Source organism: Archocentrus centrarchus, chromosome 8 (assembly GCF_007364275.1).
Source record: "Archocentrus centrarchus isolate MPI-CPG fArcCen1 chromosome 8, fArcCen1, whole genome shotgun sequence".
NCBI lineage: Eukaryota > Metazoa > Chordata > Actinopteri > Cichliformes > Cichlidae > Archocentrus > Archocentrus centrarchus.
In genome coordinates this window covers 11,239,299-11,381,229 of record NC_044353.1, presented here as the reverse complement: position 1 = coordinate 11,381,229, position 141,931 = coordinate 11,239,299, and the positions used below count along the sequence as shown (strand labels likewise).

The following is a 141,931-nucleotide window of genomic DNA, read 5'->3' as shown; positions in this document are numbered from 1 at the left end:
TTGAACTAATCTTGAAACAATCTTGTTCTAAGTGTTAACCAAGAAGTTTTCAAGAGTGGCACCATGCTTTGTTTTATAGAACTGCAGGATTTTCATAATGACTGAACCCTCCCCTGTTATTTTTCTCACCTTCTCGCCCCTGAACATTTCCCCACCATCGTTGTGGTATGATGATTTTGTTGCCTTCCGAGCACAAACATCACTATGGTCTTCTCGACGGCTTCCTGCCACAGGCACAGCGGACTTTGACCTTTCGGTGAGTATCGTATGCTCATCTTCCTCCCCCAGCCAGCTCCTCTGCACATTTAAAACCTCCCCTGCGCTTGTGCCTCTGGTTCTGGCTTATGCCGACACCTAAGTAACTGCAGGAACCCGTGGCAGCTGCATCACACCATCACCCTCTGGCCTACTGCAGACCTGAGCCCACTCAGGCAGCCAAAGGTAGCTGCTGATAGCTGAGTTCAAACACACTGTGTTGCAACAGTTGTAATGTTCTATGCATGAAAGGGTTTTTTGTGGTTTGAAGGCCTATATGTATAGTATAAAGGCATGTTACACAATGGTCTTCAGTGACCTTTAAGACTGAGATGAACTGAAGCATTCTGCAGACTTAAATTGATCTAACTGATTTGGCTTGCATAATCACTGTGCTCACGACCCACAAAAGTATGAGTTTTTTCCTTCGCAGGATTCTCTGTTTCTGTCTCATTTCTTATCAAGTTTAGCTTGTTTGGTGCACATATACAAAGATTATTTTTGATATTTCATATTACGCTGGCACAGTGAGCAAAGAAACTTCTTCTTTCTCACAGCCAGTTATAGTTGCGACAACCTTTGGAGCTGCATTTTGTCAAAAGTGTAATACAAAAGTGGTGCTCCTTCAGCTTGTTTTGCTGAAATCACTTCTCTTCCTCATGTTACTCTTGCACAAAATAAAACAATAAAGCCTAAAGCTTTCCCTCTTTCCCCACATCATCATTAATAACTGTGACATAGCCCTCACTGTAAGGGTTAGCATTTGACACAGCAGAGACAGAAACAGGTCTGGTGACCGCTGATTGAAGCTCAGGCTGCTGCTTTAATTTCTTCTTGACTCTTTGCCTCTGTGGAAGCATATGAGTGTGTGTGTCTGCAGCGGTTGCGGCTGTAGCAGCAGCGGTTTTGATGCACAGCTTCTCGTGTTTGCATTTTAAATAACCCCCACAATTCTAAATTGGGTAGCTTTAGCCTCTATAATCCTTTGAGTCTCTTTTTAAACTGAGCTTCATTGACGCAAACCACTTCATAGAGCAGCTCTCGAGTTTCTCTTTATACAGCCCACTTTACAATTGTGATTGAAAGAGGATGTGGTTGGATTTCATGTTTTCGGTACAATTATTATTACTTTAAACAAGGCAATGGGGCCCAGGTAGCAGTTGCAGCTGAACAGAAAGAGATGGTGTACAACACCCCCACCCCCAATCTCACTCTCCACCCAGGCCCGTCCTCTCTCACTATCTCTCACCGCTTCATGAAACTTCCTGTAAGCCCCTGACACAGGCTGTGGTTTCAAGTGGAAAATGTCACTGGGCACTTAAAAGAAGAGGGAGGGGTGAGGAGGAGGAGGCAGAGGGATGACTGTGAGTGACAGAACGGCAGAGAGAGAGGCAGCGATGTGCAAATAGAAAGAAAGCGAACGAAAACTTCTCATCAGTCCAAAAGAGGAAACAACAATGTGTTTCCTCCTGTTGACCACCTGTCACCAAGACTCATGAGGTAATGTATTACTTTTTTAAAAATAATTACTAACCCTGTTTAGAAAAATGCGATCTTAATAATAATAATAAAAAAGAAGAACCTCATAATGTAATGGAATGTTTGCATTTGTGATTAAGTTTCTCGCAGCTTTCAGATGATACATGTTTCTTTACTTGTTACTTCTTTACTAGTTTTAGTGAGCGCTTCCTGCCTTGTGAGTCCTGCTCAAAAGAAAAAAACATAGAGCAAATTCATCTCCTTTAGGTCACATAATGTTTTTGGTTTTTCTATACTGAGTTAGGTTCTTTTTTTTCATCATTTGTTTCATTAGCATAAACCACACAGACGTGACATGAAGTCAGCTACTGTAAACTAAATTAGATGGTCCTTGAATTTAGTATGTGGTATGGCCCACAGGAGGTCCTCACTGTAAAACACAGCTGATGTTTTCTGTGTAGTCTATCAGCACAGGCCAGATAGTGTCTTTTCAAGGATGTGATGATTATGTGACCTCCAGATAAAGCTGCTCTGCTGAATGCACTGATGTATTTACAACTCTTTGTTCCTCCTGTCCTTCTAATGTACAGTACATGACGGCTCTTCTCTGCCCACAGTCGTACCCCATTCACTGCGATGGAGGTGCTGTTGTCCTCTCACCTCCTGATGGTTCTTATCTCAGTACATGCTGCCTACTCTCACAGAATTTCACATGGTATGAGTGTACTGCTGCAATCTGAGTGCACGCAGAGTTCACCAGTCTATCTGAATCTGAATTCCTGCGATACTGATAAAGCAACACCATCCTAATTGCTTTATCTGTTGTATCTTTGCCGCTCAAGGAATTTCCTGCACAAATGATTTTTTCAACAATGTCAGCTGTGTGCTGAACAGCTCTGCTGCTGGTCCTGGTGCAGACTGCTGGATTTCTGGTGTGATGATTGTCTGGAATGAAGAGCTAAAGCTTGAACCTTATACGTAAGACATTGCTGATATCCTACTCAGTGCTGTTTGCTAAAACATGATGGAGGCTGTTTTTTCTTCTTGTGTGAAGTTGGTGAGGGTGGAAAAGAGATGAAGATGAAATATTGTGAGACTGTCACCTATGTGACTAAGTCATAATTTTTTTTTTGTCCTGTTCTCTCCTAGACAAAAATGCAAGCTGAAACAGCATGAAAACACTCTCCCAGGCTGCAGCATAGTCTTTGAAAACAGAGTAAGTATCGGGCACATGTAATTCATAAAGACATCTAAACATGGCAAATGGGATTACTGTTTGCCATATAGACTGTGGATTACACACACTATTTCTATCCTCATTGTTTAATGGTTTTATTTAATGTGTTCTTCCAGATTTTCAGTCCTTTCCAAAAGCCATTGAACTTCAGCGTGAACTGTAACGGCACAGTGGTTGAGACCCTCAATAACTATCACGCAAGAGATCACAGTGAGTGGCTCGGACTTCTGTTGGGCAAATTTAAATTGCTCTTCATTCACAGTACAGCTGGAATAAGTAAAAAGACAGAATTAATATCTAGATGAATGACAAAAATGTAATCATCTGCCTTTTGTGTGTGTCTATGCATACAGTTAAAATGAATCCTCCGAGTGCTCCCAATGTCAGCAGCAATGCCACCGATTTCTACATATCATGGAGTAAAGGCCAAAACGTCCCTGTCTACTTGGAATCCTTAAGCTTCCAAGTTCAGATCAAACAGAGTAACCAAAAGTGGGAGGTGAGCACACATGAACATGCACTCACTGAGATTTAATATATAATTACTTATAAATGTAGCAGATGTGGTGCAAAAGTCCCTCATGTCTTGATATTTTGCTTTAAATTAGCCAGACCTTTTAAAAAGTGGTCTTGAGTAACAGTTCTCCAGCTTCCTGAAGGTCTTTCAAAGTTCTTCTGTGGACATTGGCTGCTTTTTCACTTTTTTTTCAGTTCAGTCCTTGAACCTGACCATTTTCAGAGGAATGTCTGTCTGTTTGTTAAGCCACATGACAGCAATTATTCATGCATAAAAAACACTTAATTCAAGGGATGAACCAGACAGACACAAACAGACAACTCAGCAAACAACCAATTTTAAATTGTATCTTTAGGCACTTTGTTATCAGAAGCCTGTTGCAAAACCACATCATTTGTTCCCAGTTTTGGTTGAATCTACAAAATGCCAATGATAACACTGTTTGTTAAACAAAAAATAATATTAGCTATTAGCTGACAAAAAAAAATGAGGAAACTACACAAGTGCAGGATGTGGCAGGCCTAATAATTACCTGCAGATAAACAGTATCTAAAGTCATGACTTAAAGAAATAGGAACAAATCCAGCAAAGTCCTGCTCCAGGACCTGAGAGATGCACCTGGACCTTCAGCTGATCCATCTACTGTTCACTGAAGCCTCATCAGAAATGGTCTCAGCGGAAGGGCGGCTGTCAAGAAGCCATTCTTAAGGAAGGGAAACAGGGAGAAAAGGTTGAGGAGGTATGCTACATTACACAAGAAGTGAACTGAAAATCAGGGGCAACAGGTCTGATGGAGTGATGAATCTGAATTTGAAATTTTTGGTTCAAATACTCATCAGTATGTACAGTAGGACAGTGAGTGTCTGCAGCCATCTGTAAAACACAGTGGAGGCTCTGTCATAGTTTGGAGCTGCATTGGTGTTGGAGATCTTGTCAAAACTGATGGAATTATGAAGGCAGGAAAGTACCATCAGATTTTGATCCATCATGCAATACCATCTGAAAGAGTTTGATTGGCAGCAGCTTCATTTTTCAGAATGACAATGATCTCAAACACACTGCCATTGCAGTAAAAGCATAGAAAAAACACACAATGGAACACTATCAGTCATGGATTGGCCTCCCCAGAGCCTGGACCTCAACATTATTGAAGCAGTGTGGGATCATCTTAACAGAGAACAGAACAAAAAGAAGAAACATCAAAAAAGAGCTTTGAATGTCCTTCAAGAAGCCTGGAGAACTATTCCTGAAGACTACTTAAAGAAATGACAAGAAAGCTGCTTCAGAGAGTTCAGACTGTGCTGAAGAATAAAGGTGGTCACACCAAATATTGACTTTCAAGCTCATCAGAATTCTTCAAATTCTGTTTGTACATTTAAATAATTCACTGCCCATATTTAGCATTTTCCTAGCAAACTATAAAGAAATATCTTCACTCACTTTTTGATAACAAACTATATTCTGAAAAAGTAAAGAAAAAACACAAGCTGAAAACAGAGTCTACATTATGACTGTGATTTCATTCCTTATTTTTAAACTGATGAATATTCATCATTGCACACTTGTATTTATTTAGTTCACAGCAAAGAACATGATGCTTGGTTTCACACATAGGTCATTCAAAGGCTTCATAACTGATTCTGCGCTCTCTAAAAAAAAAATCTTTGAGTCATAAGTCTTGTTAGATTCATGGTTGTGGAGACGCACCCTCATTTTGAAACTGTGTCGAATTTTCATTTTCCAGGAGGCCAAGATTTTATCCGCAGAAGAACCAAAGCTAAAAATACCTGTGTCGCACATAAAGGAGCAAAGGCACGTCAGGGTGAGAGTCAGACCCACTATATATTCTAGCAGCCACTGGAGCCACTGGAGTCCAGCATCTCACTGGGGAGTGGATCCATCAGATAAGCCAGGTAGTAACAATAAAACACAGCATTTTCCATACTGCTCCTGTACCAGCTGGAAAAAAATATGCATTCAGTCTGGTTCAGGGTCCAAAAAAAAAAAAAAAAAAAATCCCATAAAGGACCAGTGAATACACACATTTGACAGCATCTGCTCTGTTTCAGAGATACCGAGTCTGCCGACACTGATAAAGATGGGACTGATGGTCACCGTGTGCTTCATTATTGCTGTGATGCTGGCTGTTTACAAAAGGTGCAAGACCAGGGGGTGAGCAGACTGTAGCTTTGGCTGTCATCTGAGCGTGCATGTGTGCAGTATACCTGATATAATGACTCTACCGTGCTGTTTCAGGCTCCTCGAAGAAAAGCCGGTACCAAACCCTTCAAACTACTTCCACACTCTGCACTCTGTCCACGAAGGAAATCTAAAGGTAAAAATAAATGTTGTCACCAAACAATCCATTTAACAAAATATCCAGCCGCGGGCAACAGAGACCGCTTCAGTGCACGTTGTATATTTTTTATATTTTGACTGTAACTTTTAAGTGTGAGGCTCTGTTCACCTGCTAAATATCTTTATGTTCTCTGATTATGGGAGCTTAATTAAATTGAGTACTCATTCAGCAATGACCAATAACAGCATCTGGATGTTGCAGCCAAAAAAAGTCTTTTGCCATTTATCTGTTTACATGAATTTTATATGTTGCAAAAGCACTTTGGAACATATGAGCCTGTACTGTACACAAACAGCAGGAGCTACAGAGTTAGTTTCTGACCTTCTTTTCACTCTCAGTAAGGTGTTATTTGAGGAAAAGGATGCAAAGCAGTTTACCTAAAATACAAAAAAGTCATTAGCTGCTCATCAAAGGCTGCGATTCATGGCCAGAACACAGGGAGGAAGACTTGAACTGTGCTCCTGTCGATCGGTTGTGGTGACGGGTTTGGAGACCCGCCGCACCTGAAATATTTTATAAAGTTCTCATAGGGAAGCAAATTTTCTGCGGTCTTCAACCAACTATTCAGAAAAGTAACTACCTTGATAAGTGCCTATAGCAGTCAAATAAATGTGGGTCTGAGCATCCAAAAGCAGAATAATTTATAAAATAGTCATTAACGCAATCTTTCTTTTGCATGTATGGATAATTCTGATCAAAAGAAAAAATTCCTGAGACTCTGAATTTATGTTGTTTTGTCAGTTTTTAATATTTAGCTGAGCTGAAAGGGTTTTTTTTTAATTTTTTTAAATTTTTTTTATTGTGAATCCTGAAACATTTCAACAGTTTTTCCCATCTAAATGCATTCATGTAAGGTCACAGAACGTTCTGACTGTGAATGTACGTGCCCAGAATTTTGGATTCCAGTTTGAAGGTGGTCTGAAGGCTTTTGGTTAAATGGGCAGCCTAATTTCTGTATCACCCACAACATTTTGTGAAATTTAAACTGTTTGGATTTTTACACCAGACAGGGAAGGGACATGGAAAAGATGTTAACGGCTGCATCAACGGGAATGAAACTCAAGATTTCCCAGTCCCTCCTGCTTCAATTTTGACTATCCTTTCTAAAGCAAAATAAAACTAGTTTATCCACTTAAGCGCACTGTAGAAGCCTGTGCTTGTTATGCAAACCTCTAATTTGACTTTAGGGTCATGCAAAGTGTGATGTACATTCTGCTGCTGTTGTGTCGTTCTTTGAGTGCATAGTATAATCTGAGCATCTGTTTCCCCCGCCCCCCAGAAATGGCTGAATCCACTCTCAATTTCTGAGTCATTCTTCATGGTACAACCCTGCGACCAAATCTCCCCTGTGGAGGTGTGTAAGGACTGGGATATAGTCCCCTCCACCTCTCCCTCCTGCAGCTCCACAAGCGTCCTGCTTCACTCGCAGAGCTACCCATCTGCTGGCTCTGATCCCAGTGGAATTATCAAGAATTCCTCCTCTTCATCATTCTTCTCTAACCGGAGCTATTTCACCTCTAGCAACTCTGGTGGCTCCGCTCGAATGAATCCCACTCCGGACTACTTCACCTATCATGATGATTTCCACAACCTTCACCCCTCTCTGTGCCCTTCACTCTGTTCTTTTAAAACCTACGAGGGTTTGAAGAGGGAACCACAGAGCCCAGACTCTGGATTTGGAATCGAACATGAAGCTGAGAATGAGGAAGAAAGGGGCATTGAAGGGGAAGAGGAATTCCTTTTGGATGATCACAAAGCTCCTTTTCTCAGCCTTCCTGTACATCCTCCTTCCCATAAGTGCCCCTGCTCCTCTCCTCCAGCCCCTCCCAGTCCACCTGTTGAACCACAGGTGTCCTCTGAGAGCCAACAGGAGGATACACCCGTGACAGCTGCTAGTGATAGCTCTTCAGCCTGGCTTGTGCCTGGTGCTGTGTGCAGATCTTCTTCCATGCCCGTGGAGCCCTGCAAAACCGGCTACCTGACACTCAAAGAGCTGCAGGCAACATTCAGCAATAAATCCATCTGAAAGGTTGCAGTTAGAGTTTCTGTGCGCTTCATTAAAACTTAATCTGTGAACATCACAAAGTGTTGACAATGTTAAAAAAAATACATGTGGTAGTTACTTTTCAGCCATTGGGGTGCAACAGAAAATGCAATATTGATATATTACCAGAGACATTGAGCAAGGAGGAGACATGGCAGCCCAGTGGCTAGACTTGCTTGCAGAAGCAAAGCATTACTTTATAAAGCTTTATGCCAAGTGTGTTGGCAATCACCCAGTGTAATCTTGATGAAAGCAAGTGTAATACTCACTCTATTGCTTCATTCCACCAAACATGTAGCTGTCCAGCTGCTGGATGCCCCATACGGTAGTGGTGAATGCATTTTATTGGAAAGCTCCCTTTCAGCCAGTTGATCTGAGCTTTGTTGAATCAATAAATATTAATGGGGAAAAAAATTAGGACTGAAAAAAAAAGAAGCTAACAGACACTAAAAGCTGCATAGAGCTGAGGTGAACTGCAGTGATATTTTTTGTGCTAGTAAACCATAACAAGAGACCAATTTCATAGAAGGTTTGACTGGAGGGGCTTTCTTGTTAGCTTTTACTGTTTATGTTCAGTTCAGTTCAAATCAGTTATAGTTTTACACGACAGTCACCTCAAAGCATTTTTTTTTTTTTTTTTTGGAAGGTAAAGACCCTAAAAGACCCCTACCCTACATTCTGATCGGTTAATGTACCCTTCAAAAAAAGAGCAACAGAAGGAGTCAGTGATGGTTTCAATCAGCTCTGGCCTTTTGTTTAGAAACTGAGCTGGAACTTAGTTTGAAAAATAAACATATAAAACAGTGTTTCCAGCAGAACGTAAACACTGAATCCTGAATGCAGTACGACGCTGCAGAGTCAGACAGTACTGGGAGGTGGAGTCAACCAGCAAGTAGGCTCCTGCAGGGCATTATTTAATCTCATATATAGGATATTTGTATAGCATAACATCCCTTCACAGCTGCTTCAACCTATGTTTTACTTTCAAAAAATGCAATGTAGCAAAGCATCAAACTAAAAAGTTTGATGCTTTGCTACATGGCTACTTGGTAATAAAATAAAAGAAAATAAACACATTAATGCCATTTTAAAGTTTGCTTTTTATTACTTTAAAATCATTATTACAATGCCAAATAGTGTGAGAGTGCTTTAAAGCTACTTCTTTTTATGTGTGTGTTTTTGTTTGTTTTGTTTTCATTTATTTTTTGCAGACAGAAAAGAGGGAGCGGGATATTTTTGGTTGCTGCAGGCAGATTTTGAACTTTTGAAGCAGAGAAATGTTTTTTTTTAATTAAGTTTTGTTTTTGTGCTTTGAAACCAAATTATAATGATGCCTCATGACTGTATAAAAGTATCTGGAAACTAACCAAGTCTGCACCGAGATTTTAGCATTACATTGATTTTAGTTAACACTGATCTGTTGTTAAGGAAAAGGCAGCTGGTTTGCCTTTGTGCTGTTCTTAGTATAAATTCCTCTTGTGCCACATACAGTCTTTGTTCTTCTGTCTGAATGATGATCACCTATAATTAGCCTGACATCTCACAACAAAGATGAACCTATTACTGTAAACTTTACTGACAGTGAGTCACTGTATTTGTATTTGTGCTTACAGTACAACCACAGCAGATCCCATAAATCCGTAGGGCTGCTCATTCGAGATTTATGTACTATAAGTCATTGAGGTCAGTGTTAAATGTTACCTCTACACATGCAGTATATTTCCATTACACTCAGTGGCATCTGTACAGACAACAAACAAAATAAAAGCTCTAGTAGAAATGGGTCACCCTTTGACTTCCTGTGTCTCTGTGGAATGAGGGCTGAGTGGTGGGCATGTACCGACTTGAGAAAGAGTGTGGGAGAGAGCCTGTGTGTTTGTGTGTTTCTATATATATGTGTGTGTGTGTGTGTGTGTGTGTGTAGTTTTGAGTGTTTACATGTCCTGTCAGGTGGTCCCGGTGGCGTATGTGTGAGTGAGCGTGTGTATTAGAATGTGGTTTGACATTTAACTTTGACACAACAGGCAGCATCCGCTCACCTCGCACAGAAATTACAATATTTATCCACGTTAGTACTGCTGTGCAAGACGCTGCTTTCCACCAGTGCTTTAATTTCACAGCAGCTTCAAACATATGAAGTCAAGCCCAGATTATACTGAGCCACGTGATTAAAATACACATAAAGTAGCCTTGTTGTATTAAAAATAACAATTTGTATATTTATATCTTTTGTGTTAGTCAAAACCTATTTGGTGGGCTGTTATGCTGACCCATATTAAGGCATGATGCAACTAAAGTATCCAATCCATAGTGAGAATACAGACACGCTAGATCCCAAAACACGTCATCCAATCAAATATTGTATGTGCATAAATGAGAAGGCATTCCACTCACCATAAAAAGGGCAAACTGTCATATAGACTTCAATTTAGCATGTTAAACATTAAAATTCATGACAGTACAATTAGAATAAGGCTGAACAAGCATGGCTTGTTTAGAAGGGTTGCCAACAGAAAGCTTCTTCTCTCATAAAAGAACATGGCAGCACAGCTCCGGTTTGCAGGACTTCTAGAACAATGTCCTTTGGACACACAAGACTAAAGTGGAGATGTTTGTCCATAATGCACAGCACCACGTAAGGGGAAAACAAACACAGCATATCAGCAGAAACACCTCATACCAACTGTCAGCACAGTGGCGGGGGTGGGAGGGTGAGGGTAATTTGGTCTTGTTTTGCAGTCACAGGACCTGAGCACCTTGCAGTCACTGAGTCTACCGTGAAACTGTCTGTATACCATTCTAGAGTCAAATGTGAGGACATCTGACTGACAGCTGAAGCTTGGCTGAAACTGGGTCCTGCTGCAGGACAACGATCCCAAGCAGAGCAGCAAATCTACAACGGAATAACTAAAAAAGAAAAGAATGAAGGTGCTGCACTGACCCAGTCAAAGTCCAGACCTCAACATGACTGAAATGCTGTGGTGGGACCTTAAGAGAGCTGTGCATGATGTCAGAGATTGATACAGAAAATGGTTACTTCAAGCTCAGTGTGTTTTCACAGGACTGCATGTCTCAGAGGGACTGAAGTTCATTAGTGATATTAGAAAAAGAACAGAAATGAAGCCATAAATCCTCTTCTTCCCTCTCCTATGCAATCTGTTGGATTTTATCTTTTCCTGCCAACAACAAAGTGTCTCAAGGATTATTTATTCATTTCCCACGTCCTTATTAAAAAAAAAACAAATTTATCTTCATGTGCTGAGTACGCCATTTGGCATTCAGATAGGCAGCTTTGGAGTTTTTATCATTAAATTCAACCTGTTTAATTAAGTAAGTTTCGATTCTGCTGGCTATGAGCGAGAAAGAGCGAGCGTACAAAAACATAAACCAGCGAGAATGAAAAAAAACCAAGCAAACTGTAGATTCTGTTGAAAAACCACAGGCCGTGTTTTGGATCTAACCCACGGTGAAATGGGAGGGTGTGAGGTCGAGGTGACCATAAGTTTCACTGCCTGTATGTGGAGCAGAAACAGAAAACAGAAGCAGAAAGTATACGACCGAGGCCAAATACTTTAAATCCAACTCATCCGTAACAGCGTTACATTCCTGCTTTTATCAAATGGTTTCCTTGTATCATAAAAAAAAAAAGCAGAGTACACTTTGAATAGTAAATAAGCATATTCTCATTAATCAATAGGCTTTTGTCAATGAGTTCAAGCTATAGTAAGCTTTCTTACCGACTTTCTTTGTTTTTCCTGAGCTGAACCACAAGAATGCTTTGAGGTCTGAAATTTCAACTCTGTTGGTTTTCATATTTGAATGTACTTCCCCATAATTATGTCAGCCTGAAACTATATTTTTTGCAGTCTTTTTCCTCCTGGCTCCCTAAGTTTTCAGTCACTATGAAACAAATGCACACGCTTCCACACAGGTGAGCCTCATGGTACCGATCCTGATTCAGATTCTGATTTTGTATCAAAGAGGAGAGGGAGAGGAAAAGAGCAAAGGGGTTCGTTGTTTGGACACAGAGGACTTTGAGTCACATAAGACTGCTGACCTGTACTGTTTCAATAATAACTAGGGTGCATTTAGATCTATAGTTAAGGCCTCGGTAAATAGGGTCTGGAGAAGTGGTTGACGGCACACATTTGATGGCTGTAATGCTTGTGCATCCAATATGTGAGAAAAAATACCCAACCAATCTGGGTTCACCAGTCTGCAAAAACTGGAGCCTATCCCAGCTGATATAGGGCAAGAGGCAGGGTTTACCTATCACAGGACAGAGACAGACAACCACTCACATTCATACCTGTGGGCAATTTAGAGTGACCAATTAACCTAACCCCACTAACTGCATGTCTTTGGACTGTGGGAGGAAACCCACACAGACACAGGGAGAACATGCAAACTCCACACAGTGGGAGGCCTGGGTCAAGGGGGAATTGAACCCAGGCCTTCTAGATGTTATTCCAGCTGTGAGGCAGCAGTGCTAACCACCACACCACCGTGCTGCCCAGTACAGTAATATTAAAAAAAAAAAAATATTCAGAGACTCTGGAGCAATCTCTGTGTGCACGGGACAGGGCTGAAAATCAGCACCGGGTGTCTCTGATCTTGAGGCCCTCAGGCAAGACTGCATCAAAAACAGACATGATTCTGTCATGGAAATCACTGCACGGGCTCAGGAACACTTCCAGAAATCTGTGAGCGCAGCTCAGCGTGCCACAAATGCAGGTTAAAGCTCTGTCACGCAGAGAACGTGATGATGTGAACATGATCCAGAAATGCTGCTGTCTTCTCCGAACCAAAGGGAACTTAAAATGGACTGAGGCAGAGTGGAAAACTGTTCTGTGGTCAGAGGAATTAAAATTTGAAATTTAGCAGACTAAAGAGGAAAGAGTTCATCTGACTTGTTACCAGTGCTCAGGTCAAAAGCATGCATCTCTGATAGTGTGTGTGTGTGTGTGTGGGGGGGTACACAAAGGTTTTGGAGCAACATGTGCTCCCATCCAGATGACGTCTTTTTCAGGGAAGTCTTTGTATATTTCAGCAAGACAATGTTAAACCGCACACTGCAGCGATTCCAACAGCACGGCTTCATAGTCGAAGAGTCCAGGTGCTGAACTGGCCTGCCTGCAGCCCAGACCGTTCACCAACTGAAAACATTTCATGGTGAAATTTGAAAAGTAAAATATTACAGAGAAGACTCAGAACTGTTGAGCAGCCTGAATCCTTTATGAGACCAGAATGGGACAACATTCCTCTCCCAAAACTCCAGCAGCTGCTCTCCTCAGTTCCCAGATGTTTACAGACTATTGCATAAAATAAAAAGAAAACTTGTTACAAAAACAAGTCCATATTTAATAATTCGGCAGAAAAATAGCAATAATCATCTTTCACTACATTTTTGACAAGTGGGCAAGTGCATGTGTGGTGAGCAGCAGGAGAACGGCACAGCCCTGAACCGGTGACCTCTGCAGTGAGGGGACTTTGTTGGCAGGGTTTGGATCCTCTTGTCCTCTTGGAAGAATCACTGCATATTTGTAATCTTTCAACACAATGATCTTTCATTTTTATCTCTGGTTTGTGTAAGTGAAAATAGTTCTAAATCCAGGTGCGTATGCTTCACCTGCAAGGCCAAGTGTCAGGAGCCACATTCTATTTCTCACCACAGCTCCTGAGAGAAGAAGTGTGCAGCTGCATGCTGTTTGCAAGATGCTCCTGCTGGTCCTGCTGCTGCTGCTGCTGCTGCTTATGGAGCTCTGAAAAAATGAGAGTTATGATTTAAGACCAGAGTGCTTCCAAGCAAAATACCAAAAAAAAAGACACTGAATGAGGTGCATCTGCTGATTTCAGATGGCGTCCTGTATCAGTCAGCAGTGGCCGGGAAATCACAGGAATTTTCTCCTGATGTAACAACCTTTGCAAAACAGTCTACCTCAGCCCTCAGGACCCACAGGCCCTGATGCTCTCGCTCTACTTCTATACGCAAAACACTGCAACAGTAGTAAGGTGCTAATATGTCATCCACCTCTGCTTCAATGAAGTGATACTGAGGTATTTTTGTATGGTTATTATTTTTATTGGTTGGCATAGTTGAATGGACACCGTGTGGAGAATAAAGTGCTGGAGTGTGCACAAGATAAGAGACATCACCTTGTGGTACTTCGGGGGCTGCACAGCATTAATACTAAATGCAAAACAAACACAAATAAATCAGTCACTCAAACATAAAACCCTAAAATTAAAACATATTTTATGGTAATTTTCATCCATAAAAACAACAGTGTGTTTTGTGGGTGAGGGGATCTTCCAAGGAAAACAAAAAGACTTTTGTTTCATTTTACTTCTAATGTGCCATCAATGTATTTACAAAACTTCAAATAATTGGTAAGTAATTATTTCAAGGTTCAGTTCATTCCTATTCACTGTGGGCTGCCTGGCCAGCACTGCAGTCATTTTCTGAAGATTTGGCTCAGTAGAAAGTGAAATTATGTAATATATACTTTTAATATTGTTTTTTCTAATCTTTATATCAGTTATGCTGAGCCAATCAATGTGGCTCTAGCCTGACCTTCTGGCTTCTGGTTTTTTCTGCACATTCTAGAGGACAAGTACTGTCTCCAGATGGTGCAGAAACTCAGAAAGAACTATAAGGAACAACGTTATGCAAGTACTTTTTTCCCTGGAGATACTTGATATCTCCAGACCTCTCTCTCTCTCTCTCTCTCTCTCGGTCTCTCTCGTTGCAGCTGTGCCTAATGGGAGGTCTGGAAATTTGCAGGAATTCAGCAGCGGAAGCTCACACCCAGGAGGATATGAGGAATTTTCTTTAAACATAGCAGTTGTTGGTGATGGTATTATCAAGATTAGGTTGTACTGCTAAAGTTTAAAAGGTGCGCTGTTTGATTGTCATTAGAAACTGGCAGATGCTGAGCTCTGAGCAGAGGAAAGGCTTGCATAATTCCAGCTCCTCCCGCCTTTTAGCTGCTTCACAGGTTCACAGGTTTTGTGCTGCAGGAAAAAAAAAAACTCACATCAGGGTCACTGAGCATCTGTCACAGATATCTTTTACTGTCAGATAAACTAAAGGTTCCATACTTGCTCCATGAAGGAGGGGTCAGAGACAAAAAGAGGGATTTCCTTTCTATACGTAACATTTCGCTTCTCATTCACACACACACACAGAGAGAGAGAGAGAGAGAGAGAGAAAGACAGGGAGCTGCTGACTCAGGACTTTCCCCCTCCTCCGTCGCGTCTCCTCAGCGGTGTGAAGCGGCAGCAGAGACGTGAACGAGGTGAGTCATTCAGATAGAAATCAGTCGGTGGAGCGGGCTGGGGTGGCCGTGATTTGGGATTTTGATGCATGGCAGTCTGCTAGAAAGTATGGTGTCTTCACTAAAGTGGGACTTTAACTTGTATAATGCTGCAGATATGTCTTCTATATGCAAAATATATACATGTATGCATTTAGAGATACTATGGAATAAAAGATATCTGTATGTAATGATGTCTTTTAATATACTGTTAGAAGATAATCCTGTTTGCAGTTTCCAGTTCAACTAGAGTTTTCCACAAAAAAAAAAATAGAAAGAAAGGAAAAAGTTATGTAATACCCTTAGTCGGAGCATGAGCCATGTCAAAGACCGAGCAGACATCTGGGTAAATCCCAAAAGAACCCTAACACAAGCGAGCAGCGCATTTCCACTGCAAGAAATGCAGAAAGCACCATTAAGGCACCATGCACTGAGTACAAGAGGTGGAGGGGGCGCCAAATCAGGCGAAAAGTCATCAATCAGTGATTGGAATGATGAAGACACAAGTTACTGTTGTGTTTTGATTTTTGTGTTTGTTGAATGTTTGGCTTCCTGTTTTGATTTCTTTTTTATTTTAGTATACAAAGTCAAAAGCAGTCAAAATTGTGTTGATGCTCTCACTGAAGCTGTGATTTGTTTTTAGTTTTGCATTCCTGTGTCTTGGTTCAGCTCTTGACTTTTATCAGGGGTACTTTTAGTTCCCTCAGTGTTTCTCTACCTTTTCCTCCCTCTGTCTTGTCTTTCTGTGTTCGTACCTTCCTCCACTGCTCCTTTGTCTCTGTTTTCATGTTTGAGTTCTTGGTATTTAGCTCTGTTCCTGTTTTACTTTAATAAATCTGGTGTCTTGTTTTGGGTTAAACTTCTTGTCTGTCTGATTGTCTTGATTACATTAACTTGGGTCTCATTCCCCTCCCCTGTTTACCTTTTCCAAATTAGTCCTTGGCGTATAGATTCTGCAGCCCTGTTCTCCTCATCGTCCTTGTTGTGTCATCCATGTATGTTCCTGTTTTGCTCTCCGTGTTCTTTTCTCCTTGTGTTTTCAATCTTTCCCCCTTGGAAACAGTTACTTGAATTCAGTGAATTAAAAAGCTTCACCCTAAAATGTAAAACCTCACACTATGTGGGAATTTTCTGTACACAAAAACGGAGTCAGTGTACACAATTTTGGCTCTACAGTTGATAGAGTCGAAGTATTTTGATGACCATATCTCATGTAGTCTCTTTTGACCCCTGTGATGATTACAGGAAATGTCCCACCTTAAATTTACATCAGTAAATTTATGGTCTTTAGCTGAGCATCCACCTGTGTGTGAAGGACACAACTGTGAGTATGGATCCCGCTGTCCCATAAACACAGCAGTACACACTGTTCCAGTTACAGAGCACAGACTGGCTGAACACACAGAGTCTGGCTGTCGGCCATCACCTATCCTCCGCTCTCCCCGGTTTGCTGTCTGAAAAAAGTGGGGGGTCATTTTTCAAGCGATTTATGATCCTTGCAGCCCTAATTCCTTTCCCATAATTTTGCAGTTTTATATCTTTGTGGATAAGAAGCACTTCACGATGACTAGCCTCAGCAGCTGGAATTGCTTATTTGCCTGTTTGCGAGTCTGTCATCACCATAAAATGTGGTTCTGGTGGCACCCACCGTAGTGGGAACTACTGCTGCAGCTGTTTATATGTAGGTCAGTCTGTGGACTGTTTTTTGTTTTTTTTAGAAGTTTTGCAGCTGTGGATGGTACAGATGATGAGGTTGAAATAAAAGCTGATACAAAAATTGGTGTGGTCTGACCCACAAGACGTGAGTAAAGTATGCTGGAAGTAAGTGGAGCAGGTGTGTATTAGCCCCAATCAGCACACCCAGTCTCACATTCTTGAGGTATCCTCTGCCAAACATTTAATATTGACCACTGTGACTATGTAACTGGTTGTTTTGACTAGGTGTATGTGGGTTTGTGTAGTCAAAGCAACAACAACAAAAAAAATGGTCCTAGACACATCTGCTTTGGCAGACAAATGCCAGAAATGCTAGTTGTTTTTTTAGACACCCTTTCAGTGTCACATTTAAACTATAAAAGGCTGCAGTGCAAGCTTGGTCACCTCATATTCACGTACACTGGTTTTGTTGATTTTCCACAGTTCCAGACTCCTGATTCTTCTTCTTCTTCTTCTTGGGATGATGTGTGTTTTTGCTGGCTCACTCTTTCACATTCCTCTCTTTTTTTCCAGCTTCTGACATCTTGATACATAATTATTTCACTTTCTAAGCAGCTGCTGAATAATTGATACTCCAGCTATATCATCTTGCGATGATATAGCGACACCAACGAGTTCTCAGACCGCACCCATCTTCAGACCTGAGTTTCATTTTGACGTCATCTATGCACCAGCAAAGCTCTGTGACTTTATCTTACATGTTTTGTGACACTGTTGTGTTGACAAATTAGACCGACAGAACAGGCTCAAGTTCCTAGACAGGGAATAATCCTGGATTAGAAACCTTTCTCACTGGAGATCTTTGCTGAATTTTTCTTTTAGTCAAGAAGCAGACTTAACATACATCTGGGAAACTGGATGATGAAACTCTGCTACAGTGAGTGTCACCAGGACACCAATTTGCTAATGACAATATGCACATGAATTCCCAATAATAAAGTATCTCGAGCACTCTTCAGCAAAAATTAATTCTCCGCTCTCACTTTAGGTACAGCTATGTTGGGCATCATCCTCCTCCTGTCCTTTCCCTCCCTTGTGGCCATGGTGCCTCCTCCAGTCCCCTGCAGACACTGCTGTGATCACCTGGAACCAGCAGAGGGCAGTGGCGCCCAGCCAAGGAGCTATGTCCCAGAGGTCCGCACCTATATCAACATGACCATACTAAAAGGTAACACATCTATAACAGCCATATAAGGGGCCATATCACTAAGCACTAAAATCACATATGCAAACTTACAGGATTCCACGGTAATGCCAGAAATGTTGAAAAAAAAAGTTTAGCTCCTCAAGATTCACACACTGAAATGGAAAAAGTTCATTTCAGCGTGTTCCCAAAAAGTTCCTTTCTGTGGAATTTAAGACAACAACAAAAAAGGCTCAACTCAACATCTTTGGGAAGCCACCCGGGTCACCGGACAATCAGCTAAAGACAACAAGCCCAGTGTTTCTACACTGTATGAAGTTGTGTAACTAAAGAAAGTACATCCCATGGAAATTACTGGCTGTTCTGAAATGTTTTGACAAGCAAACATTTGGCCGTGTTGAAGACGGTGCCTACAGATAAAGGTGGTGAACTTAGGAAAATTAGCTGTTTCAATCCTTTATTCAACAAAAATGTCAGTAAATATAATAATCTTTTAAAAAAAAAAAAAGGTCAGATCATTGGCATCAGAAGCAAGCATCACACAATTTAGCAGAACATATTATAGGCTTTGGATAATATTGCCAGTCTGATGGGCTTGCTGAAAATTTTGGACCATCTTTCTATGCAAAATTCTTTCATTTGCGAGATGAAAGTCTTCTTACATGTACTGCTAATCCAAATCCCCCAACAATATTTCAATGGGATTCAAATCTTGGCTTTTTCTCATGACTAGGTGAAAAATGTCCTCTTTGAGCTCTTCCTTAGCTAGGATCATTATCATATTGAAAGGTCCGCCTCTGGTTCAACTCACTTTAGTAGTTACACCCTCATTGTATCAGGTTAGTCTCCCTTTTGCCTTCAGAGCTTCTTTAATTCTTCACAGCACAGATTCAACAAGTTGTTGAAACATTCTTCAGAGATTTTGGTCCATGTTGACATGACAGCGTCACACAGTTGCTGCAGATTTGTTGGCTGCACGTCTGTGATGAGAATCTCCTGTTCAACCGCATCCCAAAGGTGCTCTATTAGGCTGAGATCTGGTGACTGTGGAGGCAGTGAACTCACCGTCATGTTCAAGAAACCAGTTTGAGATGATCTGAGCTTTGGTCCATTAACTCCCTGCCATCAGAGGATGGGTACACTGTGGCTGGATTTACATAATCAGCAACAATACTCAAGTGTTTAAATGATGCTGATTTGGTACTAAGTGTGCAAAGAAAGTATTCCCTTCCTTTTGCCTTCCTTTCAGCTTAAAGCAGTCTGGCCATTCTCCTCTGACCTCTGGCATCAACAAGGCATTTTCTCCCAGAGAACTGCTGCTCACTGGATATTTTCTCTTTTTTGGACCATTCTTTATAAGCTCTAAAGATGGTTGTGTGGGAAAATCTCAGTAAATCAGCAGTTTCTGAAATACTCAAACCAGCCCATTTGGCACCAATAAACATGCCACATTCAAAGTCACTAAATCAGCTTTCTTCCCTGTTCTGATGCTCAGTTTGAACTTCAGCAGGTCATCTTCATGCCTAAATGCACTGAGTTCTTGTCATTATTTGATTGGCTGATTAGATATTTTCATTAATGAGATGTTGAACAGCGGGCCAGTGAGCGTGTGGCTTCTAATGACCTTCAAGGGCACTGGGATGTGATGCACAATTCCATGAGCCAAGGAAGCAACCCCAAACCACAACCCTTCCACCAGCATGTTTACTGTTAATATGGTCAAACTACACTTACAGATGTGTCAGCTGATTCCTTAGAGTTGCATGGGTACTGTTTCAACCAGGATCAAATGATTGTTCAAATACACAAAAAAGCAAATGAGTTTGGACTTAAATTATAATTTTGTATGATTATTATCACTTTAGGTGACAAAGGAGACCGTGGTGACAGAGGGACGCCAGGCAAAGCTGGACTCGAAGGACCTCCAGGCTCTAGGGGGGCCACGGGATCCAAAGGCTCTAAGGGTCAGGCTGGTCTCCCAGGAGACCCCTGCAAAGTCCAGTACTCCGCTTTTTCCGTCGGCCGTCGAAAATCCCTTCACAGCATGGATTCCTATCAGACGCTTGTGTTTGACACAGTCTTCGTGAACCTCGACGACCACTTCAACATGTTCAAGGGGATATTCGTCTGCCACGTCCCAGGGATCTACTTCTTCAACGTCAACATTCACACGTGGAACTTCAAGGAGACATACCTCCACATAATGCAGAACGACACAGAGCGGGCGATTGTGTATGCCCAGCCCAGCGACCGCTCCATCATGCAGAGCCAGAGCCTGATGCTGGAGCTGGAGCTGAACGATGAGGTGTGGGTCCGCCTGTACAAGAGGGAGAGAGAGAATGCTATTTACAGTGACGATGTAGATATCTATATAACTTTCAATGGATACCTCATCAAACCCAGCTAAGAGGAAGAATGAATAAGAGAAAAGGAAAGGCTGAGTATTACTGTGCACGGGCTGAGCTCAAAAAGCAATTTACCATTAAATTGTTCTTGTAAACATATATTCAAGATGCACCTATAAAAACTGTTATATAATAAACAATATGACTGAGAAAATATGAAGTAAACCAAATATGCACATCCATTGAATGTTTCCAAAACAGTATACATTTTCTTTCTTGCAAAAAGTTTGAATAACCGGTACTACACTGTATATAAATACAAAGCTATAGCCAGATGATTAATGTCATGTAGATGAGAGAGAGAGAGAGAGAGAGAGAAAGACAGGTGGGTGAGCTCCCCTCACTTATATCAGCAGAGAGAGAGAGCAGCACGCTGCTCTGTAAGTTTATTAAATTATCCCATTAAAACCCGCCCACGGTTTCAAGGAGGAAAAATAAAACAGGCAGAGTGATTCCATCCTCACTCTGACCGGCAGGGTCGGCAGCAGACCATATGAACTGGTCAGACAACCAACTTTGATAAGGAGACATTCAGCTCAGGTCACTGTCATTTAAAAACAAACAAAAAAAGCCTTTGAATATTTATGATACATGCACCGTGCACTCAGAGAAGTTACAAAAGTGCAAAAGTATCTGTCTTCGTTTGCAGAGGCAAAGCAGGACACACACAGGAGAGACATTTTCTTTAGGTGCAGAAGCGGCTCAATGAACTCGGCACACACTGGGACAGCTGACTGAGCGCTGAATATCCTCAACACATTTCCAGCTTTAAAACCCGCTGCACGAATTGAAATGACCTCTTTAGTTTTAGAGAAGCGTGACGGGTACTTCCCAAAGCCTGGCCTGCATCGACCCATCCGCTCAGTGACGGCTGCAGAAGCACTAACCGAGTAATTAAACTGAGCTCACGCTGCAATAACTTATCGGTGATGTGGGTGTTTAAGTTTTTCATTATCAAACCGTTTGAATTACTGTAACTTGTAGCTGAAGTGTATCAGTAGTGCTACAAAGCACAAGTCAGGCTGCCTTTGGAAAACCAAGATCAGTCACATCACCTCCATGCACCAAGCACTCACACACACAAACACACTGCTCCAGCCTCAAACAAAGAGACCCTAATTACTTGCACCTGTGCTCATAACGGAGGAGGAAATGACTACCCAACCCTGCCTGCATGAAGTGGTGCTTAGCCTTGTGCTCCACCTCGCACACATGAAAGAAATCTGCCTACAAGTCAGCAGATTTTGTTGTCTTTATATTAAAGCCAAGAAAACTGTCTCCACTGTGCTAAGCAGGTAAACTTGTCAGTTGTAGCTTCATATTTACCAGCTGAGAGTGGTAGAAGTGAACCCCTCAGCAAAAGAAATGAGTGGTAAATAGTGGCAAACACTCTCAAACTAGTGCATTAATTTCAGTAAATACATGTGTTTAAACCAGCGAATAAGACCTATTAAGGTGCTCTTCCTTACCTCCTCTAATGAATAAAACTAGATTAAACAAAGCAATAACTTTACAAAGATGCAGACCCATTATGATTATTTAAAATGAAAAACAAAGTTATGAAGATGAGAGCTGGTAGATGATCTGTATTAGGTGTTCTCCCCATACTTTAATGAAGAAACACGGAAACATTCACTGGTAATATTTGCTGTTAGTGAGTTTTGTTAATAGGGCTTAAACGTGGTGCTAACTGAACTCCTGCTGAATGTGGGTTTGTGAAAATGTATATTTTACAAAGTATTGTTCTTTCCCTGTAAGATTTAAGTCTTCAGCTAACTTTAATCTTTCATGCATGCAAGGCCTATAAATAAACACACAATCAACACTTTTGCCACTTGTAGTTTAAAAGGATTCGATTCTCACCAGGCAGTGAGAAAGCTGGCTCTTGATTTACCCACGGATAAACAACTAGAGTTACTGCCTCAGTGTTGTATGATAGCCGGCACATATGCCACTCACATCCGGTTCTCCTTCTGTTCCTGAGTCATGCCGTCAAATAACAGCCAGAAAAGTGTTTTGGCAGAACTGTGACGTCATGATGAAGCTTAACCTTTATGATATTAAATGTCATCATTTAATCCGAGTAGAGCTTGACCTCTAACCACTCAAAACATTTGTGCCAATTCAAGGAAATTCACCTATGACATTCCCTAGATATTACAAGGAAAGGGCAGACGGACAATATTATACTTCTATGGCTGCCTGCAGAGGAGGCATTAAACTAAACTAAGGTTCGTACATAAACTGGAGCCAACGAATGCAGTGCAAGACATTAATACAATTCTGATTAATAAAAGCACTCAGAACACTGATACATAATGTCATATTTAGGAATATGAAGTGTTAATTAAACTGTCCACACTTGTGTAAACTGAAGCTTGGAGGGGAGCCAAAAACCTGCATTCTTTCTAATGGCCAGCAGGGGGAGACTCCTCTGACTGTAGAAAGAAAGAAAGAAAGAAAGAAAGAAAGAAAGAAAGAAAGAAAGAAAGAAAGAAAGAAAGAAAGAAAGAAAGAAAGAAAGAAAGAAAGAAAGAAAGAAAGAAAGAAAGAAAGAAAGAAAGAAAGAAAGAAGAACGAGCATCTGTCAGTTTCACTTCTCTGTGACCAGAATGAACATTTTCATCATGACTTTATGGGCCCAGTTGCTAGTTTCAGGTCATAGTGAATAAGGTTCATTTGTAAAGTATGGCTCTTATTAAAGTCACAAATCCAGATTAATAATGGTATACGCAAGACTCACAAGTCATCTGACAATTTAAATGCAGTGGGCCTCAGTTTCATAGTCAGATTTAATGGTGCGTTTCATTTGAAGTAGGAAGTCAGAATTTCCAAATTCCCAGTCAGCCCCTCAAGTCGGACTTCCAGCTCAGATGGTCGGAGCTGCCCCACCAGTGCACATAAACTGTAGTAAAACTGTAAAACTTGTGATCTTTACACTCACTGTTGTGTATTTGAGGCTTGATAAATAATCCGTACAGGGAGCACTGACTAGGCTCGAGCCATGAACGCGCTGCAGTGATGATTTGAAGTGCAAAAAGCAGTCACTGCCAGTGATGCACGAGTGGCTCTGCTTTGCTAAGCAGCAAAACAAACATTGAACTGGGGAGTCCCATCACTCCCAGTTCTGACATCCAACATCTAAGGCAAATATAATACACAATAACCCTCTAACTTGTGTCATTAAACTTACATTTATTGATTTGTTGTAAGGGCATATGTTCAGACCAGGTTTCCAGCCACTCACACTTACATCACAGCACTTTACCTGCCTCATGCAATCTCCTGAACATAGTCAGGAGGCAGCTTTAGGTTGTGTCTTAGAAGGCAAGTGTGAGAATGAAAAGCACAGGACAAAACTCTGTTGGAACCTGTTTTACTACCTAGTAACAAATAACTCAATTTGTCACTTCAGCTTGAATTAAGGGTACACTTATGTGCGTTTGCTTTAGTATCTAGCCACACAGGTGGTGCACTGCCAGCCGGTGTGTGATCACATCCTCACCACAGATCTTCCAGCTTTATATTGGCATAAAAAAAAAAAAGAGAGATTGGAAGATGGTGATGAACTTATACACAGTGACACCTTAAGGATGCCATGGAGAGGTGCTTCATAATTAACTGCTTTGTTTTCTCTGACCTATCGTGATGACTAGAATTTTATGTCCCACTTGTGATATGCATCACAATTATATACAAGCATAAATGACCCATGTGCACGTGGAAAGCCGTTTATATTTGGCAGACACATGGTCAGCATTTGCTGTTAACATTTCTGTGGGCTGCACTGGTTTCCTGTTATTTTCTAACATGCCATATCCCCTTTTCACCATGATTGTCAACTCTGACTGAATAAAGTGACCGTTCTGCTTTATGTTGCTTAACCTTATGTAAAATGATTAGTTTTGCATTGCATATTATATCATACTGAAGGAGAATGGATAAATCAGACTAATAAATCTTCCTTCATTCCCCACAATGTTTATTCCTCTGAATTCCAGCTTACATGTGACACCAGGATTCCGGTGAAACTGCCTGAATATTTCTAAATGTACCATTGAGCTCAAATATGATATTTTTTGTGTTTTTAACAGCAGCTGAGATGAAGTAGGGAACCGGTTTTCACTGCAGCTTAAACAAAACTTTAAGCTGTTCAATGTTCCCTTTGAAAAAAGCAGCATTTATTCATGATTTTTTATTTCTGCCAATAAATAAAAGTTTTCTTTTTTACCCCCCTTACAAAAGGCTTCCATTTAACAGCCTGGCTGTTTGTACTTTCACAGAAATTAAGAACATCATTGTTGACAGAGTGAATGTAGACACTCACATAAAAAAATACAACCAAAGAACAGAAGATTTAAAAAGAAAAAAAAAAAAAAAAAAGACGATAATGGGACAGACTTACAAAACAAACACAGGTAATGTGGAAATGTAGGCTAAGTATTTTTTCCCATTATTTTCACACAAATCTGCTTTTCTTTTTTTTATATTTAGACCAACGCAGTGATGAGATTAGATTTTTTGTAACAGTAACAGAACACCCCACAATTACACAAAAACACATAAACCAAAAAGCATTGAAACAACACTGACTCAAAGGGGTGTGTGTGTGTGTGTGTGTGTGTGTGTGTGTGTGTGTGTGTGTGTGTGTGTGTGTGTGTGTGTGTGTGTGTGTGTACACATCGTAAGAACGTGCAAAGCATGACCTCAAATACAAGCACACTGGAGAGAGAAATTCATACAAATTCACACACAAGACATTTACACTCTTCTAAAGGGCTCATATGTTTCCTATTTGTTCCAAATAACGACTGCTCATGATAAACACAGGCCGGTACGGCAAACATACCTCCCTGTGACTTCATTCGGCTCTCACTGTATTTGGATTTAAGTAAAAATTAAGTCCTACAAAAATACTTTTTTGCTGTGTAAACTTTTGCAACCAAAGGCACTGTCTTCTCTTTGCACTTTGTCTCAAATATCACCAAACCTGTGACAATCTCCGACTCCACGTTCAAACCTCCACCTTCCAGCTAACACTGAATATAGCCTCATTACACGCCACTGTCACAGTTGTACGTTGATGTTATGATCAAACCAACTCGATGCACCTCACAGCAGTGCAGCAGCATTGTCCAACTGAAAACTGTTTTGCTGGATTCATATCATGTGCTTAGCTCCTTTGCTACAAAAACAATAGATTCCAGGAAAATGCTGCCCTTAGATTAAAAAAAATAATAATAAACTAAAGAAGAGGGGGGAACAACAACACTGTTGCAGTCTTCAGGGTTACCCAGCATGATTCAGTGTTAAAACCTGCCAGATTGTGCATGGAAACACCAAAATATAACAGATCAAATGCTGATGGTAACAGCGTGAAATGAAAGAAAATGTTCCCTTTACAAACTCTTGGTTTAAATACACAGAGGCACGCCTGAACATGTACTATGAAAACCAGATTTGTTTTAAAGACAAGCTGAGACAAATCCCACTAATCTGCCTGCTGTGCGGCCTACTGGAACTGCTGTGCTTCTATATCAGGAGGCTACATCGTGCTTTGAAACTGGTAAAATAAAGCAAGCAGCTAAAATGTTGTCAGAATAAACTCTGTTGGCATAATTTAACGGACCATGCAAATGTTCCAGGTCTGAAAAAGCAGCATGGTTTTCTCTTAAGAGTTAGCAACATAAACATACACCAATGAGGCATAACTTTATGACCACCTGCCTAATATTGTGTTGGCCCCCCTTTTGCTGCCAAAACAGCCCTGACCCATTGAGGCACAGACCCAACTAGACCCCTGAAGGTGTGCTCTGGTACAGTATCTGCACCAAGATGTTAGCAACAGATACTTTTAAGTCCTGTAAGTTGTGAGGTGGGGCCTCCATGGATCGGACTTGTTTGTCCAGCACATCCCACAGATGCTCGATTGGATTGAGATCTGGGGAATTTGGAGGCCAAGTCAACACCTCAAACTTGTTGTGCTCCTCAAATCATTCCTGAACCATTTTTGCTTTGTGGGAGGGCACATTATCCTGCTGAAAGAGGCCACAACCATCAGGGAATGCTTAAGTAGGTGGTACGTGTCAAAGTAACATCCACATGGATGTCAGGATCCAAGGTTTCCCAGCAGAACATTGCCCAAAGCATCACACTGCCTCTGCCGGCTTGCCGTCGCTCCCCTACGTGCATCAGTGAGGCTGAAATGTTCACTTGCTCCCTATTATATCCCACCCAGTGTTATTCACTTCAGTCAGTGGTCATAATGTTATGCTTGATCGGTGTATTCTTCATGTCTGTGTATGAGGCAGAACTGGCATTAATATGCATTTTTTTAAAACAGAAAATTCCCTTTCATGCTTAACAAACATTGCACTTATACAACATGAAATAAATTAGCCGACATCTACCACTCTAGTACAACTACATTTAAAACTAGTCTAGGGACACTTTTTTTATTTAAACAGGCCAAATTTCCAAAACCACTGCATAGCTTCTGTTCCCCCACAGAGGTGGTTTCTTTCAACCGTCGCACTACAGAAGCCTCTCTGATCATCACAGTTAGTCACAACACAACTGTGGCCACAAATGGCAGGCATGGAGGGGACATCAAAAACCGGGATTGCAGCACACACAGCATGGAGTTTTGAATTAAAGGGGACCTATTACTGTCATAACTTTGCAGGATTCAGAGACTAAATAAAAAAACCTTTTTTATCTCAAACTGGGCCTTGGTGCAGCCCCTCAGATTCTACTGTTCGCCTCCTTTTCCCTCCCTCTAAGCCAGCTTTCTTCAGATCGGCCCTTTGTAAACAGAAGGTCTGAGCAGCAGATGGATGGGGCTTGTGTGCTGACAGCTATGAGATGACCATATTAGGAATATCTGCTATGTAGAAAAAAAAAAATCAGTTTCAAAGTGACTATTTCGGGCTTGAAAAAGGTTTGAAATTTTGGCCATGTTTAATATCAACATCCACTACTGTGGACATTTATGAAAGAGAAAAAAAAGAAAGACCATAACAGGTCCCCTTTAAGGACTACACTGAACACACATCATCTCAAGGACACCTGTTCCTTCATACCTTAACTGTCCCGCCCAAACCTGTGTGCTTCTTATTACCTTGGTTACTTAAGAAAAACCATAATTGATAAAGGCTTCAACTCATTAATGTGCTTCCTCAAAACACTGAGTGTCCCTAATGTTTTCACATTCAGTGTAGCATAAACAACACTGGAGAACACATCTGCAGAACCCAGAACAAAGACGGGTGTGTCACTGTGGTTGGGGTGAACATAAAAATAAAAACATTTTGTCTGCATGGCTGCGTTAGCTCAAAAGATCCATGAGTCACTCATTGAGGAGTGAGTCTGGTCTCTCGTAGCCAAACAGCCTGAAGTCGGGTTCATACAGCTTGTATAGTTCCCTACGTGCCTCTACAGGCACTGTGCTGAACCAGTCCGACTCCCAGCTGCTGGCTGTAAGGTTCCTGCTGGAGGTGGGAAACTCTACCACGTTGTCTACTCGCAGCAAGCGCAGCAAGTGCTCGGCATCCTCCTCTGCCGTCTCCAAGTGTCCCACAAAGTCATACTGAATTTGACATGGGTGACAAAGTCGATACACTTGCCGCCAGTGCTCATTAAAAGGCATGTCCTTTTCTGTCTGAGGGTCCAGGAGGTACTGGATGAAGTGGGAGAAAGAGGGATGGATACCCAAAGAAAAGGCTTCATCCACAGAAGCAGGCGGCGTCGGCTGGTTGGCGTAGCGACGCAGCATGACCTGCGCAAAACGCCGGTAGAAGTCCTCATTGGGCAGCTCAAATTTATTCCGGTAGGCAGAAATGAGACGCACAAAAGGGTCGCGCACAAAGAGGAACTTGGTGTACTTCTTCAGCTTCACCTTGAAAAAAGAAATTACAGTTTTCTTAACATTCAATTACACACATACATTTCAGAGCCAAGCAAAACTGTAAAGGTTAAAAAAAAAAAAAAAAAAAGATGTGACAGAGGAATATTTATCTTACTGTGCTGCATCAATTATGTCTGTGTGAATAAAACAGTACTGACGCTGAAGAGTCATGTATTACCATAAAAACTGATTATAACTTAGGTTTTTTTTGAATAAAACATTAGATTTTGCAAAATAAACATCAAGCTGTACTAAATGGTTCAGAAAGCATTGCAGTCGCTATGTTGCACATGCCAAAACTGCCAATTAAACAGCCGGAAGCCTCATAATAGAAAAAGAAAAAAATCAACAGCACATTTACCAAATTAAATTATATATTTTTTTTAATGTTATTGCCATACAGAGAACAATAAGGTGGGATATTTGAACTGACCTTCATGAGGTGCCTTGCAAACTTGCCGTAACGTTTCCAGAACTTATTGAAGGTGAAGTGCATGCTGGTGTTGTGGACCAGGTCCCTGGGGATAGCCAGGGGGTCTCTCTGAGGAACACCCTCCTGCAGCAGGCTCTCACTGAGAACTATCATTATGCGCTTCCAGTTACTGCACGCTACCTGAGAAGGGAAAGCTTTTTTTCAGTCAGATATTACAGTGAAAAAAAAAAAGAGTGTGTACACTGGCTTGAACCTAGGTATGCTGTTCTTGTGTGCAGTTTATTAGTTTTAAAAGAACGTGTGTCTGCATACCTTGGGAACATAGCAGTAGATAATACCATGCCTGTCATCCACAATAAGATGATCCAGCTCCTTGTTGGGAATGTCGTCAAATGAACGGTTTTTGCTGGGAAAGACGACGCTGTCATTAGCGCACATATCCTGAAGCAACCTCCGCCTTTGCTCCTGTTGTTCCATTAGGAAAAGAAAAGGAAAATTAACAGTTAGCAACTAAAATTATAAATAATTAATGTTCAGATATTGCTTACCGACTGGGGAGATTTTCATCCTTTACTTACATATTTAAGAATATTAACCAAAATTAAGTATATTGAAAAAAGTACCAACAGGTTTCTAATAACTGTTTTAATTCTTACTTTAAAGGTCTCTGTGGGTGCATTAAAGGTTACCCTGTCACAAGTGATAATAGTTATGACTGGCTGCTTTTCTTTAACACTGGTTTAAATTTCTTAAATCTAAGATTAGGTTAACACTTCCTCAATTAGAGGCTCTGCTCCTGTCAACTAGTCACAGTCCACAAATGTGAAAATTCTGCTCACTGGTACAGATTTCTCCAGTCAACCTTGTCACATGACAGCAATTTGGATGTGTCCAAGGACAGAAAAAAAAAAAGTTACAAGTAGGAATAAAAACAGTAACAGTGAGTCTCTTTAAGTTATCTCACTGAACCAACGAGACAAGTCAAAATGTCAGCAAGAAAACATTTATTACTAGTAACAGTAATAATAAGAATTGAGTTTACCTGTCTCTCGCGGAGCTCTGGAGCCACAGGGGTCAGATGAATCTTCCACTCCCGTCGTGGTATGTATCGTTCTTCTGCTTTCTCTGATTGGTTGCTTGTGTCAGCTGGGGCAGTGTCAGTGGGCTCACCAGTTCCCGGCTCTAAGAACTGGTTAACGAAGGCATCAATATCCGACAGGAAGGACGGGGCTCTAGAGGTCTGCGGCCTCTTCTGAGGAGGGGGGTGTGGGACTTTGGGGCCCGGCGAGACAGGGGTGTGCAAATAGAAATGGGAGGCACCGACATCATCCCAGTAGATGATGATCAGAAGGATCATAAAGGCTGAGCCCAGGACTACAAAAATGCGGAACATCCTGGATGTTCCCATAGTGACTGTTGCTTGCTACAGGGTCACCATGGCAACAGAGTCAAGGTCCAGGCGCTCTTTTTCTCTCTCACCATGGCGATAGATGCACGGCAGCTTTAGCAGAGTCTGTGGTAGCACTGGGTTTATTGTGGTGCTGATGCATTGCAGGAGTGAGCTGTAAAAGAGAGGAACTGGTCAAACACGAATAAACTTTGACCTCTGTCAAATACCTACGCACACGCACGCACATCTCCAGCTGGAGTGGCACTTTTCATTTCTACTGTCAGTTAGTGTACTGGGTTCAACACCTGTTCTCACACTAACACAAAAACAGTCTTTTATTAAATTACCAGAACATTAAATTATTTTGTGTCTTTGCCAAATTCAAACAGGAAGACACTTAAAAACAGACCTGCAGCCTGGATGATAGAGACATCCTAATGACTTTATTTTCATACAGTAAAAATATCTGAGCTCAAAATTAAACTGACAAAAAAATGCAATCATAAATTTTCATTCAGGTGTGTGTGTATATACATATATATATATATATATATATATATATATATACACATATATACATATATACATACATACATACATACATACACACACACACTTTGTCCCTATATTTAAGCACACCTACAAAAGCATCCATGCTGATGCTAAAATAAAATGACAGCCTACTGAGGTATTTTGATTCTTCTATTAATAAGAACTTGAAATCAAAAACAAAGTCAAGAGAGTCTGACAACTTACTGGGTTCAGTTTTTGACGAGGCATGCACTGAATTTTTCTGTAAGCACTCAGAGCTGACCTCACTCCCACTCCCTGCAGTAAAAATCATGACTGGTTGTCAAATATTTCCATTTTAGGAGCCTCTGCACACCATAAAGTTTTGCACTGCACACGTATCCTGCTGTATCCATAGCAGTTTTCCTACCGATTATGGTGCAGCACCTTATAATACTGAGATAATAAAATAAAAGCCCCGTTGAAAAAGAGGTCAACACCAAATGTTTTACACACCCAACCATGATGTATTCTGCATGTTCAACACTGAAGCCCTCTGTGCTCAAGCAATGTACAAAATGGGCTGTTCCTATAGCTACAGGGGGGGGGACCTGAACTGAAAGTGATGTAATACATAAAGTGTCCTCCCTGTGACTTTATTCAGTCACAATTCATGTGTTTTAATCCTTCACCAGTCTATCTGCTCCTTCATGTTCAGTTTAAAAGTCGCAGGGCGTTACTTTCCATTCCTACGCACGTCTAAAATTGGAGCTCTCATGCAACAGTCCTCATATTATTTCCTCTTTCCTGCAGCTAAGAGGGGTCCATTGACATGGAAAAATCATCATCAGCCTTCTCCGCAGCCTGCAGATGGCACTTCTCCGCACACAAACAAATTAACTGCTGTCCTATAAGTACATCATATCTGTCATCAGTGCACAAATGCATTAAGTTCATCAGTCACTGAATGAATGCGAGTACATTAACTCAACTACATAAGTACAGTTCTGGCAAACATACGCTTATCTTAGTCAATATTTCTGTCTCATAGTACTTTACGTACTTCCACCATTAATTTTCAGAGGTACACCTTCTGAAACCACAGCTAAAGTACTTCACAAAATGTAGATTTTACACAAAATATACAAAAGTATATCAAATAATCCAAATAACTCACAACTGAAGAAAAACGCATTACTAAATCCCTGCTCACAAAAAAATGTAATGATTACTAAACTATATAATGTTGTCATCATTACTAACTAGTAATACAAGACATAGTACTGACTTATCTGTCCATTATCTGACTTTTGATATATCATTAAAAATTCCACTGAAATTTCTTTGTTCAAAGATTTTGAAAAGTTTTCAATCATTTTTATGTCCATTATTATTGTTATATAATTACATCATTTTTGTATTCCATTAGCTGATTTTGTAGTCATATTACTCATTACATGCTCATTCTGTGTTTTTGCACTGGGAATTTTTCTATTTTTAAATAATTAATTAGCCGGATTTTTCAAAATAAATCCACTGGATTTTTGATTTTTCTCTCTTTTTTGCGCATTTTAAATTGATCAAAACAATAAATTTACAAATTCATACGATCTCACTCACCAAAAGTCTTCTATTTAATATTAAACGTCAAGGAGACAAAAAAGCAGGGCACTTCCACATTACAAATCACATATGAAGCTTATACTGCTTATAATATTACCCAACATTTTAAAAATTTTATTTACTTCCTTTTTTGTGCTAAAAAAAAGTTGGTTTTGTTTAGAAAACTCATAATATGTCAGAATATTTTCTTCCCTACAGTCTCCACTGTTGCCGCGGACAGGCAGCTGAAGCCTCAAATCATTTGAAACACCGTGTCTGCGCGATTTGAACAGTTTCTCCAAAACTCTTCTACGTTTGTTTTATTTCTCAGCACGTCTCCGCCGGTGTAAAACACAGAAAAAGCCGTGTAACGGTATGCCGAGCTCACAGAGCTGCAGATAAATCACTCCGTCCTGTCCACAGCCGCCGCCAGCGGATGCCAGACCGGACACAATGTAGCCTTTGACGCGAGAGCCGCGCCGCGGGAACGGGCTGTTCCTCGCGCTGGGAAGCTCTCCCCGAGGGGGTCGGTTCATCATCGCGACCAGCTGTTTGCCTTTTGTTTTGTTTTTTTCGTGTAAAATAATGAAAGGAAGGGAAAGACAACAACGAGCTTCCGTACACCCTGTGGGTATATCAGTACAGGCTGACAGGGTGCCTAGCAGTGTGTCTTGGCGTTAAAGTAGTCTTCAGCGTTAAAGCAAAGCTCCGCGCAAAACTGTTACAGCTACTAAGAGCTGACACGCTGCGTTACTTTAACGATTTCCATGTATTGACAGGAAAGACGTGGGAAAACAACACATTTCTCACCTTGCTCCGTGTCTACTAGCTCCCAGCGCCGCGTCAGCTGAACCTGCTTGTGCTGCGAGAGGCTGTTTTTTCCTCTTGGAGATGGAGCGCGAGCACGTAAAGCACCGCGAGAGTTTGCAGGCTGAGGTTTCTGCAGATTGCGCGCACGAAAGGAAAAATTCACTTTTCTGGGTCAGCTCCAGCATACCGTGTCTCTGCTCGGGGATGATTTATGTAGACAGCCTCTCCACCTCCCTCCCAACCTCCCACAGGAACAGAGTGCCGAAAATAACCTATTGTACCTGCAATCCCAAATGTCACCCCCCACACACACACACTCAAAAATAAGCCCCGAGAATGATCATAAGTAAATGTGGTTGTGTGTACATGTGACTATTTCCTTCGCTTCGGGCTGATGCGGTTAAAATCCTGTTATTTGTGAACTCTTTTCATCCTGTGACATCAAACGTAGCAAGGAGCCCCTACAGAGCAGTTGATTCACTTTGCATCCCACACACACACACGCACATCCTCATCATCATGTGTTTTCAATCAGCATCACATATTTCACCGCACTCCTACTCCCCTGTGTTCTCATGAATTTGCTTAATATAACTTCGTACCCTGGCATTATTCATACATTGAAAATGCACACGCACACACACACACACACACACACACACACACACAAAACCGGGATTACTTGTAAAATCACTCCTAAGTACAGACAGATGTGGATTATGAAAAAGGGGGCACAGCTATCCTGATATTTAAATGTCACACCATCACATTGTATAAAGTATATAATATATGATACTTTATAATACACTAGAGCAAAAATAAAGGGGAGATGGATTCAGTCTGTTGAGCTTGTTATAGTCAGTGTGTGTCTATTATGATTATTACTTGGAACAGAAGCATGTCTTTTCACGCAGATGAGGAGATTATCCGTATGAAAGGGGTTACACTAAATCCCCTTTTGGCAGGTCTGTTTAGGCCAGATTGAACCTTAATGTGTCCAGTTAAAAAAAAAAATCCAAACACTGATTTATAAGCTGTAGAAAACGACATGATGACCATTCAGTGAGTTAAAGATAACAAGAGGATGTCTTTTTACATGGACTTATGTACAAAAATGGGTTTTGCTGAAGAGTTTTACAATACAGTGCAAAGGTCCTGAGTCACCCCTCATTTCTTTATAGTTTCCTGGGAAAATGGGAAATGGGGGTAGAGATATATTGAAATTAGTGCTGACATACATTGAAAAACAGTACATAAGGCAAAAACAGAGTTTGTACAATTCTCACAAGCTTGAAAGTCAATATTTGGTGTGACCACCTTTATTCTTCAGCACAGGCTGAACTCTCTGAGGCAGCTTTCTTGTCATTTCTTTAAGTAGTCTTCAGGAATAGTTCTCCAGGCTTCTTGAAGGACATTCAAAGCTCTTCTTTGGATGTTTCTGCCTTTTGTTCTGTTCTCTGTCAAAATGATCCTAACCCTGCTTCCATAATGTTGAGGTCCAGGCTCTGGGGAGGCCAATCCATGACTGATTGTGTTCACTTGTGTGTTTTTTTTATATCCAGGTTTGTTTTTACTGCATCAGCAGGTGTTTGGAATCACTGTCATGCTGAAAAATTAAGCCGTTGCCAATCACATGTTTTCCAGATGGTACTGCTTGGTCGATCAAGATCTGACGGCACTTTTCTGTGTTCATAATTCCATCAGTTTTGACAAGATCTCCAACACCACTGGCTGAAATGCAGCTCCAAACCATGACAGAGCCTCCACCGTGTTTTGCAGATGACTGCTGACACTCACTGTTGTTCCTCTCTCATCCTGCTCTGTCCTCCACTTGTTCAGTTTTCTCAAATTTCTTAAGGACACACTGCACACTGTGCAGACTTTTTCCCTCCTCATCTTTTCTGATGGTTTTTTCACAAGTTTTGCATTTGGCTAGGGTCAGTGTCGATACTGGAAAGATGATGTGATACCTGGACCCTACAGAGGTTGCACAGGTAGTCCAACTCTTCCTGGATGGCACATCAATATGTGCAATTGCCAGAAGGTTTGCTGCGTCTCCCAGCACAGTCTCAAGAGCATGGAGGAGATTCCAGTAGACAGGCAATTACTCAAGGAGAGCTGGACAGGGCTGTAGGAGGTCCTTAAACCATCAACAGGACTGGTATCTGCTTCTTTGTTCAAAGTGGAACAGGATGATCACTGCCAGAGCTACAAAATGACCTCCAGCAGGCCACTGGTGTGAATGTCTCTGACCAAACAATCAGAAACCGACTTCATGAGGGTGCTCTGAGGGTCTGACATCCTCTTCTGGGCCCTGTGCTCAGTGCTCGGCACCGTGGTGCTTGATTAGCATTTGGTATTGGTATCTATTCTATTCTATTCTATTGGTAGGTCAGTGATGATCTGCGGAGGCATATCCATGGACACACAGACCTCTACAGGCTGAGCAACAGCACTCTGACTGCCATTAGATATTGCAATGAAATTTTCGGACCCATTTTCAGACCCTACACTGGTGCAGTGGGTCCTGGGTTCCTCTTGGGGCATGGCAATGCTCGGCCTCATGTAGCGAGAGTATGCAGACAGTTCCTGGAGGATGAAGGATTTGATACCACTGACTGCCCCCACACTTGCCTGACATAAATCCAACAGAACACCTCTGAGATATTATGTTTTGGTCCATCAGACGCCACCTCAGACTGTCCAGGAGCAGTGGCGGCTCCAGAAATATTTTTCTGCAGGTGTTAAGGGGGGGCTAAGCATTTTACTGAGGGTGCTATGAAGGATCATTTGTTCTTTCAGTTCTCAACACACACAGACTCAAGCTATTTACTTGGGGGGTGCTACGGGGGGTGTTATGACTTTTCCAGGGGGAGCTATAGCACGCCCTAGCACCCCCCCCCCCCCCCCCCCCCCCTTCCCCTAGCGCCACCACTGTCCAGGAGCTCAGTGATGCCCTGGTCCAGATCTGGGAGGAGGTCCCGCAGGACACCATTTGTCATCTCATTAGGAGCATGCCCCTATGTTGTCAGACATGCATACAAGTGGATGGGGGCCATACAAACTACTGAGTAGCATTTTGAGTTGCTGTAATGAAATTTCAGCAAAATAGTCTAGCCTAGCCTGCTGCATTATTTTTTTCACTTTAATTTTCACAGCGTCTTTGAATTCAGGTCTCTGTTCGTTGATAATTTTCATTGCCATCAAACGATGTGGCATTACCCCAGTCTATATGAGTACAAATATCAAGCATGATTTTTTCCCATTGACATCTGATGTGTTTTTAAAGTGTTCCTTTAATTTTTTTTGAGCAGTGAATTTTATGTCTGCCAAACTGTTATCTTGGCATTTTCAGCCAAATAAATGGGAACAAATGATATAATGATATGACAGGTTGCCAGTAACAAAGTATGTAAAGATACAATTTAAAAATGGTACTTTGCTGAATTGTCTGTCATGTGTAGACACAACACTGGTTAATCCCTTGAGTTCAGTGCCTTTTCTATGCTTGAATGCTTCAGAGGTCAGTGTTAAGCGGCTTAACAAGCAAAAAAAAAAGAAAATCATTCCTATGAAAATGGACGAACATGAGTGAAAAAGCAGCCAATGTCCAAAGAGGAAAGACTTTCAGAACTATTACTTAAGACCACTTTAAAAATTACAAAAATGTCTGTGTCCTTGGAAGCAAAATATAAAGAAATGAGGGGTGACACAAGACTTTTGCACAGTACTCTTCATTGCAAGGAGCAGTTTTAGTACAGAGAGCATAAAAAATGACCATTAAAGAATACTATGCAGTACAATGGTTAACACCACCAATTTATCAAATTTCATGCTAGGAACCAATGATATCCCCAAATCCTGCATAGACAGTACTTACCCTCAGCCCCGGGAGCTGTAAGATGATCATTCAGTTAGGAAAAAAGAGCAAAAACAAAGCAACACAAAAAACTGCTGCACAGCATAATGAGACTAATGACAATAATTTAAATGACACAGTCTAAGTAAAGGAAATTTAACCCTTTTCTCATTTTGTTGGCGCTGCTGGGGAGGAGTCACAAGTAGCAAAAAAGGTTCCCAGTAACTGTTTAAGTCACACTGAGTTTCTGAAAAATACTGATTGGTCCTTTAAAACGTTTCCTTTTAAAGCTGCCATGCGCACTCTTAGTGTCTCATGTGGTCCAAACCAAATCTAGAGGTGGATGGTAATTTAGCATAAAGTTAAAAAATTAAAATTAAACACTATTTATTTATTTATTATTTCCAGTATGACCGACCCAACATTAGCCACTAGAGGGCTGCAGAATCTCAGTTAGGCAAGCGCTGACTCTTATTGAAGGTACAGCCCAGTTTGTTTGTTCTTTCTTTTTTGTAAACATACAGACCAGGGGCTCATTTTTAAGCAAAGAAAGGATTCTTTTTCATGTTTTCAATCTGTTTATTTTTCTAAATAAAAGACATATTTACAAAAAATATAATGCATTTATTAAACAATTTCAGTAGCCACACATGCATCTTTGAGTCTCCCCATAAATATAAATGCTTGAAAGCATGATAAGGCTTTTTGTGTTTTACTATGTTTAACTCCATGTATATCTTCATGTGCAAGCAACTGTGTGTAGCTATGTTTGTCTACAGCAGGTCCTGCTCCACCCAGATGGTCTTCTTCTGCTCATCCAGTATTCGGTCTTTGATCACCCTGATGAGGTCCTCCATCCCTGCCCAGGCCTCCGGCTCCAGGGTGGCGTAGAGACAAGGGATGCCCTCCAGCTCCTTCTCTTTTGCGCGACACAGCTTCACAAAGTCTTCCTCTGACTCCACGCGCAGAGGCAACTTCCTGTGTGGAGAGGAAACAGGAAGGAAGCAGCGATGAGGTGGTGATGTGGTTTAGAACCCAGTATTTCTGATGAGATCCTGTAGACAGTCTGCAACAGCGGTCTGCGTGCTTTTTCTCAGAAAGATAACAGTGACGGTAATGGGTTCATACGCTGGACTGCTATTTAAAGGCACAATCCGCCATGACACACATCAAGCGTCTGTCTTGGTTTACAATTACTTAACCAACAATTATGGGGATCACACATACACACACAGATATTTTGAGTAAAGATCTGGATCTTGTTACCTTTGTGGACAGTGGGAAAAAAGAAAGTTAATTTAGGACAGTTACTATTCAAGAGCAACAACAATATTAAACTGACATCCTTGGCTCGATGTCAGCTCCTATCTGGAGTCAAAATATCAAGGACGGGTATTTTATTAAAAAGAACAATGGCTCACAGCTGTGTGCTTTGAGAGTTAAAAGAAGGTTTGTCAGGCTTACCTTAACTTTTTGACATTTTTCTCACAGATCTTGATGTAGATGATGATCGGGTAGATTTCTCTCCGTAGAAGGTCCTTGACGCAGCTCAGCTCAGCCTCCAGCAGGCAGTGTTTGCCCTGGTGACGAGTGGAAAAAAGAAGAAAAAAAAAAACAATCTTTACCGACAAATACAGATCTACACCGTACATACATGATTGAAGACTAAAAATAAATAAATACATTTTTTTAAAAGCCTGATTAAAAGATTTAAATGTTGATGGTGCTCCTTTCATATATACACTCCTCTTCATTGTTTTTGTTGAGTTAGACTGGGACTGGGTTTTACAGTCCCTGATTTCTCTGAATTGAGTGAGGTTGTTCTTGAAGACTTGACATCTATATTCTGTAGCTCCAATTATGACAAATCCTCAGTTGCGTATCTTGACACCACTTGGTGTTTCAGCCTTTAACTGCAAGACACTCTCAGCTGAGGTATGTCTACCACAGGCTGATCAGCCCTAAATGTGTGTTTTGTGGTAAGCCTTCAGATAATGTCTATTTTTTAATTAGCCACAGCGACAGCTCATTCAGAGGGCACTGGCTTGAGCTCTAATTACCTTCCTTTGGGCCTGCTTTCCGACACACACTTCCCTCAGAAGCACTGGGTGTATGCACATGATTAAACAAAACAGAAACAACTTAAGCGTTACAGATCCTGCTAGATGGGGTTTGTTACCTCTCGCAGAGCCAGGCTTGTCACTTCACACCTGTTCTCTCATGAGATAGGCATCAATGTTCAAACTATTCTCTTACATGCAAAAGTTTCTGATTTTGGCACCACTTTATTTAAAAGGGTGTGCAAAGGACTGACAAGCAATACTGTCATTTTTTGTACACTTGACTTTGTTTGAATTTGTTAAAAAAGAAATACATTGTGTATATTCATTTATGGTGTGTCTGTCTGTGTTCTAAGTACTGTCTGGATTTAAGCTAAGAACTACCACACAGAATTGTGTTTTGTGATTGCATAATCACCATAAATATAAAGAATCTCTGAATTTCAATTTCTTTGAATTTGACAACTTGACATTAACCAACACTGCAGGTAATTTCCCTGTTGAATTACAGCAAAGTACTGCCACTGGATTTGTTAGCTTTTAACCATTATTTTTACAGCAGTCTGTTACTTTGTTTTTAAATAGGTATTGGGCTGTATAATAAATGTTGTGTAGTACACTAGTGTCAGGTGTTTGGTTGTCATTATTCTGTCATTTTAGTACCCCCACTGTAATCTCCACAAACAGTTTGTTACTGTAAAATGGAACTCCATGTCCTCACCCATGTATCCTGATTTTCTTTTTCTCATACTCTGACAATATATATGACTCTCCTTACCCCTTACGCTGCAAAGTTAGGAGTGCTGGTAAGATTTTAACAGCTACGATGAAGACAATGGTCTGATGTGATTAATCACCACATCCGACAGGAGTCCATTGTTAGCTAGATCCTAAGACAGCCACTCAAAGACTGGAAACCACATTACCCTTCTTATTCATCTTCTTCTTTCTGCTGCTACCTTTAGGGCCCGTCACGGCAGATCATCTGCCTTCATCTTACCCTACCCCTGTCACACCAAGCCTCGGCACGTCCTCCTTCACTGCATCCATGAACTTCCCCTGATGTTTCCTTCTGCCTGGCAGCTCCTTCTTCAACATCCTCTGTCTAAGATATCGACTAGCCCCCCTCTGCACATGTCCAAACCATCTCAGCCTTGTCTGCAAACCTCTAAACCTGAGCTGTCCCTCTGAAGTACTCATTTCTAATTCTGGCCATCTTGGTCACTCCCAGTGGAAATGGGAATCCGTATTACCCAATCACAGCAATCAAATTCCATCCATCCTTCCATTATAATTAGACAGGACTAGGACTAAACACAAAATAAATGCAATAACAAGGAAAACATTTAGATTAATTTTAATGAATTATTTGGGCTAGTGAATGAAGAAAATATTCTAGTAAAAAAATATGCAGAAGCTTGTAGTCAATATGTTCATCAGTATTTCCACCATATTCATAAGGAAAGCTACATTTCTATACCAAACTTCTCATATTTTTACAGCTGTTTCTTAAAGGGTGAGGAGTACAGGTAGGTTACTTGGGTTAAGATTATACCACGTTTATGGTACATTTGTTGCACTCTCAAAGTTAACAAATAAAGCCTAACAGGTTCTTTGTGTCTGTTAATTAGGCCCGCTATGTCATGTGTATAAAAGGTTCATCACAGGTTACATTTGTCGTACACACGCACACCCACACACACACACAATAAAAACTCACTTTGGCAGCGACAGCCTCTATGTTTTCTCTGGTGATGCATTCAAAAGTGGCTTGTTTCTCTTTGTAGTGAATGAAGGGCTCCACATTCTGCTTCAGATGAAACTCCTCTTTGGTCAGGCTGTCTGCTCGGCCGAATGTAAAGGCAACAGGGAAAAAAATGTGTTAATTCTGTTTCTTGCCTTGTGAAATTGTGGCTCTAAGGACACAAAGATGAAACTGTTTATATGTTAACAGTCACCACAGCACATTTGGCACAAGGAACAGAAACTTCTGTGGTTTTTGCTGAGGGGAATGTCAGCATAATTGAGACTTTAAACAGTCTCTTGAGTTTACCAGATGTTCAGCTTTGTACACCAGCAACTTGTCTGACCCAGGTCTACTGGGAGCAGTTGGTTGGTCATGTGACTCGTGCGTGAATTCTCTAAAGATTTGACAGTGCTAGCAACATTTTCATATTTCAGTGGGTCAACTGAAGTGTAGCAACTAAACTGTCTGCATCATCATTCTAACTATCATTTGGGTCATCTTAAGTCCTTCCTCTGCTGTCTCTCTGGTTACACTCCTTAACATTTACACACAGTGAAACACAATACCTGACCTACATCTCTGTAGTAGCTTCCTTTTCTCTCACCTTCTACCTTTAGCTTAACTACTTCTTATCCTTGCCTTAACCATAGCTTAATAAACTAGTATTATCTCAATAAGGTGGGAAATATTCCTCATGAAGTCATTAAAATTGCTGTGAACTTTCTTATACCCATCATACACTGACCTGGTTTGCAGATATTAAAGTCCATGGCTCCCCCCATGTTAAGTATTTTTTGGATAATGGTTTTGGCGAGAGCAGCGGGAGTGAATAGGACCGGTCTTCTTCTCTGGGTCCGCTGGAGAGTGACGGGACTGTAAGGAATCAAGCTCAAACTCCTGCTCAGCTCACCGTCTTGGTCAGCAGCATCTGTTTGCACCAATGGCACACATGCAAGGAGAGCTAAAACACAATTATGACTCAGCTTGAGAACAGAAAGTGAAGCATTTCCAAAAATAATTTCAGCAAATGATTATCTGAAGTCTGAATCTGAGTGATGAAGTGCAACAGAAAAGCAGCCAGCAGAAGAGCGGCGATTAACCTCAAGATGCTCTGTGCCTTTTACCCACAACTGCTTGCAGTTAAAACAACTTAGCTACAAAAAGACAAACCACTGCAGGGCCAGTGGGAGTTCAGAGGAGCAGAATGACACCCACTGTCTGGTGACTAGTTAAAGGGCCAATGAGGTAAATTATTAAGCAGATTATCAGTTTAAATCATCTGATTCATTCGTTGAGCCACCCCATTTTTAAGGAATCTTTATATAACTAATACATGCTACATATTAACATTAATCTTGCTCTGAACTGTTTTTTTACTCATTTTAATAAATGGCAGCAACATTTCCAGTCAATCACTCCACCCGCACCCCCAGCTTCTATTAAACGCTTTCAGTAATGCTCTTGCCTAAAGAGTTAATTCCGCTTTATCGTGCTTTTAATAGTGTTATCACAGTTTTAGTTTCATGCTCTCTTTACACCTCGTTATATTTTCACGGTGCTGCTTTTGCTTGCATGTCACGCTGTGCAGTACTCTTCAACAGGCAGTTTGAGCACTTTCCAGTCTTAAACTTAAACAGGACTTCCAACTGTTTCCGCTGCACAACCGTCAGTGTTTACACTGGGTGACATTTTACATGCTTTCATCTTACTCGTCCAATGACTCCTTGAGCTCCCTTCAAGGCTTCTTATACAACTGACACTTCGCACCCTTTTCACTTCTCTGAGTTTTACTTTTTGACAACCCAAAAAAGAAAAAATAAGCATCAAAAGAACTTTCCACAGCAGACACAGTTTACTTTAGCTGCTCTCGGTGCTTGCTGTCATACAGCTGTTTAGCACAGTTTAGTTTGCAGTTAACACTGAATTCTCAACTCTGTTCAGTTTTTTTTTTATATATATATTTCAGCTTTACTGAGGTGTTTGCATGGAAAATTGGCACCTAAACACACTTTAGCAGTTTAACTCATAACTCTTTACCACTTTGAATCATTCCACTGCTTTCACTTTCTCTGCTTTGGCAGCCACTTCAAATGCTTCAGCTGTGAATTTTCTGCACTGAGCACATGTGCATCATCTTTGTTTTGTCTCCCACTGCAACACTTTGTATTCACCTTCTGGTCGAAGCACCTCAAAGCCTTGTCTGGGTAGTGTTGTGCTCCCTGAGTTGATGATTCTCACACGCTCGTTGCTGTTCAATCGCTTGTACTTTATATCCACCCTGCTCACAAACTGGAAATCAAAGCAGACATTGAAAAGCCCCGTGTTACCGGGGGTATCCGACATGTGGATTCATTGTGCATTAATTTAGTGGAAAACTATGCCGCAATCAAGAATTTATCAGGGCCAATCTTGATTTATTTTCTTGTCTGTAGGCTGTATCATAGGCTTGTCACTGCTGAACAATTTTAAACATTGCAGCAACTGCAGGTTTTGCCTGAACTTTATTACCTGCAGTATTTGAGTGATGAAAATGCTGGCTCTAGACATGCGTGGGCTGGCCCTAGGATCAGGGGAGTGGCTGGTTTCTTCAGGTTGTAAATTGTTCTAGGCAGGCATGAAAAGAATAGACATGAAAGTTATGATTCAGACTCTAACATACACACTTTTGTGAAAGCAACATAGCAGAGTAATGCAAAACAGCTACTGACTGCTGCGAACCTGAGATCAATGCAAAGTAATGTTCACGCTGCTGTACGTTGAGCCAAGCTTAGCAGTTTTTCAGCAGGAAGCTTTGTGTTCACACATTATTAAAAAATATCGAGTTTCCTTTTGAGTACAAGGATATGTGTAGTTATATGGGCATGAGTTAAGGTTCGTTTAATTTTCAACAGGCAGTTACTTGAAAGTGCATCTCATGGAATGCAATCCAAAATGTCACTGCAGCAATCTGGAAACCCTATTCTTAGATTGTTTGAGAATGCAGAAAAGATTTGTTTTATTTTTAAATACCAAACTCATAGTCTAATCTGAACTGCCATCAGATCATAGAGATTGGATTCAGGTTTGGTTGCATGCAGGTTGTGAACATGCAAAGAAATTTCCAAAATAAAAATAGATCAATAAAAATAGCTACTATTAAACCAGCACTGAAAGGGAAAATGTATTGTTGGGAAATAGTTGGAGATTAATATAACAACAATCCAGTGTCATAACAAGGATTTACTCACACATTACGCATTTCCTCGTCCACAAAACACTTTACACACCCTTGATTTGCACACATAGCCTACAAGATTTATTCATGCATCTTTGCTTTAGTCAAATATCCACATTCAAATTTTCAATATACTTTTTTAAGCTTTGCTAAAGAAAGCGAGAGAAGGGGAGAAAGAAAGAGGCTGAGGTTTCTCACCCGGTTGTTCCGTTGAATTTCATTTTCTTCTTTCCCCCCTCGGCACACTAACTTCTGAATCTTTACCAGGAGCAGCTGCTGAGCACTACATTTCACATGAGTACACACACCAGAGCCTTATAAAAGATTCTCAAATTTTGACACAACTGCATAAGATAAAAACACCATGTAAGAACTTGTCCTCCCTCAAGCTGCTTTCTTTGTTGCTCTGTGACTACAACACACTGTTTCTACTTGATGTGCTTCCGGTTACCGCTGCTTTGTCAGGGCAATGTATGATATTTTAGGACAGCAAAGGTAATTAGCAGCTAAAAATCTGAGGTAAAACACACAAGTTCAAGGACTTATAGTTAAAAAAAAAAAAACAGCTCTGTACCGTGAGTTACTGGGTATTGTGCCACACTCAGCCAGGTCAGAGCCGGTGTAGGGGTCCACACGGGCGCACAGCCACTCACAGCGGCCCTGGTGCCTGGTGTCCAGCACATGCACCACCTCATCACAGCGCACAGACAAGGAGCAGCTGTCCAACTGTCCAGAGACGTTGAGGTTGACCCGTATGTAGAATGAGTCACCAGATGCTAAAGTGCCATCTGCTAGATTGCTCTGAAGACGGCGATAAGCTGCAGGGCAAGTATATGTTTGAATTCGTATATGCAGTGGATCCACATTTAATGAAGTGTTGAATATAAATATCGCTTACAGTCGAGGTTGACCCGATAGTGCAGGGTGATGGGCCCAGAGCAGTGCTGCAGAGTCCAATGGGCTTCTTCCTGAGTGCTGGTATCCAATGAAATGCTTTGGTTTTCCCCACGTATGCACCCCTCAATCTGGCCAGCCAATCACAGCAGAACACAGATTATTGATTAATACAAGTTAGTCCCTTTTAGAAAATTTTCATAGGAATAAGGAACACAAATAGAACAAGTAAAAGAGCAGGTGTCTAAAAATGTCAATTATGGTGTTCTCCCCATTCTCTAAATGTCCATGCATGTTTCTTGGATCTCTAAAGTGCTTTACTATTTGCACCGCCAGATATTTTAACTGAACTCACATTTATCTTATAACTGCAGCAAATTTTTTGACATTTGGCACATTCAGGGAAAAAAAAATGACATACAAATAGGAGGTGGTGGCCCTCTCGTAGCCCTGCCTTCTCTGCAATGGACCCCGACTGGACATGTGAGATGAAAATCCCGCTTTCATTACCACCGACCAGCTTAATGTCCTTCAGCAGGTTGTCACTTTGCAATGACAGCTCCTGCACCGGCTTCAGGGATGCGCTGAGTCTGGAGAAGGAGGAAAGAGACGGGCGGAACGGCCTGCACAAGCACAAAGACACGTAAAGCGATGTAGCAGCTGAAGGTGTTTGTAAAGTGTTACATTTAGCTTGTGTATGTCTGTGTACCTCTCCAACGAGAGTTTCCTGAAGATATTGTTGACCTGCTCCAGGTCGTAAGTGTCCATTCCTTCTGACTGATGGGAAGATGAAGACGAGTGCACAGAGGGAGGACCACGCTCATCCTCTAAGGAAATAAGAACCGAAATAGACCAATCAATAGACTGATTTTATTTTATTTTAGAGTGATTCAGATCTCAAACATCATTGTGTAAAAAGCATGTTACCAAACTCCATTTCCATGTTGTCGCTGTCAAAGTCAGAGATGCTAAAACAGACAAAACATCAGGTTAAAGTCAACACAAACCAGCACAAATTCTTAAAATCAGTCATCTACATGGCATTTATTCAGTACCTGCGGGGATAGAAGTCATGTTCCTTCTCCCTCTCTCTGCGGTAAAGAGATGCTTTCTCAGGTGGTTCAGGAAGTGTGGAGAGGATGCTGTCATTACGGCAACGCAGCTGGAATGGGAGCAGTCGACGTTACACACTGTCAGGTTTATTCAATCTAACACTGCATAGACTAGGATTTATACAAACAGGAACTAAGCACAATTTCACTGGTATTAAAAACAAATGCAAACAACTCAGTCGCACCATGTGCCTGCTGTATGGGGACTCCGCACTGCTGAACGGGAGCGGGGAGGCAGATGGAGGGTAGGTGAGCGGGGGTGCCGATGAGGGAGGATATGTGGGGGAAATCGGGATGCTGGGCGAGGGAGGGAGCGAGCTGCTCTTGCCATACGTTGGCACATTAATCTCCAGAAAGTCCCCTCCGTTGGTAGGAGCCGAAGCTGGAAGGCGGAGATAAACTTCAATAAAGCTGCAGAAATGGATGGGCATTGTTGTGGTAGTATATAGTGCGATACATGCACATGATGGTGTTACCTCCAGGCTGATTGTTCTCTGAGGTGACTTGAAGGTCTTTCAGTACACAGACTGGAGACTTGACTCTATTCTAAAAAACAAAAGACAAAATAAAATCGTTTTGTAGCCTTTTGTCATGACTATCAACAGCTAAAAATAAAATGAGTACATAATAGCTGACATTATAGTTAATATTTAAAATAGGGAACCAACTAATTACAGATTTTAGCCCGTTTGATTATATTATAATGAGCTGTTTGTGAATTTCTTCAGAGAATGACCAGTTTGCCTTCGATTGGCTGCTCAGCTCACTTTGGAGCTGCTCTAAAGAGAAAGTCTTAATCTCTGTTTAATGTATTACTAGGTATTGAATCTGGCCTTTGATTCATAATATCTATAAGTTTGAGGTGAAGACAACTGACCACTGCTTTGAGATTGGGTCTACGTTTGAGTCGGGGCTCCTCTGAGAAGAACTTATCATCAGGCGACTCATCGCTGGACCATTCTGACGGTCCCTGTTTATCCTCTCCCTGCGAGATGATGGATGGAGGTATATCCCTCGGGAGACTCTGCAAAAACAGAGTTACATGAGCATTATTGAAGTCAAGATTTGAAGAAAAGCAACAGCAGCTATATTATTAGCTCCACTTCTCTATTACAATGCCATGTCTGACCTGGTCTAGGTTGATGTCTTTGGACATTCGTCGCAGGCGAGACTCCAGAGTGACCAGTTTAGCATCTTTGCGTACGATCTCTAAGTGGAGTTCATCACTCCTCTCCTCCAGTTCTCTGATCTGCTTGCGATATTTATCTTTGTCAATGAGACTCTGGGAGAACTGGTGCTGGGCCTCGTCTCTGGCTCGAAATGCCTGCAAGCAGCAAAGGAATTAAAGCAAAAATATGATTACAATACACGTGTGCTTGCATATGTGAGCACGCCTGTGGTGTGTGTGTTTGTGTCTTCACCTGGTCTCTCTCCTTCTCCACCTCCTCAAGTTGTACGGCGATGGTGTCTATGCGGTTGCGATACATCTCACAATCCTTCTGCAGTGTGGAGCACTTCAGCTCCAGATCCTCCTTTTCTTCCAGGTACTGCATGCATGCACACACGCACACAGACAAAAACCAAGTGTTATATATAGTTAGACAAGAACAGGCAGATACAGGAAGAGAAACACAGCAGGAGAAAAAAGGCCAACCAGATTACACAGAAAGAGGCCTGAGATGGGGCTTTCTTTAAAGGTCTCATGGGGCACTGGTTTGTGTCTCTAGGGTGTGTTATTGCAAACCCAGTTTGTTCAGTGGCCCACTTTGCTTCATGTTCACACATTCAAACACAGATGGAAACAAACAGCCAGACAGACAGACAGACAGAAGACCACTTGTTAAACTCCCTCACACCTCACTTCCAATGTACATTTATACATGTGTGTGTGTGTGTGTGTGTGTGTGTGTGTGTGTGTGTGTGTGTGTGTGTGTGTGGTTGTAACCTTATCTCGTAGTTCCTCTGCCTGTCTAATTTCTTCATGCAGGTTGTAGAGGCGGTTGACCAGATCCTGTCTGTCTTCTAGTGCTTCCTGTCTGTCGTGCTCCAAAATGTCAAGGATGGCCTTGTCTGATGCAGGTAAAGGGCCCGGCTGGGTATGAAACATGCACACTGTTAGATATGAAACTGTGTGACTGGCTGCTACACTGCAGTTATCAACAGGACCTTTCTTTCTATTAGCAATGGAAACAATGAGTCAACCAGTAAGTGTAAATATATTGATATAACAGCTTATCAAAATGATTTACAGACCAATGTTAAGATAAACAAAATTCTGTAAAGGATGTGTAAATATATACACACATATATACACTCACTGGCCCTTTCCACTTAGCTACACCTGTTCAACTGTTCATTAACACAAATATCTTAGAGAGAATGGCCTGAAATAGAGAAAATATCCAGTGACTGGCAGTTCTTTGGGTCCAAATGCCTTATTGATGAGAACAGAAGATTTTAAAAATGTTGCCTGGTCTGATGAGTCTCAATTTATGCTGCATTCACATGGCAGGGTTAAAAACAACATGAGAGCATGGATCCATCCTGCCTTGTATCAGCTGTTCAAGCTGCTGCTGCTGGTGGTGTCATGGTCTTGGGGGTATTTTCTTGGCACACTTTGTACCAGCTGAGCATTGTTTGAATGCCACAGCCTATGTGTGTGTGTATGACCACGTCATCCCATTATGGCCCAGTGTACCCAAAGGAGAGCTCATATTAAACACGGTAAAATATCCATTTACCAAATTCAGAGTTTGTGCTCTATTTGCTCGATTTCAGCAAGTTTTTTTTTTTTTTTTCCTATTCTTGGCTCTGTATGATGTCAGCAAGAGCAGGTATTCCTAATATGGTCATCTCAGGCACACACTGCTGTCTGTGACTGCAGAAGCCATACTCACCTGCTGCCCTGTCCTCCTTTCTGTTTATGAAAGGCAACAATCAGAAAAAAAGTTGGCTTAAAGGGAGAGGTGCTAAAAAGGCAGAGTTATTAAAACTTCACACAGTGTACGAATGGAGGGGCCACACCTAGACCAAGTATAGATTATGATTAGGTCTAAGATTATTTTTATCTATGCAAAGGCACGCTAGAACAAGTCCGAAAATAAAATAGGTCGTTGGAACTGAGAGGGAAATGAATAATAGATTCTATTTTATAGCTTGGTAGTCCCCCTCAGCTCAGTCCTTTGGTTTTAGTGGTTTTCTTTTGTTTCACACTCACAGCAACAGACAAACAGCAGTTAGGTGGTGAACTCTGGTGTAGCATCTAACTGCAAAGATTTTTTGCACACATTTTTGTCAGATGTTGGCAAAAATCAAAACATACAGCTAACAGGAGATACCGATTTGACTTCCACTTGTGGGCTCATGCTCGCAGTTTGCTGTGCTGCTCTGAAGTGGCCAAAATCTATTTGTTATAGTTAGTTTAAGCTATGAGAGCACCGTAGTTACCTCTAAAATAGTAGTGGTGAACTGGAAAGATTCTCCTCTGATTCACTGCTCTAATAGATTAGATTCAACTCATTGTCATTGTACCTTGATCGTTCCAGATCACTCATCCAGAGACGAGCATCTGCGGTCATGCAGCCAGAGACACCGTTGGGCAATGTGTCTTAAGTGTCTTGCCCAAGGACACAACACAGGGCAGGGACAGGGGCTCGAACCTGCAACCTTCTGGCTGCAAGGCAAACGCCTAACCACTGCGCCACTGCCACGAATAATACTTTGTGTTCGAGTACCTGTATGATGGACTGCAGCTCCTGCAGTTTGATCTTGAGCATCTCGTTCTCTCTTTCCAGCTCAAAGATCTGCTCCCTCTTTGGTCGATTCTCAATGTCGTTCTTCAGTTTGAGGCTCTGTCTCCTCTCCATCTTACACTCTTCCTCCACCTTGTTCAGCTTGTGCTTCAGTTGGTCAATCTGTAATACAGACAGGATGAAAAGTGACATTTAGAGACCAGCTTGGAGCTGAAAATGAGATCAGTGCACTTAAATTTCCTTCACACTCACTCCTACTTTTTTTTTTCTCATTGATTATGATTCATACACAGGGTGATGACAGTGTGTATGTACAGTACCTCCAGCTGCAAGTCTCGGCTTCTCATCACAGCCATGTTCTTCTCCTCACTCAGCGTAGCGTACCTCATGGCCAGTTTGTAGTTTTCATCCTTTACTCTGAGGAGCTCATCACTGTAGGTGTTTCTCTCTTCTCTCAACTTATTGTACCCTAAAAACCAACCACAAATAAAGAAAAAAAAAATAGCTTTACTAACTCCTTCTTCTTTACTTAACAGGAAGCTGTTATGCTGTTTTTTGTTTTTTTGCTGTGGTAGAACTGCAGATGCTCAAAACTGCTTGTTCAGACAGTCGATGAACTGAGTGGTTACACCAAGGCCCAGTATAGGATAAACAACTATTGAAAACAGCAAATAAGCAAGTATAGTCCAAAACAACATGTGCATGATAGGTTCCCTTTATGCGTAAAAATTAAATGTCCTTGTTCTGTAAGCTCAAGGCTATCATAGAACAAAATGACAAAGCTGCAAAGGTAATTACATCTTCCTTATGTGTGCGTGCAGTGAAAGCCTGAAGAGTGTACATGCATTATATTTAGTATTTCTTTCTTTGTGCTTGGTGTTCCAGCTGCAGAGTTCAACTGCACAGGGCATAAAGACCACAGTGTCCTAGTTTTATTGACAGGCTTTGATACACAACAGAGAGCTTATCCATGTCGAACCCAAATGCGGTGCACCAGGCAGGTCAAACCAAGCCTGTGTGGTGGGATTGCAGATTCAGTGAACAGTGGTAAGTTTTGATGTTAGATTTTATATTCAGCTATTTGAGACAATAGTCATGTATCATTATTGTCTGTAGCAAGTAAGTGTGTAAGTGTAAGTGTTTTTATGCCTCTAAGCCATCAGCAGCAGCAGCTGGAAAAATGTTCTTTTTTGGGTTGTCTGTCCTTCTGTAAATGCATCTGATTATTCCCAGTAAACATTATAATGAACACATTGGAAGCCTTATGAGAATGGCTTCAAATTTGGTACTAACTTTTACAAGGATGAATTGATTTGATGTCCATAGGTTAAGGTAAGCAAATTTTTGTCAGGATATATCTAAAGAATAAACATGTCTTTACTCTGCTGGAAGGCCTGAAGCTCCTGATTGGCCAGTTTTAACTTCCTTTTCTCATCTTCCAGAGTGACAAACTTCTTGTTGAGCTCAGCATGCTGCAGGGTCTTGACTTTGGACTGCTGCTGCAACTTTGTGACTTCGTTCATGAGAAACTGTGTCAGACCCTCGTGACCTTCCTCCACTGTGGGACAGATAAAAAAGAGAGGAGAGGAGAGGAGAGGAGAGGAGAAAAATAAACAAAGTATATTATACATTAGCGACTTCAATACACAAGATAGGACTGCAAAGTAAGCTGATTTTGAACAGTTTAAACTGATACAGTGTTGGTGGCTTACACTGTATCACTGATGTGTACAAAACTTCACCTTTATCATATAATTTGACGCAAATAAATGGAGTGGCATTCATATAGTGCTTTTCTACTCTGTTTGAGCACTCAAAGCACTTTCCTTACTGCAAGCCTCATTCACCCATTCATACAAGCATCTTTACCTATGCCTAAGTGCTTTTAACCTAGCAGTCAATCACAAAAGATGTGTGTTCATGCATAAATGTGTGGGGTGTCTGCAACCAAAGGTGATTGTCTCACCTACGATAGTGGAGAAGCGCCGTGTGGGTTCCTTCCCTGTGACCAACTTGTACAGATCGGGGTAGTAAAACTCGAGACTCTCCAGAAAGGCCACATACCCCCGCTCGCCTTTAGTGTGGAGGATGTCAAGTAGACGGCCTAAAAGAGGACGGGTTAGCATATGATAGGTCAAAGGAAAATTTGTTCTGCCTTTAGATACCGAAACACATCTTTCTACCTACTTGTGCGGTTTGCTTTTGTGGTGAGCAGTATGGAGTTGAGAATCTCATCCTCATCCAGCTCATCCAGGACTTTGCACTGACGGAGGTAGGGGGTGAGCTTTGATGGGGTGATCGTACAACACAAGTTGTAGCGTTTGCTGTCCACCTTCTCCCACAGTGCCTCCACATCATCAGATGTCCCATTTTCCATCTCTTACACCCTTAAGAAGTAGGAAAACCCACAGGGCTGTTAGCTGTGCAGCATGTTGACTATTACTCAAAAAGAACATCCCAGTTTGTACATGTGAGTTAGCTGAGGAACGAACAGAAAGGACATATCTGTTAGAGTCTGAGAAACCACAAGATGAAATATATTTTAATTTTTTTTTTTTTTTTTACATCAGCAAGACTAATAAAGACACATCAAATTAAAAATATACTCATTTAAATATATGGGCCCAGAAACAACTTTCTGTTTTGAGAATGAGTATGCTCGGGTAATCACAGTCACAGAGTTAAAGATTGTGTTTTTCAAGCATTATGAAGCATTGATTTCTGTGATTCTGCTCATGAATTTGCTGCTACTCATTAATTACATATGGATGGAATCAGTTTCCTACTTTGGGTTTTACTAAAACATCTAAACAGATAAAATCTGAGGACACATACTCATGGTTCTTGGAAGCTGAATGAATTTATAAGCCTCCTAACTTTTCCATTTGTACCACTACTAGTACTACTACTACCACGAAGCTGACATTTGTGGTTTTCAATTAAGATTTCCTGGACGATCACCTACTGATACATAAAGCACACACATCTCCTTCAGAGTGAAGTGTAGTAGCTTTAATGACTGGCTATATGCAAAACGTAGTTGCATATTTGGCGCCAATTGGCGTATGTTAGCACGCTAACGTGCTAAGCAAAAATGCTAAATATACAAGTGGGGATTAAAAGAAACATTTAGTGCATATGGCTAGTGCTGTCTTGTGGATAAACATCTAAATTATTTTATTTCTGCATTTAAATATCAAAATGCTAATTTATCTGCAGAAAGTTTTTGGCCAAGTGGTCAAGGGCAGATGCCCTCTGGCCAACCTACATAACCAAATTAGGTAGCACATATGCATACAGCTGGAGTTACATGGTGTTACTGCTGTTTTTGAAGCAGAACAGTTTTGCTGAACCATCTTTTAAGGCCACTGTTTCCATTCAGGCACACTATAAGAGAGGAAGCACCATTTTAGACCTCAGTTATCTTGCAATCTTCATAAACAATAAAAAAGAAATAAGAATGATAAGTTCCTGTGGTGCTCGAATGTAAGCAGCCTCAACCATCATCCGGCTCCATCACTGGCCTCCAACAGTGATGAGGTAAAATATGTCTCGTAAATGACTTCTTTGGAAACCCCACTCATTTTCAAATCTGCGGTCATCACGCCCACCTAAAAGGGACTCTATTGATGTCACCTCAAAAAATGGAGTCAGTCTCCCTTCAGACCCAAAAGAACTTCAAACTGATTTCAGATATATAGCAGCATGCCCGACATCCATAAATGGATTTTGCAGCGTAAATCTTTTTTTTTTTATATGCAGTACCAGTCAAAATAATTTGAATTACCAGTCTTCCTCTCACTCCCACTTGATTTCCTCTCTCCATCTTACACAAAACACATACAGACATGCACACTGTCCATGCATTACTGGCATTTGCATGCTCTTCGTGTAGTGGGTGTTATCTACAAGCCTGCTTTGTGACTTGAAGCCAACAGTTAGGCAAATCATGGTTATCTGATGTCACTGCACATGTAAACACACACAATCACACACACTTTTGCATACTCTCACATACACTGCATGTGTTAAAAATTGGAGCTTGTGCTTTTTTCTGCTTAGAAATTACGTATACTGGTTAAATTGTGGCTTAATAACACCAGAGTAGCATCCGATTTGCTACGTTTCAACTTTATCATAAATGTGAAAGTAAATCAAATGTGAGCTTGGGTTCCTTTCAATAACTGTGAAATAAAACAGTTATTCAATAATTATTTCATTTTTTTTTTCAGATATTTGCACACACATTGAACAAAATCAACGATAAGCTGCACTGCAGCAGAAATATTATACCCTCTCTACACCTGAGTTATTATTTGTAGCTACAGCATGCATACACTGCCACAGTCACAGCAGATGATGAAACCACAAACACTCAGACCAACACACACACCCCTGCAACTGTGCTCATGCATAAGTACACAACGCATGCAGGCACATCATAAACAGACAGACACACACACACACACGCACGCGCGCACAGACCCCTTCAGTAACCACACACATGTTTCGTCTTCTCTTTTTTCTTAATTTGGAGTTCATTACCGAGAAAACTCATCCTTGCTTCCTCCTTTTCAAACCAGATGTGAGTAGCTGCTCCCTTCCGCTATTCTGTCTTCGTCTTCACAGACAGACACTTTTGTTTATAGTATTGCGGTCAGAGGAGTTGATTGTCCGTTTTAAAGCAGTGCGTGTGCGTGTTATGCCTCTTACACGTTACTTACAGGAGTAACCGAGTTTAAGTTGTTGCAGTTGAACGTCTGTCTACATCAAACTCGGTGCACCTAAGTGAGAGATTTACTTTATATGGTTTCAAATGGGATTTCAGTTGCTTTCAGTGTCAGTGCCTCAGCTCAAATACAAGGCATCAAACTCATTCTGAAACTGTTTTCATTATTCTGCATCTGGAGTGGAAAGCACTAAAGTGTCCTTAAAATGGTGATCCATTTTCTGCTGCACACTATTTAGAAAGCTTTTTATTTATTCATTTTTATTTATTTATTTTTGGTTTGGCATGTTTCCAAAGCACTTCATAAACATGCCAAAAAAAAAAAAAAATACAAAAAAACAAAAAAAACAAAAAACAAACAAAAAACTTATCGTGGGAATCAGTTTGTTGAGCCCACCTTCTGATAATGAGGACGGATGACCTAATTCTAACACCCAAATGACTCTGGTTTCTATACGAGTTCATCTAAAATCTGAGCATATGATGTTTTATGAATGGCAGCTGAGCGTAATCCTTTGAGGTCTGTAAGCAAAATTACCAGAAAAGGGGGTCACGAAACACAGAGAGCAGAAATCTGTGTGTAAGTCCCTGCAAAATCAGAGCGCTGAAAGAATTTAATAGAGACAACACAAGCAGAGAGGACGCATATTTATTCTGCTCTTTTCTAAGTACTATTTGATTTATTAAATTACATTTGTTATTTAGTCTTTTTTTGATGGCAAAAACAGTTTGTAGCTTTTCACAATAAGACATTAAGCTGATAACGTGGCTTATGAGGACCTGCATGGTGTGTTAGAGCTATTGGTGTTTAAAGGTTTATAACCTTCTGTAAGCGAGCATCCATTTGTGGTTGTCATCCAAATGTCCTTCACAGTTTTAATCTAATATATAGCTTAACAGTGGTGCCACTAACTCATAGACTGAAAGTGTGTGACCTGAGATTATAGTGCCATTGATCAGCACACAAAATTTGCATTATGTTCGGCTCATTCCTGTAGCACATAAATGCTTTGCATTGAGTTTTCTAATGCAACCCGTCCAAGCGTACAAGACAGGGTCATATGATCCTATATGGGGGGCTTTGTCACAGCTCACTGTTAGAGTGCTGGCCTTGGACAGGCTGGTCAGCCAGCTGATAGGCAGGTACGATTGGTTCAGGTGTACAAACCATCATAAAGGCTCCATTGTCCAGCTGAATAGTTGAAGCTATAGGAATTTGATATCTGGCTCTCTTTGTGGAGACTGATGAAAGAACACAAAAGCCAAAGGCAGAAGTCCAGCTCCTCTACAAGTTTTCTATGCACAGCTTTCATAGTTTAGTAGTTAAAAAAAAAAAAGGGCCAGACAGCTGGCATCCACTGATCCTGTAACAAATTACTTTGCATCTCACTTTAAATATTTAACAGAAAAATGGACATTTGGGCAAAACTAGTGATTTCCCATGCTTATTATGTCAGCTTTACAGCAAATTAAATATTATTTGTTTTCTGCTTGCAGCATTTGAAAATTTAGTGTATGCTGTTAGCGAGGTGGTGTCCCTTTTGTCGCAGTTTTTAAAATTAGAGCTCCCCATTTCCTGAAAATATTACTCAACAGTTTCAGCAAACATGATAAGCCTTTTTTTTTTTTTTTTTTTTTTAATGAACAAGCAAAAACCAGTCACATCTGCGCTGTACATGCCATGTGTGTCCCTGCCTCGCCCACTCTCACTCTCACTTTCACTGGCTATCATTGTTTCTGCACCTGCTGCCGGAATCCCAAATATTTTGAATAATGTCAGATATAGGGCAAGCCATGACAGAATTGCAGCTATTGTGATACAAAGCTAATAACCAATAACTTTGCTAATGTAAGAACCAAAAGGATATCAGCGAATGCAAAACATAGATTCTCCTGATGAAGGTGAACAGCAGATTACAGATTCACTCTCATCCTTTATCAAGAGTCCGTGTTTCTGAAGGAATACCTGGCCTGTTTTTATGCGGGCGGTGTGGTCTATATTTTAATCATAGCTCTAATCTAGATGACACACACACAGTTTAGAAAGTCTGTCATCGCTGCGGTGATATGAGGTGTAAGTCTGTTTGACTCCTCGTTTTTTCCACTCCAAAAAAAGTGCCGCACGTTTACAAGACTGTTGGTGGACTTTTCTTTAAAGAATAAATAGAATTTGTTTTTGTAATATTTCTGAGAGGGGGGAAAAAAGACGGTTATATGCGCTGGCCTTTTTTTTTTTTACTTACCTGAGACGCGGCGGATATGAAATTCAAAGAGTAAACTTGGCCTCTAAGTGTGGCGTGTAGTCTGTTTCTGCTGTTTTCTCGCCTCGTTAAAAACAAAACGCCCGTCGTTCCACCGCGAATCCTAAAAGCTCAGGTTGTCTCCATTTATCCAAAAGAATGAGAAGTTTTAAAGAGAGCGGAGAGCGCATGGGAGCTGCGGCCCCGACTCACTGCCTGAGATAAAACAGAGAAACAGAGAAGAGATCGCGGAGGCGGGCGGTGTGAGCTCAGATGGAAATAACAAGCTCTACGCACGGAGGTGAGGAAGCGCCCAACCCCGGAGCTGCTGCAGTGTTTGCGCTGTAGCTGTGATCAGATATGGCATCACTGCCCTATAATAAATTCATCCACTCTAATAGGGACTTATGAGTTTATAATGTGTCATAAAAGGATTATTAGGCTTCTTGTCTGTCATTCAGGTGGACCGTAGGCTGAAGGCTTCTGTCTTATCTGATGTAAACTCATTGTTTACTCCTTCAGCTGCGCGATATCAACTTAACGGCAACTTTTTCCTTTCGTCTATTTCACTTCAGTATTTCCGTCGTGATGCTTTGGTTCCAGGCAGTGTTTCATACAGAAAGATGAAATGCATTGTTGAGGATCAGACTTGGCTGATCACTAGATTAAAACGGTGTTTACACGTAATTACAGGTGTTTATATTTTCACGACTTTCAGTAGCCTGTATTATCTTTACTAGGGTGCTGTTACATTGTAATGGTGGCAATATGTCAACATCCCGACACTGCACAAACTATTAATCTGTGGCTTTAGTCCATAAGAGGCGGCACCCCATCCTTAAGTGAAATTCTTATTTCCAAATTGGAGGATTTCACAAATATAACGTACACTAACTCTAACCGCACTAGAAAATTGTGAAGTACAACTGTCTAAAATATTGCATTTGCACATGAACAACTTCTGTTTTTCAATGATCTGCAATTTTGCAATATCTTAAATTGGGGAAGACAAGCTTGTGGCAGCAGTATGCACATTTTAGGTTACTATAATTAACAAAGGGAAGGAACTGTTTTGGGGTTTTTTTGTTTGTTTGATTTTTTTCTCTCTCTCTCTCTCTCTCTCTCGTCACTGGATAAATAACATGCAGCTTGTGGCTATCTTATTTTTACGGACTGAGAAACTGTTAAAAAAAAAAACAGGTTGCTGTAGCCAAATTTATGGAAAGAATACAAAATGATAAGTTGGCAAAACTAACAAAAAAATCAACAATTTTACAATGTTATGCATAAGTTATAGTAGAAGATGAAGAGGGGAAACACTGTTGGTCCTGATGGCATACCTGTGGAAGTATGGAGATGTCTAGGAAAGAGGACAGTACGCTTTTAAATCGTTTAAGGCTATCTTGAAGAGTGTGAAGAGGAATGAAGTGCAGTGCTGTAGTAACTACAGAGGGATAAAGCTGATGAGTCACACCATTAACATATGGGAAAGAGCTGTTGAAGCTAGTTTAAAAACACAGATGACAATCGGTGAGCAGCAGTGTGGTCTCATGCCAATAAAGAGCACTACAGACTGATGTTTGCTTTGAGAGTGTTGATTAAGGAGTATAGAGAAAGTCAGAAAGAGCTGCACTGTGTCTTTGAGGAAATAGAGAAAGCATATGACAGGTTGCCACGGGAGTAACTGTGGCAGTCCAGGAAGAAGTCAAGAGTGCCAGAGAAGTATGTGAGGGTGGTGCAGGACACGTATGAAGACAGAGCAATAGATAGGGACAGGGTGGATGTGGGATTATATCAGGGATCACTCTGAGCCATTTCTTGTTTGCAGTGGTGATGGACGGGCTGACAGATGAGGTCAGGCAGGAGTCTCTGTGGACTATGATGTTTGCAGACAACACTGTGGTCTGTAGCGAGAGCAGGGAGCAGGTGGAAGAGAGTCCAGAGAGGTGAAGATGTGCACTGGAGAGAAGAGGAATGAAACTCAGCAGAAGCAAAACAGAATACATGTGCGTGAATGAGAGGGAGACAGGAGGAAATGTGAAGATGCAAAGAGCAGAGGTAGTGAAGGTAGATCAGTTTAAATACCAAAGCAATGGACAGTGCACATGAGAGGTGAAGAAGAGAGTGCAGGCAGGGTGGAGCAGGTGGACATAAGTGTCAAAGATGATTTGTGACAGAAAAATAGCAGCAAGAGCAAAAAGGAAAGTTTACAAAATCATAGTGAGACCTGCTGTGATGTGTGGTTTGGAGATGGTGGAGCAGACAAAAAGACCATCTGGAGGTGGCAGAGTTGAAGATGCTCAGACTGGACAGGATTTGAAATGAGTACATCTGAGGGACAGCTCAGGTTGAGCAGTTTGGAGACAAAGAGAGACAAAGCTGAGGAGGGATTGTGGATATACTGGACAAAGGATTTTAAAGATGGAGCTGCCAGGAAGGAGGAAAAGAGAAAGGCCACACAAAAGTTTCGTGGATGTAGTGAAGAAGGATATGCCGAGGGTTGGTGTGACAGAAGAGGATGCTGGGATAGGGTGAAATGGAGGCAGAAGATCTGCTGTGATGACCCCTAAAGAAGAAAAAGAAGAAGACATGGGTCTCTCCACCATTTGGTTGAGAACTGAAGAAGCCTTTCGGATGAGAGGTGAAACGTCTTCAAGAAACAAAAAGAAGTCCAGTCGCCTTTTTCAAGCTCCAGAGACTACTATGACCTGGATAACTGAGAATCTACACAGACAAGAAGACATGTTATTTATAAAAGTATCAAACTAAGATAAACATTTACACATACGAACATAAACAAAAGTAGCCTGTTAAGAATTTAATTTACCCTTCTGTAACAGAGAAAACAGTAGTCATTTCATTGTGTATTTTGAGGGACTGGTGGAATAACCAGGTAGCTTTTCAGAGTCCAAAACAAGAAAATGGTTACACGAAGGAGAAATGCTACAGAAGAAGGTTGGTAGGAAGGTTAATTTTCCCTCAGTTCATTCCGTAAATATTATCGTCACCTTACCGTAGGTGACGAAGTGGGAGGGTCCGGCAGTGCTTTGAGTGAAGTAGCGGAACTAAAGTCACGTCACGTGATTCCAGTCAGGACTTGATTAGCAAACGGACTGTTTACCTTCCGCTGCCGACAGATGTAGCAGAGCAATATTCTCTCAAAATGTATTCTCACGGTTCAGAGAGCTTAATCAAACAAGCGAGGTAAGAAGAAATAAACGGATAACTTTTTTTGCTTCACCACCTTTACATCTCCGCGCATTTCGCTTTCGTTTAATCTGTTTAGTCAGTGAAAGTAAAGCTAGCTAGCCTGTTGAAGCCGCCTTCATTTTACTCAAACTTTTCTCACCTCTTTAGGATTTAGAACTTTAACCAGAGTACAAGGAAATATGTTCACTGTCACGTTGCTCTGTTAAACTTTTACTTATGTATTTATTTTTACGAAACAAACATTTACATTTTCAGTTTCGGGAGACCTGTCAGAGGTCTGTAAAGAGATTAAACCAGCCGCGCTGTCTTTTGCAGGGAGATTCAGGAGTCTGAGCTGCAGAAGTTTTACAGCAGGTTAGTGAAGCTGCTTCAGGGCAAGGAGCTCGGTCATGACGCAGTCGACTCCCTGCAGAGGCTGCACCTCATCCTTTCTGCCACCAAGTACACCCGAACGTGAGAGCTCCCACCCACACCTCTCATACCTCACGGATGAGCTGATGCCCGTTTTCATTCTCACTACTCTCCGCATTTCACACTTAATGATTCATCGGCACCTTCATGTGTTCATTTCTTATAACTTCAGCTACTACCCTCTTTCACTAAACCAACTTTTTTTTTTTTCTTTTTTTTTTCGTTTTCACTCCCTCCTCCCACTCTTTCCTCTAAGCATTCATTAGTGTCAGTGATTCAGGGTAGGTCCAATCTAAAAAAAAAAAAAAAACTTGCTCCTTTTACCTGTCTAAAGTGTCACCTTATTTGCTTTGCAACTGCCTCTAATCTATGTGTTCATCCACCAAAACCACCTGTGTGTTACTTTCAGTAGGACTTCCACTTGTCATCAATTCAAGTGAATAAACGTCCAGTCTTACATTTTGCTGTTGCTGTATTTTCTATAAGCAACCAACTCTTTGCTTTATTTTTACAAAGGCAGTCACAGTGTGACAGTTCAGCCTCTCACTCACAAGTGAGACATAATATAATTGTTAGAAATCAAGTCAAGTCAAAGTCCTAGGTCTGTATTACTGTGGGATAAATAAGTAGATTGTCTTTGTGTTTAATATCCACTATAAACTTCCTGCCACTGTCTTATGTGTCCTCTGCTGTCGTCAACCCAAGGCTGCCTTTAGAACTGCAGAAGAAGCTTGTAGCACTTCTGTCCTCACCTGCGGAGCAGCTTCAGGTGCTGAGCTCTGCTGTGCTCATAGAGACGCTGCCCCTCTCTGGACAGCAACCGAACAACAACCAAGAGAACATCAGCCAGCTGAACAGTCACGCTACTGGTCTGCTGCTTTCACAGGTGCAGAACTGAAAGTGTCTGGTTCAGCCTACTTCTTCATTATTCTGAGACATTTATAAGTTTCACCACATCATTTTCCAGCTCAAACTATTTGAGAATAGCTTTAATCAGTAAAACTTTGGTGTTGTTTGAAGGACAGTCTTGTCTATGAATTTTAGAGCATTGTTGTTGTAACTGCAAATACACACATTGTTTTATGATACAGTCTCAGTTTGTGTTTATTTTTAAAGGCATCATCTAATGTCATCCTCTTTCACACTTTAAACCTTGACAGGCTGGATCCAAGGCTGATCTTTCATTTCTTTGCACTCAACTCCTTCGTAATCTGGAGAGCCGACCATCTGAAGGGCCAGCTCACTCACTCATGTACACCCTGCCAATCCTCAACAACATCCTCACACACAGCCCAGACTGCCTCAACGAAGGTAACGGACAGAGACTTGCTGCACGGATGAGCTGGTCTGTCTGGGCCAGTTGTACTAAAGAGTTCCACACCACTTCCTGTGTTCGCTATGTGGCATTAGAGAGCACCAACTAATTGTTCACCCTGTGTAGAACACACCATGTTATGATGTTTGTTATGGAGTGATGGTGTCATTTGGTAATATTCAGATGCATATGAAGACATTTTTTTTTTATGTGTTTTGAAGCATCAAGATAAAAGAAATTTTGGGAAGAGTAATTTCATGTAAAGGGACAGTACATTCATGTACATTTGTCTTGTCTTATTGCTTAAAGTTGTGCACGCTGGAGAGATTTTTACACAGACCTGTCTCTGCTTCTGACTGTAGATCAAATGACCCTTGTAAGCAAAAAGCTTGTTGATTGGCTGCGTTATGCCAGCATCATGCAGGGAGGCGGGGCTTCCTCTGGGGGATTCTTCACAGGGCCCAGATCCCGTCAGGTGAGCAGTTAAAGTTTTTATTCAGCAGGTAAAGATTACATTAACCTTCCAACTCTTTCAGAAGGGTAATAAAGTAGAGAAAATATAGAGCTTAGTAAAGCTATATGGGATCATTTGTGCGTTGTTTTTTGTTTTTTCCTCTGTCAGCCAGTGCCGATAGCAGAGCTGGATGGTACGGTGTCAGGTGATTTCTTCACTGTGCTATGTGTGGGTCAGGGCTTCACTGAAGACCAGTGGATGAATGTCTATTCCTTTTCCATGCTGCGCCATTGGCTTCTCACCTACCACTCCAGCTGCAGCACTACAGGAGAAGCAGGTATGACCTATGCAGGACACAGGCATTTGCTGTAACATGCTATAAACACTTTTATGTAATTTTATGTATACACAGCTCTGCTCATCTGACCCATTTTTACTTCTTTTATTAGTTATAAACTAGCTTAAATGGCAGGTGTTTAAATAATAGTATAATATTTCTGCAAGAATAAGTGAGTTTCTCCTTTTTTTTTTTTTTTTTTTTTGAGGAGCCTCTGCCTCAAAGTAAGAGTTATTAGCGCTGTTATTGCTTCATATGACTAAGTCTCAGATGACCTGCTCTGTGTTTTCATCATCTCCAGCAAACAGGCTACAGCTCAGCCTCTCACTCTCCCACTCCCACTCCTTTTCTAATGGTAAGACATGAGATGTTGTGAACCTTCCCTGCATGTACCTGCTTCCAAGAAGAATTAAATAAGCTGAACTCTCCCACTGTTGTTTAACTGGGGGCGGTAAAGATGAACTTACAACTCTAAGCTTGAACTAACAAACAAATCTCTAATAAGAACTCCTAATCTATGACTTTTAACCTCATCTTTCCAGTCATTTGTCTTTCCTTTCTAATCGGGATCAAACATACTCTGACAGCAACCACTTTAAGAGTGAGATGCTGAACTATAAATGACACAGAGCCACATGTTGCATGTGTTTGTGTAAATAACGTGGGTGGCTTGATTTCATCTTGAAACTTCTACGTTTGAATGTTCATGGTCTTCAGCCCTAATTTGGCTACCGTGCTTTCTTATAATAGCATTCCAACAATTATTAGTCACTGATGATCGTCACTTTCTCAAACGTGCATGGTACTTACTTCTAACCATCAATAGTGAGCTCATCGTAAAGCTTTAAATATAAAGACCTTACTGTATTCTGTCTGCTGAGAGGGACGGTCGGTTCTGTGGTTTGCTGTTAACAAAGTAGATCTGTGCAGCTTTCATGTAAACACAGTTTTGTTTAGATTGTCAGGGTGACTCCCACAGGCCGTGCAGAATCCACTGGTACAAACAGATGCACATATGAGTGATTAAAGAAAGTCTGTGGCACCTGCAGATTCACTCAAAGTTCCAAATATTATATGAGGCCAGTGTTAGTCGTGCAGCAATAGTTTGCCTTTCTCCACATGGGAAAAAGCACATCTTTAACTCAGAATTAATATAAAGTCATAATCTGATGGAGTTTTGAACATTTTACCAAAACTGTAAATGACTTAAATGAGCTTAACATAATATAATTTTCCCAATGATTTACTTGTATATTTTGGCATATATTTGGCTTTGTGCTACAAAGGAAGTTTAACATATCCAGGATTCATTTTATTATCTGGCTTCTCTAAATGTCATTAAACCATCGTCATGGTAAACAGCATCAACTCAATAAGTAAGCCAAGATTTTCTGAATCAAGCTGAGTTTGTAAAAGCAGTGGTTTGGGTACCACAAGACTAAACGCAAACACATACAGCTGAACCATAAATGTCCCACAAGGAGAACAAGCTAGAATGCTGAAAGAAATGTAGACATATGTGGAAGACAGACCGAAGAAGAAAGGCGAATTCATTTCTATTATGCTTTTCCTTATTTTCTGTCATATATATATGTATATATCTTTTTTTTTTCTCAGTGGCCACTTCATTAAATGCACCTGTTCAGTTGTTCGTTAACCCAAATGTCTAATCAGCCAACAACATGGCAGCAACTCAAAGCATTTAGGGATGTAGACTGATTGTGCTAATCTGGTGTAAGAGAGTAAGTTGTTCCACAGTGTTACGGCTGAAACAGTAAAAGCCCAGTCCCCTTTCTTTCAAACCTGAACTGTAGACCCTGTAACAGTAATCCATTCTCCACTGTGAGTGGGTTTTAAAGTAATCAGTAAAATCTGAAATAGGATTCTGTTGCGAATGAAAAGCTGGTGTAATTCTGCAAGCACTGGAGTGACATGTTGAAGTGGACTTTTCTTCCAGCTGCCAGTGTGGCCGTCTTGAGAGCAAGTAAACAACAATTATAAATTCCAACTAGCAAGTAGGCCTTCTTAGCTAATTGCTGACAATTCTTTAATGCACTCTGTTTTAGGATTATAGTGCCATGCTTACAAAGACCTATAAAACAATAAAAAAATGGTTTTAAAGTTGCTTGCAGCCCAGCAGGAAAAAATAAAGAAAAGAATAATTTTCCCTCTGTTGAGAATCTGCATCTCGTCTTGATGCTGAAAGTCCAACAGTTTACATGGTCTCTAAAATCAAGAGATCCCGTCACTATCTGTGCAGCGAGGTCCACATGTTTTCTTTTTTCTTTTTTCTTTCTTTTTTTTTTTTTTTTTAGGGATGGTGATGCTGTTTTCCAGGGAACTGATTGGTCAGGAGGTGGTGTTTTGATAGTACTTGTTGATCTATTCTGGAGCAGGTTATGTTTGTGCTGATGTACAGCTCACAAAGCCCCAAATCCTGCTTCACAGTGCAGGTGTCTGAAACAGCAGCAAAGAAAACAAGCACTGGGTACTTAAAAGTAAATTACTTGCTAATTTGCAGTAATAGTCCTTCTATTTATCCCCTATACTGTACACTTAAACACTACTATAACAAAGCTTTGATGAACCTCACAAAAATATCAGCACATTTGGGTTGACTTCTTTCTTTCTGGGCTTTCAAAGAGATGAAATTAGAGGTTGTTTTCAGTCAAGGCATGAGGCATTCTTCTAACCTGCAGTTATTCTACTTTACATAATCAGAAACATTTAACTCTGACTCCTGATGTTGGAGCAGCTGGATGTAAACCTTGATGATTATCACAAATCATTTCGCTGAGAAGGTCATGACCTCTAATTCGTGAGCCGTTACACGTTGTCACAGATGACCGGTCAGAGGTGGATGGATCAGTAGTTTCTATGGTTTCGGCGACTTCCTCCTCCAGCCGACTGCTGCCTCCAAAGGAGCGTCTCAGAGAGAAGGCTTTCCAGTACTGCCAGCGCCTCATCGAACAGAGTGATCGCAGTGAGTGTGTGTCCATTAAACCACTATGTGTGAGAGGACAGTGAGCCGTGTGGTAAAGTTTCTCACACACGGGTCTTTGTTTCTTATATTTCCATCAGAGGCACACAAGAAGACAGATACAGAACTGCAAAAAATGGTGAGCCTGTAAATCATTTATATTCACCATTGAAGCATATTTCATGGTTCAGTTTGTAAAATATAGTGTACAGGTACAAATCACTTTCAAATAACTGGCACTGAAACAGTCTGTCCTCCTGTAACACTAAAAATAAGAGGCAAAGTGTGTGTGGACTGTACACTTTTGCTGTTCACTGTTGATGTTTTGGTGTTGCTTTGCTGAAGCTGTGGTAGTAAAGAGCGCCTCCTGGTGTTCTGTTATAGAAGTCTGCTTGGTGATACCGCTGGTTCTTGTGTGTGGATGTGCGACACTTCAGCTTGAGAATGACTCATAGTCAAATGTAAATAAAGAGAAACATGTCAAAACAAAACAGGCCAACTAATGTGAATTAGTGACTCAAAGGGACGATGAAATTTACTCCTCTGGATTTATGAGGAGGTTGTTTACAGTTTTGTGTGTGGAGCTCCATCATTTTTTTTTTTAAGGATAAATATTGCTAGGTTTTCTGTTACTTTGCTACTACTCTTCGTGCTCCTCCTACACATCACTTGTGAACCAAAGACATTCAGTACACAGTAGAGAAACAGATGTTGCCTTAAAGGTTCAGAGACAGTATTTCCAGTGTTACCCAAGCATCACACTGAAGCAGATTTCTGCTGCTGCCCTTCTGTCCCATTTCCTCTTTCAGTGTCTGGTTGAAGCTGTGTGCATCCTGGACTGTGTGTGCGTTGAGGACGTGTCACTGGTCTACAGAACATTCCCGTGCATTAAGGCTCTCTTTGGTCGTCTCAGCTCAGATCTGTCGTATGCCAGAGTGCTGCTGCCCGTAGCACAGTTCTATCTCAACCATGGTGGGCATATACACATCAGCATGTGCTCACAGCTGCCATAAGTTTAGAATGGAGAACAAGATCACACGTGCACACTGTAAAATGGTTGTTCATGTGGGATGACCTCATGTATGACCCTTTCTTTCTATGCATGCAAGGCTGAATATGTGTATTTAAATCTGTTTAAGGTGAGATGGCCGCAGTGGACTGTGAGAGCGTGTGGAAGGTGGTGTTTGGCCGTTTTCCCGCCGAACTATTCAATGACCCCTTCCTGGCACACGAGCTTCTACGATTCCTTCGACTCAACCAGGAAAGCATAGAGCTTCGAGTTCCACAGTACCTGCGCTACTTTCCAAACCTGCTGAAGGTGAAAAGCTGAGAAGATGTGCATACTTGAGACCATGTATTTTTTCTCCTTACATTGTCTGTCTGTAGTTTTTAGCGTGGGACAGTCCAGCAGTGGTGAATGACTTTGTAGATCTGCTGCCCTCTATGGTTACAGCTGGAACTGCAGTGGAGCTGCTTCACACTCTGCTTGACCTGCCCTGTCTCTCTGCCACGCTGGTCTTGCAGCTCAGGTTCATGCACACATAGGAGAAAAACTGCTTACCACACCAGTTTTGGTTACTTGCACAATTTCTACACTTGTCTCATTGAGTCTGCGTGTGTTGCAGGTCTACATGTTTGCCCATCTCTGAGCCAGGCGGACGTGGCCTCATGTCACTGGATGCATTTCGAAATCCTTCTTTCAGAGGGCTTTTCCTCTTCCTGCTTCGAGGGGAGGCAGGCTCAGGTACAAAAAGTCACAGAACATTAGGAAAACAGCTTGAGACAGAAAATAATTAAGCATACGGTCCAAAATGCCAAAGTGTTCCTTATAAGATTGGAACTGTATTGTTGAGACGCACTGGTTTAGTTCACAGAAACATCATCATTAACAGTAATAATCTAATAATTTTTTTTGCCTAAAACTGAACAGCAGGAGGGAGCAGCTCATTAAATTAGTTCTTTGTTCTGGCAGAATAGTGGATGAAATCATTATAATTTTGTATCTTCCTGTTTAGGCGACACAATTGACCGACTGAGCACGCTCCATGAGCTGCTGTCTGAGGCTGTTGACTGGCCGCGAGTCATTCATTGTGCCCGGACGGTCCCTGTGTTGCTGCATGTTTTCTTCAACACAGTTATTACAGTAAAGCGATTAAAGATTTTTTACAAATTCATTAAGTCTGTTCTTCCTGTATTGTGATTTACAACATGCACCTTATTAAAACGATGTTGTGTGTCTCTTTTAGGTGGCTGATGAGAAGCTTTTGGCTCATTTGATTCTGGTGATGCTGGAGAGAAGCAGCCTCCTCATTAACATCCCTGCGTACATCAAAGAGATTCACCGGTATGCCCAGAGACACCCAGTGGAACTAAAGTGCTGCTGCCTGCCTCATTTCCATCCTCACTCGCGTCACCCTCTTCCCACTGTTTCTGCAGGGTGTTCAGCTGCCACCTGCTGAGGTTGTGCAAGCTCCACCCCTCTCTGGTCATGAACCAGTCTCATGAGATGTTGGAGTTCGCTGGAAGCACAGCCAACGTATACAGCAAAGAGGAACTCTATACACATGTGGTAATGTAGCTCTGTGTGGGTGGGGGGTCAACAGAGTCAAAGTTGACTCACTAAAATAATACTGAATTTGTTTGGCTCTCAGGTGTGGGTGCTGGGAGAGTACCTCTCTGTGTCATGTGACTCTCGCTGTTCTGTGAGCCTCATCACTTCCTGTTTTGAGGCACTGGAGGCGGTACTGTTTGAGATTACTTCATCTGCCCCTCCACCTGGATCAGTTTGTCCAGCCCCTAAAGTTATCAACACTTTAATGAGCGCTCTTGCTAAGTTGGCATCACGATCACATGACCTCATACCCCGGTAACAGACTCTTGTTTATTTGTTTGTTTAAAATGTATGCATTATTTTTTTTTACAGGAGTTTGTAATGTTTTGATATTATATGTTTTTCTTTTTAGGGTGTCTCTGTTCCTCTCTAAATTAAGAACTGTAACTAGAGGCGGATCAGTCGCCTGGTGCTCTGATGAGGAGGACCTCATTGCCATAGTAACACGAGGGGAGGAGTTGTGGTCGCTGCTGAAGGCCCCCGGTGTAGCTCAGAGTGTCCTGACACCACCTCCCCATGTCATCACACCACAGTGGCACAGAGACACTAATGTGGCGCTGCCGCTTCAACTGCGAGCCCTCACCAGCCTCACACACTCACAGTGACACATGCGCGCACACAGACACACACCACACATCATCATCCTGGCAGTGCATGAACTGAACTATTTGTTTTTTTTGCACATTATTTTTGTAATTGATTTATCTGATAAAGGTGACGCTGATTTGATTTTCAGAAAATACACAGATCCCTTTCAGTGTAATATGTTTCTTCTTTAATACAGTGATTTGACAGAAATATCATTTTACAAAATAGATCATCTGATTAAAAAAAGTTAAAAATGCTCATTTCCTGAGTAAGTGCTCTGTTTTCTAAGAATTAAAACAGAAACAATTGAAATACTAGAAATCATGAAATGTGGAAGTAGGAATTTGCATTCCTGATCTACGTTGATTCTGTCATAGTCTGTATACTTCACGACTGTTGAAAGAAAAGTGCTCAGAGAGAAGAGTGCACCATTTAGACTAAACAACTGGCATTTAAAGTCCCTTGAACAGGATACGAAATGCGTTAGGTCTCGACATTTTCAGAATGAGCTGGACTTCTTGTTTTTGAAATCAAATTACAGTTCAGGAGAAATTTGAAATCTTTACATTTGGAAAAAAAAAACCCAAAGCTAAGTCACAGCCAGGCAAGTAGCTGCCTGTTATCATCAGGCTGATCACTTGCAGTCTGGCTACAGTGTATCACACAGACATAATATGTGACCTTAAAGTCTGTCTGCAGATTGCCTAACTCAATCTCATCAACCCAAGATGATTATGTTTAATCATGAAAGCAGTGGCAGTAGATGTGCTTTGAAAATGAAATGATATGAAATACAGATCCTCTCAAGAGGTCATATGACATAGTGGCAAAAATCTGCAGCAGCCTTTATACCAAAATCCATATTTTTTTTTTTTTTAGTGACAGGTTTGTTGGCTGACTCTCAGATTTTACAGCTGTGCAAAGATGTGGCACCAATGGCAAAAAGGAATTCCTGTGTGCTGAGTTTTGGCACAGCTGCTGCATTTGGATTACTGAAAGTAGGGAACGTAATAGCTTAGTAAAGTTCAGGAGGTGCAGTCAGTCCAGTAACAGATGTGCTAAAAGGAATGTTTGATCATTTTTGGGGAAAATGCATGTATTCTTGTAAAGATGAGAAGATCAATAACACTCTTACATTTTTATTAGTCTGGCATAAAAACAGTGATATGCTGGTTTCTTTATTGATTTCCCAGTAACCTCATGGACATAACCTCATGCTTCTAAAATAAGGCCCTGAGTAGTCATGAGCCACAGGTGAGTAACTGGTATTGATGGTTTGTCAGTGGCAAAATGTCCTGGAGACACTGACTGTAGTGGGAAATACCACAAAGGTTGTTTTTAGTACTTTGGGAAATACACATCTGTCTGACAGCATCACAACCATGTAAGATACAATCAGGAATCCTGAGTGCTGCGTAGGGGTTTAAAGATAAGTGCTTGTGTGGCAGTGAAGTAGTAACTCCTGAGGACCCGCATATTTCAGCCTGTTGATTGAATGATAAAAGCCCATCTCTGGTTTCTAGTTTTAATAATAGGAATAAAATGCATTAAATAGAAAAAAACCCTAAATCAGATTAATATTCTCACTATTAAAACATCACTTGGCCATCGCTTAGCCCCCAACCAAATGTAGGAAACCTTCACTCATTTTTTCTTTCTAACAGAAACAGCAGTCCCTTGAATACTCTCTTGACCCGGCGTTGCACTCATCCCAGCCTTTTTAACACGACAGGATTTAAAGGTGATGGGGCAACGTTTTCAACACCCACCAAACGAAAGCAAGCGCACCTCAGAGCAGACTGTGACACGCCAGTGCACACTACTGTCAACATCAATGCTCAACCGCAAACTGTGACAAAAACATTGCGCACCATTTCCACATTTGAATGTGCGCCTGTTCTGCTTCATTGCACTTGAACTGTGTTTTTCAGGATACGTGTCAGGGAGGATGTTTGAAACATCTTGGTGAAGTATTTCTGAAGCTCCTGCTTCTGTTCATGGGATTCCAGACTGACTCCATGATCTCTATCTGGGATCAGGGCTTCATGAAGGGGGCCAGACAGTAGATGTGATCACACATCTCTGTGACAGGCTCTGCACATCTGAAAATGTGCCCGTGACTATGACACAGATCTTAGATTGTTATCAATCTTCTCATCTGATTCTGCAATAAAATAAATAAGCGCTTTTCCAAAAAAATGTCAAACTATTCCTTTAAACTGAGGGCGATAAACAGGAATGATGATTCATAATGCAGGGCTGTCACTATGTGACTCTACTGGCAGTCCACACAAACCAGTTTTAATGTCTGTAATTATGCTAAAGAATTAGAATCTAAATTAGTGTAAACTTGGTCCAGTGAGGCTACATGTTATATAATCAGCATACAGTACAAGTATTTGGTCCCAGGTGGTGCAGCTTCATAAGTGAAGCTAAATGTAGTCAAAACTGTGATGTCACAAATACATGACTAAAATGCACTTTTGCCATTCAGCCTGTCGGTATGGAAACATTTAATGTAGGAGACAGCAGCCAGTCACCTCGATGTCTGCAGCTGTGTCTCAGGTAAGTACAGGTACCTCCAGATGGCGTAGTAATGAATGCCTGCCCCAACTGCCACAAACAGATGCCAGATCGCGTGGGCGAATGGAACGAGGCCATCACTCTTAAAGAAGACCACGCCCACCCCATAGAAGACACCTCCCATGGCCAGTTCACACACACCTGTACGCTCCACCTGAAACATAAGAAAGTTGATCCAGAACAATTCAAGACCCAGTTTGCTACTAACTATCTAAAAGATTCTTTATTGTAAATTCAGCAGCATAAGCTGTGATGAATAAACTGTACGTTTGCTAAAGATGCATCCAGTGTTTGGTTGAATTAACATGGATTAATCTGAAATTTATATTTATATTTTGGAGAAATTAAATGTTGTATTCCCAACCCATAAAAGATGCAGTAGCACATCATATAACAGCCCACTACTTATCATGTAGTTTTCCAACATTTACCATGGACTTTTTCTCAGTTGAGGGTGTAATTTTCTGTGTTTAAAATTACTTATCTGTAGGTACAGTACAACAAGGAGGTTTTTAAAGAAACATTTTACTAAGTAATGAGTACTTTTGGGTTATTTCAGTAGAAAAAATATTTTTTAAATTGATAGGGCTGTAGGCTGTATTATGAAGTATCCCGACCTCCCTTCCTTTTATTACTTTGAGGTACACGTTGTAATAATCTTCAGTCTAGTCTATAGTTAGAGACATGTTCAATAAGGAGAAAGTTTGGTGTGCCCGACCTAAATATTTGTGTTTCTTCTGTCCTTTATGTATTTTTATGAACTGAAAATTAAACAACAACAATACTCAAATGAAAATCAGTGATTCAGTAGAATAGGGGAAGTAAATTCATTAGAAAATAGTCAGCAGTTCTATTACCAGCAATCGGATGCGTTAGTGGGTTATGGGCCACAGCAAACGAAGGCTGCAGTTTGCTTCTTTAAATAGTGACTGATTTCCTCGCAGTGGAAGGAAGTCAGCCGGGGCCAGGGGGCGGGGGTGGGGCTGGGGGGCTGAAAAAGACTCCTCTTTGTGATGTAGACTTACCATACAGAGAATGACCAAAGCAGGAACGGCCCCCATGGCCACGTATCCCAGCAGCTCGACCAGCTTGTACCTACAGGTGGAAGAGTGGGCTGTGATAATTATACCTCCATTTTTCTGTTACTGTTTGGGCTTCAAACAGCACTCAAGTGTTTGATGTAACTGCCTGAGTGAAGGAGTTTGGCTTCATGTTAACTGGGGTAAACTAGTGCACACAAAGCAAAAAGACCCAAACTGAGATTGTTTACCTCTCATGGAAGAAGAAGACATAAACCGATCCTATGCAAGCCATGATCCAGATGAGCCAGCGCATGTGGCACGCCCAGGGTCCCAGCTCCCTCAGCATCAACCTGAGGAAACACACCAGCACATCGTTACAGTAGGTTCGCTATGGTCTTTTCAACCAGATTTGGCATCCGTGTGATTTGTTAGCTGCAGTCACATGACCCACCAGGGCGAGTATGAGGCTGCGATGAAGAAGTAGATGGCCATTCTATCACACATGTGGAAGCGCTGCTCCACCTGCCTACATGGAGAGAAGAGGAGGCATGATCTCATTTGTGAAACTTCAGTTTGGTTCGGGGGGGGGTGGGTACCATCTCTTTATCCAGACATAATTTCCCAAAGAATTTACAGGATCCAGCCTGTATTAAGATTTTAAAGCAGGGAATTTTTACATGTTTGAGTGCACTGTAGGGGAAAAAACATGCATCTTCCTGTACTTAAACTTTCTTTTTTCTGGGCAATCATATGGCTGAAAGGCCAGAGGAAGACTTTGAAACTATTGGCTCAAGGGTAGAAACTAATTTTAGTGTAAAAATAACTGAACTCACTTTTACACATCGCATGCCTTCAGGTTGTATAACAAAATGCAGTATATGGACAAAAGTACTGGGCCACCTACACAAACCCATGCAGGAAGCTCCCAGCGTACAGTTGCTGTGCTGATGTTAATGCCAGAGAAGGTTTAGAGCTGCGAAGTTACTGAGTCAGCAGAGCGTTGGGGACTTTTACACACTGTGCACCTCAGCTCTCAGCGACTCGCTCTCTAACATTACGTGTTCTGACACTTTGTGGTTTACTTGCTGTGGTTCCACTTTGCAATAATATCACTTGCAGCTGATTGTGGAAGAAATTTCACAAACTGACTTCTTGTAATGGTGGCAGGCTATTATGGTACCACACTCGAATTCAGCGAGCTCTGTACAATTCATGGTGCTTGATTTTATACAGCTGTCAGATGGCACTGAAAATACCTGAATTCAAAGATTAAGCAACTGTGTGGCCCAATACTGTTGTCAGTTTATTTTGTCCTGAGTGCTGTTCTTCACACGAGAACAGTCAGCTGCTGATGTGGCCCAAGCCTACACAAGCAAATATTTTGGTTTGATCTTGAGCAGGAAGTTTTAGGGGGTCAAAACAAAAATCTGAGCACATTTTTAAATGCAAATCAATCCCTTTACATTTGTGTAAAGTGTGTACAATGGAAAATATAGGCATGATCTACCAAAAAAATTCACACTGTTACCGAGATCATTTTAGTCTGAATGTGTTAACTTTGATTTAACAACTCTTTGATATATAGTTTTACATGGTGAAGGATTTTTGTTGTGTTTTTTCCCCCTTTTTGTAGACAATTCTCCATTTTTCCTAAGGTTAAGATTGTGTTTGTCAAACCAGTTTATATTTTTTTACAGTAATGTGAGAAATTCACCCCTCATTTCTGTATATTTTCCTTCCAGGAAGCCAGATGTGCTTATTCATTTTTCAGTGCAGTCCTGGACATTTTCAGAGGAATGTGTTTTTTCCTGTTTGTGAAGCCACTTAACACTGACTTGTGAGTCATTCAAGCATAAAAGGGTGACTAACTCAAGAGATGAACCAGTATTGTTTATAAACATAACAGACAACTTATTAAAGAACCAATTTTAAAATAATAAATAATAATAAATAAATCATAATAATAAATCTTTAGGCACTTTGTTACTAGTAAAAACACAATTTGTTCCCATTTCTTCAGTTGAATCTGTGAAAAATGGCAATGACGACACAGTTTGACATCAACAAGCTGATTCCCAAAGTGCTGTTAGCTGAAGACTTGGCATATCTCAGTATGGTGTGCAGTGTGTCCTTAAAGTTTTTGAGGAAACTGGACAAGTGGAGGACGGAGGAGGAGGAGGAGGTACAACAGTGAGTGTCTACAGCCATGTGGAAAACACGGTGGAGGCTCTGTCATGTTTTAGGGCTGCAATTCAGCCTGTGCTCATACCAAATAGTGACTTTTAAGCTTTGTTTGAATTATACAAACTCTGTTTTTGCCTTGTATACTGTATGTATGTCTGCACATGATTCCCATTTCCCAGAAAAATATAAAGAAACAAGACTACTGTACCTGGAAAGTAGACGAGGTGTATACCAAAGCTTCAGCCTCCATCTTTTCAGTCAATAATCTGAGTTCTCTCCATTCAATTCAAATCTTCGCATACTTTTCTTTATTGATTGTTATTTTTGTTATGGAAAAACTATTAATAATGAGTCAAAATAGAAATTTGTTATCATTATCAAATCTCAAAATCAGAAGTGACACCTTCTGTCTTTGGACCCTTGATTTTGAAAAAGGCATTTTTCTGTTAATATGTAAGTTGTTTTCTGAAGATGGTGTGAAATATTTTCATTACTGTTCCACATCTGTTGTTTGATGTGAAGCCTTCGGGTTGCATTAATTAACAAACCGTTCATCTGTGTTGTAAATCTACGAGAGCAGCTCATAAACACACGATGGCACATCTGCCACATCCCTAACAGCATGTTCTCTCCCCCCCCACACACACACACACACACACATACCTGAGGTGGCTGATTTTCCAGGCAGCAGTGTGGAAGAGAGTTGAGGTGATGAATAAGCCGGTGAGGCCGCTCCCATAGAGCCAGGCAGCAACGCGATGCCATTGGTCCACAGACAGAAAGTAGAGGACAGACCCACCAACCATACTGGGAAGAATCCACAACTGGAAAAGATTCACATCACAAATAATTGTTAGTATTTAGGTTAATTTAATGCCGATAAAGTTCCAAACAGGTCAGAAAAAAAAAGATTTTAAAATACTTTCAATGTGCCCAAAGAATTTCTTAAAGCTTTTCTCATGAATTATGTTTTACTTTCTTTACCGCCCTCATGGGAAATGGTATTTATTTTTCAGTCTTTCTAAAATGAAAGTTTAAATTCCTCGTGCTCTGAATCCATGAGAAACAGAAATCTGAGCGCACGCTTGTGTCTGTGGCTGAAGTAAAGTTCAGCTTAGCAGAAAGTCTGAAAATAGGAGGAAGCAGTGAGCCTGGCTCTGTCCAAAAAACATTGATTAACACCTTTGAAAAATAACACACTGCACTTTCATGGGGGGTAATGTGTCAGATTACTTATTGCTCAGACCTAATAACTCTGTGGTTATTATACCGGCGCATAACTCCCCATAAATTGATGAGGATTTTATTACTTTGGTGCAGAGCTAATAAAGCTTCCGCCTTATTTCCATTCATTGGGATGTCATGTTGTCTCATCAAACTCCCAGCAAGAAAGCAGGTAAGTATATTTCCCTAAAGGTCAAACTATTCCTTTACTGATTTTGTACCTGATGTTGTTCTCAAACTGTGGGCTGTGGACAACTGGGGGATATAAAGAAAATATTAACCATGATTTCACTATAAGTGTTAATGACTGATGAAAACAGTGAACTCTTTTTGGCTACAGAAGTGGGGCATTTAGTAACTTAACATGTCCATGATGTTTATGAGATGCACTGACCCACAAAATTGCACTGTAATGGGCTGCGAGGCAGGCCAGAGGATAATCAATATATCAATATATCATGAACACAAATGAGTCCAGAAAATCCTGTTTGAAGCTTTATGGCCATTAGAGCTGCTGTAGGTTTTCTTCTCTCTCACTGGGCAGAAGCATGTGGAGGACACAAGGACTCAAAGTAAAAGGTCTGCTTTAAAAAGCAGCTGTCAGGACAAATATAAAAACAAGATGAACAGTCATGAGAAAAGAAAGGTTTCTCAGGATTTTACGCAGTGCTGTGAAAAACTACGTACACCCCACAATTCAGTAGTTTGTGGAACCTTTAACGGCAATAATATGAAGTCATTTTTTTCTGTGTGACTATATCAGTCTCTCACAGTGTTGTGGAGGAATTTTTTCCCCCCGCTCTTCTTCACAATGATTCAGTTCATCGAGGTTTGCCGGCATTCTCTCATGCACAGCTCTCTTAAGGTCCCACCACAGCATTTCAGTCAGGTTGAGGTCTGGACCTTGACTGGGTCAAAAGCCATTATTTTCTTTTCAGCCATTCTGTTGTAGATTTGCTGCTGTGTTCGACAGCTTTAGCTGCCAGACACACAGCCTCATTTTTGACTTTAGAATACTTTGGTATACAGAGGAGTTCATGGTTGACTCAGTGACTGCAAGGTGCTCAGGTCCTGTTGCTACAGGACGAGCCTAAATCATCACCCCTCCACCACCGTGCTGACTGAGGCCTGTAGAGTCTGACATGTAGCTCCTGGGTTTCTGCAGTTTTTCTGAGCATTGAACGGTCTGACCTTGGAGTAAATTTAGTGGGACGTCCACTCCTGGGAAGATTGTGACACTGTGATAACACATACGTGAATGCTCCAGACCAAACTGCTTTTAAAGAGGTGCTCACGCTTGCTGATGATCAGCTAATCAGGTGCATTTGACTAGCAGCATAAACCTCGTTGGTCGATAATTTGAGTTAAAATTGTTGTTGTCAGATTTATCCTTATGGCCATTTTTTTGGTCAGTATTCTCATTTTCAAAAAGCTGTTAATAATGACCAAAATAAGAAAACCATTAGGATTATCATTAATAAATTCACCAATTACACTAAATGTATAAAAAAAATAATATAAAGATGAATACAGTTAAATAAATGTATGTTTCAGTTTTAATTTGCTTGTATATTTATTTATACATTGAGTAACACGGAAAATGAAACAGACAAATTTTTATGGGAAATTAATGTCACAATTTTACAGTTCATGTCGACATTGATTTTTTTATTTTGGCAGTTGCGGGCTTCCATACGGCACACAGGGATTACGGCAGATTAGAGGAAACTACAGACTGATTCAGATTACACAGCTTCCATCACACATCATTCTGCCTCGTCCCTCACGATCCTCCTCATCTTTTCAGAGGATTCTCTGCACTGACAAAGCAGCTGCACATGGACAATGAGAGTGAGAGGACACAGAGAGTCAACCCCAAAAAGTCAATGCTTTTTTTATTACTCTGAAAGTGTTTTAAATGTTTGTTTGTTTTTTGTTTGTTTTTTTTGGGGGGGGGGGGTTGCATGTTTTATTTACTTGTTTATTTATTTAGACTTACCCCATGTGTGGCACAGTTTGCAGCATGTTCATATTCAGTGGGCTGGTATCTCTTACTGGCCGGCACCCTGCAGTTCATGAACCTGAGAGAGGGCCGAGAGGGGGAAAATAGAGAGGAGAAAGTATGTGTTTAGATAATGAAGGTAGATCTGGAGGCCTTACTACCTTTTCTTGTGTGCGTGTGTGTGTGTGTGTGTGTGTGTGTGTGTGTGTGTGTGTGTGTGTGTGTGTGTGTGTGTGTGTGTGTGTGTGTGTGTGTGTGTGATAGTCATTGTTAAAGGATTTACAGCTCTCTAATCCCCATCACGCTGTCTGAATTTCAGAGTGCTTCATTGTTATCGCCACAAAGGGACACCACTGGCCGTTAACCATTAACTACATTTGCATGTTTGTCATGAGAAAGTTACTACGTGTGTATGTGTGTGTATATGTGTGCATTTACGTAATCAGCAGTAAACCTCTCAATCCCAGCTTAAACGGAAAAACACATCTGGAGATGTTACGAAATCACTTTTTTTTTTTTTTGTGAACACACACAAACCCAGACGCACTGCTTCAAAAGAAGCCTCACGTGCCGGGGCCACAGGTGTGTTGCTGTTGGTCAGCTGTGTTACTTGATTACACATTTAGGCCGTGCAGTCACCACCACGTGCCTCCTCTTTCTCTGTGTTGTAACAGATGAATGGAAAGAGTAAATCAGGAGGAAGTAAAGCAGAAGAAAGAGCAGATAAGGGAAGGTACCGTGGCAGCTTTCTGCTTAAGCACTATGATGAAAAAGAAAGACTGTACAGTGAAAATTATCTTGTGGGAGAAAGCAAACCACTGCAATTGCCTTTCAAATTAAAAAAATGTCCTACATCTGATTTTTTTAAATGTACTAACTGAGTAGAAATATAACAGAGTAGAAAGGTGCTATATAATAACCAGTCCATTTGATAAAATATTGATATTTGGTGCTTATTGATACAATATTGCCATGCAAAATATTGCGATACTACGGTGTATCAGTTCCCCCCCCACCCCTCTCTACCCCTAAAGCACAAGAAATGCAGTGAGAGCAAATGCAATGCAAAGATGCAAGAAAGTAACTTTTGTGGGCATTTTGAAATTCAGCCTCACTATGATCTCCAGGTGCACCCTCCTCATCCTCTAAATCTCAACTTCTTCGTGGACTTTAAGCTTATATTTTGCTGTTTCCCTCACATTCGTCTTCAGCTGATTTCTGTTCTTACTTTTCTCCTCAGAATGAAACTGATGCTTGTTTCAGGATTAGCTGCCAAGGCTGTGCAACCTTCTCCAGTTTCTCCCTTTATTTCATTTTTTTTCTTTCTGGTTCCTGCCTGATCCGTGTGTCCCAGACAGAAAGCATTTCCTCAGTCTGTGCCCACATAGTGCGAACGAGCTCTCTCAGGCTTTGGAGCGTTGACTCCTTAACCCTCCCACCTCTTTGCACTCTAAAATGCCCCCCCCCCCGTCATCACCTTTCACACCGAGACAACCTGCTAAAACTACTCTTTCGTACCACTTTGCTTCCTGACGTCAGGTCTGTGTAGGCCAACTTGTGTTCAGATGCGGGAAGATTTCGGGTCCCCATCCCTGCCAACTAATCTGCAGAACGCGAGTCTGCCAACTCAGTGGCTGATAGTAGAATTCAGTAGCAAAGATTAGCACTGGAAAGTGTTGATTTACAACATGTGTGTCATTATAGTTTTTGCCAAACAATTTGAGTGCATCCTGGGAGAGCATCCAGCTGACCCTGGAGGCTTAGAAAGGATCAATGGGTGCATTCCTAGGTTCCTAGAAATGATTTAAGATTAAACTAATCGACTAAGATTAAAACATGATTATACATAAATACTGCTGCACTCCCTCAAAACAGGAAAGTTGGTGTTTTTTGTTTGTTTTGAATTTTTGTTGTTTTGTTTTGTTTTGTTTTGTTTTGTTTTTTTTTGGGGGGGGGGGGGGGGGGCTGGTTGGTGGAAAATGTCAGGGGCTGTGTAATTTACCTCCATTTCTCTCCCACACATTTTGTCTGCACTTCCCTTCTGAATCTTTTGCTTTTATTCGACTTTTTACGACTACAAAGACCAAAAACCATCTCTTTATGTAATAGAAAGAACAAAGCATTTAGTGAGATAACGTTAGCTCACTGCATGACTGCCATTCCTTGTTTCTTTGTCCGGTGTCCCTTCAGGCTGTGCCAAGCACTGTTGCTGTACTGTGGCCCAGTGTGGACCTGAATGTGGTACTCTGATGTGTGCTAACCAGTTATGACAGGAGTGTGTGTGTGTATGTGTGTGTGTAAAATGAACTGAAAGAGAGGGATGGAGATTCAATGGCTGATAAGACAGGACATTATTGTATCAGCATCCCTTTCTTCTATTGAGATTCTCCCTTTTTGTGTGCTTTCTTCTTGCTTTCTGCACATATGTCTGTCATATCTTGTGGGAATGCATATGGATGTGACACCACTGTTTTCATCTGTGTGGTTGGTTATAAATGCCCATTTTAGTGAATTCCATACATTAATAAGATCAGTTGTATCTAAGAGGGTCAGAACCATTGGAGTGTACACCACAGGAATGTGTGTGTGTGTGTGTGTGTGTGTGTGTGTGTGTGTGTGTGTGTGTGTGTGTGTGTGTGTGTGTGTGTGTGTGTGTGTGTGTGTGTGTACGCGCGTTTTATCAAGCCCAGTGGGGACTATAATCTGGCTGTACCAACACAGGCTGGGTTAGTTATATCACACTGCTTTTTCTCAAGGCTGAGGCTTGGATTTTAGGGTAAAGGCCAGAATCATGCGTGTGCGGGGTTCAGGCATTCAGTTTTGATGGTTGAAGTAAGGAGCTAAGGAATGCAGCATGTCAGTGAAATTAATAAACCCCCATGGGCAGCATGTGTATGTGCGTGTGTCTGTAACTTCAAGGCTATTCTTTTTCCAGCAAAGATCGAGTTCATCTCCTCTGGGACCCAGACTCTGGTTCTCATGATTATCGCCATCTCCAGAACACTCTCTCGCACACTAAAGTTAACTGATACTGAACTATTTGCAACAAGGGAAGACCGATGGATTGCAAAATTATTTAAAAAAAAAAAAAAAAAAAAAAAAAAAAAAAAACCTATTCATTAAATACACCGACCACGACAGTAAGATCAAAAATCAAACGAAATACCTGTTTTTGGTATTTTAATAAAGATAATTGTTCTCCACACTCGCTGTCTCCCTCTCTCTCTTCCTCGCACAAACTCACAAACTAATCTATAACATATCCCGATTGTCCACGTGCCAGCGAGTTAATACGCACGGATGAACAGGGTCTGTCACGAATAAAAAATTATATATATATATATATATATATGATGATGATGAGCCGAGCTATCACCGCTCAAACTTTTCTTGGGACTGAAACTTACTTGCCAAATTTTGTCTTCTTAAAGTCCATCTCGTGCGTAGGCTCTGCGGGCGAAGAGCGCGTCGGTGCGCTTGCGCCCTATTTATCGCCAACAGCAAACCAGCCAGCGTCGTCTTCTCCTACGGATTCCCCATTCCGGATGTCCCACCACCGCGCGTCCAAAGATAAACTCATAAGTCCAGAGGGGCCAAGGACTTGCAGAGGGGGTCAAACAGAACAACCTGCCTGCACGGCTTCAACTAATGATTTGGCGCATCTCCAGGGATCAACTGACGGGCACGAACGCGAGAATCGGCGCACAGCGCGGGGAAAGCGTGCCGACTTTCGTTCCGACTCTCAGATGTGGTCGCAGGACGTTCCACGGGACTGGGCTTGTAACCCCTCCCCTCCCCTTTACTCCCCACCCCTTTCGCTCTCCTGGCTGATGATGATAAAACTTACCAGAAAACAGCAAACCCCCCCTTACCACAACGCAGCACCACCCTCTGCTGCGTCCTTTTTGTTACTTTAATTTTTTTAATTTTTATTTATTTGGGACAATGCACATTAATAAAACAATCAGTACTTAGTACAGATTGTAAATGAGCCAGATTATAGCATATTTGCTAATTTGCATCTGTAGTCCCTAGGCAGAAGGACAAACAACAGAAAACATCATGAATATACAATAGTAGTAAAAGACAACACATTGACAAACATTAAAACAATATACAAATGGAAAAAGAAAAAAGGAGAAAAAAAAAAAAAAAAAAAAAAAATTAGTGAAAGTGTGAACATGTCTGGGAACTTTTAATGAACTGCTTAAGGTGCTTTTTAAAAGTACTGTAAGTGGAGCATTCTCTGATGTTAGTCGGTACAGTATTCCAGAAATGACCCCCTCTGACTGACAGAACCGTTTGTCCAAAGGTTGTTTTTCTACGGGGGATCTCAAGGTCTCCTCTGGAAGAGGCTCTGGTGCCAAAACCTCGGTCAGTTCTTGATTTAATGTATGTTGAAAGTGGAACTGGAGCTAGTCCATGAAGAACTTTATAGATCAAGCAGCTATTTTTAAATTTAATAAAATTTTCAAAATTGAGCATATTGTATTTTTCCAAAATATTACACTGATGATATGATAAGGGCTTTTGATCAAGGATTTTTATAGCCTTTTTAAATAATATTTCTATTGGTTTTAAGAACGTATCTCCAGTGAGTGACCAAGATGTAATGCAATAATCTATATGTGATAATATCATTGAATGTAGAAAAACCTTAGCTGAAATAATTGTCATTGATGGTCTAATTTGTTTGAAGTTATTTAAATTAAATTTAATTATGCTTGCTGTAAGTTTTATATGTTTTTTAAAAGACAGTGTGGGATCCAGTGTGACCCCAAGGTACCTGAAATCCTGCACAAGAGGAGACTGACATGCGAACAGTTCACTTGTGAAACATAAACCGAGGCTGAAACAAGACAGGAAAAGACGCACAAAGGTGATAACGAAATCTGACCAAATGATTAAACTGAACTGAAGACAGTAGTGCGTTTTGTTACATGAGGAGCAGCGAAAATGATACAAACACATAATGGACAGAAATGAACCAAAGTGTCTGCTACAGAAAAAAATATTATTATTATTATTGCCGACATTTTCTTTTCTTCACGCTTTCCATTGTAAACTGGAGTCAATTGGGGGCGTTTTACTCCACTACATTTATGTGATTGCTTAATTGCTTTGGAGACTAATATAATAAAACTATGACACGCTAAAATAACACAACTTAATATTAAATATTAAACAATCTGTCTATCAGTGTAATTGTTATCCATTTGCTTCCCTTTATTTCTGCATACTTTTGCAGGTGCTTTACTTTAACAGAGTAGTTTTACCTTAATGTATTGGTACTTGTGAAATCCCCACAATTTTACATTTACTGTTATTATTATTGTTGTTATTTTCTCAAAACACTGCTAGAACAGCACACATTTTTACAGTGTTTACATTTATGTGGTCCGTCGTCACAGCAATGCTTTGCGCTGTGTTCATAAAGTACACAAATGTTGTGTATAAAAGTAAAGTATACAACTGCGGCTTGAACACAGGCTCATAATAAAAAAGGGATGGTATTTGACAGATCCCCCTCCTGCTTCCTTTCAAACACACACATGCGCCACTGAATGGAAAATTAAATATTATCCAACAATAACAGTGGCCAGCAGAAGCCCTTTGAGGCACCGTGCTGCAGATGTGAGAGACAGACCAGATACATTATGCAAATACACAGATACCCAAACAAGTCCCCTCACTGTTACACATTTATCCCCCCGGCTGTGTTTACAGATAAGATTTGGTATCAGTGACACTGACCAGATAACCATATTTATTCAGGTAAATAAGACTTTTAAATATACAGCCTTAAGACACCCAGCAGCGTATGGTTGGTGTCCCTGTACACATTCAAAAGTGTTTTTTTTTTCAACATGTATATTTAAATATGCTTTAAATTAACAGCCTGTAATGCAGCTGGTATAATGGGGTGTGGCGACAAACATCTGTGTTGGCAATTATTTACTGTTATGCAAAAATGTAAAAAATAAATAAATAAATAAACTTTCAATAGTACAGTGGCTTACATTTTACTTCCTGTCTCCTCCTATAATCATCTTTAACTGTTAAATTACTACATTTAAATCTCATCACCATCATTAAAATGAACACGCAGCTGTCTCAAAAGCAACTTGAACCGTGGGAACCCAGGATTGCTTTTTGTTTCGTAAGCCCGATATCTCTGCATGTGTCTGCCCATCGTGTTTGTTTGGACCTCAGCCTGTGCTGATAGACCTTTGGAGAAGAGGCAGCTACTCAGCCCGTGGAAAACAGCAGGCTGGTCCAAAGGACACGGCTGACTCACAACGACAACAACACTGGAGCTGACAAAGAACTTAAAAGCTCTGGATGGAGTCGCTGTGGTAATTGTACATGAAAATAAATGCATATGCATGGTAGAGCTTTATGATCTCTAATATCGCTAAATATTGTTTATACATAGTATTAAAATAGTGTTCTTTCAGTTATTTTACTTTCAGTTAAAAATAAGACTTGTTAATACTTTTTATTTTTGTTTGTTTTGTGTTCATGTGGTAACTTCTAAAATTGAGAGGAACTGGTGAAACATCCCTGCTGCAAAAGGAAACCTTCCTCATATTTTGTCACATATCCTAAATACAGGATGCACTACATGTCTAAACTTTCAAATATTGAGGTCAAAGGTCAGATCAAGGCACAGCGCTCTTTACTTCATTTTTTTACCTGCTCTTTCTTCAATGTGATGCAAGAGCTGATATCTCTAATGTCGCTAATCTCACCTGCTGTTCAAACCTTCGGTTTGCAAGGGGCAACCAATGAGAAGAAAGGTGGGTGGTCTTAAAAAGGGTAGAGTTTAAACAGCTTGTTTTAGACAGAATGACCTGAAAGGCTGCACTAAGGCCCTAATATTTATACTGTGAATTATGCAAAGCTACTCGAGTGGAGTCCAAGAATAAAAATATGGAGCTGGAAAAGAGCCTTTCTGGGTGCACGGAGGCATTCATTAGGCTAAAAGTCTAAGACAGTGACTGATTTCTGGTTCATGTATCTTTGGTTCGGTTGTGTTCTTGCCTTCTTTCCTTTTACCCTTTTGCCATCTAGCTGACAGTAAGAGTTTTCCTTTTGTTCTGTGAGATCCTCATTCCAGATGAGAAACTGTCTGCAGAGTCTGTCTCTGTCTGGTGTTTCACTTTTACCTGCTGGATTTATGTCAGTGAATTATTTCCACTCCAACATGCTCAGACTTACACCTGAAACTGCAATGAAACTAATACATAGTGAGAAATGCTTATGAGTCATGCTCTAAATTACATTTCTGTGAGTGAATCAGATCACTTGCTGTTTCCTTTTCATCCCACGCTTTCATACCTTGTTGCTCCAACTGCCAGAATCTGTGGCTTTTGTTATTTTGTGTACGAGTTTTTTTTCACTCCAGGGCTCGTTCGTGAGAATTTATAAACCAAAGAGAAACTCACTCATTTGGAGCCCTTGAAGAACAGTGCTGGGGAAATTGTGTTTGCAAAAGCTCAAAAATGTCAAATTAATGGTTTTATTCATTTTCATTTGGTAATTTTTCAGTAATATGACAAAAACCAGTTACAAGCAGCTGATAGATGAACACTAATAAAACACATACTAAGTTGTACATGGGCTGCTCTAAATACCTCTAAAACAAAGGCCTGTTTCTATTTCCACAATGTACTAGTTTAATACATAGTAATAAACTATATTACAGTTCAACATAAGAAATATGTATGAGAATATGTATGAGAAATACCTTAAGCTGTTATTACATAATGGAATGCATTGTTTTATAGTGGTTTACACAACATTAGTTATAATAGTATCCAAAAGCAGCCCATGTATTTTTTTTGAAGTTGTCTGGCAAAATAGTGCAGTCATGTTACATTCATTACTCTATAATAAACAATATATTTCGGATATATTACATTTTACGCAGACTAACAAAATGACTTTTTGAATCTGTGACACACTTCACAGATTAAAAAAACTGCAAAAGGTATAATTTATGGAGCTCAAGGTTAACACAGAGACCTACATTTTCCACCCAGGATGACTGTGTACATGATCCAGTCAGCATCTGCTCAAACTATCCAAAGCACAGACCATTAACTGAAAAGGCCACCAACAATGCCTAAAAAGTACACGCTACTCCACTTATTTTTAATTGCTGTTGCATGAAATGTGATTGCAATTCTTTTTCATAAGGCACTGCTTAGTTTGTACTTACTAATCTGTCTCTAATACACAGATCTTATTGTGTGAAAGTGAAAGTGACTGTACTTTTCTGGAGTTTCTCAAATCTCACACTGAGTTGTGTGAAATGTAACTGTACTAAGTTAGAGGCTTGCTTTTCAATACAATCTGGAGCAGTTGTCACTGAGTGAGTTTGATGGTGTTTCCTTCCTGCAAGAAATCTTAAGCAGTGGCTCAGAACCTTAATCAATCACACACTTTGAAAGGGACTATAAGTTACCAAACATTACTTTTCAGAATACTTTTTTTTTTTACTGTATAGTGGTTAGTACTGTTGCCTCACAGTAAGAAGGTCCTTGGTTCGAATCCAGGCTGGGGCCTTTCTGTGTGGAGTTTGCATGTTCTCCCACTGTTTGCATGGACTCTCACCGGGTTCTCTGGTTTCCTCCCACAGTCCAAAGCCATAAAGTTAGTGGGGTTAGATTAACTGGGGATTCTAAACTGCCCAAAGGTGTGAACTGATGTCTGCCTCTCTCCCTGCAACAGACTTGCAACCTCTTGCCCTATGGCGATAGGCTGGGATAGGCTGCAGACAGTCCCCTGCGACCCTGAAAGGGATAAATAGAAGCAAATGGATGGACTAAAATATCAGTGTGCACTCAGTGAGAAAGGCATTACAAAAGAACATATAAACTAACAAATAAACTAAAAATTCAACTGCTGTGCTGCATTTGCCTTCACATAAAGTGTACATGGGGGAGGTTAAAGTAAAACTTTGCATCATTTTATAAATTAACCATAAACTGTCATCATTTTATGGAAGGATTCTGTTCCTTTCTTAAAAGGGATTATCCTTTATAGATAATTTAAAAAGAAAGATTAACCAGAGCTCCAATAGCTGTATGCTCCGATAAAGATGCAATAATACTGTATTTATGCTGGAGTAATGATGGGACATGGGAACTGGGCTGTGTGGCACGTCCATGTTAGATGTCTTTTGCACAAATTAACGGTTGGGGGCGCTGGTTCTCTTGGAGTCCTCTGATAGAGCCGTGATTGGTCCTGGTTTCTCTCTCCTTAACCAGGACAGGAACAGAAATTCTGCTGTCTTTATCTTTATGTACCCATATCTGGTGTCTTTTTTGTTTGTTTTGTTTTGTTTTTATTTTTCGTTTCCTTTTTTTAATCTTTCCTTCTTCGCGTCAGGAGTGATCGATTATTAAAATATGTCCTGGCCCTTTAAAGGAGCTGCACGCTGTGCGCATGACGCATGCGTAGTGGGAGTGAGCAACAGCTCCTCCTGTAGAAAACAACAACAATCATTGCAGCAGAGCAGCAAACAGAGATGGTTCCTTAAAGCTCAACACTTCTGGTCCTTACCACTGTAGTCAGTCTAGCTGCTGCGATTTCTACTGAAGCTTCATACGTCGATGGTGCCGAACCCATGAACCTGGCCAGTCAAAGCGGGGACGCTGGCGGGAGCCAGCTGCTCTTCGCCAACTTTAACCAGGATAACACGTAAGGCAGGGCCGGGGGACAGTGCCTTGGGATCCGATGGCCTTTGCCGTGAAGCTAGCTAGCGCTAGCTAGCCCAGCGTGGATTTGTCTAGCTTGGACGCCTAGCACGGTCACAGAAATCGATGTGGTTTTGACACACTAAATAAGACTATCAGTAGGCGCTGTTGTTATCGGTTAGCTAATCTTTTAGAATGGCCAGTTTCCTTTTATTTAGTCCGATAGTATTACTAGCATAGCTTGCTAGATAACATAGTGCTTTGTGGTCCGAGGCTAACTTTAGCCACATGCTCGTAAATTATGTGTAGTGTAAACGTTCATTTGGCAATAATGCTGGTTTCATTCACTTATTCTGGCTACCTGCGGATGGAATTCATAAAAGCCCTTTTGCGTGTTTTGGACTGTGTGTTGTTGAACAGCTGGAAGACTACTGGATATTGCTGCATTAGCCTCGAACTGGGTCACTGTGTCTGTTTTAATGTGATTAAGAACGGCATGTCAACTTTAAACTCGGTGTTCCGCTAAATTTTCCTGTGTTTGCTCCCAGCAGCAGAGGCCTGGTATTGCTAAAACGCGTGACCACAGTGACCAGTATACCTGGGTACACGGAGTTAGCCGAGATCACTGAACTTAGACTGGTCCTTCTGTTTTTCATTGTGTAGATGAACACAATGCGGTTGTAAAAGACCATTGTTATTTAGTGTACGTGAGTGTGATACCGCTGTGATACAATGCTTGGTCACTGCTGGGCTTCCTTTCTCTCTGTGTTATATATGTAGGTCCTTAGCCGTTGGCACCAAATCAGGATACAAGTTTTTCTCCCTGTCCTCCGTGGACAAATTGGAGCAGATATATGAATGTAGTAAGTATAAAATAACCTCTGTTCTGTGGTGTTCTAATAACATCTACTCACTACTTGTTTGTGTGTGTGTGTTTTCCTCATCCAGCTACTGACTGCACACAAAATAGTTGCATGTACTCACTCACTCACTCACTGGCTTTTGTTTGGTTGGTTGGTTGGTTTTTCAAAAAGCATGCACATGCAAAAAAAACCCTTGAGAATTAGAGATGGTGGTGGTGGTAGTAGTGGTGGTGGTGGTGGTGGTGCTGCATTGGACTACAGAATGTGAAAGTCTTGCTAATCATTTGCCCGCCTCATGTATGCTACTGGCGTAGACAGAGTAGGTCCCTGTTGTGGTGGTCCTGGATGTCGTTCTTCCTCTGCCTCTCCAGTGAGTCTGCATTCCCAGGTACAGATTCCAGCTATTCTGCCTATGATTGATGCCCGTGACGGAGATCGACTGCAAACTATAGAGCTGAACCAACCGAAACGTTCAACAGGTAGATAATCGGTCCATGCGGCGTAACGCGAAGCTCAGCAAAGCTGCCAAGCGGAACAAGGCCCCTGTAAGGTTTGCCTGTGATAAAATGGCCAACTGCCTTTACCAGCTGCAGTCTGAAGCAGCCCATCTTACGGGACAGAGACTCACTGGAGAGGCAGCTAGATATATCTATTTTTCCAGAAGTAGTTAGTTGGCAATTGCAATATTTGCCATGTAGAAAATAATTTTTTAAGAAAGCCAGCTTTAAAGCTGCTTGTCACATAAACCAGTATCAGCAGTCTGTTACTTGATTGCTTAATTATATTTTCTGAGGTCTTAATGCATTTTTCCTGATAGGTTGGAGGTACTGTACCATTAGTGCAGTGCTTTTACTTTAAATAATTAACGACGTGTATCTGCCCTTTCCTCTCACTAATATACATAAACATCAACCTTCCTCCTAGAGGAGGGTTACCTATGATTTCTGCAGAATCCCTTTTATGCAGCTACATATGATAATCTAACCTTTTTGATTATCATTGTATATTTAAATACCCAACACAAAGAAGGGAGTAGGTGATTTAAGGTGTGTAGTCAGCACAAGAAATTTTTGAACACTGCTCTTGTTTTCATAAAACATAAAGTCTTAAAGGCTTTCTTGTTTTCTGAAGACCTTCCTTTTCACATAATTGTATCTTCAGGAACTACAGAACTCCCAAAAACATTAAAGTGGATCTGTTACTGCACATGTTTCCTTATTTTCCTGCATATATTATGAGGGGTAGTCAGAGGTTCACATGGTTGGCCCATAAAACTCAAAATCCTTCCAGATTTAAATTTTGGTAATCCTATACAAGAGCATCTTCTTGAGCAAGTCCAGACACATTCCAGCCAACTTGGTATTTTTGGATTGATCCCTGGAAGTCCCTTTCTGACCACTTGAACTACGCACTCTGCAGTTTCACCACAAACCTCAAACTTGCAAGCAGATAAACGTTGATTTTTATTTATTTATTTATTTCAAACTGACCCAAATTTTGTATAAGGGATCATTGCTCAATATTCCTGGGAAACGGCCTCATGCATTGTTCTTCCAGGGTGAGACTGTCGATGCAGAGTTTTGCTGTCTGAGGGAGAATCTTCAGATGAGCTATGTTGCGTGCCATCATGCAGTGGCTCAGAGCGCATTGAAAACACGGGAGTGTTTTGGCCTTGACATAACAGGACTTCTATGGAGTGATCTAAAAATAGCAGCCACACTGAAAATGGTCCAGAGGTGCAAGAGAAAATGATCAACATTTAAATCAAATTGAAATGATGTAGGATTTTAAAAAATCTAATTTTTATAACACCAATCCCGGAACGTTTTCCCTCAAATTTTGTATACACTGTTACATTGTGGCCAATAAACATGGTCAGAGTTTTAAATTATGAGTAATTTTGGTGTAAGTAATGCTTGTGAGTCAGAAGCTGCAGACAAACAGTTTCAGGCTGGGGTTTTTTTTTGTTTGTTTGTTTGTTTGTTTGTTTCCTCTTCTTCCCTCCCTTCATCTTGCCTTTGTATGATGTTAGTGAGAGCTCTGGCTTTGAGGCAGCAGCCCCACCCAGCTGCTTTTGAAACCTTTTGTTTTCAAAGTGCAGCCAATCAGAAGACAGCTGGCTTAAAGTAGGGGTTCTCAAACTGTTTGTGGCATATGCCCCATTTCAGACGCTACGTCCCAAAAGCCCACAAATGTTATCAATCGACAAAAAAAAAAAAAAAAAAACGTTAGCATGATAGCAGCAGCACACTCTTATTTTCCTTCCATGGGGGTAAGGGCCTACAGTTGGAAAACAGTCTTGTGCAGGATTTATGACCCTGCATTGTTGTAGCTCTTTGGCTACACAGAATGAGGGAAGTCAGCTAGCAAAGAGGCTATAGAGTGTCTCCAAAAAGCCAACAGTATTTAGCTGAACAGTAGTGATTTTATGCTTAGGTAGAAGGCTGATTGGTTGAAAAGTTTGGTTGAACAGGAAAGGGAAATAAGGTAGAGCGTATCACAAAGAGGAGAAGCTAAAAAAATAAAAGCCATTGTTATTTTTAACATTTCACTACTAAGGAGTTCTTTATGACTTCTGTCTTTTCCATGGCAGGGGCTAAGCTAAAGAACAACAGCATAGCCAACATTTCTGTTTTTGTAATTTTTGGCACTGCCCTGGTGACAAACAGCTATGTGGGTCTGCATGTCATGCTGGGACCTTTATCCCTTTGCTCATCAACTTATTACAGTATTTTATTTATTGTGGGATCCTTTCATGCTTAAGACTCAAATCTCAGACTGTTTAAAATAATTAAAATCCTTTAATCAGATAAATTAGCATTAAAATGTTACAGCACTGATGAAATAATCATTTCTGTGTGTGCGTCCTGCAGCTGACACTGAGGATGTGTGCATTGTGGAGCGTCTGTTCTCCAGCAGCCTGGTGGCTATAGTTAGTCTGAAGGCCCCCCGAAAGCTCAAAGTCTGTCACTTCAAGAAGGGAACTGAGATCTGCAACTACTCCTATTCAAACACTATACTGGCTGTGAAACTCAACAGACAGGTAGGACGAGGGTCAGTTGCAATTCAGTAGATAATATTCATGAATATGAAGAGGCTTATTTACCCTGAAATTACGACTTTGTTTGCTAAGTACATACAAGCAGTACTTGTTGATGATGTGCCGTTCCTCTCCAGAGGCTGATTGTGTGCCTGGAGGAGTCGCTCTACATTCACAACATCAGAGACATGAAAGTGCTGCACACTATTAGAGAGACTCCACCCAACCCTTCAGGTGAGTCTGAAGAAACCATCTTTCATTATCATATAAATAAGATTATCATAAATAGATTTTTATCGGCTGTCTATAAATGTTCAAACTACTGAAATACTAGGGAAACATTTTCCCACTTTACAGTGAGTGTGCGCTCATATTGGGCTTCATTCATTATCTAAAGTGTTCAAATATAGAAAATTACTGTCAGATTCATGGCATGTGCACATCCACCAGTTTTATCCTTTTATTGTGCATGTTGGTGAATCAGAATCAGAATTTGAAACTGAAAGGAAGCTTTAATTTTCTCAGTTTATTTTGAACAGTGTTGTTTTCTAGCCTGTTGATCATTATCTTTATTTTGTCTGCTGCTCTCAAGACTAATACTGTTACTTCTGCTGTCTTCGTTGTTGTTTAATTACTTGAATAGAACAACAAGAAACCCTTACGGTAACAGAACTGGCAGAAACATGATTATTGTAGTCAGAGTTTCAGTTTTAGTTGCTGGTGTTTACCTGAGTTTTTTTTTTTCCCCATCTTTCTTTACTTATCAAATTATATTTGTGCTCCTATCTCTTCAGGATTGTGTGCCCTTTCTATCAGCAATGATAACTGTTACCTGGCATACCCAGGCAGCGCTACGATAGGAGAGGTCCAGGTGTTTGACACAGTCAACTTGGTAGGTGAACTCACACACGGTAAAGCTTTCTGAGATCCTGTATTGAAATAAAGCCATCATGCTGAAGGATTTGATCTTAATTTATCACACAGCATTTTTCTATCATTTGTGTACAGAGGTGATTCAGTTTCTGAATAATGTCTGTGGAGGTTCCCACTCATCCAGGTCATGGTAGTCTTGAGTTCTTGAAGAGAAAGCAACTGGATGACTTTAGGTTCATGAAGACATTTTGCCTCTCATCAAAGAGACTTCTTCAGTTCTAAAACACTGGGGCTGAGAGATCCAGATAATTAACACCTAGTAGGGGGTTGCCCTTTGGAGGTGGTCCTGACAGTCATTTCCCACTATTAATCATGGTTCATTACCATCACTATCACCAGGCTCCAAACCTTTGTAAGACATTGCCCCACCCCACCATCTGTTGAGCTATTGAGGCCACCTGAGGTGAGGGGTGAGTGGGGGTTGAAATGTCTGGGAAGTGATCTCAGGGCTGCATTGTAGGTGGCTGATAGCTGGTGTCGTAAACCACCACCTCTGGTCAGCGATGGCCGTTCACAGTAGATGGCCTCCTTTAATCCTTGTAAGAGTGTCCTTTGTTTTTTTTAGGTGCAGGTGTTCAGCTGAGTCTTGTCCTTTCAGCTGGCTCTTCTATGTTGTGCCATGTGTTTGTAGGTTGTTGGTTTCTCCTATGTAGAAGTCCAATCACTCATTGCACTGCCCAGCATGCACTATGTTTAGCTTGTTTTGTCCTTGGGATGAATCACTTTTGTCTGAGGGTGTTGCTGGGCCTGAAACTTTCTGAAGTAGTTAATCTCTGTGTGTCTTTGTTTTTTCCAGCGAGCAGCAAATATGATTCCAGCCCACGACAGCCCATTAGCGGCTCTGGCTTTCGATGCAACTGGAACTAAGCTGGCCACAGCTTCAGAGAAGGTAGTGCAGCCACTGTGCAGTACATTGGCCTGTCATCTCTGTGGCTAATTTCTGTGTGATTTTTGTTTTCCGCCTGAGTAAATAAGGATCCTTATTTTTGCTTCCTGTTATAGTGTTGTAACTCTGTACATTTTGTGTCTTTTTCGCTTCCTCTCAGGGTACAGTCATCCGTGTCTTCTCAATCCCAGAGGGACAGAAGCTCTTTGAGTTTCGACGAGGAGTCAAGAGGTAGAGTATTTATGACTGATGCACTGCAGTTTTGGGTCTTCAGAAACATCTGTGCACGTGTTCATACATGTTTACCATCTCCCTTGTACATGCATGTCTCTGTGTTTATCTTCTCAGGTGTGTGAGCATCTGCTCATTGGCGTTCAGCATGGACAGCCTGTACCTTTCTGCCTCCAGCAACACAGAGACGGTCCACATCTTCAAATTAGAAACACAGAAGGAGAAGTATGTGTACGTAGCTGTCTGTCTTTGGAAGGCTTCGTTCCTATTCACTTATCAACAATCTGCATCCTCCAAAGAAACCATGCATCTCACACTGTGTACATCCACACTCAGGCCAGCAGAGGAGCCCACCACATGGGGAGGTTACCTGGGGAAGGTCTTGATGGCATCCACCACATATCTGCCTTCCCAAGTCACAGAAATGTTTACCCAGGGGCGAGCCTTTGCCACCGTACGTCTGCCCTTTTGCGGACATAAGAATATCTGCGCCTTAGCTGTGTGAGTACACAAGTCCTGCACTACACAGTAAACACAAATACAGCACCATGTTTGAAACGCAGGAAGACAGTTTGTTACGTTTGACATGCCAGGAAAAAGAAAAGGTAATAAAGTAACATGCATCATTCATTGCTGACTAAATTTACAATTGCAATCAAATTTACATCCTGTGACATGTAGGTAATGTCATTCTGGCTTTGTACCACTGCACGCAGAGCTGAACTTGGTAGCACTTCCACAATAGTACCAGCAATAAGCAAGTAAATTCCCCTCAGAGCAGTTTAAGCTGTTGCTCTGAATTCATCTCCACAATAGGTCCCCTGCATTGCTTCTTCAAAATGTAAAGGAGAGCTCCTTGAGGCCCCTAACAGACACAAAGTAATGTAGCCTCATCTTCTCTGCCATCTCACTGCATGTCACTATGCAGCTGTGCCAAGGAATCGGAGAGGGAAACATTGCAAATGTGTCAGTTTTTTTAAAGCAAGTTTTTGTTGTTGTTTGTTTTAAATTAACTAAATAACCAATTGCAGAGCTAACCTGTTACCTGGTTAAAACGAAGAGTACCAATGCACTGCTTGGCAACTGTTGGACTCAACACTGATCAAAGTCATTTTTACTGACCTGGTCTTGCTGTTATTGCTCATACTAACTACTGCTGCTGGGGTGAGATATGAATCATCTCCTTCAGTTTGAGAAGAGGAAACAGGAAAATGTTAATGAGCTTGTAGGAGTTTTAATATCTGTCGGGAATATCAAGTCTGGTTCTTCTGATGAGAAAAGGCTGAAGAAGAGAAATGTGATTAAAAATGTTTGTACGAGCTTTGGGAGCTAGGATTGGACTTTTGGATGTTTTTATGAATCTCTGTTTTTCATTGTTTAAACTAGGATTCAGAAGATTCCCAGGTTGCTTGTTGCAGCGGCTGACGGCTACCTGTATATGTACAACCTGGATCCACAAGACGGAGGCGAATGCACACTAACAAAGCAGCACAGGTAACGCACATGTAGAGTAAATGCAAAATGTGGCTAGCTTTAGCTGTATACAAACTGTGGGGTGAATTTTTGGGAGTTAAATTTGGGGTTTCTGTCTCTAACTTCAGGTTAGACGGGAGTGCTGAGCCCCCCAATGAGATCCTTGAGCAAGGGTCACATGATCGCCCACTTGTGGGCCAGACCTACGGTGGTGCTGTCTCAAAGGGTAGGTCACACGATGAGCACAAGTCGCGTTTTTATTTTACAAGGGTTTCTAAATTTCAGTTTTCTCATAATGCCACATATTTGTATGATTGTCATTCTGGAGAGAATAATTATATTTCTGAGAGTTATTGAGAGGCTCTGAAAGAATTACTTGAATTTAGTTGGTTCTGTTTCTGTATACAGTTAATTTGAAGAAAAAAAAATGTTTCCACCCAGCCATTTCCTTCTGCTTATCTGGCATTGGGTCACGGTGGTAGCAGGATAAGTGGGGTATCCTGGGGTCTCCTAGCTGGGCATGTCAGGTATACCTCAAAGGAAGGTGGCCACGATGCATTTTACGTAGTGCCTGAAACACCTCAGAAGGTTCCTTTTGACGCGAAGGACAGTCGCATTCTTTCAGCCTCTGTTCCGAGCTCACAAAAATAGGTGACGGTTGGAACATAGATGGAAACGCTGTCTTTAACAGAGCAGTCCAATAAAACACTGTCAGTCTCACACCCTGTTTTTACCTTCACTTGTGATCAGGATCCCAAGATACCATCCCCCAGCTCAGAGGAAGCAATTAGTTTTCTGTCAGTGAATGCCTCCAACAATTTTCTGTTCAATTAACTAATGCAGTTCTTTATACCAGAATTCCTGAAAATAGTAGTATTTATTACCCTCTTTAAACCAGTTACTGTTCTACCTGTTATCAAAGATTAAAAGAAGCTTAGTGAGGAATGTTTTCATCCTCGTGGGCTGCAGGTAAACAGCACAGTTGTCAGTCATAATCTATTCAGTGCCTGTAATTTAGGGCAGAAAGGAAGGAAATTAGACTTAAGAATCAAAATTTGACTCTTAAACTCTTGTTTCCTAGGTTACTGTGAAGAACAGGGCGCTGTGGGAGGGGTAGGGGTAGGGCTCGATGACGACCTCAGCGACCTACGCTTGGAGGAAGAGAATGAGCAACCGCCGCTCATTCTGGAAACTGAGTGACACGACTGATGGCTGTACTCACCGATCAGAGGGCTCCTCTGGTGCTGCTAGAAACACGTGACCCAAGAGGAGCGTGGACAGGATCAAAGATGGAGGCGGGGAGGGGGAGTTTTCTTTTCTTTTCTTTTTTTTTTTTATTTTCTCAAAGTGTTCAAGAGCCTGTCCACCCTTTTTTCTGTTCACATACACGTCTTTATTTCTTCTCCTCCCCCCCCTTTCCTCCTGCTCTCCCTTTTCCCTCAGTTTAGTCTGAGCAGGCCAAACTGAAGCTTTGCATGTACATGTGCCAACTGCTTTAAAAAAAAAACATGCTGAACATGTGAAAATGAATATTTGAGTGTGTGAGTGTGATTTAAAAAAAATGTAGCTGTGTCTCTTCTTAAGACACACACACGCACAGAGCAAGCCCTGTGTGTGAGTAGAAACTGATTGTGTAAGTGCCTCTCTGCCCCGCTGTCATGGCTTGTTTTGTTTGAGAGGGGGACCTCTTTTCATTGGCTGAATAAACTCTACTTTCACTTGTCCTATCTTAATCGAGGGTGTGTCCGATCTTTTCTGACCTCGTCCTCTCTCTCTCGTAGACACACTCACACACACTGTCCTGCAGAGGGTGGAGCATCAAAGATTTTGGGGTGGGACAGAAGTGTTTGCAAATATGAGCGTGCGTTTGTTTGTTTGTATGTGTGTGTACGTGTGCTTGGGCATGTACATTAGCAAACCATCTAGTCATTAGCTTTACACTTACCCCTACTCACTTTTACCTCATCCAAACAAGGCTCAGTGGACCTTCTTCTGCCCTCTCCTCCCTGTCCTCAGGCCTGCAGTCATTGGTTGATTTTTAAACTATCAATCTTTTAAAAAAAAAAAAACACACAGCTACATAACTAATCATAACCAATGATGTGTCATGCGTTTGAAAACATGCATGGTGGTGTTGATGTGGTACTGTGTCCATACATCTAAGACGTGGTTGGTGATGATCAGTGGAGAACGGCAGAAAGCTGCTGGTCTCCTCTTACTCCTCATCCTACTGTATCTTACTCTGTACATTATTAGATGTGGCAAGATATCATGCGGGGATAGCGAGTGTTTGGCCAGCGAGCAAACTGTGGATCGGAATTCGATTGATCTGGAGGTCGAGCTGAGCCTCATCAACTGGTCCAGGATGCTGCATGATTCCCCAAATAATCCTTTGGTGTTTGAAGCCACCGAGTAAGGATTAGCCATGGGAGTTTGGAGTGTCAGGCATTTTCTAATGATTTTGTATAAAATGTGAAACATTCATCTGAAACTAAAATAAATTCCATGTTGGTGTATGAAGTAGGTGCCTTTTGTTCTTGTTGCACTGGCATCTTGCATTTGTTATGAAGAGCACTTAGGGCAACTGAATAATAAAGATTTTTAGAAGTGAATGGTGGGATTTCTAGAAGTTTCCACCTAACTACAGACATCTTCTGTAGCCCACTGTACTAATACTAATATGTATGTGAAAGAATGACCCCTGGTAAGCATAGCATGCAAATAGAAAGAATTTGTAAATAAACATGCGTCTTCTCGCGGTGTTAAGTCCTTCCTTCTAGAAGAGCATGGGATTGTGTGCGTGTTCTGTACACGTCAATGCTGACTTCATATGGGACTCAAACCCTGGTCTTTTAGGTCAAAAATGTTATTTGGCCACTGACAGCCACACCTGACTGACTGATACAATATGTTGATCACATGATGTACTTTATACCCAGAGGAGATATGGCAGTCTAGGTTTGCTATGCAAAGACAGATGCCCACAAGCCTCAATGAACTGAAGCAACATTGTGAAGAAGAGCGGGCCAAAATTCCTCCACAGAGACTGATGAAGTCAAAAAACAATTACTTCAAGTTAGTGCTGGTGAAGGTGGTTTTACAAGCTACTGAATTACGGGGTAGGCAGGTGAAAGAAAGCAGTTTTTCATCCTACAAAAAAACCTACATACACCCCATGATTCAGTATATATATATAAACTTTTATTTTCTTTGAGCTATTGAATTTTCAGCACACTAAATTCTTGAATTCATTTGGACTGAACTCCATTATTGTGAAATGGGGAGGTGGTAAGAAAACCCTGTTTATAACTAACATTTTTCAGCTGAAGAAACACACGCCCTTCATCAGGTCACCAACACGTCTGGTATGATCACTGGATTCACTTGTCATCTCAGATGAGGTGTAGATTTCTTTTTCATAGGCTCAGGCTCTCTTCACACTGGAAGCCTCTTTGTAATCAGTTCTGATTTACGGCTCAGATTACTTGTTTTTTTTTTCTTTTCTTTTCATATTATTTAAAAATGTGGCCAGTTTAAGATTGCAGAAAGATCCACATGTTAACAAACAACAACAAAGATGTCACATGCCTCGAGCTTTTTTAAGACTTTCCTCTGGGTTCATATTTTTTTCTCACATGAGCATCCTCTGCTGGTCTGAGTGGGTGTGTGTCACTGTGGGAACACAAGACAAAACAGACAAAGTAATCTTGTCCATGTTGGTGTGTACAGGAGGATGCAAAGATGGGTTCTACCTCTGCTGTTTGTGTTCAAATACCTGTAAGCTGTGTGGGTGTGTAATTTGCTCTCCCTCTACCCTACCCTGTCCTCCACTGGAAGGCTTGGTAACCTGGACTATCTCCACTGCGGTGAAGCTCTTGGTGGCCGAGGCTCGATTCCTGGTCCTGATTTTGTTTAGGGCCATCTCTGCCATTTCTTCGTGCTCCTCAGCATCATCCAGGTCATGGACAGTCTTCCTGTATTTAGACAGGCTGCTTCTGGCTGGCTCTTTTTTTCTGACAAAGTTTTTCAAATTGTTCCTTTAAACATTACCTACAAATAGAAAGATGTTAAGAAAACTATTTAAAGTATCACTACTGCTACTCACAGCTTCCTCTGTCGTTTATAAGACTTGAGTTTGTTCTGGAGTTTCTCCCATCAGCTCCTGCATGTGCTGATTGGTCCTGTGGTCCTCCTCAGTCTGGAAAATCAACTACTTGAGTCGGCGCTCCGTGTACCGCTTCTACTCCTTGTCCAGCTCCTTAATCTAGTTACAAGAAATAAGAATTGACACAACATGTGGATGCTAAGCCACATGTGGTGTTTACATTTAAGAAAATTGTAGTCTATTACAACCTAGTTTCCAGTTTCTGGATGGTGCGTCTTCTGGCCTTTAGGGCCTGCTGCTCATCCTCCTCCATCTTCAGTGTGAGGTCTCTGAGGTTCTGTTCTTAGTTCTCCTTAATCTTCTCAAGGTGGGAGCTCTGTTCCTGCTTTCACCGAAGCTACTCACACACTCGCGTCACCTGGATGCAGACGCATATATTTCAGTTTGATCATATCAGTTATAACAGTTTTGTTTTGTTTTTGTGGTCACGTCAGTCACAGCCTTTTTGGCTCTCATCAGTGGCGCGAAACTCAGATCAGCTCCTCATTCTCGCTGGACAGTCGGGCAAAGTCAGCCTCCAGTTTTTGCTTCAGGATGGTCAGACTGGTTCTAGGATAACGGGGAAAAAGTGCAGCTGTAAGAAGACAGCCAGCGTACGCTTATCTGCATGCGTTTATGTCTCTGTATAAAAAAGTCTGATCTTACAGTGCAGGGATATACCTGCAACGTGATCTCACTGAACCTCTCTGAGGGTCGATTTGTTTGCGGGCTCTCTCAGACACGTCCAGGCCTCCTCTCAGCTCGTCCTTCTCCCTCAGCTGCTCGTGCTGACGGGTGTCCTCATCCATCTGCACCTGCAGGTCCTGTCAGGACGAGGATTATTGCTCCAGCTTTTGTTTTAGCGGTTCCCTATTCTTTCCTCATAGTTTAAAAAAATCCTACTTTGATCAGCCACTGCAGCTTTTTGAGGGTTTTGATTAGCTCAGCATTGTTCCAGTTAGCATGCTCCAGCTGAATCTCCATCTCATTCAAGTCTCCCTCCAGTCTCCCTCCCTCCATCATCTTATTCATCCTCAGAGCCTCGGCACGACCTTTGGCCTCTGCCTCCAGGCTCACCTGCAAGGACTCCACTGCACATGCATGGCTCTTTCTAGAAAGAACAGAGGACTCAGATTAGTTCTAGAAAGCACTTGGTTACAAAGCTGAGTTAAATTTAGCTGTGGTTCATACACTCATTTGTTTAGTGTTGATAAGGGTGACGTGGATGTCATTACAGCTGTTAATGAAGACTATTATTCATTAACAGGGAAAGTAGTAGTTACCAGTATAACAGACAAGCTTTGACAACCATCTCTCCACCAGAGATTTACTACCTGCTACTTACAGGAACAATATGGAAGTTAGCATTTGTGTAAGGGGATCATAGATGTGCTTCTTTATAGTTACTAGGGACTGAAAATGAACTTTCATGCACACACACACATACATGCAGGGACTACAGCAAGTCCAGTGTTTGCAGCAGCATACAATTTAACCGATCAAAATCACCACAAAACCAGCGACAGACTCAGATGATATCGTGTCTGCTTTTGTTCAGGCAGTTCATGTGTAGCCAAACCTTAAACCTTTCTGAGTTTAATATCATAATATTTTCAAAGCACTGAGAAAATGAAGCATGTCTTCTTTCATTACTCAATAGTCTAAGACAGAGTACACTTTTTTTTTTCCAAGTGAAAGAGAATCTTTGTACCTCTAGTGAAGCTTCAGCCTCCTCCAGAGCCATCTGCAGCTCCTCTTTCTCCACCTCCAGTTTCTTCTTGGCTTTCTGCAGCTCGTGGATACTGCGGCCTCCTTCCCCAAGCTGGTCAACCAACTCCTTGATCTCCTCTGAGAGGAAAGGACACATAATTAAGAAGAAAACAAATTCATACTCTGGATCATTTGGGCTTTTCCCCCCTCAATCACCTCTTCTCTCACATTTTTTCCAGTTATGATCAGCTATAACTGAATGAGTGAGAAAGCACCTGAGAGGATTTGTTCTCCTTGCAGACAGTTTCTAAGTCATCCTGGCTGTCTTCAGCTTGTAGATCTCAGTCATGTATGAGCAGCTCTCCTTTTGGCTGTTCTCTACTTCCAGGTGCAGCTCCTCATTCTTCTGGCTCCACTCGGCTGCCATCTTATCAGAAAGCCGTTGCTTCTTATCCAGAGCTGCTGCTGGATACGATAGCTTGAAAAGTTTTGACCAAATTCTGGTAAAACTTTGTAGGTCTGTAGAGTGGGCACATGTCATACATCCATCAAGATCTTCAAGGTCAACGTCATGATCTGTTCGTCCAAAATTAGCAAAAAGCCTTAGAATTTAGAAGCTGTGATTTTTCCAAGTGTGGTGTGTATTGTCAGCATATAGAAAGTACTGTGTGAAGATTTAAAATATGTCACATTTGACCTCTGACCTCAATTTTATGTTTCATATTTGCCCTTCTTTCAAGTTGACCCCCAAGATGCATTATATCTTTAAAGAAAGTATCTAGAGAAAGAGAATTACTGATATATCATTACAGAACTTTTTTTTTTAATGAACAATTAACATGATAAATTATTTCATTATCCTCACACAGAAGTTGTAACCGTTTCACCGTGGTTGGCTAGCTTAGTTTCCAAGTAATGCACAGCTTTGAATAGTCAGATGTTTTAGCATTGCTCTTGTTCCCAGTGCTTGTGCCTCTTGACTGCTCTCTGCTGGATTTGTTTGTTATAAGAACTATTCCTCCTGTGTATGACCTCCTGTGTATGACCTCTGCCTGGAAACAGTCTTTAGCTGTTGGGCTTTACTGTGCCACAAGTGTCTCACTTTTGGGTCCTTTCCTCCCTTACTTGTTCCAGCCTAACATTACAGCTATTCAAAAATATTGACCACTATTAAACCATTATTTGGTTAACTAATTATGGTCACTTTTTTTTACAGCTAAATGTCTAAGTAAAAAAGAATAATAAACAGATAGTTCAACATTTCTTTACTTGCAGATCTATGACAGCATACACTTTCAGTATGTGTGGCTCGCATTACTGCTGAAACCTGTGTGCTGTACACATTTAGATTTTCTGTTTGTGCATGTTTACCTTCTCTGGGTCTGTGGTAAGGTCCTCCACCTCTCCCTGCAGCCTCTGCTTGACCTTTTCCAGGCTGGCAGCTCCGGCCTTAGCTGCCTCTGCTGCCTCCTCAGCCTCCGGGAGACGGACTGCAAGTTTGCGCCTGGGGGAGAGTGGGAGGAGAGAAAGGAGAGGAGCGTGGAATTTAAAATGAGAATGTTATCACTGTCATGATTCGTGTGTTTCTTCTTTTTAAACTGACAGTAAGTTGTTTTCAGAATTCTCTTGAACCCACTTGGTCTCCTCCAGCTCCTCGGTGCGGTGGATGCCGTCAGTCTCCTGTTTGCTCCTCCACATACTGACGTTGACATTGAGCTTGGACACAAGGCGCTGTATAGAAATTAAACCCTTAAAAAGATTACAAAAAAATGCATCCATCTTCTCACGAGTCGGATGGATTTTGGCAGTACTGAGCTCTGTGAGTGTGCTCCATCTCAGCCAGGCGAGCACTTGCCTCTGCCAGGCTGTCCTCCAGCTTATGTGCATGGGCCTCAGAGTTCATCTGTAAGAGTGGGTGGTTTGTCTATGTTTGTGTGTGTTTTAATTTGAAGGAGTTAGTCACTCAAGATTCTCAAGATGTATCTTTGCTTTCTAAGCAGTCTCTGTGCTGATGTTGAGATCCTCCATCTCAGCCTTCAGGCTCCATTTGTCCTTCTCCAGTTTAGTTTTCAGCCTGGTCTGGTTCTCCAGCTGCTCGCCCAGCTCTGCCATCACATCGGAGTGCTGCTTCAGCTGGTCAGCCAGCTTCAGCTGGTCAGCCTCCCTCTTCCTGTTCTGCTCAATCTGAGGAGTCAACCACAGATGAAGTTGTGGGACTTCATGTGTGATGCCATCTTGTAGTTCTGAACTATAAGTCTAACAGAACGACACCTGTGGGTCACTCTCACCTGGGCGATGGTGGCTCCTCCCGCTTCTTCCAGCCTGTCACTGAGATCTTCCAGATCTCGTGACAGCTCTGCTCTCTGCTTCTCCACCTAACAATAAACCAAGTTTACTCTCTGACTGAAGCAACACATATGTGTAGTGGTCAGGTATGTATCAGGTTTGGATTGAAGGAGTCTCTTAGAGATGAAACTGTTAAGTTGTTAGAGACACAAGCTGTCCATGTACCTTGGCTCTCATGGCTCGTTCAGCTTCCAGCTCCTCCTCCAGCTCCTCAATTTGTCCCTGAAAGGATAGAAAATGAATCAACACGTGTATACAGCAAAAAGCTTGCGTCTTTAAAGCCAGACCATTAATCATCACTGCTCTTTGTCCTCTTTTATTTCTTCCACTTTTCTATTTCCTAACATATAGTCACATCTCTGTTTTTTTTTTGTTTATCTTCCATCATATTAATTTTAACCATCCACTTAGCTTTCATTTCACATCCACCAAGCTTCAGTCTTTTTTCCTCGCTCTAGTGACCTTATGCAACTTTCACCAGATTTTATGCATCACAAAAAAAAAAGTTTTATTAGCAGATTTATTACAGTTAATTATCCGAGTTGATAATGTCACGATTTTCACTGGGAGTGACCAGGGTGGACACAGTTAGAAATGAGTACATCAGAGGGACAGCTCAGGTTGAGCAGTTTGGAGACAAAGTCAGAGAGGCAAGGTTGAGATGGTTTGAACATGTGCAGAGGAGGGATAGTGGATATACTGGACAAAGGATGTTGAAGATGGATGTAATGAAGGACATGCAGAGGGTTGGTGTAACAGAAGAGGATGCAAGGGATGGGTTGAGATGGAGGCTGAGGTGACCCCTAACAGGAGCAGCCAAAGAATCCCCCAATGGTTATTAAGATATTTAATGCATAAATAGAAATTTCGATTTCATGGTGATGTTGCCAGAAAGGTCAGATGTGACTCAGAGTGTTTGGACTTTTTGTAAAAACAATAGACTAACCAGCACTGCCATCTGTGCAGTGTGGCTAAAAATAATCACAAATTTAGCTCAGAGTTTGCACAAATAAGCATCTACAACTGCTGACGTTTGCTTCTTATATGGTGCTTCCTGTTACCCCGGACAAAGGAAAGAACAGTTTCAAATAAATCTTATTAAGAGTTTTGTGCAATAAAAAGCTCCTGAAGTCCTGGACCTTGAACCACCAACCTGGTGTTCTTTGAGCTTCCGGGTGAGCATGATGCTGAGAGCTTGTTCATCCTCCAGCTTCAAGTTCATGGTGTTAATTTCAAAGTCTGTCCAATTAACACACAAGAAACACACACACACACACGGAGCAGAAAATTTAAATTGCACTGAAAGTGTGTAAATGAGAGGAACATATGCAAATACATAGAAACTGTACACATATTTTTGTGTGTTATACTTACTGAGGACATCAGCCAGTATGATTCTTACAGCTTCACTTAACTTGCCAGCTTGTGTGTGTTTATGTGTTCAGGTTTTACTCATGTTATGGGGACCTAGATACATTATATTGCAAAAGTATTCACTCACCCATCCAAATCACTGAATTCAGGTGTTCCAGTCACTTCCATGGTCACAGGTGTATAAACCAAACACCTAGGCATTCGTACTGCTTCTACAAACATCAGTGAAAGAATGGGTCGCTCTCAGGAGCTTAGTGAATTCCAGAGTGGTATCGTGATAGGATGCCTCCTGTGCAACAAGTCCAGTCATGAAATTTCCTCACTACTAAATATTCCACAGTCAGCTGTTAGTGGGATTATAACAATGTGGAAGTGATTGGGAATGACAGCAATTCATCCATGAAGTTGTAGGCTGCATAAACTCACAGGGCGGGTCAGTGGATGCTGAGACACAGAAGACCCCAACTTTCTGCAGAGTCAATCGCCACAGACCTCCAAACTTCATGTGGCCTTCAGATTAGCTCAAGAACAGTGCAGAGAGCTTCATGGAATGGGTTTTCATGGCTGAGCAGCTGCATCCAAGCCTTACATCACCGAGCGCAATGCAAAGCATCGGATGCAGTGGTGGAAAGCACAGGGATGGCTTCTTCCTGTTCCAACATGACTGCACACCAGTTCACAAAGCAGGTCCAGAAAGACATGGATGAGCAATTTTGGTGTGGAAGAACTTGACTGTCCTGCACAGAGTCCTGACCTTACCCTGACAGAACACCTTTGGGATGAATTAGAGGCCTTCTTGTCTAACATCCGTGTCTGACCCCACAAATGTGCTTCTGGAAGAATGGTCACAAACTTTGTGGAAAGCCTTCCCAGAAGAGTTGAAGCCGTTTTTGCTACAAAGGCTGGGCCGACATCGTATTAAACTCTATGGATTAAGAATTGGATTTGAGTTCATATATAGAGTACTGACAGGGACTAGAAAGAGAGAGCATATTTCTCCCATATTGGCTTCTCTTCGTTGGCTCCCTGTTAAATCCAGAATTGAATTTAAAATCCTTCTCCTCACATACAAGGTCTTGAATAATCAGGCCCCATCTTATCTTAATAACCTCATAGTACCGTATCACCCCAATAGAGCACTTTGCTCTCAGACTGCTTTCTTACTTGTGGTTCCTAGGATACTTAAGAGTAGAATGGGAGGCAGAGCCTTCAGCTTTCAGGCCCCTCCCCTGTGGAACCAGCTCCCAGCTTGGACACCCTCTCTATTTTTAAGATTAGGCTTAAAACTTTCATTTTTGATCAGGCTTATAGTTAGGGCTGGATCAGGTGACCCTGAACCACCCCTTAGTTATGCTGCTATAGGCCTTGGATGCTGGGGGGTTCCCATAATGCACTGTTTCTTTTCATTCACCTTTTTTACTCTGTTTATACTTCACTCTGCATTTAATCATTAGTTATTCATCTCTGGCTCTCTTTCACAGCATGTTCTTTGTCCTGTCTCTCTCCCCTCAGCCCAACCGGTTGCAGCAGATGACTGCCCCTCCCTGAGCCTGGTTCTGCTGGAGGTTTCTTCCTGTTAAAAGGGAGTTTTTCCTTTCCACTGTCGCCAAGTGCTGCTCATAGGGGGTTGTTTTGACTGTTGGGTTTTCTCTGTATTATTGTAGGGTCTTTACCCACAATACAAAGCGCCTTGAGGCGACTGTTTGATGTTATTTGGATTTTGGATTGAATTGAATATGTGTGTGAAGCCAGGTTATGTTTAGGTTAGGGCTGGTGTTAGACAATTAGTACTTAAGTTTAGAGCAAGTGCCCTGGAGAATGCAAATTGTTGTATTGACCTCTGAAGTCACTATAACACAACTCTGTGTGTGTGTGTGTGTGTGTGTGTGTGTGTGTGTGTGTGTGTGTGTGTGTGTGTGTGTGTGTGTGCGCGCGCGCTGTCTCTTCTCTCTCACTTTTTGATGACCTCCATATCATGCTCAGTATTTTCCATCTCATTCTCTATGGTCATCTTAAGGTCTCCCTCTGCTTTCCTCCTCGCTGTCTCCACCTCTACCCTGATCCTCTTCTCTTGCTCCCAGCTGTCCTCTAGCTACACCTACACAGTGTACACATAAAAACAGCCTCACTTAATTAATTCACTAATACGAAGTTATTCAGCTGTAGATCCACACATATTCCTGCTCTGCAGACTAACAGTCTTTTCAGTTTTCCTTTGAAGGTGAAGGGTTGCGTACCCTATACTCTTGGGTGTTGATCTTGCTGTTAGTTTTGCTTAGATGGTTAACTTTGTCCTCTTCTGTTTGAAGATCCTCCAGTGTTGCATTTTTAAATAGATTACATAACTTTATCATTATTAAACATGTAATTATTTGAAATGTTATGTACATACAGGTTGTTCTGTATTTATCTACACTACCTGTTGCAGTTCCTCTAGAGCTCTCTTTTCCTTCTGTAGTTTAACAATGTGGTCATCTCTCTGGCTCAGATCTGCTGTCAGAGTTCGCACTGAAGTCCAAACCCTAAATGTACCATTAAGTAAGAATTCAGTCAAAACCTTTAAATTTTGCATCAAACATCCTGGTTTTATGGTTATTAATCCAAATTTCTCCAGGCCAAGAAAATGCAAATGAATCTTTACTGAAATGAACTGCATCTCATCAGCTGCCATATTCCCATTCCCTGTGTCCTTAACTTGTTTCTTCTTCTCAGTCTCAGCCAGCGTAGCCTCCCGGGACTCCAGGTCTCACTTCAGCTCGTGCAGTTCCCCCTCTAGCTGCCTGCTCTGGTTGTGAAAAGAGACTGTGTTGCCTTTTCCTTCCTCCAGATGCTCATGCAGACCCTAAATTCGCAATTATTTGTCAAAAAATACTTTTTTGTGTGGTTTTCGAGACATGAAAAGCTCTAAATAATAACAAGCTCAGGTTTTTGAATTAGATTATTTGCCTATTTTTTATTATTTGATTAATTTTGCATGTGCTAAACACACACAAAGCCATTTTGCTTTTTATCACAGCAATAAGTTCTACTTCTTTTATATAATAGAAACTGGCAACATTATTGCTGTACAAACACTCACCTTAAGCCTGTTAGTTGCTATGGTACTACAGATTTTACTAAATGCCCCAGCTGAACTCTACTGGTAAATACTAAAGAGATCAGTAACACAGTAAAGTTCCTGTATGGAAAATTACCTGTACAGTCTCCTCCAGCTGGACCTTCTGGCACATCAGCTGAGTGCAGCGCTCCTCTGCATCACCCAGTGTGACCTGCAGAGAAACAAAGCCACAACAGAAACAAGATGATTTAAAGGTGCATGATCCTGCATGATCTTAAAGTAATGGTAATGCATGGGAAGCTCAAAGTATGGCTAGAGATTGATATGTATCCTTCACACCAAAGGAGCAACAAAAGTATCAGATTTTTCGTAATCCTGCCTTTCATTGTGTGTTCATGTTTTACAGAGAAAGATCCACAATATACTGCAAGAATTTAATTTTTCAGGACTTCAGTAACATCTAAAAGTCTTCTGAGTGAAACATAAATGCACAGAAGCATCTGCTGAGCATACTCTATTTGCAGATTAATGGTCTACTCACTGCAGCCAATGCCAGGGGAAGGTCATTGTTCTCTTGTGACTGAGTGGCCATCGTTCCCTCCAGATCTTAAATCTTGCCCTCCAGTTTCTTCACCTTCTCCACTGCCACCCTCAGCTCCTCCTCCTTAGGCTTGAAGGTCTCTTCCTGAAGTGCGGCCATCAGCAGGGGCTTCACCTGTTGGCACCAAGGCAGGAAATATAATGATGAAAATATAATGGGCATGATTAATCATTTGTCAAGAGGAGAAATTTGACCTTAGTGTAGAGTTTCCACCAGCTCCAGAAACGTAACTGGAGGAACTTCCTCACATTGCGTTGGACAGCCATCAGTTCAGTTCTGTAAAACACACACACACACACACACACACTGACCATCGATCCACCATCTTCTTAAACTCAATCCTCATCAGAAATCCTCTAAGCTGAGCCTGCAGCACGGTTATGATCTTTGCCAGACACTCGTCACGCATGTCCTCCAGCTTTCTGTCTGCACGGAAAAAGACCCGGCAGGAAGGGAGGAAAACACACACAAGCAAAGGAAAAGGAAAAAAGAAAGAAGGTTGTTTTGAGCACAGTGCAGACAATAAGTGGCAAAGGTCAGTCTACCGTAAGTGATAGCACCAGTGCATTCAGTTTGTCCTGCTATAAGACTCTGATGTACACTTGATATTGTATAGACATGCAAATATGACCAATGGGCATTACTTCTTTTATAGCAAACAGTATTTAACAGTCATAATCACCACATATATTTGTTGCATATTTAAATCAATTGGAAAGATAGGACATGTATAATTTTCCTGAAGTGATATAAGAATATTGTGGTATATTTTGGAAAAACTTTAGCTTTTAACATGCTACATTTATGAATAATACAGCATGTACATGTGTTCTTATTAGTTTAATCACTGTGTTAGTCATAATGCAGATGTGTTGGTTTATTAGCACAAGAGTGGAGGGGTCAATGTGGCACTCCATATTATCTAGGCCAGTAGCATTTAGGATGAGCTCAGAGGCCTTTTTGTTGTCAGCGAATGCCTTGGGGATGACGTTGGGGCTGAGGATATAAGGATAGAAGACCAGAGAGAGAAAAGAAAAACAAAAAAAGAAATACTGACACTTCTATGATTGCTTTAAAAATGACCTGAGATTGAGGTTCTGAATTTAAGAAAAATTAAACAGTTGTCAAGAACATAAAACACTAAACAAAAAAAGAAAGACGAGTTTATAAAAAAAAGATCGAGTTAACTAAACTGCATTTATATTAAAATGTAGATAAATATTGAAATGATGGGGATACATATAGAAGCAGTGAGACCTTTGTTTGGATTCTGGGTACTGTAGTCTGTTAGGAAATCCTTTACTGCAGATGCGAATGCCTTCCAGCACATTACAGGCTAACTGATCCAGGATCAGATGGTTGTCTGTCACACCTTCGTAACACAGACTATAAGGAATGAAAATATGAACACAAAGATTACACTCTGATACTAAAATATTTCACCAACATCTTAAAAATAGTGTGTATTGTAACACAGCTCTTAGATTTTTAATTAATATCTTACATTAAAGCAAAATTCACACACACACTTTTACCCACTGACGTGACTTTTTAAACTCACTGGGCACAATGCAGCGGACAAAGTGTAACACTGCACTTTGTATTGTTCATAAATCTTTCTTACCCTCTTACTTTATGGTTACCGCAATGTATCTGGAGATGTGTATGTGGCTGTGTGAGTTAACTTGTAGAAGTTGGAGTCAGTTTGGAAGGGAAACCTTTTTCCTGTTTCTTGGATCCGGCAGCAGTCGCCTCTTCTTTGAAGAGAAGGGGCAACAGGGGCATTGAGGATTTCTGGAATAGTCCGACCACCCTCTCATTCAGAGGGTCTTTGTTCTTATCCAGCCAGCCAGTAATATTGCAGCCCACCTATGAGAGGCACAAACTGCTTACGGTAACACATAATCACAGATTTTATTGACAGAATCATTTTGAAATTGCTTTTAATCAATGCCTTATCCCAACACATGCACATGTTTGGAAGCATTTGTGTATTTACTAGCCAGTAATTTCTTAGGAAGTACTCACAGTGTCGGCATAGTGCACCAGTTCAAAGTGGACTTTGGCCCCCTTCTTCCCCTCTTTTTGGCTTGAGGAAGTTGAAGGACTTGCCCGTGTGGTTTTCATGCAGAGCTGCTTTGAAAGTTGCATCTGTTGCTTTTGGAAACACACATTGCTCCTCCAAGATGTAGAAAATCCCCATAGGCTGGAGAGGAGATAAAATACATTAAGGTGGAAATAATGTGCCGTGAGTGCTCACAATGTTTCTGAGTGTATATTTGTGCTACCCTCTCAAGCAGGTCGATGCAGACCTGCAGGTCCAGGCCAAAGTCGATAAAGACCCAATCAATTCCCTCCTCCTTGTACTCTTCCTGCTCCAGCACAAACATGTGGTGGTCAAAGAACTGCTGCAGTTTATCATTAGTGAAGCTGATGCATAGCTGCTCAAAGCTGTTGACCTAGAGACAGAGTAGGACCCCATGAGCTGTGAAGATGAAGTCGAGATGACTGTCAAAATCTCACTTCAAAGATTTCAAACCCAGCACTCCTCTGTCGCTGCATCTTGGTGTCCAGCATCTTATTAATGTGGGTCACCGTCCACTTGGTTCTGACCTGAAAACTCAAGTTCAAATAGGGTAGCTGATCTTTAAAACACCTTTGTTAAATAAGTAATTACAAGAACTTTTAATACTAAAATAATCCAATACCTTTGGCTACTAACTCATTCCCAACCTTGATGCAGGGGCGTGCTATGCCCTTCTGCAGCTCCTCAGAGTTGATGGCCATGTGGTGGGAGATGGATCTGATTAAACTGTTGAAAACAGTCTGTGGTTACTGGAAGTAAAAAAAACAATATATAGTGGATGAAAATTATTAGGTTGGCCATCAAAATGGAAATGTGTTTTAAGAGAAGGAGAGAGCTAAAACAAAGAACTAGGTCAGCTGGGCAGAGAGGTGGAGTCCACATCAGCCTGCTCCTGTCTGGGTTTCTGTTTGAACTTCATGTTTCCAAAGTGCATTTGGCCTCCAGTCAGTTTGTACACGCTCGTCTTCTCTTCAGGAGTGAAGCCCAGGACATCAAAGGCTTCCTGTGGACACACAAGTAGAAAGAGAGAGAGTGTGTACTGGAAACAGAATCAGTTCTGCACAGCAAAGCTACAACAAAAAGAGGCAACAGCACCATCAATAGGCAAATATATTTCTATACTTGAATGTTAAATCCAAACTGGATTAAAAATAATAGCTTTCAGTGTTGACCCACGTCGGTGAGCAGCAGTTCCTCCCCATCGTTCATGTTGTCCATCACGGTGACTCCCTGACACATCCAGACATACTGTTTGGGGTCTGGGATCAGCAGTAGTGCCTCTGGAAAACACAGTATATGTAATGATGCATTATCTTTTTGTTATATTGGAGGGAAACACTACCATTGCATACAAGATTTTATAAAATATTGATCACTTAAAATATGTCCTTTAAACCCAAAAAACACCCAAATATGTTTAACTGGGATAACAATGAAACCAGCCTGAGGACCAAAATACAGCAGAAATAAGCATGATTATGGCCCAGTGTAAAAAAAACAGCCTTTAATTAAAGCTTCTGAGTCTGTTAATTAGTGCAAGTGTTTTTAGTGGTTTCACTTTTTTCTATTAGCCTCCTGAGTATTCTAAGTGTTTATCAATTAACATATTTTGGCTAAATTAACATTACTTCAACCATTTATTCATGACTTTACAAACCCATGTCAGGTGATTGATTCACCAGTCTACTCGCTTGCTGGCTACTTTTCAATTACTTAAGTTCCAGTACTACACCTTATTTAGAAGGAGCATTGAAAATTAATTAAAAAAAGATCTATTCCATTAAATTAGTTAAGCTACTTCACAAACTCTCCATGTGCCACAGAGGTATCTCTTTGGAAACCAGAGATTCAGGTGGCACATTTTCACAGTGCACAAAACTAGGACGCTAAAACTTTTAACAGTACGATCCTATTATACAAGGACTGGTGGCTCCATGGTGCATTGACTAACGTATTAGTCTGAGACACAAGTGATCCCTGGTTTGAGACCAGGAGGAGGCGCATATCTAGCCTCAAGGGTCACATGCTAGTGTACTCCTTGTGCTGGTCCCAAACTTGGATAAATGGGCGTTGTGTCATTAAGGAGATCTGGTGTAAAATTGGTCAAATCAAATGTCGGTCCATCCACTGTACTGACCCCTTGGGAAATAAAGGAGCAGCCAAAAGTGCCTCACCCATTGCACTAGCAATGACGGTGCGTGGTGTGACAGAGGGCTGAGTGAGGCAGACAGGATTTTATTCAGAACTGTGGAAGGTGAGTCATCCTCGGTGCTGTCGGGAGATGAGGTGGAGGCGGGCCAGACGTTAGAGCAGAAAGGTGAGAGCTCAGAGGATACACCAGCTTTTGAGGAGCATGAGCAGGGGCAAAATGACGACACCCAAAGTCCATTATGGATAAGAAGTGTTGTGTAAGCTAGAGTCCAAGGGTAGTGGAGTCATGCCATGAACACAGACCTGTTAAAGAATATTTTCTGTTTTAAGATTGCCTTCAGGGATGAGCAGCTGGCTGTGTTTTGTGTGACATTTTGTTCTAAAACCTAGTTGCCTAATTAGTGTTCAATGTAATCAGAGGGTCTCCAGTTTTGGTGGCTGTGGGCCGCATTGTTTGGTTTTCCATCCATCTATCCATTTTCTTCCACTTATCCAATTTAGAGCCGTGGTGGGGGGCTGGAGCCTATCCCAGCTACTCACAGATGACTTCTTATTCGTAATGGACGGTGGGTGCCATCACTTTATTCCAGGTCAGACTCTTCAAAAGCTGGTATGTCCTCCTCTGAGCTTTCACCTTCCTGCTCTAATGCCTGGCCTTCCTCCACCTCATCCCCTGACAGCAATGAGTCTGACTCCCCTTCCACAGTTCTGAGTAAAATCCTTTCTGCCTCACTCAGCTTTCTGTTTCCTGAAGAATGGACACGGGTTAAAAACAGGAGTTAGTAACTCCAACTATCCATCACAAAGAACAGTGAATCAGAGTTTTCTGCTGAGTTAAAATTCTGAAGTCTCAATTTGATGTTGAGAGTCTCATATTAAAGAAACAATTTTACTTTTAGCAGCAGAAACATAATAAACATCTACAAAAATGTACCACTTAACCTCCATTTTATTTTCATAAAATGTGGAAGCTACAACAGGCATCACTTTGAAAAGAAAGTCCATGTCGTCTGCAGGTCAAACCCTACAAATGTGACATCACTAGGAAGCCCAGGATGTCCTCTCAACCATACGGTAGATTTCAAATTGCATACATTTTTCTTGATGTTGAGGTCTCAGAATTTTAAACAGTTCTTCAGTCATTTTCTTGCACATCAATATGCAGCTTATGACAATATTCTGTGTTGTAAAAATACATTTTCAAACACTTTTTTCTTTTTTCTTTCCAATGCTGATAATAAAATATTATCACTAGCACTATTCACCAAAGACAATGATTTACAGTTTATAATTTCTATTTTAATTCCATCAGCTGCAGATTTATCTGTCTCACCCATGAGCTCTGGCTTCCATCCAGATAGGAGTTGGTAGAATATGTGATATCCTCTCTCAGCAGCCTGCTGGGAAATCACTGTTGATTTTTCAAGCAGATCTAACACCAAGACAAATGCAATTCATAACGGCCCATTTATCCAAATTATTTTAATTTCTCAGTTGACGCTTTGTCGCAGCATGATATCTTCATGTCATACATGACGGCACAGAAGAAGCAAGTTATTTTTAACAAGGTCCCCTGATACTGACAAGCCTGATCAGAAGTGACGAAAGAGTAACATCCACTCACAGGTGTCAATGTCAGCACGTGCCAGCTTAGCTGTCGCTCCAAAGTGACAGCGGATGAACTTTCCCTGCAAGGAAAACAGACACAGATAGTCACTTTCAGCCATTTCACATTCGTATGTTTTTTCTTTTTCATTTCACGCGAGAGATTAATTATTTATTTGATTGTGCAAAAGCTGGTCAAATATTCTTGTCCTTCCAAAGCGTGAGGAGTTGTTCCTGGTGGTCTTAACGTTACCAAATGCCTCTAGCACTGGGTTAGGCTGTGTGATTTGATCCTCCAACGAGTCCTGGAAGAAGAAAAATGCAAATACCCATTATTTACAGCAAGAGCACAAGAACTTAAAATCCTGCCTCTGTAATGTGAACCCACACTTGCCTTGGAGTCTGAGACTTTGCTCCCAGAAGCTCCAACATTGGCAAAGTACTGGATAACCTTCTTGGAGTTTTCATTCTTGCTTGCACCAGATTCTCCAGTGGCAGAAAAGCACAGGAGATCAAAAAGAATGCAGGCTGCATGGTAAACACGATTTGTAGGGAACTCAAACTTGGAAACAGGAAGCACATGTTGGCCTTAGGTGATCAGCATAGACTGGTGCTCGTGCTCTGCGATGACAGGACATGAAAGGGGCAGACAAACAGTGAGAGTGTGAGAGAGGAGAGTAATTGCTGCTGATTTCCCTCTGAGCAAATCAGACGACTGCTGATGTTCTCTGTCAGCACCGTGAACAGCACAGACAGCTGTCGGGTCTCCCCTGATGCCGCATAATGGCTGCAAAGCCTTTTTTTAAAACTCCCCGAACAAATCATCACACGGCACACTGATTACACACCTCCAGCAACTGCCCTCTTGAAACGTACAACTGTGTAACGACATACCGCTTGCATGCTTCTCTTCTTTGCCAACTTTTCCTCCCTCTCACCACCCCTCTCTGACCTCTGACTGATTAAAATGTCCTCTTTCCCTCGCTTGCCTTTGTATCCGTCTCCTAATTACTGAACAGACCTTTTTTCACAGCAGTTGTTTTTTCGGAATAGCAGATGAACACAGGTGTTACTAATTAACGCTCTGAAACTAACAAGAGAAAAAAACCTTCATTAAAGTGATTGGTAACACCTGTGTTTAAATATAATTTCCTGTTGGGGGGGAGGGGGGCACTGCATCCATGGCTCTGCTCACCCATCATCATGTCATGATAGGCATGATGGAGAAGAGGTGAGGAGGAGCTGCCCCTTGTACAGCTGGGCCACTTTAGCACCATAGATAGGAAGCCATTTATACGGATTGACTGTCACACAGAAGCGGCCTGAGCAGGTCTAGAAGTGAGAAGAAATGAGAGGTGAGAGGTTTAAAGGATGCTTGGGCAATGACCTTTCAACATATGGGCACAAATGCTGGGCATCTTTACATGTTAATGCTTGTCAGTATTTCCTTTGTTGTCTGCAAATAAATTTAAAAAAAAAAAGAAGAAAATCTGGCATTTTTAATATTTACATATTCAATACAACTGAGGAGGGTAATGATGATAAACTGTAATTTATCACATTTAACGTTAAACCTATGTACACAGCGTTGAACTACTTCTTGAGTTAGTAATGTCTTATATTTCCCAGAATGCCTTTTAACAGGGGTAGTGCTATGTAATTCTGTTGTTAATAAATCATAAACTGATAATTAATCACATTTAGTTCACAAGATAAAACAATAACTAATAATCTTTATTAATCTTTAATATAATTAAAATTTCTTCATTAATGTGTGCACTATAAAATCATCATGTTATGTAACATATCCATATAATGCTTTTTGATGATTACGACAATTAGTAAACAATATTATGTATGATGTATGTATTTGTGAACTATAAAATCCTACTACTACTACTACCAATAATAATAATGATCATAATAATAACAATTAGAATTTAATTGACTCCACTAATTGGAATATTCCACAGATTTAGAAATTGAGCACATTTTGAATAACACATTGAAAACCAAAAATTTCAATATTCTGTAGGACACAAAGTTTCCTTCTGTCCTTTTAATGCTGCTGTAGACTACTCAGTGTTGTGCAGCTGGTTTCCATAGATCTTCGTGCTGACGTAGCAGCTGCGTCGGTTTTCCAGGACACTGGCTTCGTTGAGGGAAGTGGGATCAGCCATGTCGTCGGCTTGGTAGGATTTAGGTGGGTTCATCTGCAGGACATCACCGTCTGACTGGAGAAGATAATAAGAATGTCCTTAGTAACACTGTTACTGACATTAGCTCAAACTGAACTTAGTGATAAATAAAAAAAAGTTTAATTGTTGTTTTTTATGTCTTAAATATTTTAAACCAAAAGCACTTTGTTGTTACTCTTACAGTGTTCTTTGGGGTTTTGATGGTGACTTTGTTCCCATCTTCAGACTCAGTCTCCCCAGCAATAAAAGCCTCCATGTCATCTTTGACCCAGCATGAGCGCTTGATGTCATATGTTTTATTCATGGCATCCACATCGTTCCTGCACTTTCCTTCATACACACCAGGCATGCCCACCACCACCAGCACACCCAACCTAGTGACTGACCAGCTCACTCACCCACTGGCTTCAGCAGAGAGAGACTGAACAGTTTCAAGAAAGCAGAAGTGGAGGCATTAATTGAAGTGGGCGAAAGGACACCAGCTATTGATAAAGGAAGAGCCAATGTTTGACTCAGACACTCACGCATGCAGCAGGTATAGGAAAGCTCAGGAGCACTATGGGTATGTGTGACTGTGCTGTGCAGTTATAAATCAGGCTGTCTCCTTCCTGGTATGGTCACGACGCTAAAACCAGCAGTAACCTCAAGGTCTCATCCTGCTGATCTGTCTGGGAGTGCAGGATTTGAATTCTTCAGTCTGCCACAGGCCATTTAGGGTTTCCCTGGAAAGCCATCAAAACCACTCCTTTCCTCAACCCATTAATTTATTTATCTTCCCCATCCCTCCTGATTTCCACCCCTCCAGTTTCATTCCACCATGCCTCTGGCAGCTATTATTTTATCTGTGTGTCCTGTGTGTATTAGGATGAGTAAGGCATCTTACACAGAAACCACTGATGTGCCATTGGGTTATTTTTGTGTATCAAATTCACATAAATCTTTGTCTTCAAATGGTTTTAAACATCTACAACCAGATTAAATCATTCCCTCAGTGTATTTGGGTAAGTAAGTAATTACATTTGGATACTTCAGCCAGGATTGGTCCTGGGATTAACACAAAAGGGCTGAGAGGAATTTTTCCCATGATGTGTAACTTCCAGGATGTGAAGAAAAATTCCCGAGTGTATCAAACGTTGTTGCGCTGCTTCCCTAGAAACCACAATGTTCTGACATCACTGCCTTGGGCTCAGCGTGTAGCCTCAGTCCCAGCTTCCTCTGAGCTGAAGCAGCTGTTGCTCCTGTTTCCCAGAGGGGGCACTAACACAGTGCACTGACACTAATCACACACACACAAAGACACAGAGCCTCAGGACAATAATGGTTTGACTTGCTTACACACTCTTCATCATTCACTTCATGCCATTTCAATCATATACTTTTAGCTTTTCAAAGCATTTTTTATTATTATTATTTAGAAGACTTTGAAACAATTTTCTGACATGACAGGTTCTGAGGAGTCTTAATATTTCCTCTTTTTTTTTAACTATCCACTTCTTCTCTTAGTGTAATTTCATCTTTTCCCTTGTTTTCCCAACCATTCATTTTTATCTCACATTTGGTCACCCAGTAGTATTCCCCAACTGTTCGGTTAAATAGAATGACTTCATCTTTATTAACTGTGTGCCTGCTTATCCCAGTGGCATTTCTAAGTCTGTCTCTGTGATAGGAATGAGCTTGTTGTGAGCTCACTCGGTTGGTCTCGGGGGCCGTCGGAGCCCCGGAGACCTACTGAATAAAAGATACACACATGATCACATAATCATACTAACAGCTGTACACGATGGCTGGAGGGTTAGACCAATTTGTGTGTGTCTCCGGCGTGACTACAGCCACCTGTGGAGTGTTGACATAGTTAAACAGACAAATACAAACATCATCTGGGAATTAGACAGATGTAGTTTAGAGGGAAAAAATCAGGGAGGGACGAGCTGAAGCAAAAACACCAGTGCTCACATGAGGAGGAAGGTGGAAAGGTTTATAAATTATTACTTCCATCTGTATCAGTTGCTGTCATAGGGGTTTGTGCCCAACAGACAGAATATGAATGACCTCCTAAGAGCCAGCAATTAATTTTTGTTCTGTTGGGGACACGAGTCCTCTGCTGTGTTATGATTCTGTTGCTAAAACTCAAATTGTGTTTTCACTTTCAGAGTCTTAACTTTGATTTACTAAGATTTCAGAAATGTGTAGTAATTTTATCCCTTCCAAAACAAAACTTTTATTCAGTGTCCTTTGTGATGGACAGCAGAACTTATTACCTCACGTTTTCCACCTGTGTCCATACTTCAGGAAGCAGAGGGCAGGGTGAGGCAGAAAGGATTTTACTCAAAATTGTGAAAGGAGAGTCAGACCTGGACCTGTCAGGCAATTATGAGGAGGAGGAAGGCCAGTCATTAGAGCAGGAAGGTGAGAGCACAGAGGAGGACATACCAGCTTTCAGGGAGCCTGACCTGGAACAAAGTGACGGCACCCCCACACACCCCACACACACCCCCACAGTCCACTGTCTTAAGTTTTTAGCCCTTATGAGTTCTAGAAGGGAAATAAAACCTTTTCAGTTGAATTCACACGCACCTGCACACGCACGCACGCACGCACGCACGCACACACACCCCAGCTAAAGGTTTTCTGTTTTTTATCCTGTTGATTTATATAATGAATAATATATTTGATAAAAGTGCATTAAACTGTGTTCCTCCTGTCTTTACCAATTTTATTTCAACCATGCTCAAATTAGGGTGAAATTGTTTTTTTAGCATGAAACATGAAAACAGGACAACACTGCCCACAACCACCAAGACAGGTGGTCCTCTGATTACATCAAAGAGAAAATAGGCAACCAGGTTTCGTAAAAATAAATCAGAGCACACAAACCAGAGGGAGGTGCTCATCTCTGAAGGCAGCATTAAAGCTGAAAGCATTCTTCACCGTATCTGTGTTTACTGCATGATTCAGTAAACTAGGATCCAAATTTACTGGTTATTAGTTATAGCCAATTCAATATGTTGAGACAGATTCTTCAACATTAGGCAATCCATCAAAGTAACAAATGCTCCTGATGTCTCTGATAAAGGAGAAAAAGGATAAAGCCCCCTGGAAAGTGAAAACTCTCTTAAAGACGCTGCTATGGAAAGATGATTCCCTTCACAGCCCGGTATCCTGGATGGCAGTTCAGAAACCAAATCCCACAACTTCAGAGCCCTCGATAACACAACAATTCTTAACCATAATTGACTTCTGGTCTCATCATTTTGCCCCAGCTCAGGGTCCTCAAATGCTCACGTCATATCATACCATATCATATCATATCATTCATGATCATTGTTAATGTCATGGGTGACATGACCTAATAATAATAATAATAATAATAATAATAAACTAGACTATGAGAAGACATTTGTTAAAATGATGTTTTAGTAATCAGATACGTTTCTGTCATCGAGCTGTTTTAATATTCATGTACTAATAATACATTTTTACCAGAAATATTCACAAGAATGGAAACAATATCATTGCATTATCATTCTGTGATCAAACAAAACCAGATACCCACTACAAGGAACATAAGATTAATTAGGGAGAAAATGATGCAACATGTTTCTTTGAACCACAATACCTAAATGATCTAAATTTAAAAAAAAAAAATCTTTTCTTCTGGGTCACCGAAGGATAATAAGTTAAAAATGACCTGGTTGTGTGTGAGCCATTTGCCTGCTTATATGGATTTACTGCTGCATGTAAACACAGACTGGTGAGAGGTGCCATTGTTCCCACTGCTAATACTGTAGCCACGCAGCTAACTCCGCTGCCACTATAGAGCCAAATCCCACCAGCCATAATCCGCGATCCCTCAGCTTTCCTTCAGTGTTTAAGCTTCCTGCACGCGTCCTGTTCCTAATAAACATTTCCCAAAGCCTATGATGCAAATGGTGCGTCCTCTTAAAATTAATTTTATTGTCATATCTGACACGCCTTTATTATGTCTAGTTATAATTCTGCACCAGCGCCAATACCCAAGCAGTGTAAATGTAAGCCTCTCACCATTCAGGTATTTCACCTTGTTGGTACCTGTACAGATGAATCCCATGACTCTGTTGAAACCCCAACGTTTCCTCTTGACACTAAAAATGAACATTTGTGGGTCTGAGTGAAATGTCTCAACTACTAAGGGAAGGATTGCAACAAAATTTAAATATTGCTGGCTGCTGTGTGTTGGCTGCTAAGGTGAACTGCGTTCATGGCCAAGAAACCTTGATGAAGACTGCCTTCCTTTTTCAGGCTTCAGCAACCACCAGTGCTTAATAAATATAAATATGTTATCTATTTTCCCCACACCATTTGTCTGAGTTTTATTTAGATGGAAAAAATGCCAGAGAGCCACAAAGCCGCTAAAAAAGGTATACAGTAAATCACTTTTCAGTGGTCTCCTTTCTGATTATCTCCCCCACCGATAGGTGAAGACGTAACGTTTTCACTCCTCATCGTTTGTCTGTTTGTTTGTTTGTTTGTTTGTCTGTTAACTCAGAACTTTAACTCAAAAATCTTTGCACCAAAATTGATGAAAACTTTTGGAAATATTCTTTAGGGGCCCAAGAACATATGATTTCAAGGTCACTAAAGATTTTCCAAAATAAATAAATCCCTCAGGTTTGTTACTCAGGTATAAAAAATTACTGTTGATAATTCATTGTCTTTTTCTATTTTCAATTAAAATACTCACAATAATACAAAGGGAAGCCTACACAAACATCACAGACACATATACAATTCATATCTCAGCAACAGTTTGTTTTTCTTTTTTCCATTTAGTGTTTTTATAGGATACCATTAGGGTACATAAACTGAAAAAGATATATCCAGGCTATATATGCCCTTATCTGTTTATGTGGATCTCATTTTTTAAAAATACAAATATAAAATCCTATTTTAGAGTTTTTAAAACATTGGGTGGTATCTGTTGCAGCGTAGTATCACCACAGTTTGGGGTGAGTGAGATACGCGCTCTGCTGAGTGCGCTTCTAGTTTTTCTCTGTTTCCATTATGAGCTGGTTAGAAGAAACTCACTGCCTCTTGAGTCTCATTATAATGTCAGCACGTTTCCACACAGAATATATTAATTCGAGATTTTGCACTTTGCCAGTAGCACTCTAACTCTATCGGCTTAATCCGCATAGGGCGTCAAACCTTAGGAAAGGGTTTCAATTGTTTGCTCACCAGCTGCTGCTGCTGCTGCTGCTGCTTTCTTTTTTATTTTATTCTTTTTCAATAGTGTTTATTCACTAATTTTTGAATAAGAAATGTAAAGCAGAGTTGTGGGAGAGTGAATGTAGGCAACATATATTTAAGTTAGTGAGCAATTATTGACAGAAACCTACACAAGTTTGGGTGGATAAGTTTAGCCATATAAAATAAGGCTATTATACCATTCTTTACTGGCAGAAATACACATTTCTATGTGGAGATGTTGGTAAAGCTAGAAAGGAGGTAAAAGATAGCTATATTAAAACAATTAAAGTAACTGCTATGCTTTTATGTAAATCTATTTAAATGTATGTTTAACTATTGTCATATTTCATTCGCTATTTTCTATTATTTCTGTATTTTGGTTTATATAAAATAAAATGTGATACTATTCTTGAAATAAAAATCAAAAGTGAATGTTTAAAGACTTCATTGAAATAATGTGATCATCACGGGCACGCACACGCTTCCCGGAGCGAGCACGTACTGTTACAGCCACTGAGAACAATACGTCAGTACGTGCTTGAGCCTGCCCGAAAATGTTCTCCCGTGTTGTTGGATTTCGAAGGAGCGCAAGACTTTGCGGTGGAATAATACATTTTTATCCGTGAGGAAACCAACAGCAATCCGCATGTGTGGGAACTGAAGTTACTCGCAGTTCCATTCCTGGGTGAAACTGTGATTTGGGGGCGGCTCAAACGGGAAGTTTGTGTGATCGTTTTTCCCGGAGTGATGTCGAATCCTGGGAGTCGGAGGAACGGGTCCAGCATCAAAATCCGACTGACAGGTAAAAGCGAGAGCGAAAGAAAGCGCTTACGGTGCACGTTCAAACCGGAACTCTGTTATCTCTGCAACGCGTTCATTTCAGCAAACCTAACAAGACGACGCGAAATGTCTGTGGGGCTCTCGGGTCTGCTTTTCGCCCAAACATCCGGTTTTTGTGTGGCAAACACCAGTCGAGTGCTAGCTCGTTAGCTTAGATGCTAAGTATATCACCGAGAGGACAGCTGAAAAGCTGTTCAGGGTAATGTGAGTTTTGCAGCTGAGGCAGGCGACTAGTCCGCTGTTTTCTGGCCATGATAAACGCTGACCCCTGAAAGCCACGTTTAGAAACTTTATCAACTGCTAACAGTCGCGTCTCCGTCAGCTAGCTAATGGTAACATTGTGGTTAATGTTGACCGCTAGCGCTTGCTAGCTACACCCTTTTTTGGGGGGGGCAGACCACCAGCCGAAACCACCGCTTCAGCGGAATGTGATGAGGTCTGTAACGAGAGGGGGGAGAGGAAATGTGGAGCTGCAGCCTGTATGAAAATTGATTCCTCGCTAGATTTGACATGCTAGTCCAGATTACCGATGAGTATCGATTGGCGTTTCGCTGCTGTGTCAGCTGTAGCTGCACAAATGTCGGACTCGCTGAACTCCCCACCGAAGGTAGTGCAGCATGTTTGCTCTTCAAGGGGTCATTTAATTAACTGAGCTGAAATATTTTTCAGTTTGTAGGTCGGAGACCGCTCTGTAAGGTCATGTAGGAGTCTCCTCCGCGCGCACACACACACACAGCTGGAACAAAGGTTTACACTGTTCGTAATGTAACCCCACTGGGCATTCAGGGGCCTCTATTCAAATGGAAATGACCTATCTGAGCCGCTGAGCAGACGCCTTGTCCCCCCGATTCAAAACTGAGCAATAACACTACAATCTGCTTTCTGGCAGACTAAGTATTTCGTTGTGTGGTTTTCATGAAGCAGTGCTGCAGAGTACTGCAAGGGTATGATTGTGATGGATGTCTTTAAAACAGATGTCTGTCACCACTGATGGGGTGAAGTGCTGTCTGAAAATGTTCTGCACATACTGTTTATTTTCCTGCTCTCTCACTCTTCTCCTCAAAGTGGGTTTCAAGAGGGAAGGACAGGAATCAGGCTAACAGATCTGACACACTTCTTCACTTATCCAACTGTTGATACATTTCAGTTTGAGGTTTTGCCTCAAACGTGCCTGACATTATCACTGTGGTGTCTCAGCCACACCAGAACAATGCGCCACCCCTTTGTTTGAAGTAATAACAATGGACTGATGTCACTCTTGAATTACATCAGTGATCAGAACAAATTATGTAATAGTGTCTACTATTAGCTGGTATTTTATATGCTAACCAAAGTGGAAAATTGATAAAAGTATTTAGCCTTACTTGGAATCAGTTAAAATACTGCAGTCATCCAGGATTATAATAGATCTAGTGCTCTCATGGTAAGTTTATTAATGCAGTGACTCCAGTAAAATGCGCTTTATAACAAGCATATCATTGTGAAGTTTGACATCAGATGAGTTAAGATGAAAGCAAGTGGAGAAGGTATGCGTGTGTAAACCAGTCGACCATTTTTCAACTTTGATGCAACCAGAGGTTATTGCCCCTGACTGTGCCCCGCCCCCACAGGTATGAGTGGAATTCTAATTGGGTGAAGAATGTGTGATGACCCAATGGGAGTATAATGCTGCCGGCATGGCCAGTTCTGTTTAGTCTGCTAGAAAGAGTTGGTTGTTCTCCCCCTACATCAGAAAAGCCCGTGTGTGTGTGTGTGTGTATGTGTATGTGTGTGGCAGGGACACAAGCATGTTTGACACTGGGTCAGATCTCACAGACTTTGTTGTGTTTACAAGTGATTGTTTTGGCTCTTTTATCTTTTTTTTTTTTTTTTTTTTAAGCTGAAGTGTTCTTATAAATAACATGTCAAAACAAAGGAATTTTAATACTTGATGAAAAAGCAAAAAAAAAAAAACAGTTTTGAAACCCATATAGTGTAGTGGTTTACACATTTGCTTGAGAAGTGAAAGGTCTCTGGTTCAATTCCAACTGAAGACACAAATCCCCTTTGGGGGTTACGTCAGATAGGTTATCCAGCATAAACTCTTCCAGGTCAAACACGTGGAGCTACATGCCTTGTCCTCCCCTAGAGAGAAGGGAGCAGTTGGAAGTAGCTTCTGTATTGTCTTTTCATTGTAAACCAATTATTTCTGTTGAGTATTAAACATTTTAGAAAAAGCAAAAATGTTTGATCATACTTTAGCTTTTTTTAATTCTGATGCCGAAACTTTGCAGTTGTGGTAATTTAAGGGGAAAAACAATACGGAGCTGCTTTGTAGCGCTGTTTTTTGAGACTGTAAACTGTAATGTTTGAATGCAAAGACATGGTCAATACAAGGCAAAATGCAAAAGTAGGTCATAAAGCAGGGGTGGAAAAGGGTGTTTTTGTTTGTAAGTGAATGGCGTTTATTGTGAAAAATGCCATCTCAGGAATTAAAGAATCTGTGATTCAGCAGGATTAAGTTAATTTGCCCCTAGAAGCAACACGTGCTGCTCAGGTTTTGGTGCCAGACAGTTGGATTGAGCACTTAACTTGCCCAAGCTGCAGTACAGGGCAGCGTCAGGACAAGAGGTGACTTGAGCGAGAAGGGGTGGAGGAGATGGAAAGAGGATAGAGATGTGAGGGGAATGAGGAAGAATCAAAGAAAAGGGCAGTGAAATAAGAATGAGAGTGAAAAAGTGGTTTTGTGATGGAGACAGAAGAAAGAGCCAGAGAGAGAGAGGGGGAAAGGCGAATTCATGCTTACTTAGGAAGCAGCATAAGGACTTCTAATCCCTTCACTTACTAAGTGTGCAGACTGTGCAGAAACACATTTACAGAAAAGCACACAAAACAGGGTGTAGAAATATGGGTGAAGATGTGGACAGTGTCACACAGTTGCTCAGAAAAAGCACATTAATGAGGCAATATCCAGTTATTAAGTGCTTCCTTATAGAGCTATTGTCTGGCTGTTTGCGCAAGCCCTTCTGTTGTTGTGTGCATGTGTGTGTTTGGTTGTTAGTGCAGGGTACTTGTTATTGAGTAGGTGTGATATTTGCTCACATGTCCACCAACCGCTGCTTTGTTTTTGTTACTGAGAAGAAGGTCACACAGGAAATGACATCATCAGAAGCTCACATGGGCTGGATATGCATGCTGAGACAAGAAAGTCTAGACAGCCCCATAAGTTTGTCAGCATTCATCATTTTTTGACTTGAGCTGTGATCAGAGTGCAAAGAGACTGCAGCACCTTGGCTTCATTACCAAAGCACTCGGCCATTAACGGTGATTTAAGAAGCCTTAATTAGGATCTGCAGTTTGCATTTCTAGTCATTACCTGAAGTGTCAAAAAGGTATAGCAAGGTTGCAAACTTCTGCTGGAGATGGTTGATGGTCTTACAAACATGATGTGATTTTAAATTCCTGGTGTAACTGAGAGACTGGTGCAGAAGAGGCTCACTCTTTCTTCACCCCTCTCAAACAGTTTCTGCTTGTTCCCTCAAGACCGGATGAATAGAACCCCCACCATCACTACCCTGCTGACTTTCTAGCTATTTTTTATTTTATTTTTGGAAGAAAGGCCATAAATGCAAAAAAAAAAAAAAAAAAAAAACAGAATAAAAGAAAGGGAAATGACAGTGGGGAAATTGAGAGCCAGCTGAGTTGTTAGGCTGTTTCGCTGTGTGTGTTTTTTTACCAGCCATGACCTTCACAGAATGAGGAATTTCCTGAGATGCTGAGAAAGGTCCTGTCACACATTCAGGGCCACAGAAGAGCTTGTCAGAAAAACATCGTGGGAAGAATTGGTGAATAGCACAGCAGGGACAGTGACAGAGTCTTCCTTTACTCCGGTCTGAAATAGGTGGCAGACTTTAGAAACTTGATCCCCCCCACCCCCCTTCTCACAGTTTCTTTGATTGTGTCTGTAGAAAAGATGAAGTCTCAGTGTGGAATGTGTGAGTCAGGAGGAGAGGATTGGAAGACGTTGACAGGGAAGAGGGAGGATATCCTGCAGCCATTCTCCATGGGTTAATCACAGGAAATAGACCAAGTTACACCAGACACATACATGCCACTCCAGTCACCACATCCTAAACCACTGACTGCCTGACTAACTTCCCAGATGGCTGTCTGGGCCAAACCGAATCAAAAGGCAGTTTAGGTGTACAGCAGATCAGTTAGGATCAGCTTTAGAGCGCTTTGCTCCCCTGACTCAAGACAGTACCAGCAGTGCTTATCCCTGAAATCTCACCTGTGTCTCACCAGCATTGTTCAGTTAGCATAGATGTATTAAGGATTTCAACTTAAGGTTAATTTTATTAATCTGCAGATTACTTCAATCAGTTTCTAAAGCATTAATTATAGTGATCCAATCGAGTGCCTGGAGTAACAAATGAATATATTGCTTTATCAGGTCAGCAGTATGAAGCTCAAAGATGTTAAATCTATGAATAGACAAAACACAGAAAAGCAGCAAATTTACAAGTTGACAAAAGCAAATTTTTGACAATTTGGGTTTTAGAAAGGGGCAAATAATTGTGGGATGATCAAGATAGACTAAATGCTGATGTATAGGATGACTCCCCTACTGACTCCAAGCACCCATTGCTTGCCTGCCCCAGCTAGATGTAGGTGATTGATTGGGTAGAGTTACATAGATCTCACTGAGATCAGATTTTTGGACACCCCCCCCCCCCCCCCCCCCCCCCCCCCCCCCCTTTACTTTAATTTACAAATGAACAGCAGAGGAATGAAGCCAAATTTTTCCTAAGTTCTGTCACACTGTCTTGTTTCTGACTACAGAGCAGGCCGTTTATCTTAATTACTTGTCATGTCAGACAGTTTGAGCTGTAGCTTTAGCACAAGAACTCATAAATACTTTCTGGTGAGCTTTATATAGCTGTGTATTTTTAATAGTTAAAGAATAATCAAAAAAATAAGTGCTGACATTGCAGTCCAGATCAAGAAATGTGCTGTAAGCATTGGCTTTTGCTTTTAGTTCCTCAAAATATCAGTAAGTCTGACTCACGAGATATTCTACATTAGTACAGGAATGAGTGCTTAATGTAATACCAAAGGAGATCACCCTTTGTCCACACATAGCCTATATATTGTCAGTAACCCAGTGTAAGGGCTTTATCGCATTTTCTTTCTGTATTGGCAACAATAGCTACAGGGTTTGTTACTGCTCTGTTTGCCTGCACATAAACACCTCAACTCAAACTTGCACAGTCAGTGTAGTTTTAGTGATTTCTGCTTATCAGTATCTTCCAAAGCAAATGATTACCTTATGGCAGAAAGCGCTGCTCATGTATTTGTGCTGTTACTCACGTAATCATGACAAGGAGTGTGTGGATTTTTGTCTTTTTCTAACGACTAAGGTTAAAAATGAAAAAGTGAAGCTTCGATCTGCCATCATTTGTGACTGGATGAGAAGTCAGCAATACTAGAGTGTCTAATGGAAGCTGATGGTAACTAAATGTGTTAATAAAGCTAGTCTATTACATTTTTTTAAAACCTATAGTTACATCCCACAAGAGCTGCAGTGTGGGAGATGCTCTGACCCAGAAGTATTCACTCACCCATCCAAATCATTGAATTCAGGTGTTCCAATCATTTTTATGGCCACAGGTGTATAAACCAAGCATCTAGGCATTCAGACTGCTTCTGCAAACATTTGTGAAAGAATGGGTCGCTCTCAGGAGCTCCGTGAATTCCAGCATGGTGCCATGATAGGATGCTACCTGTACAACAAGTCCAGTCATGAAATTTCCACACTACTAAATATTCCACAGTCAGCTGTTAGTGGTATTATAACAAATGGAAGCAACTGGGAACATCAGCTACTCAGCCATGAAGTGGTGGGCCATGTAAAATCACAGGGCGGGGTCAGTGGATGCTGAGACATGTAGTAAACTGAGGTCACCAGTGTTCTGCATTCAGTCACTGCAGACCTCCAATCTTCATGTGGCCTTCAGACGGTACTTGGCTCAATGCAGTCAGACAAGTACCGTCTGAAGGCCACATAAAGGCCACGTTCTTGGTTTCAGACCAGCTAGTTTGCGGGGCCGGAGTTGAACCCGTTTTTCGGCCGAGCACTGAGTGCTTCCGCGGTGGAAAACCCGCCTAATGGTTCAAATAAAGGCACCACCCTGTTGGTGGGAAAGAGGCTTTAATGCTTCAGCATACCAAGATATTTTGGACAATTTCATGCTCCCAACTTTGTGGGAACAGTTTGGGGATGGCCCCTTCCTGTTCCAACATGACTGCACACCAGTGCACAAAGCAGGTCCATAAAGACATGGATGAGCCAATTTGGTGTGGAAGAATTTGACTGGCCTGTGCAGAGTCCTGACCTCAGCCTGATAGAACACTTTGGGATGAATTAGAGTGGAGACTGTGAGCCAGCCCTTCTCATCCAACATCAGTGTCTGACCTCACAAATGCACTTCTGGAAGAATGGTCAAAAATTCCCACAAACACTCCTAAACCTTGTGGAAAGCCTTCCCAGAAGACATCATATTAAACCCCCTATGGATTAAGAATGGAATTTAACTGGAGTTCATATGCATGTGAAGGCAGATGAGGAAATGCTTTTGGCAACGCAGTGTATATCCCACCCACTAACCAGGGCCGTGATGAAGCAATGATCACCTGTCAGTGGCTGTAATGTTATGCCTGATCAGTGTCCATTTACCATCCCTGGCAAAGGCACAGTGGACTGAAGTGTAAATATTATGCATGTTGATTACACCTTTTGTACTGCGTTGCATCAGCCGTGAAAACAAGCATGCAGCTTGTTGTTGTTTAATACTCACACTGCCCTGAAACAAAGACTTAAGTCTATTTCTTAAAAAAAAAAAAAAAAAAAAAAAAAAAAGGCTGTTGTTAATCCGTTGTGTTCTCAGTGTTACAGGAGAGCTAGCCTAGAGCGTCATATGCCAGCTGTCTGGGGAAACAAATAACCCAACATTGTGTACACCCACACACACAATAAACAACAGTTTGTGCACACTTATAAATTCTCAAATATAAACTCTCTCTGACTCCACAAAGATGGTACGGTAGAGAAAGTGGTGTGTCACATTTAGTGTGGGTGGTCTGTGTGCACGTCTTTGTCCAGTGAGCCTGACACTAGTCTGTAGTTCTGTCTGCATGTCACATACACTTTCCTGCTCATGTCCATCCTCTGGCATTCATACATTTGTCCTAACCCACATTCTTCCTCTTCAGATGCATCCACTGTATCAGCCTACATACTGTAATATTACATATATTAGTGTGACATTTTGTTCATTATTTTTTTTCTCTTGCAGTGTTATGTGCCAAGAACCTCGCAAAGAAAGACTTCTTTCGTAAGTGCTTTGATTGTGATGTTTTTCACATGCATATTTCTGGCATTATAAAGAGCCCGTGTGACACTGGAGCGACTTTGAAAACAGAGCGCCATTGATGTTGCTCGTTTGCTGTTCTGACGGATAACTGTTGACCTGTGGTAGCAGTGTAATACAACAATAACCCTGGCTGTCACCCCACAAGCAGGGGTTTGTTTAAGACTGCAAAGCTTCTCTGAACGTGTCCAGTTTGAGTCTTGTTCAGAATTTGTCAAAGACTGCCTGGATTAGAGTCTTCATTTCCTGTTAGATTAGATGGTGAAGCTCCAGTACTGTTAATAACAATGGCAAACAAATGGAATGTCCTATTTGCTTTTAAACTGTAGGTCAGTATTAGGAAAGATACAGATAAAAATCTTCATGGAGATAATGTTATGAGCAGTACCTAAGCCAGTTTGGCTTCTGATTTTCTTTAATAGCAACACATTTTTAATTAGAAGATTTTGTGTGCAGGTCTGCCAGATCCATTTGCTAAGGTCGTGGTGGACGGATCAGGTCAATGCCACTCTACAGATACAGTCAAGAGCACACTGGACCCCAAATGGAATCAGCACTATGATCTGTGAGTCTCCTCCACAACTCTAGAAACAAATCTACTATCATTTTACAGCAATGTAATTTAAATTGCTGTTCAGGTGTAGATATTTAAGATGAAAATGGCATTATTTAATGTGTCTATTTTTTATTTATTTCAAATTTAATCGGTTATATCGGTTAAGAAGATAAAGATGTATAGATTTAATTGTTTTATCCACATTGACTCTTTAAAAAAGCAAACATAAAAAGTGGCATTTCATATCATTTACCTTTTTTGTAGGGTGACAAAACATATTTTATGTTGGATGTATAAAATAGCTCTGCTCCACCGCAGATGGTCTTAAACACTTGGAGTAAAGAGACCTGTTGTGGGTTTGTTTTTTAGCTACATTGGGAAGACAGACTCCATCACCATCAGCATATGGAACCACAAGAAGATCCATAAACGACAGGGGGCAGGTTTTCTGGGCTGCATACGACTGCTTTCCAATGCCATCAGCAGGCTAAAAGATACAGGATGTAAGGCTGCCTGATTTTTTTTTTTGTCTTGTCTTGTCCTCTGGATTTAAATACACCCATTTTCATACCATTTATTTTTTTGTGTCAAGCCAAAGAAAAGGTATTTGTTCCTCTTTCAGACCAGCGTCTAGATCTATGTAAGCTGAACCCGTCTGACAGTGATGCAGTGCGGGGGCAGATTGTAGGTAAGGCTGGACACTGTGCAGTCTGTACAGATTAGTCATGTTGTTGCTTTTCTTTCATTATGTGCATGTGCTGCGCTCCCCTCTAACACACTGTCAACTCTCTGACCTTTACATCCTGCTTGTTTACAGTGAGTCTGCAGACACGAGACCGCATTGGCAGCGGAGGTCCTGTTGTGGACTGTAGAGGACTGCTGGAAAATGATGGGTGAGTGTCACTAGATGTTAACGCAGCTAATATCACACTAAAGTTTAAATTACAAGGCTGTTTGGATCCCATGTGATATTATACATTTTGGGTTGGAGGATATTTTAGTCATAGTCATCAAATATTTGTCCCTCCTGCTCTCTTTGTTGCTCTGAGTTTAAAATAAAAAGCAGCTGACCCATCATGTGATTCTTGTCTGTTTTTCTTTGTGTTTGTGTGTAGGCCTGTGTTTGAGGGATGTTTCAGTGAAGAACCGTTGCCCTACTCTGATCCCACTGGTGCTGCAGGAGGCGGGAACTGTCGGCTTGACTCTCCCAGTCAGGAGAGCCGTCTTCAGACACAGCGAATCAGAGGGCAGGACTCCAGAGGTCATGGCCACACCCCTCAGAACAGACCTCATGGGCACCAACCGCCTGACCTGCCAGAGGGATACGGTCAGTGATGAGCTTCTCTGAGCAAATTTTGTTGTTGCTTTTTATATTTATCCAACCTCAACCACATACGGCGCATTTTATGGGTTTGTTTTCTTTTTAAAACAGAGCAGCGAACAACAGTGCAGGGCCAGGTGTACTTCCTTCACACACAGACAGGCGTCAGCACCTGGCATGACCCCCGGATACCACGGTATGACTACACCACACTTCATTTAGGCCAAGCATAACTGGAAAAGAGGTTGAAAGCCCACAAAGAGATGTGGTCATTGCATCTACAGACAGACATAAGAATAACACATACTCTCCTCCCACTCCACTCCCAGGTTAAACTCAGGATTGTACAAAATTAGGATTTTTTTTTTTCTTTTCTAAGGGATTAGTCTGTTTTATGAGTGTTTACGTGTTGCTGCTGCAGGGATTTGGCCAGCGTGAGCTGCGAGGAACTCGGCCCATTACCGGTGGGCTGGGAGGTCCGAAGCACTGTGTCTGGCCGGATCTACTTTGTGGACCACAACAACCGAACCACACAGTTCACAGACCCGCGCCTACACAACATAATCAGGTAGAGGCATGCACTAATCTAATCTGTCACCATTGTAATGCTGAATTCAGACTGGAGCTGAGCAGGACCAACTAACACTGCTAAGCAGCAGTGCTGAACTGTATGATATACAGAAACCTGGACTTACAAACCTGGATTTTGTGTTATCCTCTCTGAGTCAGAGTAGCATTCTTCCCCATTTTCACGCATCTCTTCTGTTCTCCTCCTCTAGCCAGCAATCCCAAGTGAAGGAATCCTCCCAGGCCCCCCAGATGGATGTGGGGAGTGAGGAAGGGGGAGGTGGAGGAGTGAGCAGCGGCGGAGGAGGAGGAGATGGAGATGTGGCGGCGCGATATGAGAGAGATTTGGTGCATAAGTTAAAGCTGCTCCGCCATGAACTGTCACTGCAGCAGCCTCAAGCGGGACACTGTCGCATAGAGGTGTCCCGAGAGGAGATCTTTGAGGTGAGTGCAGGTGCAGGTTGTGAATATTAAATAACTGATTAACAAAGCAAAACTGGTCTAAACCTGATACACATATGTGTTGTATAGGAGTCATACCGGCAGATAATGAAGATGAGGCCCAAAGACTTGAAGAAACGGCTAATGGTGAAGTTCAGGGGAGAGGAAGGCCTGGATTATGGTGGGGTGGCCAGGTAATTTGCTGCAGGCTGCATTTGTTAACTTTTTTAGTTTTTTGCAGGTTTGCCTTTTCACATCCCATCTTGGTGTGTAACTCTAAAGTCAAATATGTCAAAATTGTAAAGTTGAAGACTAACTCTGTGCACAGGTATCAAAGTGCAAGGGGAGAGTTATTTCCTTCAGCTACAATTTTCAGGTGTCCCCTAAATGTAAAGTTGTAAGAGCTAAGGGAGCAGCTGTAATGATACTCACTGAATGCATGTGTCTGCTAGTGAACACACAACATTTAAAGTAAGCCTGAGGAGCAGAGCTAATGCTAACAAGTCAGTTGCTAAATAATCAAATGGAAACTTTGAGTGTCTTTGTTAGTGTCTTGCTTTAGCATAACTACCAGGAGCTTAAGTACCGTATTTTGCAGACCATAAGGGCACCGCATTATAAGGCGCACTATCAATGAACGGGTCTATTTTCATACATAAGGTGCACCGGGTTATAAGGCGCATGATAAAACATATGTAGAGCGAAACAAAAGCATCAGGTAAGTTGAACTTTATTCAACTCATTCACAACAACTCAGAGTATTGTTCAGTTGTAACAAATACAGAAAGATACACTCACATTTTAAATCATTCATCTCCCACAAATGCATCAAATTCCTCATCTTCAGTGCCTGAGTTGAACAGTTGGGCGATTTCGGCATCAAGCATGCCGGGTTCCCTCTCGTCATTATCCGAGTCTGTCTCGTTGTTACTATTTTGTTTTGGTTGCGGCACACAGCAACCATTTAAATATTAATAAAAGGGCAACTTTTACTGGCAATCTCTCGCCATCTTCTTCAACGTCTTAACAGATGCTACAATATATTCTTTATTAATGAGGATAAAAACAAGTCATTTCTTCATTTTATATATAAGCCCTTCCTGTGCACCAGTATATTTACCGATATAAGCAAAGAACAAACATTAAAAAAAAAAAAAAAAAAGGAACAGCACCGGAAACCTGAAAACTCCGCTGTCACCATGTTTTGTGTACATACAGTGCTTGTACTGTGTCCCCTCGTATGCTGTGGCATCGCCCGGACCTCTCTTTGGCACCGATGGGGACAGCACACACACCCCCAGACCTCACTTTGTCCTTTAGCAAGTTTAGCGACTTTTGAGACGGCCCACAGCGACTTTTGTTGCACAAAAGTTAGCAACACTGCCAGCCGCCAGATTCCGCACAAATATACGGGCCAGCATAGACGAAAATAGGCCAGGAACATGCAGACTAAAATCCATCGTCGTTTTCTGCGGTTTACTGCGTACGGTTTCAATTTTTGGAACAATGCTTCCACTTCTTGTTGAATTTATCTCCGGCGGCTTTGGCTGCTTTCCACACCTGCTGCGCTGCACTCACAGCTTGTTCCTGTCTAATATCGTCAGTAGAGTCATTTTGTGAATCGATGATGGCCTATTTTATTGTAATTATACTTTTTATTAGTTTTCTGGGAAAAAGGTTTTACAGAGCATATATTCACAGTGTCAAAGTGTTACGTTCAGTATTTAAAAAAGTAACATAGAAATTTCTGTGCAACATATTAACATAGAACTGTTATAACTCTATTTCCCGGGGAAGAAGCCCAATGTTAATGGAATGAGGAAAGAAAGAGAAAATAATTTATGAAAGAAAGAAAAAATAAATAAATAAAAATAATAAAAAATACCTAAATAAATTAAAAAAGTATGTAAATAAGTGAAATACACAATTAAGAAGCAAACTTATTTAATACTATTTGAGTTTATTTATTGTCGGAGAGTAGACTGTCAGGAGGCCATGTCAAGCTTGATTTCTAAAAATGAAATCAGGTCTTCTAGATTTTGCGTAGTCTACCCAGCTTTGCCAACTGAAATTGAATTGCTCGGTCTTATGGTTGAGAGAAGCTGTTATTTTTTCCATTTTATATATGTTAAATGTTATATCCATCCAGTCATCTAGCGTTGGCTTATCCTGTGATAACCACTTTCTTGTGATGCTCTTTTTGATGGCCTATTTTAGAGAATTCAATGAGGCCTTTGAACTGATCTGCCAGACCGGAGGCCATATCGCTGCAGAACACGGAATGGTGCAGTGGTGTTGATGCCTTCGGCACTGGCGGTCAGGCGGCAGCGCTCAAATTACACAGACCGACCAACATTTTCTAACTATTTGAAAAGTGTGGGCTGGGTGTTACGCCCCTCCCGCCTGTCGTACGCTCTGGAAAATGTCGATATTTGTGAAGCGTCCTTTACCAAAGGGATCATTAACCACTAAAACATTTTGACGGATTTTTGAGCGCGGTGTACCACATAGAATTGGTTCAAGGTCAGTAAGCACAACAAGAATTCATACATAAGGTGCACTGCCGATTTTTGAGAACATTTAAGGATTTTAAGTGCGCCTTATAGTGCAAAAATACGGTGCATGGTGAGAGCTTTATTAATGTCTGTTGCTGAATGTTACTGCAGTGTTTCCCATGAAGAATTTACTGGTAGTGAGGGGCAGCGTGGCTGTGATGCCTCACACACAGGCACAGCTGTGAAGCTCTGACAGAAAATAACTTTTTACCTAAAATATGAGAACTGCTCATCCAACTAAATTCAAACACAACAAAATACTTCCTCAAGTCCCAAGAAGCACAGCTGCGTAGTTTGAAGTAATCTGGATGAGCAGGTTTTGCAGTGGGTTATGTATCGGCATAACTGTATGCAGCAGTGGTGTATTGTTTTTATTCTTAATTTTTACCATTTAAAATACATTTGAACTATATGTAAAGTTCATGGTGTGTTTGCAGCTTATTAAAAAATACAACATGTTTCTAACGAGGCTCAGCACGGTTAACTCAGTTTACTGGTAACTGAAGAAGCTACTTTCAGCAGGTCGTTCTGAGTTGTTTGAGTCTGTAGATTTTTTTTTTTTTTAAATGTAATTTTTTAATGCGGGATGCACTTCCTGACACAACCCCAAAGGGAATTCTGTCTCCTCTTGGGATTGAACCAAAGACCACTACACTATGGAGCCACTTGCTTGTAAATATAGCATACTGTATAATTTGTAAGATGGCAGGATGGTTTGGAAAAAGTGCTACATCTGAGCTGCAAGCTTTAAAAAAAAAAAAAAAAGACTACTTCAGTGGATACAAAGACAGCATCTTGTAGATGATTGTTTTAAGCAAAGTCTGTGTACTACATCATCTTAACAACGTGGCGTCTGTCTGCAGGGAGTGGTTGTACCTGCTGTGCCATGAAATGTTGAACCCCTATTACGGCCTATTCCAGTACTCAACAGACAATATCTACACACTACAGATCAACCCAGACTCCTCCATCAACCCTGTGAGTGTACACAAATAAACACACATACTGGATAAGGCTAATAAGTCCTGACTATTTGTCTCACGCAGTCTTGTGCGCTGTCTTTCTTTAAGGACCACCTGTCATATTTCCACTTTGTGGGTCGTGTGATGGGCCTGGCAGTTTTTCACGGTCACTACATCAACGGGAGCTTCACGTTGCCCTTTTACAAACAGCTCCTGGGCAAACCCATCCAGCTCAACGACCTGGAGACCACCGACCCCGAGTTGCACAAGAGCCTCGTCTGGATATTGTGAGCAAATGCATCCCCACATAAATAATCTCAGCCTGACAGCAGAGAGCTTTTCAATCATAAACTGCTTAGTTTCTATCCTGCTTCCTTTTTTTTGTGCATAGTTTCCATTTCAGCTTTACTTTGATGTTTTGTGTGCAGAGAGAATGACATCACTTCAGTTCTCGATCACACGTTCTGCGTGGAGCACAACGCCTTTGGGAAGTTCTCACAGCACGAACTCAAGCCTAATGGCCGTAATATCTGTGTCACTGAGGAGAACAAGAAGGAATATGTAAGGTAATAACACGCAGTAGTACTCCAAACTGTGTCCCAAAGACAGTGTGTGAACAGTACTTGCAAGTTTATTACAGTTTACTTATTTGGCCTGTTGTGTTTTGTTGCTTTTTTCTAATTTTTTAACTTTATTTTCAGACTTTATGTGAACTGGAGGTTTATGCGTGGAATTGAAGCCCAGTTTCTGGCACTACAGAAAGGGTTCAGTGAACTCATCCCACAGCACCTCCTCAAACCTTCGACCATAAAGAACTTGAGGTATATGCCTCATATCCACAGTATTCTAGGATTTATTAAGTATTTGTGTGAATTTGAGCATGTCTGCATGTTAGATTGGTAGTTTTCAGCTAGTTTTTCTTTGGTGCTCACAAAGTGGAGAATAAAATTCCTCAAGCACATCAAATGCCATTTTATTATCTAATTCATTATATTCATCTCCAATCCCCACCCCACCCCCTTTCTCAAAATCTCTCCAGTTGATCATTGGTGGACTAGGAAAAATAGACCTTGCAGACTGGAAGACTAACACTCGTCTGAAACACTGCTCAAGTGAAAGCAATGTGGTGCGGTGGTTCTGGCAGGCAGTGGAGGCCTTCAGTGAAGAGAGGAGAGGACGCCTCCTGCAGTTTGTCACGGGCTCCACCAGGGTCCCACTACAGGGGTTCAAAGCGCTGCAGGGTGGGTCATGCACTGGTTCAAACACCGCATACACCTGCTGAATGCACACTGATTGTGTCATTCAACTGATGCTGACATTTGGTTCACTTATTTAGTATGTCTGATATACAAGGCCTTGAAATGCAAGTGTGTTAACTAAGAACAGTTAAGTAGAAAGTCAGAAGTTGTAACATGCAGGTTTTAATTTCCCAGAGTTTAAATATCAAATTTGAGCAGTTTGTTATGAGTGATAATCACAAGGATCATATTTTCATATTTAAAAAGCATTAAATTACTAGTGTTGGGCAATTTTGCTTCTAAAAAAAGTTTTTCAGTTGTCTAAAAAGTAACAATGAAATTGCCTGTTGACTAATAGTATAATAAGGCTGACCCTCAATCAGAATTTTGTCCAATTTGCCTGTCTAAAAATGTTTTGTAGTTTAATGTTGTATAGTAATGGATTTGAAACATTTGTTTCTATTGACATAAAGCTTTTGTGATCCTTTTTTTTTAAATATTTCAAACATTTCCTCATTGAACAATGTAACTGACTGTAATCTCAATTCAGTTTAGTCCTTTCCAGTACTTTGTGTTAATTGTCGTTAAATGAGAAGCTGTTTCTTGCTCACAGATTTTTAACTTTAAGCTTTGAAGTTGTATATTAGCATGTTAAAAATCCTGAAATGTTTAAAATATACTATTTAACATGTAGTCGTGGAGTCATGTGAAGAAGAGTTTTCACAGGTCCCCCCCCCCTTACTGCTTCCATAGGAATTAAGATGGTAAGTAGCAGCCAGGTGCTGCTAATCCAGTTCAACTGATTATCTGATCATCAGCAAGTGTCAGCGCCTCAATCAAAGCAGAGATTTTGGCAGATTGCTGTTTGGAGCATTCAGGCGCCGTAATCTTCCCAGGAGTGGCTGCCACAGCAAATTCACCCCAAGGTCAGACTGCAGTGCTCAAAGAAACTGCAGAAAGATCAGGAGCTACATCTCAGACTCTACGGGCCTCAGTTATCATGTTAAATGTTAAAGTTCATGACAGCACAATTAGACTGGCTTGCTAAAATGGCTTGTTTGGAAAGGTTGCAGGAGAAAACCTCCTCTCTCTTGAAAAGGAAAGAAAGAAACTCAGCACAGCTTAGGTTTGCAACGTTGCACCTGGAACAATGTCCTTTGGACAGACAAGACCAGAGTGGAAATGCTTCCCTGTAATGGCACATTTGGAGAAAACCAAACGCACCATATCAGCACCTCGCACCAAATGTCAGCACAGTGGTGGAGGCGTGATGATTTAGGCTTGTTTTGCAGCCACGGGACCTGGGCACCTTGCAGTCACTGAGATGAACATGAATATGTATCCTAGAGTCAAATGTGAGGCCGTCTGTCTGACAGCTAAAGCTTTGCTGAAAGTGGGTCATGAAACAGGACAATGCTCCCAAACACAGCAGCAATGGCCGAGTCAGAGACCTCAACTTGATTGAAATGCTGTAGCAGGACTTTAAGAGAGCTGTGCATAAATGAATGCCCACAAAACTCAATGAACTGAATCAACACTATAAAGAAAAACAGTGAGCCAGAATTCCTCCACAATGATGTGAGAGATTGATAATCATACAGGAGTTATTTCTGCTGAAGGTGGTTCTACGAGCCACAGAATCATGGGGTATACTTAGTTTTTCACAGAACTGCAGAGAGTCCTGTGAAAAACCTTTTTCACATGACTGTAGTTATTTCAGTGTGTTGAGAACTTTTTCTTTTTAAAGGCTTTTGTGTGAACCAGAGCAGTGATAACTAGAATGTATGTGTGTAAGGCTCTACAGGTTCTGCAGGACCAAGGCTCTTCACCATCCACTTAATAGATGCCAACACAGAAAACTTGCCCAAGGCTCACACATGGTAAGGACACAGAAAAGATGTAAATTTCTCTTATTGTATCTATATTTGTGTCATCGTTTTCAGATAACTAATTCACTCTTTTCCACCTCCAGTTTCAACAGGATAGACATCCCTCCCTATGAGTCTTATGAGAAGCTTTACGAGAAACTGCTGACTGCTGTGGAGGAGACCTGCGGCTTTGCTGTGGAGTGATGAATCCACACACACTTGGCACTTGCACGTGCACACAGACTATGTGACATTTTACATATATGCACACACACAGACCGAATACCAAGTATACACCAAGTATACAGAGCAGCCAAGCATCACAAGAACACACTCTCTCCTGCCACCCCTTCACCTCCCAATCTCTTGGAGGTTAAAGGAGGAAGCACAGCGGGGGTAGGAAAAAAAGAAGAAGAAAAAAAAGGACTTTAAATTTTTTCAAATGTTTTGAAGAAGCATTTTTATCCTTCAGTTTTAACAAGCTATGATGTCATTCTTCAGAATGTTTAACCACCACAGCGAAGTCTCGGGATGAAATCAGCCAATCGCGTACGAGCCTGGAAACAGAGAAATCAGACTTGTGAAGAAAAAGACAGAGCCTGGTTGTCTTTCTGCCTGACGAGTTGATCGATTGACGAGTATTCATGCTTTGTGTTTAACCACTGTCATGTCTCAGAATGAGTGCATGTGTGTACACGTGTGTGTGCATGTGAGCGAGTGAGAATTCATGTGTCTGCGTGTTTGTGTTTGTGTCAGGCATGGCACTCAGTTACGCTGTAAAAATGATCAAATGAGCCTGCTCTTCTAATTTTTTTATTTTGTCTCCTCCATTTGTATCTGCGACCACTCTGATCCACTCTATTTTATTATTTATTAATGAATGATTACTGACCAAGCTGCTATATGCTCTAAATGGAGCCCACACTAATGTCCTCATCACCCCCTCTACCATAGTTGAAGGGTCAATTCACATGCAAGTAACCCACAAAGTGGGTTTTATTGAATTTTGTTACATTTTTTTAACATTCGTATTACTGCAGAGAAATACTCCTTGTCCTTGTATGAACCTGCTAGTGTTTTGGTGTTTTAAATGCCCTGTTACATTTATTATAATGAAATCAAAGTGGCTTTTCCAAGCTGATCTAAAAAAAAAAATCTAACTCTACTGACGTTATGGAGAGGTCATCTGGATGTTTTTGTTTTTTAAAGCGGGCCACAAGGATGGAAAGAAGGCGTTTCAGGAATTCTTCCATTGTATGTGATATGTATAGTTAAATCTCTTAAGCCTTTCATATATGTTTTATCATCTATTTGCCCCCCTACCCCCCCACACACACGCCTTTTTTTCTTTTTTGGTGGCCCTGATGTTTCTCCATAGCCTGAATGTTAGCAAGAAGTCATCCTCTAGACCACCATGAATGAGTTTCTTAACAGTCATTAATGCTCAGAATTGAATGAAATCAAAAACTTAAAAGTTGAGCGAGCAACATAGAAAGAAAGTTCTGTTTTCTATTGAAGACTGTTAATCAACAGGATCATTTCAGTCTGTATTATCAAGGGTATGAGTTCACTGTGTAATGGATGCAGAAGTATTGTAACTTACTATGTACTAAACATTTATGAAAAATGCGTTGTAAATAAGATTATATTAAAAGAAATTACATTGAAAATACATTGCTTGTGTCCTTTGCATTATTGCCTCTATATAGATGTGTCTAATAAAAGCAAAGGCATTCGTTACAAGCAGGTTTCTATCACTGCAAAGAAGGCAAAATCTAACATGAATGGGTGCATTTAAGTATAAGGGGTTCATTTCCATCTTATTTTTATTCTTGGACTTGTAGCTTTGTACCAATCACAGTGCAAAATAATTCATATTTACAGTTAGGTCCATAAGTATTTGAATAGTGAGTTTTTGTAGTTTTGCCTCTGCATGCCACCACAGTGCAATTTAAAGATGTGTGATTGAAGTGCAGCTTAAATTCAAGGGCTTTAACAAAAGTTTTGCATTAACTTATTTAGGAATTACAGCCATTTTTATACACACTCCCCTATTTCCAGAGGCTCAAAAGTAATTGGACAATTGACTGCCAAGCAGTTTCACAGCCACGTGAGGAGTGTTCACTTGCTATTCCGTGACAAATAAAGCAGAGAAATTACCTGCAGCTGATTCCAATAGTTTTGTAGCTGTTTGCTGTCTCTTTCAATATGTGAGCCAAAGAGATGTTGATGTAAATGTAAAAAAAAAAAAAAAAAAAAAAGCAAACCTATCAGAGAGAGTTCACCAAAACTTTAGGAGTGTCCAAATCAGCAATCTGGTGTGTTCTTATAAGAAGGAATGCACTGACCAGCAACACTAAAAGTGACTGATGACAGAATTCACAACATCTAACCAAATCAAAAACACTCTGGAAGGGGTAGGTGTATTTGTGTCAAAGTCTGCTATCAAGAGACACCTTCATGAATGGAAATACAGAGTTTACAATAAAATGAAAACCACTGTGTGCACTCAAGAACAAGAAGGCCAGATTAGACTTTGCCAAAAAAACCTCTAAACGAGCCAGCACAGTTCATTAAAAATGAAAAATCTTTGGAGAGATGAAACCAAGATGAAGGTGTACCAGAATGATGGGAAGAGAAAAGTGTGGAGAAGGAGAGAAACAGCTGATCTAAAGCAAACCACATCATCTGTCAGACACAGTGGAGGTCATGTTACAGCATGGGCATGTATGGCTGCCAGTGGAACCGTGTCACTAGTGTTTATTGGTGACGTGACTGTTGATAGAAGCAACAGGGTGAACTGTGAAGTGTACAGGGCTGTACTCTCTGCTCAGATTTAGACAAATGCTGCAAAACTAATCAGACAGATCCTCACAGTGCACATGGATCATGAC

The 141,931-nt window shown here is 41.2% G+C and overlaps 8 protein-coding genes and 1 pseudogene across 14 annotated transcripts; 5 read left to right on the top strand and 4 right to left on the bottom strand.

Annotated features, from left to right (window-relative positions):
- The first annotated feature begins 1,641 nt into the window (after positions 1-1,641).
- Positions 1,642-9,668, top strand: il2rb (interleukin 2 receptor, beta). Of its 3 annotated transcripts, none has more exons than XM_030736077.1 (10): positions 1,642-1,755; positions 2,352-2,449; positions 2,577-2,712; positions 2,884-2,950; positions 3,088-3,181; positions 3,325-3,470; positions 5,233-5,401; positions 5,558-5,645; positions 5,745-5,823; positions 7,127-9,668. In XM_030736077.1, exons 1-10 carry the CDS (start codon positions 1,751-1,753, stop codon positions 7,871-7,873), a joined length of 1,629 nt encoding a protein of 542 aa, XP_030591937.1. In that variant the 5' UTR covers positions 1,642-1,750; the 3' UTR covers positions 7,874-9,668. The 3 variants fall into 3 exon arrangements, with proteins under 3 accessions (XP_030591937.1, XP_030591935.1, XP_030591938.1); XM_030736075.1 differs by having other exon boundaries at positions 5,558-5,660; XM_030736078.1 differs by having other exon boundaries at positions 1,666-1,755; positions 2,325-2,449; positions 5,558-5,660.
- A 5,022-nt stretch (positions 9,669-14,690) lies between these two features.
- Positions 14,691-22,977, top strand: c1qtnf6a (C1q and TNF related 6a). Its single transcript, XM_030735286.1, has 3 exons — positions 14,691-15,189; positions 17,912-18,091; positions 19,933-22,977. The coding sequence occupies exons 1-3, from the start codon at positions 15,000-15,002 to the stop codon at positions 20,472-20,474; spliced, it is 912 nt and encodes a 303-aa protein (XP_030591146.1). The 5' UTR covers positions 14,691-14,999; the 3' UTR covers positions 20,475-22,977.
- A 3,430-nt stretch (positions 22,978-26,407) lies between these two features.
- chst12a (carbohydrate (chondroitin 4) sulfotransferase 12a) lies at positions 26,408-33,187 on the bottom strand. Its single transcript, XM_030735285.1, has 5 exons — positions 33,124-33,187; positions 29,854-30,373; positions 29,124-29,276; positions 28,812-28,991; positions 26,408-28,369 (listed from the first exon to the last, which is right to left on the bottom strand). The coding sequence occupies exons 2-5, from the start codon at positions 30,217-30,219 to the stop codon at positions 27,821-27,823; spliced, it is 1,248 nt and encodes a 415-aa protein (XP_030591145.1). The 5' UTR covers positions 30,220-30,373; positions 33,124-33,187; the 3' UTR covers positions 26,408-27,820.
- A 4,399-nt stretch (positions 33,188-37,586) lies between these two features.
- On the bottom strand, positions 37,587-56,979 carry card11 (caspase recruitment domain family, member 11). Of its 2 annotated transcripts, none has more exons than XM_030735772.1 (25): positions 56,734-56,979; positions 51,949-52,148; positions 51,728-51,865; positions 51,143-51,319; positions 50,082-50,230; positions 49,744-49,923; positions 47,955-48,101; positions 47,431-47,556; positions 47,139-47,333; positions 46,887-47,033; positions 46,486-46,555; positions 46,195-46,391; positions 45,953-46,059; positions 45,825-45,865; positions 45,607-45,724; positions 45,319-45,520; positions 44,902-45,028; positions 44,578-44,821; positions 44,202-44,286; positions 43,298-43,393; positions 42,961-43,078; positions 41,535-41,750; positions 40,763-40,884; positions 38,447-38,562; positions 37,587-37,960 (listed from the first exon to the last, which is right to left on the bottom strand). In XM_030735772.1, exons 2-25 carry the CDS (start codon positions 52,136-52,138, stop codon positions 37,756-37,758), a joined length of 3,513 nt encoding a protein of 1,170 aa, XP_030591632.1. In that variant the 5' UTR covers positions 52,139-52,148; positions 56,734-56,979; the 3' UTR covers positions 37,587-37,755. The 2 variants fall into 2 exon arrangements, with proteins under 2 accessions (XP_030591632.1, XP_030591633.1); XM_030735773.1 differs by having other exon boundaries at positions 41,535-41,717.
- A 2,850-nt stretch (positions 56,980-59,829) lies between these two features.
- Positions 59,830-68,896, top strand: ap5z1 (adaptor related protein complex 5 subunit zeta 1). 2 transcript variants are annotated; one of them, XM_030735622.1, is made up of 18 exons: positions 59,830-59,934; positions 60,256-60,393; positions 61,057-61,237; positions 61,512-61,662; positions 62,029-62,141; positions 62,289-62,457; positions 62,759-62,812; positions 65,300-65,440; positions 65,539-65,576; positions 66,247-66,409; positions 66,577-66,755; positions 66,824-66,966; positions 67,063-67,181; positions 67,453-67,580; positions 67,684-67,781; positions 67,874-68,006; positions 68,089-68,303; positions 68,401-68,896. In XM_030735622.1, exons 1-18 carry the CDS (start codon positions 59,894-59,896, stop codon positions 68,651-68,653), a joined length of 2,457 nt encoding a protein of 818 aa, XP_030591482.1. In that variant the 5' UTR covers positions 59,830-59,893; the 3' UTR covers positions 68,654-68,896. The 2 variants fall into 2 exon arrangements, with proteins under 2 accessions (XP_030591482.1, XP_030591483.1); XM_030735623.1 differs by lacking the exon at positions 62,759-62,812.
- On the bottom strand, positions 68,801-81,385 carry mmd2a (monocyte to macrophage differentiation-associated 2a). Of its 2 annotated transcripts, XM_030735625.1 has the most exons (7): positions 81,059-81,385; positions 77,649-77,730; positions 75,089-75,249; positions 72,693-72,767; positions 72,490-72,591; positions 72,245-72,314; positions 68,801-71,373 (listed from the first exon to the last, which is right to left on the bottom strand). In XM_030735625.1, the coding sequence occupies exons 1-7, from the start codon at positions 81,085-81,087 to the stop codon at positions 71,173-71,175; spliced, it is 720 nt and encodes a 239-aa protein (XP_030591485.1). In that variant the 5' UTR covers positions 81,088-81,385; the 3' UTR covers positions 68,801-71,172. The 2 variants fall into 2 exon arrangements, with proteins under 2 accessions (XP_030591485.1, XP_030591486.1); XM_030735626.1 differs by lacking the exon at positions 72,245-72,314.
- Positions 81,386-87,130: 5,745 nt separating this feature from the next.
- Positions 87,131-96,514, top strand: wipi2 (WD repeat domain, phosphoinositide interacting 2). 2 transcript variants are annotated; one of them, XM_030735738.1, is made up of 12 exons: positions 87,131-87,359; positions 88,136-88,218; positions 91,092-91,261; positions 91,396-91,492; positions 92,053-92,150; positions 92,988-93,080; positions 93,238-93,308; positions 93,426-93,533; positions 93,645-93,809; positions 94,695-94,802; positions 94,910-95,007; positions 95,863-96,514. In XM_030735738.1, the coding sequence occupies exons 1-12, from the start codon at positions 87,286-87,288 to the stop codon at positions 95,979-95,981; spliced, it is 1,284 nt and encodes a 427-aa protein (XP_030591598.1). In that variant the 5' UTR covers positions 87,131-87,285; the 3' UTR covers positions 95,982-96,514. The 2 variants fall into 2 exon arrangements, with proteins under 2 accessions (XP_030591598.1, XP_030591597.1); XM_030735737.1 differs by having other exon boundaries at positions 93,426-93,539.
- A 1,898-nt stretch (positions 96,515-98,412) lies between these two features.
- Positions 98,413-116,403, bottom strand: LOC115784294 (myosin-16-like; annotated as a pseudogene).
- Positions 116,404-121,808: 5,405 nt separating this feature from the next.
- Positions 121,809-139,454, top strand: smurf1 (SMAD specific E3 ubiquitin protein ligase 1). Its single transcript, XM_030735287.1, is given in 19 exon segments — positions 121,809-122,082; positions 129,455-129,493; positions 129,986-130,094; positions 130,455-130,588; positions 130,708-130,773; positions 130,903-130,978; positions 131,201-131,412; positions 131,518-131,602; positions 131,828-131,974; positions 132,186-132,417; positions 132,505-132,608; positions 135,833-135,947; positions 136,040-136,218; positions 136,360-136,497; positions 136,633-136,730; positions 136,733-136,752; positions 136,971-137,172; positions 138,974-139,049; positions 139,142-139,454. Coding segments are annotated over 19 exon segments (2,187 nt in total). The 5' UTR covers positions 121,809-122,027; the 3' UTR covers positions 139,242-139,454.
- The last annotated feature ends 2,477 nt before the right edge of the window (positions 139,455-141,931 follow it).

Coding starts and splice junctions, on each gene's coding strand:
- il2rb (XM_030736075.1), top strand. Junction 2,713..2,883: donor CTAAAGCTTGAACCTTATAC/GTAAGACATTGC, acceptor GTTCTCTCCTAG/ACAAAAATGCAAGCTGAAAC. Junction 2,951..3,087: donor GCATAGTCTTTGAAAACAGA/GTAAGTATCGGG, acceptor GTGTTCTTCCAG/ATTTTCAGTCCTTTCCAAAA.
- c1qtnf6a (XM_030735286.1), top strand. CDS start 15,000: ATGAAGGAGGGGTCAGAGACAAAAAGAGGGATTTCCTTTCTATACGTA. Junction 15,190..17,911: donor GCAGCAGAGACGTGAACGAG/GTGAGTCATTCA, acceptor CTCTCACTTTAG/GTACAGCTATGTTGGGCATC. Junction 18,092..19,932: donor CAACATGACCATACTAAAAG/GTAACACATCTA, acceptor TTATCACTTTAG/GTGACAAAGGAGACCGTGGT.
- chst12a (XM_030735285.1), bottom strand. CDS start 30,219: ATGGGAACATCCAGGATGTTCCGCATTTTTGTAGTCCTGGGCTCAGCC. Junction 29,277..29,853: donor CAGAGCTCCGCGAGAGACAG/GTAAACTCAATT, acceptor ATGGAACAACAG/GAGCAAAGGCGGAGGTTGCT. Junction 28,992..29,123: donor TCTACTGCTATGTTCCCAAG/GTATGCAGACAC, acceptor TTCCCTTCTCAG/GTAGCGTGCAGTAACTGGAA.
- card11 (XM_030735772.1), bottom strand. CDS start 52,138: ATGGAAAATGGGACATCTGATGATGTGGAGGCACTGTGGGAGAAGGTG. Junction 46,556..46,886: donor GACCCAATCTCAAAGCAGTG/GTCAGTTGTCTT, acceptor TTTGTTTTTTAG/AATAGAGTCAAGTCTCCAGT. Junction 40,885..41,534: donor CTTTAATATCTGCAAACCAG/GTCAGTGTATGA, acceptor TCGGCCGAGCAG/ACAGCCTGACCAAAGAGGAG.
- ap5z1 (XM_030735622.1), top strand. CDS start 59,894: ATGTATTCTCACGGTTCAGAGAGCTTAATCAAACAAGCGAG. Junction 65,441..65,538: donor CATCGAACAGAGTGATCGCA/GTGAGTGTGTGT, acceptor TATTTCCATCAG/AGGCACACAAGAAGACAGAT. Junction 68,304..68,400: donor TCACATGACCTCATACCCCG/GTAACAGACTCT, acceptor TTTTCTTTTTAG/GGTGTCTCTGTTCCTCTCTA.
- mmd2a (XM_030735625.1), bottom strand. CDS start 81,087: ATGGACTTTAAGAAGACAAAATTTGGCAA. Junction 75,250..77,648: donor CAAACTGTGCCACACATGGG/GTAAGTCTAAAT, acceptor AATCTTTTCCAG/TTGTGGATTCTTCCCAGTAT. Junction 71,374..72,244: donor CTTTGGTCATTCTCTGTATG/GTAAGTCTACAT, acceptor CTTATGTTTCAG/GTGGAGCGTACAGGTGTGTG.
- wipi2 (XM_030735737.1), top strand. CDS start 87,286: ATGAACCTGGCCAGTCAAAGCGGGGACGCTGGCGGGAGCCAGCTGCTC. Junction 91,262..91,395: donor CTGTGAAACTCAACAGACAG/GTAGGACGAGGG, acceptor GTTCCTCTCCAG/AGGCTGATTGTGTGCCTGGA. Junction 93,081..93,237: donor TGGCCACAGCTTCAGAGAAG/GTAGTGCAGCCA, acceptor GCTTCCTCTCAG/GGTACAGTCATCCGTGTCTT.